The following is a 144,179-nucleotide window of genomic DNA, read 5'->3' on the forward strand; positions in this document are numbered from 1 at the left end:
TGTTTGTATCCTCTTTTATTTCTTTGAGCAGTGGTTTGCAGTTCTCCTTGAAGAGGTCCTTCACTTCCCTTGTTAGCTGTATTCCTAGGTATTTTATTCTGTTTGTAGCAATTGTGAATGGGAGTTCATTTATGATTTGGCTCTCAGCATGCCTGTTATTGGTGTATAGGAATGCTATCAATTTTTGCACATTGATTTTGTATCCCGAGACTTTGCTGAAGTTGCTTATCAGCTTAAGAAACTTTGGGGCTGAGACAATGGGGTTTTCTAGATATAGGATCATATCATCTGGAAACAAAGATAATTTGATTTCTTCTCTTCCTATCTGAATACCCCTTATTTCTTTCTCTTGCCTAATTGCCCTGGCCAGAACTTCCAAAACTATGTTGAATAGGAGTGGTGAGAGAGGGCAACTTGTCTTGTGCTGCTTTTCAAGGGGAATGCTTCCAGCTTTTGCCCATTTGGTAGGGTATTGGCTGTGGGTTTGTCATATATGGCTCTTATTATTTTGAGGTGTTTCTTCAATACCTAGTTTATTGAGAGTTTTTAATATGAAGGAATGTTGAATTTTATCAAAGGTCTTTCTGCGTGTAGTTTTTTGTCTTTAGTTCTGTTTATGTGTTGAATCACATTTATTGTTTTTTGTATGTTGGACCAACCTTGCATCCCAGGGATGAAGCCTACTTGATCGTCGTGGATAACCTATTTGAAGTGCTGCTGAATTCAGTTTGCCAGTATTTTTTTTTTTTTTTTTTTTTGAGACAGAGTCTTGCTCTGTCACCGAGGCTGGAGTGCAGGGACGCAAAGATATAGACCAATGGAACAGAATAGAGCCCTCAGAAATAATGTCACATATCTACAACTATCTGATCTTTGACAAACCTGACAAAAACAAGCAATGGGGAAAGGATTCCCTATTTAATAAATGGTGCTGGGAAAACTGGCTAGCCATATGTAGAAAGCTGAAACTGGATCCCTTCCTTACACCTTATACAAAAATTAATTCAAGATGGATTAAAGACTTACATGTTAGACCTAAAACCATAAAAACTCTAGAAGAAAACCTAGGCAATACCATTCAGGACATAGGCGTGGGCAAAGACTTCATGTCTAAAACACCAAAAGCAATGGCAACAAAACCCAAAATTGACAAATGGGATCTAATTAAACTAAAGAGCTTCTTCACAGCAAAAGAAACTACCATCAGAGTGAACAGGCAACCTACAGAATGGGAGAAAATTTTTGCAACCTACTCATCTGACAAAGGGCTAATATCCAGAATCTACAATGAACTCAAACAAATTTACAAGAAAAAAACAACCCCATCAAAAAGTGGGCAGAGGACATGAACAGACACTTCTCAAAAGAAGACATTTATGCAGCCAAAAAACACATGCAAAAATGCTCACCATCACTGGCCATCAGAGAAATGCAAATCAAAACCACAATGACATACCATCTCACACCAGTTAGAATGGCCATCATTAAAAAGTCAGGAAACAACAGATACTGGAGAGGATGTGGAGAAATAGAACACTTTTACACGGTTGGTGGGACTGTAAACTAGTTCAACCATTATGGAAGTCAGTGTGGCGATTCCTCGGGGATCTAGAACTAGAAATACCATTTGACCCAGCCATCCCATTACTGGGTATATACCCAAAGGATTATAAATCATGCTGCTATAAAGACACATGCACACATATGTTTATTGGGGCACTATTCACAGTAGCAAAGACTTGGAACCAACCCAAATGTTCAACAATGATAGACTGGATTAAGCAAATGTGGCACATATACACCATGGAATACTATGCAGCCATAAAAAATGATGAGTTCATGCCCTTTGTAGGGACATGGATGAAGCTGGAAACCATCATTCTCAGCAAACTATTGCAAGGACAAAAAACCAAACACCACACGTTCTCACTCATAGGTGGGAATTGAACAATGAGAACACATGGACACAGGAAGGGGAACATCACACACCGGGGACTGTTGTGGGGTGGGGGGAGGGGGGAGGGATAGCATTAGGAGATATACCTAATGCTAAATGACGAGTTAATGAGTGCAGCACACCAACATGGCGCATGTATACATATGTAACAAACCTGCACATCGTGCACATGTACCCGCAACTTAAAGTATAATAATAAAAAAGTTAAAAAAAAAAAGACAGTGAAACATGATGAAACCCTGTCTCTACTAAATACACAAAAATTAGCCCTGTGTAGTGGTACATGCCTGTAATCCCAGCTACACAAGAGGCTGAGGCAGGAGAATTGCTTGAACCTGGAGGCAGAATTTGCAGTGAGCCAGAGTTTGCACCACCGCACTCCAGCCTGGGTGATAGAGCAAAATTCTCAAAGAGAAAGAGAGAAAGAGAGAGGAAGAGAGGGAGGGAGGAAGGGAAGGAGAGGAGGAGGGAAGGAAAGAAGGAAGGAAAAGAAAGGGAGGGAGAGGAAGGAGGGAGGGAGGGAAGGAAGGAAGGAAATAAATAAATAAATCAGGGCAAAGGATTTGAATAGCTAGTTCTATAAATGCCAATAAGCACATGAAAGGTGCACAACATTACTAAACGTCAAATAAACGCAAATCACGACCACAATGAGATACTACTTCACAGCCACTAGAATGGCTATAATCAAAAAGATAGATAGTAACTAGTGTTGGCAAGTGTATAGACTGAATTGTGTCGCCCTAAGATTCCTGTGTTGAAGCTGTAACCCCCAATGTGACTATATTTGAATATTGGCCCTTTAGAGAAGTACTTAAGGTGAAATGAGGTTATAAAGGTGAGACCCTAATCCAAAATGACTGGTATCTTCATGAGAGGAGGAAGAGACACTAGGGATATGTGCACAGAGAAAAGGCTATGCGAGGACACAATGAGAAGGCAGCCATCTGCAAGCCAAGGAAAGAGCTCCTGGGAGAAACCAAACTTTCTCATACCTTAATCTTGGATTTCTAGTTTTCAGAATTGTGAGCAAATATATTTCTGATGTTTAAGCCACCCAGTCTGTGGTGTTTTGTTTTGGCAGCCCTAGCAAACTAATACAGCAAGAATGTGGAGAAATTGGGACCTTATATACTGCTGGTGGGATTGTAAAATGGTACTACTACTTTGAAAAACAGTCTGATAGTTACCGAAACAGTTAAACATAGAGTTACCATATGACCCAGCAATCTTTGGGATAATGAAATGTTGTAAAATTGTGGTGATATTTATACAACTCTGTGAATATACTGAAATTCATGGAATTGTACACTTTCAATGGAGGAACTGTATTTGAATTATATCTTGATAAAGGTGTTAAAATCAATACCCAGATTTTACTGAACAAGGGTCAAAGTATACGTGTAGCCTGGGCACGGTGGCTCATGCCTGTAATCCCAGCACTTTGGGAGGCGGAGGCAGGTAGATCACCTGAGGTCAGGAGTTCGAGACCAGCCTGGCCAACATGGTGAAACCCCGTCTCTACTAAATACAAAAAGTTAGCTGGGCATGGTGGCACATGCCTGTAATCCCAGCTACTTGGGAGACTGAGGCAAGAGAATCTCTTGAACCTCGGAGGCAAAGGTCGCAGTGTGTCAAGATTGCACCATTGCACTCCGGCCTGGGTGACAAGAGCAAAACTCTGTCTCACAAACAAAACAAACAAACAAAACAAAACATGTGTAAATAGTTCACACATGAAGAAACTCAGAAAAGTTAATTTGGGGGAAATTATTAGCCTTGCTGCAGTGCTAATTGAAAATTAAAAAAGAGAATATTGATGGAGTTAAATTGATAAAATTATTTATTAGAACAACTGTTTTCAAGAGTGCTGTAGCAAAGCACACGATCTATGAAATCATTTATTTTCAGCTCATAATCTACATTTGGGAATATAGTCAAAACTATTCAAATACCAAATAACTGGGAAGATATGTATTAAAGTAGCAAACATGGGCTATATTATAATAACAAATGGGAAAGTATGTATAAGATAATGAGAAAAGTAGAATACTAACTAGTTTGCAAATATGATGACTGTACATAGATAAGTCTACATTGTTGAATATAATGAAGATAAATTAGTAAGACATGGTACCAGAATTCTTCTTAGGGAGAAAAAAAAAACTGTCTTTATTTGGGAAAATACCCTGATAAGCTGTTTCGGGTATAAAATGACACTCTGAAAATATGGCTACGAGCAGAAGCCCTGGCAACACAAGAAAAACTGCCCTGCCTGAACCCTGAGAGAAATTAATTTTTCCCCCTGAGAGAGGGAAAAATAAAGTGGTGAGAAGAGATGAGCCAAGCAAGGAGGGGAGGGGAGGGGAGAGACAAGTCAAGGGGAGAAGTCTGAGTGGTACATAGAATTAAGGAATAATGGGAATCTCTGGGGAAAGGGTAAAAAAATTGACTTTTTATAGAACAAGAGTGTCTAATATACAAATTTAAAGTTATTTTTCTAAATCTAAAAATCTCACTACAACTTTATGTGAATGGGGTTTTGTAGAAACTGAGGGAAAGGCTGATGTTTAGGTGGTTGGAACAGTGAAAAGACAGTGCACATAAAAGTAGGGGCTCAGGAGTAGAAAGGACAGAAGAAAATAAGCCCCTCAGAAATTACTGGTAATTGGCTAGGCGCAGCAGCTCATGCCTGTAATCCCAGCACTTTGGGAGGTTGAGGCGGGTGGATAACTTGAGTCCAGGAGTTTGAGACCAGCCTGGGCAACATGTTGAAATGCCCTCTACAAAAAAAGTTGGCCAGGCATGTGTCTATAGTCCTAGCTACTAGGGAGGCTGAAGTGGGAGGATTGATTGAGCCAGCAAGGTTGAAGCTGCAGTGAGCTGAGATCATACCACTGCACTATAGTCTGGGTGACAGAAACCCAATCTCAAAAAAAAAAAAAAAAAAAAAAGAAATTACTAGTGATGCTAATCTTTGAAGGGCTATGTACATCCAAATTGGATGTCTGGGATGACCTTATTTCGATTGCAAAGGGGAGGGAGGCTCTGGCTGACATTTTCCATACATAAGGATAAGAAGATAACATGATGTAAATGTAGGTGTTTTAAGTTTATGAGAGACTTAAATGTATGAATTTTTGTTAAAAAATGTCCATTTGTTCTAACAACATTGATTCCCGTCTACTAACTAAAACAGAATGCATGGATCCTGGTTAAGCTCCTGCCTCAGTGAAATCCAGTGGACATGATTCAAGTGTACCTGTATGATGGGTAGGAGAAATGGAAATGAATATGTAAAATGTAATAATTTATACTCTCTCTTAGCAGTAAGGTTGGAAGGAATTTAGGTGAGACCATCCAAATTTGGAGAAATCATCCTTTTATTATTTTTTTTTTTTTGAGACAGGATCTTACTCTGTTGCCCAGGCTGGAGTGCAGTGGTGTGTGCACAGCTCACTGTAGCTTTGACCTCCCAGGCTCACTTGATCCTCCCACCTCAGCCTCCTGAGTAGCTGGGACTATAGGTGCATGCCACCACGCCCCGCTCATTTTTGTATTTTTTATAGAGATGGGGTTTTGCCATGTTGCCCAGGCTGGACTCGAACTCCTGGGCTCAAGCGATGTGCCCACCTTGGCCTTCCAAAGTGCTGGAATTACAGGCATGAGCCACCGTGCCCAGCTAGGAAAATCATTCTAATATATTTTATGTCGAAGTGTTACTAGAGCAAAAATATGGTCAAATATTCAAGAAGGCTGGTATGTGATAAAGTTCAAAAGAATGAATGTGTCAATAGCACTCTCATGGAGCATTTAGAAGTTCTTAATTGCACAACTCCAGAATTCATGACTTCCATTGACCTGGCCAGAGGAGGATTACTAAACAGCCCTAATTTACAGATGGCAGGTCTGTGGCACAGGGCCTAGAAGTGATTTTCCCAAGGTTATAGAGCAAGCCAAAGGGTGAGATGAAAATAGAACTGTACCTCACACTCCCATGCGGCTATATGATAACTTGTGTACTGTCAGCAAAGAATTGTGGAATGAATGTCCTGGACAGGTTAGCATAGATTTATGGCTAAAGAGAGCCTTGCTCAATAATTGCAAATGTTACTTGACAACAGCAAATGACCTACCTAATCTTATAAACAGTAACATCCTGGGCACTTTGGCAAAATCTTCAGAGAAAATAGAATTCCTGTACGACAATTGAAAAAATTTTAAATGCACAGCTCCATTGTCATGAAGCTACCACTTTTGTAATGCTTAAGCCTACAGAGATAGTCACCTTCAACCCTCCCCCTCTAAAGACTAAACTTCCAAGTGGTGCCTCCTCAACTCTGTAATATCAGCAAGCTTATAGGATCTTGCAGAAGTGTCTAAATGTTTTTGTAAGTTTAGTATTTTCTAGAGACTAAAGCCTTCACTGGTAATTTTCTGTAAGTCTCCTTACTGAATTAACAGAACTAGAAAGTAGAATGGAAGAATCTGATAGTGACAGCCTAGGGCTCAGCCACTAAATTTATGTCTCTAGGTAGCCAGGCTATGGAGAGATCGCTCACCTAGCTGTGATGCTTATACCTAGGGATGTTTTAGGAAAACAAAAGGTAGGACCACTATTACGTGACTGTTCTCTAGGGTGGCTTCTTACGTTGTACTGATCTATTCAATAGACAGGTTAAAATTTTATGTTTTCAGAAGTGTGTTCATCCCATTCCCACTTTTCAGAAAGGATTTTTTTTGAGAGCAGTTTGTTTTTCAGGTGAGTGCAATGGAGATCTCAGTCATGCAACCTCTGCCTCCTGGTTTTAAGGTTCTCCTGCCTCAGCCTCCAGGTAGTGGTTACAGGTGCCTGTTGTATTTTTAGTAGAGACGGGGTTTGGCCATGTTGACCAGGCTAGTCTCAAACTCCTGACCTCAGGTGATCCACCAGCCTCAGCCTCTCGAAGTGCTGGGATTACAGGGCGTGAGCCACCATGCCTGGCCTCACAAAGGATTTTTAAAAATGATTTCTGTGGGCCGGGCACGGTGGCTCACGCCTGTAATCCCAGCACTTTGAGAGGCCGAGGCGGGCGGATCACGAAGTCAGGAGATCGAGACCATCTTCTGTGTAAAAGGTCTAATACTTTCGGTCCAGCCCTAAGTGAGACTCACAATCACAGGAATTCTGTTTTTGTTTTTGTTTTTTTTTTTTTTTTTTTTTTTGTTGCTCAGGCTGGAGTGCAATGGCGCGATCTCGGCTCACTGCAAACTCCGCCTTCCAGGTTCAAGCGATTCTTCTACCTCAGCCTCCTGAGTAGCTGGGATTACAGGCATGCACCACCACTCCCGGCTAATTTTGTATTTTTAGCAGGGACGAGGTTTCTCCTTCTCGGTCAGGCTGGTCTCAAACTCCCGACCTCAGGTGATCCACCCGCCTCGGCCTCCCAAAGTGCTGGGATTACAGGTATGAGCCACCGCACCAACCAGGAATTCTTTACTGCTAGTTTTCTCGCCTTCATATACGGGGCTACACTGTTACTGCTTCTGATCAGTTCTTCAGAGTCATGGTCCTGACCAGAAAATAACATCTGAGGGAACAACAGAAGAGAGAAAATTAGAGGTCCAGCAACTATTTCTCAGCAAGCTGTCACTGACTGGTAAACTGATGATAGAAGTCAGTCCCTTTCCATAGCATAACATCGTCTCTGAAAGCATCTTAGAGGTCCCGTGAAAAGCAGGAACTACAGAACTACTTGGACAAAATGTATGTCAAAAGTATCCACCAATAAAATCTGAGTTATTGAAAATGTTACCTTTACAGGCAATATTTTATTAATAAACAAATAACCCAACTATTATGAGGTAAAGGAATAATCCAAACAACCAAATTTGCATGAAACTTTCTGCTCCTTCCATCTCTTCTAGCATAAATATTTTGGCTACTACCGTTTTCTTTCCTTTCTAGCATCACGGTGACATAGATTAGGAATTTCTGCGTTAAACACACGTAAATATGTAGCTTAAATACATTTTGTTGGTCCGGTGTAGTGGCTCGCTCCTGTAAGCCTAGTGCTTTGGATGTCAGTGCTTTGGTATCCTCAAGGGAGGATCCTCAAGTAAGGATCACTTGAGGCCAGGAGTTGGAGACACCAGCTCTACAAAAATAAAAATAAAAAATTAGATGAACATGATGGCGTTGCACCTGTCTGTTCCTAGCTATGGGAGGATAGCATAAGCCCAAAAGTTTGAGGCTGCAGTGAGCTAGGATTGTGCCACTGCACTCCAGCCTGGGAGACAAAATGATATCCTGTCTCTAAAATAAATCAATTAGTACATTTTGGATGGGGCATGGGTATAGCTTTATTCAGAATGCCTTTTGAGTATTCTTGGTCATTCTACTGTTTGGATTCTGGCAACATACAGGATTCATCTCTGCCAACCAAAATAGAAAGGCCATATTTCACACAGAAGGAAAAAGAAATGTGAAGAAATGCATGGGATCAATAGTTTATCTGGGTTGCCCATTTTCTCCCTTCTCTTAGTTTGACCCATGCTCTATTTTACTGTCCTGGATTTTTAGTTAGAACCCTGGTTTAGTAATTTCTGTGTGTATAATTCCAATATATGGACTATTAATATTTTAATTGATTCACGTATTCATCCATCAGTCTATTTACCAACACTTTTGTCAACATAGGGAGCACGAGCTCCTCCTACCCTTAATAAGGCTGCAGTTAAATGGGGGAAATTGAGGCCGGGCGCGGTGGCTCACGCTTGTAATCCCAGCACTTTGGGAGGCCGAGGCGGGCGGATCACGAGGTCAGGAGATCGAGACCACGGTGAAACCCCGTCTCTACTAAAAATACAAAAAATTAGCCGGGCGTGGTGGCGGGCGCCTGTAGTCCCAGCTACTCGGAGAGGCTGAGGCAGGAGAATGGCGTGAACCCGGGAGGCGGAGCTTGCAGTGAGCCGAGATTGCGCCACTGCACTCCAGCCTGGGCGACAGAGCGAGACTCCGTCTCAAAAAAAAAAAAAAAAAAAAAAAATGGGGGAAATTGTTCACCACAGTGACAAACAATGTAAAAATGTATGAAATGCTAAAGGTATGCTTTGGGTCAGAAAGACTTAAGTTCAAATCCAACTCTGCCATTTATTAACTGAATGATCTCCATCGTATTACTCAACTTCATTGAGTTTCAGTTTCACCATCAAGGAAAATGAATGTGGCAGTTATCTTTCAAGATGGCGCTAAATGATGCTGGTATTCATGCCCTTGTGTAATCCTCTTACCTTGAATGTGAGCTGAACCTCGTGACTTGCTTCTAAAAAACAGAATTCTGCAAAAGTGATGGAATGCCACTTCCGTGATAGGGATACAAAAGACTGGCTACCTTCTTACTAGATTTTTCTCTATTGCCTTTTTAGCTTATATACTTTGATGAATCAAGCTGTCATTTAGAGAGCCTCATGTGGGAAGGACTGAGAGAGGTGTCTAGCCAACAGCCATTGGGCAACTGAATCCTACCAACAACCATGTGAATGGGCTGGGAAGCAAATCTTTCTCAGGCTTGAGATGACCACAGTCCCTGTTGGCACCTTGATTATAGCCTGTGAGTCCCTAAAGCAGAACCAGCTAAGTCAGCCCAGATTCCCAACCCACAGAAACTCTGAGATAATAAATGTTTAAAGCCACTGCGTTTTGGGGGTAATTTGTTACACAGCAATGGATAACTAACATAATGGGATTACATATTCCTTACAGAATTATTGTGGGGATCAGAATGTATATAAGAATTAGAATAATGATGATGATGATGGTAATGACAACAGAAATCCCAGCTGAGCTTAAAATAAGGTTCAGAAGTGCTGCTATTGTGAAGAAAATATTTTTAGTGCTGAATACTACAAGAAAGATGAAGGCATAGGGAGCAGGGTAATATTGCATTTCTCACTCAGAACCAAACTGACTAATAGAAAGGGGCTTGTGAGCAAAAACCAAAGTAGAAGCTTTATGAGACTCAGTGAAAAAAAAATGTTGTTTGGGAGCCCAGGTGACAAAGTTTGCAAAGAATTTGGAAGAGGGCTCTTCTCCCACTTCTGCTCAGTTTGGAGGCTAGCTACCGCTATGTTTGTGGTAGGTGAACAGGAGACCGTGGGAAGGAGCATAAGCACGCTGGATTTGGGGCAGCTTCTGGAAAGGTAAGCTAAGGACCTACATCACTGTAAGCCAATGAAACTGAGAAGATAAGTGTCTTATAGGATGTGCAGAGTTTTGACAAAGAAAGGTGAACTGAGGGAATAGCACACCAAAGATTCAGAGCTGTGAACATAAATTATCTCCTTAGGGAAAAGCAAGTGGTCTTGTGTGACCAGAGAAAGAAGTACAAAGTAGTGAACACTTCTTGTTCTGATTCTGATTCAGTCCCTAGAGCAGTGATTCTCAAAACTTTTAGGTGTTAGTTTCCCTTTCTAATAATTTTCTTAGAAATTATTGATAGCTTCCAAGAGCTTTTGTTCTGTGGATATCTTTTGAATATTTACCATATTGGAAATGTAAATGGATAAATTTTTAAAATATTTAGTTTGCATTCATCTAACAAAAATAAACCCATTACATGTTAACATAAAAAAAATTTTTATGGAAAATATAATTTCTAAACCACAACCAAAATAAATGAGAAGAGTGACCTTCTTTGACATTTTTTTAAATTACTTGTGTCTGGCTTAATAAAAGACATCTGGATTTTCATATTTGTTTCTATTTTCATATTTGTTTCTATATCAATCTGTTGCAATATCACATAGCCTCTGGAAAACTGCAGTGTACACTTGTGAGAGGATGTGAGTGAAAATGGCAAATTGTGTCTTTGTATTATGAAAATAGTTTTGATCTCCCAGACCCCCTGAGAGAGCTTCAGGGACCTGGATCACACTTTGAAAATCATTGCCCTAGAACAAGAGCAGTAGATATTATTCAGAGAAGAAGCCAGAGTTTACTTGTGTAGTAATGATGATGACGATGATAATAATTAATAATAATAATAATAACATTGAGAGCTAACATTTATTGGTTGCTTCTAAGCACTCACAAAAACCTAAGAAGTGGTTACAATTATCCTTTACAGATGAGGAAACTGAGGACAAAGACATTAAGTAACTTGCCCAAGTTTATACAGCTGGTAGGTAATGGTGAAACTCAACACAAATACAGGCAGCCTGGCTCCAAAGCCTGTCCTCTTAACCACTGCACCACCCTGCCTCTCTCACAGACAAAGGCGTGCAGTATAATTGACAAAGGCTTGAGTCATCCCACTCGCCCACCCCTTTTCCCTCCTCTCTCTGCCATTTTCGATTTCAATGCCCCTTTCTCTTTTCCTGCCTGTTTAGGGAACTCATATTTCTCTTCACTCTGCACTAAGTCCTTGTCCATTGCCTGTTGTTCATTATTCCCACCACTCCACAGAAACTGCTCTTGCAAAAGCACCAGTGACCTTATAATTACCAGATTCAATGGCCACTTATCAGTCCTTGCCATCCTTGCTCTTTGAGATATGGGTTATTACTGACCACTTTCTTTTTTTATTAATATTCTCTCCTGTCTTTGGTATTCTGACACCAGATGCTTCTGTTTCTTCTACTACCTATTCAATAAGTTCAGAAAATCCTTTATGGTGGTCTTCTTCTTTGGCCAGTCGCTTAAACATCTTAATTCCCCATTATTTGGTTCTAGGCCCTTCTCATTCTGTATCTTCTCCAACTGCCATGGCATTCACTTCCATAGACTTAATTACTAAATATATACTGTTAATGTCCAAAGATATTATTTATAGCCCAGGCGTCTGTCATATGTCCAAATGATGCCTGGGCATATCCTCAGGCGCCTCAGAATCAAGACATCCAAATCCTTTTTTTTTTTTTTTTTTTTTTTTTGAGATGGAGTTTCACTCTTGCTGCCCAGGCTGGAGTGCAATGGTGTGATCTTGGCTCACCGCAACCTCCACCTCCCGGGTTCAAGCAATTCTCCTGCCTCAGCCTCCTGAGTAGCTGGGATTAGAGGCATGTGCCACCATACCCAGCTAATTTTGTATTTTTAGTAGAGACAGGGTTTCTCCATGTTGGGCAGGCTGGTCTTGAACTCCCGACCTCAGGTGATCTGCCCGCCTCAGCCTCCCAAAGTGCTGGGATTTCAGGTGTGAGCCATCGTGCCCGGCCCACATCCAAATCTTAATCTATCGTCTCTCCCTTCAAACTGGTTTCTCCTCCTGTGATCTCTGACCTGGGAAATTATACCACCATCCTCCATGAGCCAGACACTTGGGAGCCATTCCAGACTTCTACCTATCTCATGGTTCTACTGGATCTACCTCTGAAACATTTCTGATATCTACCTTTTCTTCATTTTCATGGCTACTACCCTGGCTTAGGCCCGCCTCTTCTCCTATCCAGACTATTATACTAGTCTCATTAGTAGTTTACTTCTAGTTCTGGCTCTTGACAGTTCATCCACAGCAACCAGGGTCACCAGTCTGCACAAATATGGGGACCATCATTACCTTGTCTTCTACATTATTGGTGCCCCTGGAGTTGTAGAACCCTGAGGCTTTGTACTATACTACTGTTGAATCCCATGTCTGATTAGGTTACTCCATATCCAGAAACCAATGATTCCCCGTTTCCTGAGGAAGCCCAACTCTGACATGGTTAGTGTTCAGTTATTATGCCTGGGTAATAAACTACTCTAAGCTTAGTGATATAAAACAGCAACCATCTTATTAGATTCATGGATTGTGGGGGTCAGAGATTTGGAAAGGATATGAGAACAGAGTTTGTCTCTGTTTCTTGATGTCTAGAGCCTTAACTGAAAGTATCTCAGCAGATGGTGATTAGGATCATCTGAAGGATCATTCACTCACAAGTCTGGTCCCTGGGCCAGGTGGAGAAGATCAGGACTGCTGATGACAGCACCTATTTGTAGCCTCTCCTTTTGGTATGGTTTCTTTGTACCTTGATGGCTTTGAGGTAGAGCATTTCAGAGTTCCAGCTGCAAGTGCTCCAGAGAACAAAGTGGAAGCTACGTCATCATTTAACAGACTGAATTTTCAGTGTCACTTCTGCCACGTTTTGTTGGTTATAAACAAACTTGTCCAGATGCAAGGGGGAGGGTACATGGACTTTACCTCTCAAATAAAAGAATATCAGGGCTGGGTGCAGTGGCACATACCTATAATCCCAGTACTTTGGGAGGTCGAGGAAAGTGGATCACTTGGGGTCAGGAGTTCGAGACCAGCCTGGTCAGCATGGTGAAACCCTGTCTCTACTAAAACTACAAAAATTAGCTGGGCATGGTGATGCACGCCTGTAATCCCAGCTACTCGGGAGGCTGAAGCAGGAGAATCACTTGAACCTGGGAGGCAGACGTTGCAGTGAGCCGAGATCACGCCACTGTACTCCAGCCTGGATGACAGAGCGAGACTCTGCCTAAAAAAAAAAAAAAGAATATCAGGTCACATTATAGATGAGCAAGTGTGGAGATGTTGTTGTGGGCATCTGTAGAAAATACAATCTGCCACACAAATCATACTGCAACTGCCTGCAAGCCCAGTCTCCCCACCTGCCATCTCTCCTGACCTCTGTGCTCCAGTCACACAAACTCCTGGCTGCTCCTTTCAGCACATGCCACTTCCTCCACTTACACACTCCTATACCTCCTTTAAGAGTTAGCTCAAGGACTGCTTACTGAAGGCAGACTTAGGCAAGCAGAAATAAAAAATAATCCCGTAAGCTTTCAAGCAGGGAAAATAAAAAACAGGTGGCATTATAAGGGTTAAAATACATTTCTGAGGCCGGGCGCGGTGGCTCATGCCTGTAATCCCAGCACTTTGAGAGGCTGAGGCAGGCAAGCAGATCACCTATTATGTTCCCTTAACATGTGAACAAGTTTCATTTAATGTTCATGTATTTATTGAGTATCCACTATACACCAAGCACACTTCAAGGTGCAGGGAATAGAATGAGATAGCAGGTGTTGTTTTGTCCCCATCCATATACCCACAGGCCTTACCATTATAGTGCACACCATCCCACTTTTAATTACCAGTATCTGCATCTCTTCGCCTGTTAACTCTCTTCAGCAATATGGTGTGCCCATGGGCAAGTGGGCTCATCAGGCCAGAAGTACATAAGAATTAACACGTCCAGAAACAACCCTCATTCAGTGACTAACAGGAGTTGGTATATTAATAGCTCAGCAATCATACCCCTCAGAGTATATTCTTTGAGGCCCAGAGTTCCCATGCAGGATTAAGCTCCAGTTACCCACAGTGGTAACTGGCTTGATAATGCGTCCTTTATTGACTGCTTTCTCATTCCTGTCTCACTTCTTCATACTCTTACTGGCATTTCCTGGGATAATATCCCACATAAACAATCACACTCAAATTCTTGTCTGGGGTCTGCTCCTGGGACATCCCAAACTAGGATAGATGGTTAAAATAATATATTTCTTTAAAATGCAAAGCCCTGACCTCATGAAGAAGGTATATAATAAATAAGTAGACAAATGAATGTGTGATTTTAGGAAATGAGAAGTGCTATGAAGAAAAATAAAAGAGTAACGAATAGAGTCATTGGTAAGCATAGGGGAAGGGATGCTATTTGAGTAGGGTGGTCAGGGTGATCCTTTGTTCTGAAGAAGTGACATTGAGAGGCTTCAATGAAGTGAGTGAATGAGACTTGAAAATGTCTAGAGAAAGAGCATTGTTGGCAAAGAACCTGAAGCAAGAATGGTTCCACATGTTTGAGGAACAGCAAGAAGGTCAGTGGGGGCCCTCTCCTCTCCTTACCTATACTCTCTCTTTTGATGATGTCATCCAGGCTCCTTGGTTTAAATACTATCTATTTACTTTCAACTCCCATCGTCATATCTCCAGCTGAAATTCTTTCCTAGAATCCAGACTCGTAATAGCTACCTAGTTCCATTTGGATTTCTAACAGACACCTCAAACTTAACTATTGGGATAATTGGTTAGCCATCTGGGCATTGTTGAGGGAGATTAGTTGAACCCCACCTCAATTCCTAAATCAAAGAGATAAATTCCAGATTATTTTTGCACTTAAACGTAAAAAGTTGAAACTGACATTAAAAGAAAATACAGTGAATATGGATAGAGGTGAAGGGCTTTTGGAAGCATAAAACAAAAGTCTTAAATCCTAAAGAAGAACAGGTAAGTTTTCCCTACATAAGAATTTTTAAAACTTCTATGCAGGCATTTATTAATAAATATAGATGGGTAAATTATAAAGAAAAACGGCCGGGCGCGGTGGCTCACGCTTGTAATCCCAGCACTTTGGGAGGCTGAGGCGGGCGGATCACGAGGTCAGGAGATCGAGACCACGGTGAAACCCCGTCTCTACTAAAAATACAAAAAATTAGCCGGGCGAGGTGGCGGGCGCCTGTAGTCCCAGCTACTCGGAGAGGCTGAGGCAGGAGAATGGCGTGAACCCGGGAGGCGGAGCTTGCAGTGAGCCGAGATCGCGCCACTGCACTCCAGCCTGGGGGACAGAGCGAGACTCCGTCTCAAAAAAAAAAAAAGAAAAAGAAAAACGAGAATAATCAGCTTAAAATTCTATATAATAGTTACATTTTGGGGAGGAGGTAACTCAGCAATTTTACTTCTATAAATTATCCTATGGAATGAACAATACAAATTCCTAAAGATACATTTGCAAGGGTATTAATCCTCATATTTTATGTCAGGAATAACACAAAAATTAATAGGGAACCAGTTAAATACTTATGACAGACATACAACAATAGAAACCTATACATATATTAAAAATTATAATCTAACTTTTCAAAAGAAGACATACACGCAGCCAACAAGCATGAAAAAATGTTCAACATCACTAATCGTTAGAGAAATACCAACCAAAACCACTATGAGATACCGTCTTACACCAGTGAGAAGAGCTATTATTGAAAAGTGAAGAAATAAAAGATGCTGGCGAGGTTGCAGAGAAAAAAAATGCTTATACACTGCTGGTGGGAATATAAATTAGTTCAGCCATTGTGGAAAGCAGTTTGGTGATTTCTCAAAGAACTCAAAGCATAACTATTCAACCCAGCAACGCTATTATTGAGTATATGCCTGAAAGAGTATAAATCACTCTACCATATAGACACATGCATGCATACGTTCATTGCAGCACTTTTCTTCATAGCAAAGATTTTAGAATCAACCTAAATGCCCATCAGTGGTAGACTGGATAAAGAAAATGTGGTACATATATACCATGGAATACTACACAGCCATCAAAAGAACAAGATCATATCCTTTGTAGCAATATGGATGGAGCTAAAGGCCATTAGCCTAAATACAAGAATACAGGAACATGAAACTAAATACCACATGTTCTTGTTTATAAGTGGGAGCTAAACACTGAGTACATATGGACACAAGGGAATAACAGATACTGAGGCCTACCTGAGGATGGAGAGAGGGAGGAAGGTAAGGATCAAACAACTACCTATCCAGTGCTATGCTTATTACCTGGGTGCTGAAATAATTTGTAAACCAAACCCCTGTGACATGCAATTTACATGCAACAAACATGTACAGGTACCCCTGAACCTAAAATGAAAGTAAAAGAAAAATGATAGGGGATAGTTTCCAAGATGGCTGAAAAGGAACAGCTCTGGTCTGCAGCTCCCAGCGAGAATGACACAGAAGACGGGTGATTTGTGCATTTCCAACTGCAGTACCTGGTTCATCTCATTGGGACTGGTTGGACAGTGAGTGCAAACCACAGAGGGCGAGCTGAAGCCAAGGGGGTATCACCTCACCTGGGAAGTGCAAGGGGTCGGGGGATTTCCCTTTCCAAGCCAAGGGAAGCTGTGACAGACTGTACCTGGAGAAATGGTACACTCCTGACCAAATACTGCACTTTTCCCACAGTCTGAACAACTGTCAAACCAGGAGATACCTTCCCATGCCTGGTTCAGCGAGTTCGACACCCACGGAGCTTGCTCACTGCTAGCGCAGCAGTCTGAGATCAACCTGCAAGGCTGCAGCCTGGCGGGGGACAGGGACGTCCCCCATTGCTGAGGCTTGAGTAGCTCACATTGTAAACAAAGAGGCCAGGAAGCACGAACTGGGCGGAGCCCACCACACCTCAGCAAGGCCTACTGCCTCTATAGATTCCATTTCTGGGGGCAGGGCATAATATAACAAAAGGCAGCAGACAACTTCTGCAGACTTAAACGTCCCTGTCTGACATCTCTGAAGAGAACAGTGTTTCTCTCAGCATGGTGTTTGAGCTCCGAAAATGGACAGACTGCCTCCTCAAGTGGGTCCCTGACCCCCATGTAGCCAGACTGGGAAACACTTCCCAGTAGGGGCTGACAAACACCTCAAACAGGTGGGTGCCCCTCTGGGATGAAGCTTCCAGAGGAAGGATCAGGCAGCAATATTTGCTGTTCTGCAACCTCAGCTGGTGATACCCAGGCAAACAGGGTCTGGAGTGGACCTCCAGCAAACTCCAACAGATCTGCAGCTGAGGGGTCTGACTGTTAGAAGGACAACTAGCAAACAGAAAGGAATAGCATCAACATCAACAAAAAGGATAAAAATCCCATCTGTAGGTCACCAACATCAAAGACCAAAGGCAGATAAAAATCACAAAGATGGGGAGAAACCAGAGCAGAAAAGCTGAAAATTCCAAAAAACAGAGCACCTCTTCTCCTCCAAAGGATCACACCTCCTTGCCAACAAGAGAACAAAACTGAATGGAGAATGAGTTTGACTAGTTGTCGGAAGTAGGCTTCAGAAGGTCAGTAATAACAAACATCTCTGAGCTAAAGGAGCATGTTCGAACCCATTGCAAGGGAGCTAAAAACCTTGAAGAAAGGTTAGACGAATGGCTAACTAGAATAAATAGTGTAGAGAAGACCTTAAATGACCTGATGGAGCTGAAAACCATGGCATGAGAACTTCATGACACACGCACAAGCTTCAATAGCCGATTTGATCAAGTGGAAGAAAGGATATCAGTGATTGAAGATCAAACTAATGAAATAAAGCGAGAAGACAAGATTAGAGAAAAAAAGAGTGAAAAGAAACAAACAAAGCCTCCAGGAAATATGGAACTATGTGAAAAGACCAAATATATGTTTGATTGGTGTACCAGAAAGTGACGGGGAGAATGGAACTAAGTTAGAAAACACTCTTCAGGATATTATCCAGGAGAACTTCCCCAACCTAGGAAGGCAGGTCAACATTCTAATTCAGGAAATACAGAGAACACCACAAAGATACTCCTAGAGAAGAGCAACCCCAAGACACATAATTTTCAGATTCACCAAGGTTGAAATGAAGGAAAAAAATGTTAAGGGCAGCCAGAGAGAAAGGTTGGGTTACCCACAAAGAGAAGCCCATCAGACTAACAGAGGATCTCTTGGCAGAAACCCTACAAGTCAGAAGAGAGTGGGGGCCAATATTCAACATTCTTAAAGAAAATAATTTTCAACCCAGAATCTCATATCCAGCCAAACTAAGCTTCATAAGTGAAGGAGAAATAAAATCCTTTACAGACAAGCAAATGCTGAGAGATTTTGTCACCACCAGGCCTGCCTTATAAGAGCTCCTGAAGGAAGCACTAAACATGGAAAGGAACAACTGGTACCAGCCACAGCAAAAATGTGCCAAATGGGCCGGGCGCGGTGGCTCACGCTTGTAATCCCAGCACTTTGGGAGGCCGAGGCGGGTGGATCATGAAGTCAGGAGATCGAGACCACAGTGAAACCCTGTCTCTACTAAAAATACAAAAAAATTAGCCGGGCGTGGTGGCGGGCGCCTGTAGTCCCAGCTACTCGGAGAGGCTGAGGCAGGAGAATGGCATGAACCCGGGAGGCGGAGCTTGCAGTGAGCTGAGATTGCGCCACTGCACTCCAGCGTGGGTGACAGAGCAAGACTCCATCTCAAAAAAAAAAAAAAAAAAAAAAAATGTGCCAAATGGGAAAGACTATTGATGCTATGAAGAAACTGCATTAATTAATGGGCAAAATAACCAGATAACATCATAATGACAGGATCAAATTCAAACATAACAATATTAACCTTAAATGTAAATGGGCTAAATGCCCCAGTTAAAAGACACAAACTGGCAAACTGGAAAAAGAGTCAAGACTTATTGGTGTGCTGTATTCAGGAGACCCATCTCACGTGCAAAGACACACATAGGCTCAAAATAAAGGGATGGAAGAAGATCTACGAAGCAAATGGAAAGCAAAAAAAAGCAGTGGTTGCAATCCTAGTCTATGATAAAACAGACTTTAAACCAGCAAAGATCAAAAGAGACAAAGAAGGCCACTACATAATGGTAAAATTCACCAAGAAGAGCTAACCATCCTAAATATATATGCACCCAATACAGGAGCACCCAGATTCATAAACAAGCCCTTAGAGACCTACAAAGAGACTTAGATTCCCACACAATAATAATGGGAGATTTTAAAACCCCACTGCCAATATTAGACAGATCAATGACAGAGAAGGTTACAACGATATCCAGGACTTGAACTCAGCTCTGGACCAAGAGGACCTAATAGACATCTACACCCCAAATCAACAGAATATAGATTCTTCTCTGCACCACATAGCACTTATTCTAAAATTGACCACATAATTGGAAGTAAAGCACTCCTCAGCAAATGTAAAAGAACAGAAATCACAACAAACTGTGTCTCAGACCACAATGCAATCAAATTAGAACTCAGGATTAAGAAAGACTACATGGAAACTGAACAACCTGCTCCTGAATGACTATTGGGTAAATAACGAAATGAAGGCAGAAATAAAAATGTTCTTTGAAACCAATGAGAACAAAGACACAACCTACCAGAATCTCTGGGACACATTTAAAGCGATGTGTAGAGGGAGATTTATAGCACTAAATGCCCACAAGAGAAAGCAGGAAAGATCTAAAATCAACACCCTAACATCACAATTAAAAGAACTAGAGAAGCAAGAGCAAACAAATTCAAAAGCTGGCAGAAGGCAAGAAATAACTAAGATCAGATCAGAACTGAAGGAGATAGAGACACAAAAAAACCTTCAAAAATTCAATGAATCCAGAAGCTGGTTTTTTGAAAAGATCAAGGAAATTGATAGACTGCTAGCAAGACTAATAAAGAATAAAAGAGAGAAGAATCAAATAGATGCAACAGAAAATGATAAAGGGGATATCACCACCGATCCCACAGAAATGCAAACTACCATCAGAGAATACTATAAACACCTCTACGCAAATAAACTAGAAAATCTAAATAAGATGGATAAATTCCTTGACACGTACACCCTCCCAAGACTAAACTAGGAAGAAGTTGAATCTCTGAATAGACCAACAATAGGTTCTGAAATTGAGGCAGTAATTAATAGCCTACCAAGCAAAAACAAAGTCCAGGACCAGACAGATTCACAGCTGAATTCTACCAGAGGTACAAAGAGGAGTTGGTACCATTCCTTCTGAAACTATTTCAATCAATAGAAAAAGAAGGAATCCTCCCTAACTCATTTTAGGAGGCTAGCATCATCCTGATACCAAAGCCTGGCAGAGACACAACAAAAAAAGAGAATTTTAGGCCAATACCCCTGATGAACATCGATGCGAAAATCCTCAAGAAAATATTGGCAAACCAAATCCAGGAGCATATCAAAAAGCTTATCCACCACGATCAAGTCGGCTTCATCCCTGGGATGTGAGGCTGGTTCAACATACACAAATCAATAAACGTAATCCATCACATAAACAGAACCAACGACAAAAACCACTTGATTATCTCAATAGATGCAGAAAAGGCCTTAGACAAAATTCAACAGCCCTTCATACTCAAAACACTCAATAAACTAGGTATTGATGGAATGTATCTCAAAATAATAAGAGCTATTTATGACAAACCTACAGCCAATATCATACTGAATGGGCAAAAACTGGAAGCATTCCCTTTGAAAACTGGCACAAGACAAGGATGCCCTCTCTTACCACTCCTATTCAACATAGTGTTGGAAGTTCTGGCTTGGGCAATCAGGCAAGAGAAAGAAATAAAGAGTATTCGATTAGGAAAAGAGGAAGTCAAATTGTCTCTGTTTGCAAATGACGTGATTGTATATTTAGAAAACCCTATTATCGCAGCCCAATATCTCCTTAAGCTGATAAGTAACTTCAGCAAAGTCTCAGCATACAAAATTAATGTGCAAAAATCACAAGCATTCCTATACACCAATAATAGACAAACAGACAGCCAAATCATGAGTGAACTCTCATTCACAATTGCTACAAAGAGAATAAAATACCTAGGAATCCAACTTACAAAGGATGTGAAGGACCTCTTCCAGGAGAACTACAAACCACTGCACAATGAAATAAAAGAGGACACAAAGAAATGGAAGAACCTTCCATGCTCATGGATAGGAAAAATCAATATCAGGAAAATGGCCATACTGCCCAAGGTAATTTATACATTCAATGCTATCCCTATCAAGCTACCACTGACTTTCTTCACAGAATTGGAAAAAACTACTTTAAAGTTCATATGGAACCAGAAAAGAGCCCGCATAGCCAAGACAATCCTAATCAAAAAGAACAAGGCTGGAGGCATCACGCTACCTGATTTTAAACTATACTACAAGGCTACAGTAACCAAAACAGCATGGTACTGGTACCAAAACAGATATATAGACCAATGGAACAGAACAGAGGTCTCAGAAATAACACCACACATCTAAAACCATCTGATCTTTGACAAACCTGACAAAAACAAGCAATGGGGAAAGGATTCCCTATTTAATAAATGGTGCTGGGAAAACTGGCTAGCCATATGTAGAAAGCTGAAACTGGATCCCTTCCTTACACCGTATACAAAAATTAACTCAAGATGGATTAAAGACTTAAAGGTAAGACCTAACACCATAAAAACCCTAGAAGAAAACCTAGGCAATACCATTCAGGACATAGGCATGGGCAAAGACTTCATGACTAAAACACCAAAAGCAATGGCAACAAACGCCAAAATAGACAAATGGGATCTCATTAAACTAAAGAGCTTCTGCACAGCAAAAGCAACTATCATCAGAGTGAACAGGCAACCTACAGAATGGGAGAAAGTCTTTGCAATCTACCCATCTGACAAAGGACTAACATCTGGAATCTACAAAGAACTTAAACAAATTTACAATTAAAAAAACAACCCCATCAAAAAGTGGGCAAAGGATATGAACAGACACTTCTCAAAAGAAGACATTTATGCAGCCAACAAACATATGAAAAAACGCTCATCATCACTGGTCATCAGAGAAATGCAAATCAAAACCACAATGAGATACCATCTCACGCCAGTTAGAATGGTGATCATTAAAAAGTCAAGAAACAACAAATGCTGGAGAGGATGTGGAGAAATTGGAATGCTTGTACACTGTTGGTGGGAGTGTAAATAAGTTCAACCATTGTGGAAGTCAGTGTGGCAATTCCTCAAGGATCTAGAACTAGAAATACCATTTGACCCAGTGATCCCATTACTCGGTATATACCCAAAGGATTATAAATCATGCTACTATAAAGGCACATGCACACTTATGTTTATTGTGGCACTATTCATGATAGTAAAGACTTGGAACCAACCCAAATGTCCATCAATGATAGACTGGATTAAGAAAACGTGGCACATGGCTGGGCTAGGTGGCTCACACCTGTAATCCCAGCACTTTGGGAGGCCGAGGCGGGCAGATCACAAGGTCAGGAGATCGAGACCATCCTGGCTAACACAGTGAAATCCCATTTCTACTAAAAATACAAAAAATTAGCCGGGCATGGTGGTGGGCACCTGTAGTCCCAGCTACTCTGGAGGCTGAGGCAGGAGAATGGCATGAACCCGGGAGGCAGAGCTTGCAGTGAGCCAAGATGGTGCCACTGCGTTCTAGCCTGGGTGACGGAGCGAGACTCCATCACAAAAAAAAAAAAAAAAAAAGAAAAGAAAAGAAAATGTGGCACATATACACCATGGAATACTATGCAGCCATAAAAAAAGATGAGTTCGTGTCCTTTGCAGGGACATGGATGAAGCTGGAAATCATCATTCTAAGCAAACTATCACACGGACAGAAAACCAACCACTGCGTGTTCTCACTCATAGGTGGGAGTTGAACAACAAGAACACATGGACACAGGGCAGGGAACGTCACACACCAGGGCCTGTTGGGAGGTGGGGGGCTGGGGGAGGGATAGCATTAGGAGGAATACCTAATGTAAATGATGGGTTGGTGGGTGCAGCAAAACAACATGGCACATGTATACCTATGTAACAAACCTGCACGTTGTGCTCATGTACCCCAGAACTGAAAGTATAATAATAAAAAAAGAAAAATGATAGCTGTGATTTATTAGCATGAAACAAATGCTCAATATTTTTTTCAAATGAAAAAAGGAGACTAGAGAACATTATGTATACTACAGTCCCATCTGTGGCTGTGTGTGGTGGGGGGTGTTTAAATAGAGAGTTATATGGAAGGAAACAGGTTATCTCTGGATAATGATATTTCTGGACACATTTGCCACCCTTTTAATATTTTTCTGGTTTGCCAGCCTTTTAATATTTTCCTGGGTCATTAGATTTGTTTATTAATGTAAACTATCATTTTGTCTAGAAAAATAGACACCCTTGTCTAGATAAAATATGTTCATTCTTCAGAGCCCTTGGTCATCAACTCAAGGAGAGGATAAGGGGGGCAGGACAATTCTCTTCATTTTTCAGATGGAATATCTGAGAGCTAGAAGACAGATGAGGGACCTTGCCAAATGGCCACACAGCAAGTTAATGTCAAAAGTATTCAAAAAGTATATTTGCTAGCTATTATATAATTAGCCATTATGTAAAAGTACAGGACACTTACCACAATCATTAGGAACTTATCTCAGGATGCAAGATTTATACTAAGTATTTAGGTGATAACACCTAAATAGCTATGGACAAATAGCATGTGCCATAAAAATTTGAGGAATTTCAGGCTTCTGGTTAGATAATGGAAAACCTTAAAGCAGCAGCTTGGAAAGAATTCACATGGTTAATTGTGAATGGTTAGGAAATATGGCTCCTAAGAACAAAAGGGCAGGTGGAAATTGGAGACCCACAGTTTATTCCATTCCTGTTTGTATGGGTTCCCCATGCCCCATACAGTCTGAAACCCTTTGTAGTTCTCATTTATACTTTAGTTTTTTCCACTTGCTGTGTGCCCTTCAAGGACAAGAACCATGTCACATTCACCAGTGGGTCCACAGCACCAATTTTCTATATCAGCAGCATATATAGATTTTCTATATCAGCAGCAGATATAGAAAAGATAGTCAGTAGGTGGGCATTGAATGAAGAGATGAATGGATGAGGCAGTATCACTATGTACAAGACCTTGGAGACCCACAGATCATTCCTGTTCTTATCTACTTCCCACATTTTCTAATTTTCCTCTCCAGTATATAGGTGAAATTAATATATATATCACTTTTCAGGATACAAGATGCAAATACACAAGTTCTGGGGAAGTGACAAATTAGAGCCACTATCCTACCTGTTTCCCCAGGCCCTCAACTCCTGGCCCTGCCAAGGGCTCCCTGCCCAGAAACAGATGCTGTTCTCTCTCCTGCCAGCTTACTGTGCTGACAGCTATAATTGCTAAATGAACAGCCTGTGTTTCTAGTAGGGAGAGAGGTTTTCAAAAGAGTGTTTGGGCTCCTGCAGCCCTGGAAAGGGAACACAATATTGGGCAATCAGAAACTACCACCTCAGCAGGAGAGATTTTCCATTACAGGAGGGGTAAATTTGGAACCTGGAAGTATTCTTGGAATTTTGGTTCCCAGAGTATAGTGGGACACTTGTGATCATTGGGAATGTGGATGCACTTTGCTTTCAGCATGCAAGCTACCATAGAAAAATAATGATTTGCAGAAGATAAATTGCATAATGATAGTGAGGTTTATGTGTTCTGGAAAAGTATTCAGGACATGAATCTTAAATAAATAAGTATTTGTCAGGCATGTACATGTGGAATAGAGAAATCAAGAATTCTGAAAAATGAACTTGAAGAAAAGACAACTTTGCTGAGCAATAAATCAGTCACAAAGACATAACTAAAAATGCTAGACAAAAGTGATAAAGATCATATAACAGATACAAGTACTTGCAGAAAGAAATGATTACTCCCAATCCCCTTAAAACAGATGCATTTGCAAATGAATATTTAGATAACTGAAATCAGGAGAGACCTAAGAAACTTCTAGAGAACTTTGGAAACTATTTTATTGCCATCTCTAATCTCAAATTTGCTCTGCAAAGTTTCCTTATGATAAAGACCTTTGCCCAATGTTTCTGGTCGACATTGATAATTGATAACATATTTTCACCCACATAGTCTTGATTTTTCATTAGCATAATAATTTTATACCTAGCTGTATTTTAGCTTCTGGTAGATCTATTGATAAAAACTAATTTTTAGCTTTTATTTATAACTGCTTTTAAGAAAAATATTTAAACAGGAAAAACAAAAGAATAGTACATGGAATTATTACCTGCATCCAAAACTAGTTAAATTTTTGTCATATTTACTTCATATATATGTATATATATGAGTATGTATTACCAAACCATTTCAAAGTTAATTTCAGTTATCATGAGTTAATCTTCTTAGAGCTCGAAAACATTAAGAATATTCTCCCTATTAACTGCAATACCACCATTACAACCAACAAAATTACCAATAATTCTCTAATGCTATCTAACATCTCCAGTACATATTTGTATTTTCTCAACTATTCCAAATGTATCAAAGGTATTTTAAAGCTTATTATTTAAATAAATGGTCATTGATATCGTCATTACCACTAAATAACTATCACAGTATCATGTGTATTCTTAGTTATATAATGTTCCCTCCTAACCTGTGCATTTAAATTTGGCCAGCCTACTCAAGCATCTTGAGGTTGCCTTCCTCTTTTTTTTTTTTTTTTTTTTTGAGATAGAGTCTTGCTCTATTGCTCAGGCTGGAGTGCAGTAGTGTAATCTCGACTCACTGCAACCTCCGCCTCCCAGGTTCAAGCGATTCTTCTGCCTCAGCCTCCAGAGTAGCTGGGACTACAGGCGTGTGCCACCATGCCTGGCTAATTTTTGTGTTTATAGTAGAGACAGGGTTTCACCATATTGGCCAGGCTGGTCTCAAACTCCTGACCTCATGATCTGCCCGCTTCAGCCTCCCAAAGTGCTGGGATTACAGGCGTGAGCCACCATGCCCCGCCTGGCTATCTTGACCCTTTCTACAAGTTCTAGCTAGGTCCTCTTTCCCTTTTGTGTTGTTGTTGTTTGCCTTTATTCCTTACCTTCCTTTCATCTGGCTCCTAACCTTCTAGCTTTATTTGCTTTTGTCACCTCTCAAACGTGACACTACTTTCCCTCTCCAATCTTAGCCTTGGCTCTCTTTTGAACAGTTGTTGGACTCTCCCTCTGGATGTCTTTCTGTCAGCTGTTCTATCCTAATTGACTTAACCAATGCCAACATCAGCCAGATTATGCCTTTGAGGTCTGCTGGGGCCCCTATCTTGGGGGATGGGACATTTTTTCATTTAGTCCATGATGGGTGGAGTGGAGGGGATTTCAAGTACCATGGAGGATTTGTCATGATTCAGCCACACCAGTCTTGCCCTGCCTCACTGTGGCTGAATACTCTTGCATGGCCCCATTCCTGGCTCCCGTGTCTCTGCCTGGCATCATCACATTGCTGCTTCATTGAAATATCTGTTTGGTTCTGTGCTCTAGACTCAAATACAAGAAGAGTTTTTCTGCATTCCAATTATACTTAGAATCCTCTTCTTAGGGCAGATAGAGAGGGCAGATCAGAATATGCAAGTACCCAAGGAAGCCAATGATTTGATGTTCCATTAAATCAGTGCTTAAAGAGTATTTGTTCAGTATTTCTTTAGAGAAAACGTTAAGCACTGTGTGGGGAAGGACCACAGGTCCTTGTGTATTTGCATACTCAACTCAGCAAAACAAAGCCTTGTGGTTGACTGGACCCACTTTCTGTAAAAGAAAAAAAAAACATTTGGGAAGAAGAAAGGAAGCAATATTGCTGAAGTTGAAATGTTGGGGTAGGGGGCAGGCAGGGAGAGAGGACAGTGACTCCGAAGACCACGTGAATCCAGCTGTTCGTGGAGGCTGTGTGTCCAGAGCCAGCTCCTATTAGTCACATGCTGCCCACACTGTCTGAGGGGCTTGACCTCTCCAAGCTGAAAGCCACTAACCAGAGCATCTCCTGAAGGACTCATGCCTGCCACCCACCAGCATGGCTTGCGACCTGGAGCATCGGTTCCTCTGTCACATCAATGCCAGAGGTTTTGGATGCATACCACCTACAGGGAGGCTGAGGGGCTGCCCTGTCATCACTCCCTTCTCTAGTACAAGTGTCCACTTGAATTTGTGCCCAGCCTGAGATCTAGCCAAGCAGCTACACTCCCTTTTCTGAAGCTGAAACTCTTCTCACGAACCATAACACCAATTCCTCAGCCAGACCCCAGTGACCTTTGTAAAGAGTTCCTACCAGGACTACCAAGGCCTCAGTGTAGCTCATAGCCATATTTGGGGGCATTGGATGTTACTAGTGGCTCATTTGCTCCTTTTCTACCCTCACAGCACCACTAATTGACTCATTCAGAAGGTAAAGTGATTTGTTAGGTCCCAGGAAGCAGCTCTATAATCCAGAGGCTGTAGGGTTTGTTTGTCCCTGCTTTGACCTTGTCTGAGCCAGTATGGCATTTTATAGTCTCTAGACTCTTAGCTTACATCAAAGTTATAGGCATACCTGCATCTCAGAAGGACATCAGATCTGTTAACTGCAACCCTGTTCCCATTTTGCATGGAAGCTGAGCCCAGTGGAGACAAAATATTATCCCAGGGAATGGAAATTTTAGCTTTTAGCCACTGTTTCCTGAGGTAGGGCATACATCTCATACATCTCATCATAGCCTACAGCAGCTGCCACGTGCAGGGAAGTTCTGTTGATACAAGGCAGGCTGCCTCTTTTTACTATTCTGAATTTCCAATATCATATACTCTAGGCAGTCAAAACTGCCAGGTAGACACTGTTTCCCTAAAGCTCAGGGGGCATGTGTTCAGGTTGATGCTCTGCCACCATGCTTCCTGACTAGTTATACCTAGCCCTGAATATGGTCTCCAAAGGCCACAATCAAAAATGGCATCCTACACCTTACTGCTACATGATATCTACACACTGAAGGAACACCTGAGACATGTAAGGAATTAATGTGTCCTTTCCAACACTCAGTGCTTCCTTAAATGTTCCTGACCCAACTTTCTAACAAGGACATTTTTCATATTAGCCCCAATCTGCACCTCTGGAGACAGTCTATTAATCAGATCTTCCTTTACAGAGGACTCAGTCATTTGACTTCTGACCTCACTTTCAGTTCATCTCCCAGCTTAGAAGTCTACAACCTTGTCCAGCTGAATACTGCCCACTACACACAGTGATGACCAAATGGAGCATCTTATTCAGTGGCTCAAAGGGAACCTATCATCAGCATCTGTGTGCCTCTACAGAGTTCCTCATCATCGCAGGGTTTGTTTTCAACACTTTGCTCCTTCTCTCTAATCAGAGCACCTGCACCGTATGCCTACATCTCCCTGTACTACCAACCTGAAGCTCCACAAACTGCATAGTACTGATGCTTCCACCACCCTCATGTCCACTTGACCTTGAGCCTTCAAACCTACCAGACCGCCCTGTGGATCAGAGCTGAGAAAATAATAAAGACAGGTCTTACTCACTTTAATTCACTTCCTTCCCTAGGAATTAACAAGCATTCTCTGAGTTTTACTTCTAACCTGTTCTCATGCCAGTCCAACTCTTCTCAGCTCTTGGCTCTTGACTTTGCCATCATTTGAGGCACTGCTCCTCTCCTTTGGATTCTCTGAATGAACTTGGTTTTCTGGACTTGACCCATTGAGTTCTTAAGGCAAAACCCTTGCCTTGCTCATTGAGTTCTTAAGGCAAAGTCACTGCTTTCAGAACAGTGACTGGTACTTCAGGACCTATATCAGGCATCATGGGTTAGGTCAGGCTGTGATGACAAACAATCCTAAAGTCTCAGAGACTTAATACAGCAAAAGTTTGTCACTCTTTCTCTATGTTCATTGTGATTCAGCAGGGGCCTCTCTCAGTAGTTACTCAAGAGACCCAGGCTGATGGAGGCTCCATCTCAACATCTGCTACTTGATCACTGTGATACGAGAAGATGTGGAATATGATGTACTGGCTTTTAAAATACCTGTCCAGGCTGGGCGTGGTGACTAACGCCTGTAATCCCAGCACTTTGGGAGGCCAAGGTGGGTGGATCACTTGAGGTCAGGAGTTGGAGACCACCCTGGCCAACATGGCAAAACCCCGTCTCTACTAAAAATACAAAAATTAGCCAGGCGTGGTGGCAGGCGCCTGTTATCCTAGCTACTCTGGAGGCTGAGGCAGGAGAATCGCTTGAACCTGGGAGGCACAGGTTGCAATGAGCAGAGACTGCACCACTGCACACCAGCCTGGGCAACAGAGTGAAACTCAGTCTCCAAAAAAAAAAAAAAAATCTGTCCAAAGCACATATGCTTCTCCTACATTTTACTGGCCAAAGAAAATCACATATCCATGCCTAACTTCAAAGGGGACAGAAAAGTGCCATCTATCATGAGTCTAGAAAAACTATTGGAGGATTTGGAATGACAGGTCCAGGACCTAAACCTTCGGATGGCCCACTTGCTGTCACTCCCTCTCAAGGACCAACCCAGTGCCTCAGTCCCCTCTGCCACTCCTTGTTCTCAGAAGGCACTTCCGTTCCTTCACTGCTGTTCACTCATCTCATGTTGCCTCTACGATCTTGCTCCTGTTCTCTGTGTTGCCCGTAAGATTAACTCCCCAGTGTATGAACTATAATTTTGCCTTTGATTCTGATATTTGCCTTCTGGCTTGGACCACATAAACATGCGAAAGAGGTGCTTTGTCCACAAGCCATGCCTGGAACTCACCAAAGCCAGGTAAGTCCTTGTTTAGCCCTGCTTCTGACAGCAGAGGTTTAGACACCCAGAGTCCCAGGTCTTCCAGTTGGAGGACAAATACCAAAGCTTCCAGTTGGAGGACAAATACCAAATACAAATGTCCAAAGGAGGGTGCTAAGGCTGAGGTAAGTCAGCCAAACCCAGCTATCATGCAAAGAGCCAAAGACAAGAAACAGGATCCTGAAAGAAGGTCAGGGAGCTGGGAAACATGACAGTGAAGACTGGCAGGGAGGACACTGCAAACAGAAGCTCCTTAAACAGAGTCCCATATGCACACCTTGGGGTTTTCTAATGAAATTGTGTTTAATCAAAGAAATACCTACACACAGTTTGTAAAATCAATTGGTTTTTCACGGCTGACAAAAATCACCAGTTCCCCCTGCCCCCCTTGAGGCAATGCTTTTCTGCTTTTTTTTTTTTAGACGGAGTTTCGCTCTTTTTGCCCAGGCTGGAGTACAATGGTGCTATCTCAGCTCACTGCAACTTCTGCCTCCTGGGTTCAAGTGATTCTCCTACCTCAGCTTCCCAAGTAGCTGAGATTACAAGCATGTGGCACCATGCTGGCTAATTTTTTGTATTTTTACAAAATACATGGAGTTTCTCCATGTTGGTCAGGCTGGTCTCAAACTCCTGACCTCAGGTGATCCGACCACCACGGCCTCCCAAAGTGCTGGGATTATAGGCGTGCGCCACTGCACCCAGCCTGCTTTTCTGCTTTTATCTGCTTCTTTTGAGACATATATTTCTCATATATTAAGAAACGCTTATATACTTATTCTTGGATTTTTTTTTTTTTTAGTTTTAGACTAGTCTAGTCTATCCATTTGCCTTTCTGCTGTGAAATATGAAGAATTAACTCTCTAATGCCACTCACCACATAGCATTTGGTATGTGCTAGGCACTGTTCTTTGCCTAGGAAATACTAAATACTATGTAGTGAGTGGCATTAGAGAGCTCCCTAGCCTAATCCCTATCCTCCCAATGTGGTTATAGCCCAAACTTCGTTATAGCCATATTTGGTATTCAGATGATGATGACTATGTGAGTATTGTCATAAAGGCCCCTGAGCATAGTGATTAAGAGTCAGAACTCTGGAAATAAGTTACTTAGGTTTGAATCTTGCCTCTACCCCTAGCTGTGTTTGACAGACTGAATACTGTCCCCTCAAAAATGCCCACACCCTGATCCCCAGAACCTATGAATATGTTAACTTACATGGTAAAAGGGACTTTGAAGATGTGACTAAATTAAGGATTCTGAGATTGAGAGATTTTCCTGGATTGCTAAGTGGGCCGAATCTAATCACAAGAGTCCCTGTTAGAGGAAGGCAGAAGAATCAGAATCAGAGAGAGTTGTAAGGACAGAAGCAGAGTCAGAGGACGAGAAGATGCTATGCTGCCGGCTTTGAAGATGGAGGAAAAGGCCACTGGCCAGGGAATGCATGTGGTCCCTAGAAGATGGAAATGACTAGGAAAGGGGTTCCCCCTAGAGCTCCAGAAGGAATACAGGCCTGCCAACACTCTGGTTTTAGCTCACAGAAACCTCTTTTTGGCCTCCAGAACTATAAGACAATGAATTTGTATTGTTTTAAGCTATTAAGTTTGTGGTAATTTGTTTTAGCAGCAGGAGACTGATATACTGTGTAATATTTGACAAGCACCTTTACTTAACGTCTTTGCCAAATATTTCTGATCTGTAAAATGAGCTGCTGGGAGGTTTAAATAAGTAAATAAATAAAAGATACTTAGAACAGTGCCTAGTACATACCAAATGCTGTATGTGTATTTTTTATTATTGTTTGTAGCTAAGCCACAAAGAGTAGTAGTATGATTACGTGCCTTTTCTTTTATCTTTTCCTGAACTGACAATGCCATCTTAGTCTTCCATGCATTTATCATTAACTCATTCCCAGCTATGAAATCACCTGCCAGTATGGCCATGAATTTTTTTTAAGTGGTGACTTATCAGTTCCTGTTTTTCTGGAAGACATCACTACTGGAGCACTCATCTCACTGCAGGCAGCCCGCACTCTATGCCTGTGGGACAGGTCTTGCCCCATTTACCGTCATGCTGAGAAATACCCCCCATTCTTCTCTTTTCTTAGCTCTCCTGCTTTCCTTAGTTACGTGTCTTCCTCTTTCTTGCTTTCTAATTTTGATGATGGTTTTGTGTTCTTGTGACATGGTCAGTCAGGTGCAGCCACAGGAGGAGGCACAAGAGAGGCTCATGAAAACAAAGCTTATTATACTTACAAGGCTTAGAGAGGGGATCACTGCATGCCACACAGGGTCGCAGTGGGAGGCGCCAGGTTTTGGCTTGGTAGCCCAAGACAGGAACAAGGAAAAAGCCTAAGCTAGAACCTTAATTGGGATTTCCTTGGGAAAGGCAAGGCTGGGTTTAGGAATGGCAAATTCGAATGATTTGGGTAGGCTCTAAGCTATAGGGATGGTCTCTAGTTGCCTGATACCTGGCTCTGGCCTGATTAAAGCAGATGAATATTTCTTCTTGGGGTCCGTGGGTCAGACAGAGAAAGTATGGCTCCTGCTGAGCCCTTTGCCATCTCTAAGAATTGACCGGCCCCAGGAGGGGCAGTTTCTCCCCGTATTTTTTTTTTTTTTTGAGACAGGGCCTCACTCTGTCCTCCAGGCTAGAGTGCAGCGGCGCCATCACAGCTCACTGCAGCCTCCACCTCCCCAGGCTCAAGAGATCCTCCAACCTCAGCCCCACCCCACCCCCACCTCCAGTAGCCAGGACTACAGGCTTGCCCACCACACCGGCTAAGTTTTGTATTTTTTGTAGAGATGAGGTTTTGCTATGTTGCTAGTCTCAGTCTCCTGGGCTCAAGTGATCCATTTGCCTCAGCCTCCCAAAGTGCTAGGGTAACAGGCATGAGCTACTGAGCCCAGCCCCCAGCCAGATTTTTAAAGATGTCAAACATCATTATATACAGAAAGTTGAAAATATACAAAATATACAATACGGTAGTGCATATCCTCCAGTAGCCCCGATAAAGGGTATCTGAGAATTAGATTTCTTAAGACTTTGCTTTTCTGAAAATATCTTTATTCCACCCTCACACTGAATTGATAGTATGGCTGGATATAGATTTCTAGCTTAGAAATCATTATCCTTCTGAATTTTGAAGGTATTGCACCACTGTTTTCTATCTTCCTGTGTTAGTTGTGGAAAGTCTGATTTTCCTCTGATTCCTGACTTGTTTGCGTGTGACCTATTTCTTTCTGGAAACTTTTAGGATCTTGTCCTTATCCCTACAGCTTTGCAAGTGCTTTGACTTGAATTGCAGCTTTTAATAAAGAGTCAGACCCCATTTTTAATATTTGACTGCTGACAGCTTTTATTTATTTACTTATTTTTATTTATTTGAGATGGATGGAGTCTGGCTGTGTCACCCAGGCTGGAGTGCAGTGGCGTGATCTCAGCTCACCGCAACCTCTGCCTCCAGAGTTCAAGCAATTCTCTTGCCTCAGCCTCCAGAGTAACTGGGATTACAGGCGTGCATCACCACACCCAGCTAATTTTTATATTTTTAGTAAAGATGGGGTTTCACTATGTTGGCCAGGCTGATCTCGAACTCCTGACCTCACGTGATTTGCACACCTCAGCCTCCCAAAGTGTTGAGATTACAGGTGTGAGCCACTAAACCCGGCGAGCTGACAGCTTTTAATCACCATCCTCCCTCTTACCCTCTTGCCCTACATGTAGGCAAGTCAGTAAAAAAAAAAAGTGCACCCTCCTTTGGGAAGTTCAAATCTTGCAAGCCCTAACCTGTTAATGAACACCCTTACCCCAGCCCTACCTGCTAGCCACAATTAAACCCAAAACCAGCCACCCCTCCTGCCTCTCTCATTTGCTGACCTGCTTGGAAGCCTGAAGCATGGAAAATCTCATTATATGTACAATACATCTCTTCGTGCCTTCTTGGTACTTGTGTGGTGTCATCAGGTTAGACATCTGAGTGCATTCCTCTTCTGCAGGAACACAGAACACCACCACTTACTAGCTGAATGATCTGCCTCAGTTTATCCATTTGTAAAATGGGAATAATAGCAGCACTCACACTGTTGTTTTGAAAATTAAATGGGGTTAATACATGTTAAGTGCTTAAAGTGATACCTGGCACACAGTTAAAATTTAACAAGTGTTACTTATTACTGGTGTGGGCCCTTTTTATTCAAAGTGTTGGACACTTGATGAATTCCTTCAATGAAGGGACTCAGATTATTTCAGTTATGAGGCATTTTTTTTTTTTTTTTTTTTTTGAGATGGAGTCTTTCTCTGTCCCCCAGGCTGGAGTGCAGTGGCGCGATCTCGGCTCACTGCAAGCTCCGCCTCCCCAGTTCACGCCATTCTCCTGCCTCAGCCTCCCGCATAGCTGGGACTACAGGTGCCCATCAACACGCCCGGCTAATTTTTTGTATTTTTAGTAGAGACGGGGTTTCACTGTATTACCCAGGATGGTCTCGATCTCCTGACCTCGTGATCCGCCCGCCTCGGCCTCCCAAAGTGCTGGGATTACAGGCTTGAGCCACCGCGCCCAACCAAGGCATGTTTTTGATATTTAATTTATATCCTCCTCTCTTGGGGACTACTCTTTCCTTCTAGAACATTTATCATACTTTCTTTCCTATTTTCCATCTAACTTTCTTTTTTATTTTGCTTTATGAGACATTATAAAATTTCATGTCTTTATCTTCCAGTTTTTCTGTGATCTTTAGATCCATTCTCGTGTTTAACTAGTCACCTGGTCATATAACTCATTTCCCAGTCTCTCCGGTGTTGCGGGAAGTCAGGGACCCCGAATGGAGGGACCCGCTGAAGCCGCAGCAGAAGAATATAAATTGTGAAGATTTCATGGACATTTATTAGTTCCCAAAATTAATACTTTTATAATTTCTTATGCCTGTCTTTACTGCAATCTCTGAACATAAATTGTGAAGATTTCATGGACCTTTATCACTTCCTCAATCAATACTCTTATAATTTCCTATGCCTGTCTTTACTTTAATCTCTTAATCCCATCATCTTCATAAGCTGAGGATGTATGTTGCCTCAGGACCCTGTGATGATTGCATTAACTGTACAAATTGTTTGTAAAACATGCGTGTTTGAACAATATGAAATCAGGGCACCCTGAAAAAGAACAGAATAATAGTGATTTTCAGGGAACAAGGAAAGATAACCATAAGGTCTGACTGCCTGAGGGGTCGGGCAGAATGGAGCCATATTTTTCTTCTTGCAGGGAGCCTGTAGACAGATGTGTGAGTAGGAGAAATATAGCTGAATTATTTTCCCAGCAAGGAATATTAATAATTGATAACCCTGGGGAAGGAATGCATTCCCAGGGGTAGGCCTATAGACGACCGCTGTGGGAGTGTCTGTCTTATGTGGTTGAGATAAGGGATGAAATACGCCCGGGTCTCCTGCAGGGCCCTCAGGCTTACTAGGATTGGATTGGAAATTCCAGCCTAGTGAATTCTAGTCAGACCGGTTGTCTGCTCTTGAACCCTGTTTCCTGTTAAGATGTTTATCAAGACAATGCGTGCCCAGCGGGACATGGACCCTCATCAGTAATTCTAATTTCACCCTTGCCTTGTGATCCTGCTCTGCCCTTTTGCCTTGTGATCTTTTATTGCCCTTTGAAGCATGTGATCTCTGTGACCACTCCCTATTCGTACATCCCTCCCCTTTTGAAATCCCTGATAAAAACTTGCTGGTTTTGCGGCTTGGGGTTGCCATCACAGTCCTACCAATATGTGATGATGCCCCAGGAGGCCCAGCTGTAAAATTTCTCTCTTTGTACTCTTTCTCTTTATTTCTCAGACCAGCTGACACTTAGGGAAAATAGAAAAGAACTTACATTGAAATACTGGGGGCTGGTTCCCCCGATACTCTGGCAAGCTAAGTTTATCCAGATGACTATGTTCTATTCAGCTGGATGGAAACGGTGAGTGAAAGACTTCCTCGAAGTCTCTTGAGGGCAGAGACATATCCTTCTTTACTTCTTGCTCCTGCCTGCTGTGTGGAATGTGGAAGCCCTGGAGTTTCTTACTTCCAGGCTGCTGATATGTGAGAGCAAAATAAAGCTCTAAATTTTGAAGAGTTTTTATTTTTAATTTCCAAGAATGCTTTTTTGTTCTCTGAATGTTTCTTTTTAAAAGCAGCATTTTATTCTTTTTTGGTGATACAGTATCTTATTATTTTTTTTTTTTTTTTGAGACGGAGTCTCGCTCTGTCACCCAGGCTGGAGTGCAGTGGCGTGATCTCGGCTCACTGCAGGCTCCGCCTTCTGGGTTCACACCATTCTCCTGCCTCAGCCTCTCCGAGTAGCTGGGACTACAGGCGCCCGCCACCATGCCCAGCTAATTTTTTGTATTTTTAGTAGAGACGGGGTTTCACCGTGGTCTCAATCTCCTGACCTCGTGATCCACCCGCCTCAGCCTCCCAAAGTGCTGGGATTACAAGCGTGAGCCACTGTGCCCGGCCTCAGTGTCTTATTTTTAAAGAACATTAAGGGCTTTTTCCATTTTTCTCTGCTTCCTGCATTATTTCTGTTACCACTGAGTTAATTTTTTTTCTGTATATTTATTTTGATCTTTGTCATTTATGTTAGAGGCTTTCCTCAATTTTCTGGTAATCATTAACTGTCTGTTTATATTAAAGAATGAGGCACTAGGCCTGGCGCAGTGACTCACACTTGTAATCCCAGGGCTTTGGAAGGCCAACGTGGCAGGATTGCTTGAGGCCAGGAGTTTAGGACCATCCTGGGCAATATAACAAAACCCTATCTCAAAAAAAAAAATAAATTATCAGGACATGGTGATGTATACCTGTATTCCCCATTACTTGGGAGACTGCGGAGGGAGGATCACTTGAGCCCAGGAGTTTGAGACTGCAGTGAGCTATGATGGTGTCACTCTATTTCCACATAGGCAATAGAGCGAGACCCTGTCTCAAAAAAAGAAAGAAAAAAAGAATGAGGTACTATAAAGATAACAGTGTGTAATGGGGCTTGTTGACTAGTTGGTCTCTCCACAGGGAATAAGGTGGGATCCAGAAATTTCTTGAGTACTTCTAAATGCCAGTATCTCTAGGTATTTTATCGTGGGTTAGTCAATGTCCCCATAGAAGATTATTTGCCTATCAGTATAAGCCTGGGTGCTTGGACTGATTAAGTCATAGATGAGTGGATGATGGTGCCCCGAAAGAAGTGTTGAAGTGTTCAAGTGGAAATTGCCCAGGGTTAGTGATCCTTGGTTGCAGAAGTCCTCCTGATTCTAGCATGAATGGATAATACAACTTTCTTGAGAGAGGAGTCAAAGACTCTTCTCTTTTTCACATTCTTCTTGGGGTACCTGAAGATGTCTAGAAGAATCTTTTGGTTGGCTGTTGGTGTATCCACTGATTTCTTTATCTCCCAGCTTATCTCATTTTCTTTCAGGAGCCTCTCTAGGTTGTGAGGGGAGACCAAAAACCAACTAGATATCCACTCCACTTTAAAGCTTTGTCTGGTTAAATAAAATGAACCTTATAAGAAATGCTTAGCTCTTTTGGGAAAAAGTGATCTGTCTCTGTAATAATCTCTCCATACCCAGCAGTGCTTCTTTCCCTAAGGTGGCTTTCAGGAGTATAGTAAGAGAGGGCTTATGAGATCTTATAGCTTTGAAAAATAAGCTCTCTAGCACCAGATGGTATACTTGCACAATCAGAAATATAGTCCCCAAGTATTAAAGGACATTATCAATATAGAGAAAGGGCAACTCACAGGATATTTGCAAATCATATATCTGATAAGGGATTAATGTCCAGAATATATTTCTTTAAACCCCTACAACTCAAAAAGAAAACAATCTGATTCAAAAATAGGCAAGGGACTTGAAAAGACATTTCTTCAAAACAGAAGTACAAGTTGCCAATAAGCACAAAAAAAGATTCTTAACATAACTAATCATTAGGTAAATACAAACCAAACGGAGTGGTAGCTCATGCCTGTAATCCCAGCAGTTTGGGAGGCTGAGTTGGGAGGATCATTTGAGTCCAGTCACAAGACAACCCTAGGCAACAAAATGAGACCCCATATCTACAACAAATTTAAAAATTAGCTGGGCATGGTGGCACGTGCCTGTAGTCCTAGCTACTTGGCAGGCCAAGGTGGAAGGATTGCTTGAGCCCAAGAGTTGAGGCTGTAGTGAGCCATGATCATGCCACTGAACTCCAGCTTGCGTAAAAGAACAAGACCCTGTCTTGAAAAATAAATGAAATAAAATTGCATTCTGAGCTATGGGAAAAATAAAATAAAATGCAAACCAAAACCTTGATAAGGTACCATTTCACACTCATTAGGATGGCTATTATTTAAAAAAACAAAAACAAAAAACAGAAAAGAAACTACTGTTGGCAAGGATGTGTAGAAATTGGAACCTTTGTACATTGTTGGTGGGAATGCAAAATGGTGCAGCCACTGTGGAAAATAGTATGGTGGTTCCTCAAAAAATTAAACATAGAGTTACTATATGGCCTAGCAATTCCACTTCAGGATATATACCCAAAATAATTGAAAGCAGGCCCTTGAACAGATATTTGCATACCAACATTATTCACAATAGGCAAAAGATAGAAACAACCCAAATGTCCATCAATGGATGAATTGATAAACAAAATAGGACATATACCTATAATGATACTACTCAGCCTTAAAAAGAAAAGAAATTCTGATACTTAAACGTGGGAGACATAAAGCCAAACACAGAAGGACAAATATTACATAATTTCACTTACATGTGATACCTAGAGCAGTCAAATTCATAGATACAGAAAACAGAATGGTGATTTCCAGGGGCTGGGGTAAGGGGAGAATGGGGAGTTAGTGTTTAATGGGTACAGAATTTTTGTTAGGAATGATGAAAATGTTCTGCAGGTGGATTGTGGTGATGATTGCACAAAAATGTGAATGTACTTACTGTAAATGAACTGTACACTTAAAATAGTTAAGATAGTAAATTTTATATATCTTTTACCACAATTAAATTTTAGAAAATGAAATGATGTAATCTTCAAGGTTGAAGATTTATTGCCCTAATAGCAATAGGATGTGGGGAAGGGTGATGGGCTTGTCTTGCCTCCCTCCCTCTCATTGACATCATCTCCTACAACTTTATGACTGGTTTTTGTCTCATATCTGTCCCTGCACACCACGACCAGATACCCACATTGCTACCTCATTCCTTCATTGTCTTTTGGCTTCCATAGTTTCTGATAAGAAATTTGCTGTAATTCTTATCTATTTTTTCCCCTCTGTATGTTTCCCAGCCCCTTCTTGCTCTTCACTTCTTCACATCTCTGTTCAATGGTCTTTCCTCAAACAGCTCTTAAACTAACCATTCTACTTAAAATGGCCATTTTTTTTTTCTGCCTGCTTTTAAGACTTTTCTCTTTATCACTGGTAATAGCCAGCCATGAATTAATAATAGATGGCACCAGTGGTAGGAAGTGAGACAAGAGAAGTTCATCAACCCTTCCTTACATCCCATTGCTATCCTGGTAATAAAGGTTCATTCTCAAGGAGTATTTCTGACTGTTCAAGGACACCATGTGGACCTGAAGAGCCTGTTTTTCAAAGCTATGAGATTGTGTAAACTTTCTCTCATCATACACCTGAAGGCCAATTCAGGGAAAGAAGCAGTGGAGGGTATGGGGATGCTATCTTAGAGAGAGATTATTTTTTTCTAAAAGACACATGTTTCTTGCAGGCTTCATTTAAATTATGTAATCAAATAAAGCTTTAAACCAGAGTAGGCAGCCCTAAATGGATGTACACCTAACACACAACTTCAGAATACATGGAGCAATGTGAATAGTGATCCTGGAGTTGTGCACTGTAGTGGCTCTGCTTATTAGCCCCTTCCCACTCTTCACTTCTTCACATTATTCACATCTCTGTTCAGTGCTGTTTCCTGTTTCCAAAAACAGCTCTTAAACTAACCATCCTACTTAAAATAGCCATTTCCCCAACCATCCCATAACTCTGCTTTATTTTCCTTTGTAGCATTTATTCACAACATACCATTTTATTATTTATTGGTTACTTTTCTGTTGTCAGTCTCCTTCACTACAGTATAAACACCATGGGTGCATCTTCATTATCTTATTCATATCATATACCCAGTTCCATGATCAGAGCCTAGAACATTCATAGTAGATGCTAAATAATATTTGTTGAATGAATGTATTTATGTATTTACTTATTATATTATTTAATATGAAGTATGTATTAGTCCATTCTCACATTGCTATAAAGAACTACCTGAGACTGAGTAATTTATAAAGAAAAGAGGTTTAATTGACTCACAGTTCCACAGGCTGTACAGGAGGCATGGCTGGGGAGGCCTCAGGAAACTTACAATCAGGGCAAAGGGGAAGAAAGCACGTCTTCACATGGTGGCAAGAGGGAGAGAGAACTAAGGGGGAAGTGACACACACTTTTTTACCATCAGATCTTGTGAGAACTCACTCACTATCACGAGAAGAGCAAGAAGGAAATCTGCCCCCATGATCCAGTCACCTCCCACCAAGTCCCTCCCCGACATTGGCAATTATAATTTAACATGAGATTTGGGTGGGGACACAGAGCCAAACCATATCAAAGTATACAGCTAATATTTATAATTGTTTTTGAGTTTATCTTCTTCATTTTTATATTTTTTCCATTCATTCTGCAATCCCTTAACTTTGTGTCATGTATACAGTCAGTTTGAGAGGTGGGGGGGAGAGAAAAATGTATAAAGTAAGAGCTCCACAAAGAAATCCCCACTTCCTGTGGAATACATTTCAAAGTCTTTTGCAAGGAGATTGGACATTCTAAATCCAAGGGGGGAAATAAAGTTTTATTTTAATTTGTATTTATTTATTTATTTATTTATTTTTTGAGTCGCAATCTCACTCTGTTGCCCAGATTGGAGTACAGTGGTGCAATCTTGGCTCACTGCAACCTCTGCCTCCCGGGTACAAGTGATTCTCCTGCCTCAGCCTCCCCAGTAGCTGGGACTACAGGCGCCCGCCACCACGCCCAGCTAATTTTTGCGTTTTTAGTAGAGACGGAGTTTCACCATACTGGCGAGGCTGGTGTAGAACTCCTGACCTTGTGATCCGCCCGCCTCGGCCTCCCAAAGTGGTGGGATTACAGGCGTGAGCCACCGCGCCCGGCCAAGTTTTATTTTTTTAAAGCACTCAAGAAGTTCGGTTTGTTTCTAGAAACGTGGAAGCATCCGTCTGCTTCCTTCCAGCGTCCCTTTGCTTCCTTCCAGCCTCCCAAGGAGCCCAATTCCTTAATTTTCCCTACAGAGAATAGCACCAGGTCGGAAGCAGCCTGAATCAAAGCTCCTCCTTTGGTAATTGACAGCTGGGGGAAATCCTACTGAGGCCCACCCCCACCCTCCTCCTTGCTAGGCTGACAGGCAAAACTCGGTGGCAGTGGCTTCCAGCTCAGCCAATAGACGAAGCGGGAGCAAGAGCCTGTGTAAACAAACCCAGAGTGCGGCGCCTTGGTCTCCTCCCCCACGAGTGGGCCGGGCGCATCCTTGGCCCAATGCCTATCCCAGGCTACCGTAGCGTCCTTTCAGCCAATCAGAGCCGGCGTCTCCCACAAGGAGGTGTTCCATCACGGGAAAAAAAATGAAGGAAGAGAAAAGACAGACATTAAAACCAATCAGAAGCTGAAACTTCTGAGGGAGTGGGCGGGCACCGCTTCACATTTAGACCAATAAAAACCACATATGCCATTCTAGGCGACCGAACGGCATCTTCTTTGGCCCAATAGACGAATGGGGCGGTGCCCGGCAACCAATGGCTTGGGTTCGGGGGCGGGGCGAGGAGGCAGTGTGCAGTAAGAGATAACCTGGCAAGTGGTAGTGGCGCTTCTCGGGTGCTGTGCTTCACGTTTTGGTACTAAAGGCCGAGACGGTTCTGGCGACGGCGACCTCTACGGCAACGGCTTAAGCTCTCGGAGGAGTGGCAGAGTACGATCTGAAGGAGGGGCTTCTGGTCAGCCCAGGTGGGCTCGGGTGCCCGGGCTGCTGGGGACAGGACTCGAGGGAAAAGCCGTTCTCCCGGCTCTGGGGGCGCCCTGCGCCTCCCTTTCTGCCGCCGTCGGGGCTGTGAGGGGCGGCATGCGCCTGCCCGAGCTCCTGTGGGGAGGGAAAGCGCGCAGGGTCCCACGTCGCGGCCATCGGCGAAAGGGGGCGTCCGCTGGGGTCAGCCCCTGCCCCTCGGGGGCGATAGGGGGTTTTCGTCCCTTTCCCCCCCGCACAGGTGCTGTTTCCCCCCCACCCCCACCCAAGTTCCTGACTCCCCTCTGCGTCCTCCTAACACTCGAACCGGATTCTTGGCCTGAGTCCCATTGCTACCCAGGTGCAACAATGCTAGGCAAATTGACCCGCGCTGCATCCCCCGCCCCTCTCCCCGGGCTGGAGGGGGAGGGATTGCGCGTCGTGCCCTTCCCCCATTCGCGGGCCCCTGCGCGTCCTCTGCCTTTTTATACTTGCTCCATCTCCCCCTTGACTCCAGCCCTCATTCTTCATGCCTCATTTGCCTGGGAGACGTTCGCCACTTCTCTTGTGCCTTGCGGTCCGTGAGTGAGTCCATCACCCCCTACCAACCCCTAAATTCCATTCTCATCTCTCCAGAAAACTAGCATTTTCCACTTGCCTCTTCCAGGCAGCTGGAAGGTGAACTGAGAGAGGCAGAATAAGCCGAACAGGGAGTTTGGCAAGGTTGGGAACTTTCATCGGTTTTGTTCATGGTAAACTGTTTTTGCCTTCCTTAAGATGGCATTTGACCATTATACCCGCTCTAGAATCTTTGTCCTAATGCAGTTCTTTTGGTGGTAATTGCTGAAAATGCAGTTGAAAAGGGCTAACTAGAAGCAAGGAATTTAAATTTTGTTAACTATTATTTTAAGTAAATTGAATTGGATTATACTTTAAACAGCTTAACTGGGGTTTCTGGGAGTTTGTAGTGTAAGGGCCTGGCTACCCTACTTTGTCATAAAATACAGAACATAGTTGTACAGCACAGTGTGATTTGATCACACCCAACCTATGAATGGATAATAACAGCATTGAATCTGTTTAAAAACAACATTCCCTATTCCCTTTTCACCTTCATAGTATATTCGTTTGGTTTCTAGTAATGTCGGTTCTAGCTATATGTTTTTAGATAATAGTACAAGTTATGTTGTACCTAAGTAAAATTATACCAACAATTTTATGGGGAAAAGCTAATGCACTGCTCTTAGTTTTGATTAAGATTTTAGACGTTTGAAAATATAAATTCAGATATTGGACAGTGAGGGTTTTATTTTGAAAGCTGGAGGAGATTGAAGTGTTGGGGTAAGACTGATAGGCTGCTTTGGCTACTTGTATATGGGAGTGGGGAGAATATATAAGTTTTCAAAATCTTGTAAATTCTCACAGTGCTTAGTTTCCTGACTTTACAAAAATTGGAATTGTTTTTCCTAGCTTTCAGTGGAGAAAAATGTAAGCTATGAGTTTAACGTCATGTTCACTGTGTTTTGGCCAGGATTTTGCAAGCTTTTGTGGAAAAAATGATACTGCTTTCTTTATCCTGTTTGTAATGTATGTATCAATATGCTTCCTTGTATTTTACTGTGGTAAAATTGTATCTTGCATATAAAGAAAAAAGTCTATTATAGTGAATTAAAAGAAATCTTTACTCTGAGGTGGCAGCCTTGTCTAGTGGACCATATGTTTAAGCCTTGTTAATAAATCACACTAGAGCCTAGCACAGTGGTGTGTGCCTGTAATCCCAGCCACTTAGGAGGCTGAGGCAGGAGGATTGCTTGAACCTAGGAGTTTAAGACCAGCCTGGGCAACATAGTGAGACCCCATCTCAGTCAATCAACCAATCAATCACACTAAAAAGAGCAAGATCTTAAAACTGTTCCAACAAATGTCTGGGTGTCTAAAACAATGAAGAGTTTATGACAGAGTTACAGCAGTCATCAGAGAAAAATCCTGGACAAATTGCAAATCTGTAACAGTTGTGAATTGCTATGACTGCAGCTAAAAACCAAAGTTATTTTTGTACAGCCTTTTTTGGGAGTATTTGTGTTTAATAATAACTTGTTTGCAAATTTAGAGGACTCTAGCTATGATTTCTTCTTAGAGACCTTGACCTTGAGGAGCTCACAGTTTAATGGAAGAGAGAACTAGAAACCAATAATTAAATGCAGAGAGTGAGGTTCTGCAGTACAAGGTATATACAGGGTGCAGAGAAGCACGATGGCACTGTGTTCTGACCTCATCTCCTACTGCTCTAGACTTCCTGAAGTGCCATTTCCTGAACCTACCTGTTTTTTTCCACCATCTGGACCTCTCTCTGTAGGCACCGTTCTCTGTCCTTGCAAGCCTTTTCCACACCTTATGTGCTTGGTGAAATCCTGTTTCTTCAAAATCTTGAAGCCTGCCTCTGCCTCATCCAAATAATTGTTTTGCCTATTTCTCTGTTATTTCTTTATAAATAATTATAGTCAATTCTCATTATTTGCAGTAGTTATATTCTATAAAGTTGCCAAGAACACTGAATTATCGAATATTCAACCCTTGTTCCCAGGGAAAATATATACATATATACATATCTCACCTAGATTACAAAATTCCTAAAAGCAACTCATCCTGGTAGATTGAATTTTCTTTACAAAAAGTAAAGGAAGTACAGAAGTGTTAAGCGATTTGCCTGAGGCCGCTCCACTAACAGGTGCCAGAGTTAAGATTCAGACTCGTCCAGATGGCCCCAGAGCCAGAGCTTCTTGCACTACACTGCACTGCCCTCTGCTGTCTCTGTCCTCTGGTCATCTTTGTATGAGAGCTGAGACAAGACTGAGGGTCACCTTATTTGATCTTAGCTTGGGACTTGGGCAAGCAGTGACATATTTTTCACTACTGTGTGTATATCGATGAGTCACCTTGAAAGTTCCACAGGTATTTGGGGATTACAAAGACATTTTAGCAAGTAAGCAAATTTGCAAATATGAGATCCACAAATAATGAAGATGAACTGTATTTGTAAGTGACTGCTAGGGTCTGTTTCATGATAACCCCTTCCCCCAACAATGTGGACTATTTCTTTAGCTTATTTCATAGTTTGTAGATTTATTCATAAATTTATTCATTTATCATATATTCATTTGTTCAGTTTGTTCATTTATCATATATTAAGCACTTACCATAAATCAGACTCGGCTGGGCGCGGTGGCTCACGCCTGTAATCCCAGCACTTTGGGAGGCTGAGGCAGGTGGATCACGAGGTCAGGAGTTCAATACCAACCTAGCCAGGATGGTGGAACCCTGTCTCTACTAAAAATACAAAAAAATTAGCCAGGCATGGTGGCAGGCGCCTGTAGTCCCAGCTATTCAGGAGGCTGAGGCAGAGAATTTCTTGAACCCAAGAGGCGGAGGTTGCAAGTGAGCCGAATCGCATCACTGCACTCCAGCCTGGGCGACAGAGTGAGACTCCATTTCAAAAAAAAAAAAAAAAAAGTCTCTCTCTTTTTTTTTTTTTTTTTTTTTTTTTTTTTTTTGAGATGGAGTTTCGCTCTTGTCGCCCAGGCTGGAGTGCAATGGCACAATTTCAGCTCACTGCAATCTCTGCATCCTGGGTTCAAGCAATTCTCCTGCCTCAGACTCCAAGTAGCTGGGATTATAGGCTCACACCACCACACCCAGCTAATTGTTGTATTTTTAGTAGAAACAGGGTTTCACCATGTTGGCCAGGCTGGTCTTGATATCCTGACCTCAGGGGATCCACCCACCTTGGCCTCCCAGAGTGCCGGGATTACAGGTGTGAGCCTCTGCATCCAGCCTCAAACTCTGCTTTAATCTGTGTTGAACAAGCTGGAGATTAAGGTCCTGCCTTGTGGATTTTATATTTGCCTAAGAAAGACAGATAAGAGCTAAGTCAGGAGCTCTGGGGAAAGGCCCAGGTTGGAATTATAGATTCACTTGACCAAGGTAAACCTGGTGTTCCTGCTCCTACTTCACATCCCCAGACATACTTCCAGAACATTTCTTTTGCATTTTTGTGTAAAAACTCTTCCTTTTGAACCTCTCTCCATTGTCGCATGTCAACCTCTACTTGTCTTTTGTTGATTTTGAGGCCACTTGCCCAGTAAGTGGCAGGATATTATAGAAGAATCATGCTGACCTGGGTCTTTGAATTCTGGTTCTGCTACCTACCAACTGAATTCCTTTGGTCAAGCTCTTGGACTTTTGAGCCTGTTTCCTAATTCCAAAAGTGGTATATGATGTGTTAGTCCCTGGTGGGTTGCAAGAAAGAGGCACACACATATCAGCTTTGGTGATGAGGGCTGAATGTAATCTTGGATGGAAAGTCATCTAAGCAGCCATATTGTCTCTTGGCCCTAGTACTTTCAAAACAGAACATTAATTTAGCAGTATTTAGTATTTGAGCTCTGAAGACCTGCCCTCTTTTCCTTTGTTCACTCAACATTTATATTTTCCAAGAGAGAATATCTGATTGGATTAGTCTGTCACCTTCTAAAAACAGAAGGCCCCTATTAGGGAGAATTTTGAGCTATGCCATGTCCTTGGTGATTGATCTCCCTGAAGTTCAGCCTATATGTTGTCCTTAGCTGAAGTACTGAGCCCTGGTCCAGTCACTTGTGGCCAAAGAAGTAAGATTGGTTTTATGCATTATCAGTCACACAGATATGCTACAGATATGCTTTTTCGTGTATGCCACAGTCACACAATAGTTGTATTGTGTCTGGAGTTGGTTCCTACCTGTGGGTTCATGGCCTCACTGACTTTAAGAATGGAGCCCCAGACCTTGGTGGTGAGTGTTACAGCTCTTAAAGATGGTATGGATCCAGAGTGAGCAGTAGCAAGGTTTATTGGGAAGAGTGAAAGAACAAATCTTACACAGCCTGGAAGGGGACCCCAGCAGGTTGCCACTGCAAGCTCTGGTGGCCAGCTTTTTTTTCCCTTATTTGTCCCCTCCCATGTTCCGTTTCTGGCCTATCAAGAGTGCCCTTTTTTCAATCCTCCCCGTGATTGGCTACTTTTAGGATCCTGCTGATTGGTGCATTTTACAGAGCGCTGATTGGTGTGTTTTACAGAGTGCTGATTGGTGCGTTTTGCAGAGCACTGACTGGTGCCTTTTATAATCCTCTTGTAAGACAGGAAAGTTCCCCAAGTCCCCACTGGACCCAGGAAGTCCAGCTGTCCTCACCTCTCACTATGACTGTAGCATATTTTAAAAGAACCCTTTGGAGAGTTTCTTTAGAAGACGATTGAGAGTATAGCAGTTCTAGAGTTTCATGGCCTTTTGTCCAATTTAAATACTTACCTAATATAATCATAGATAATTATTAATAAAGAGTCTAACAAGGTAATTGCCACATGTCAAATATTCAATACATCTCCCTTTTGGTGTTGCATTTAGTATTATAGTGTGGTTATTTGTTCATATGGCTGTTTTTCATACTAGACCATGAGCTCTTTGAGGGCAGGGTCTGCAGTTTCAACTGTAGGAATTCTGAACTCTTACTGAAAGAATGGGAGGATAGAAAGCCTTCCCAGAGAAGGTATTATTTAAGCTGATTCTTTAAGGGTGAGTAGGAATGCTTTCCAGGTAAATAAAACCTTCAGACATCATTCCAAACAGAGACTAGCAGGTGCAAAGGCACAGAGATATAGAGATGGTGAAGTTTACTTATGTGCTGTTTGTATTAAAAATACAAAGAGCAGGCCGGGCGCGGTGGGTCAAGCCTGTAATCCCAGCACTTTGGGAGGCCGAGGCGGGGGGATCACGAGGTCAGGAGATCGAGACCATCCTGGCTAACACGGTGAAACCCCGTCTCTACTAAAAATACAAAAAATTAGCCGGGCGTGGTGTCGCGCGCCTGTAGTCCCAGCTACTCAGAAGGCTGAGGCAGGAGAATGGCGTGAACCCGGGAGGCGGAGCTTGCAGTGAGCTGAGATGGCGCCACTGCACTCCAGCCTGGGCGACAGAGCGAGACTCCATCTCAAAAAAAAAAAAAAAAATACAAAGAGCAAATAAAAACAAAAATTAAAAATCATCTAGAGGAAAAACTATGAATGGGCTTGGCCAGAGGGCATGTCACAATTGAGTTAGCTATGACCATAGATACTCAGTAATGGATGGAAGTTTTAGGGAAAGAGTATAACATTCTCAGGTTGTTGGCAGAGTATCTAGAACAATTTAGACATACAGGTAATTGAATTCTGGGAATGATTACACTGTAGGGAAATCATTTACTTCTTCTCTGCCTGTGAAGCATATATGTGTTGCACACTGTTCAAGGTCCTGAAAATGAGACTTCTTCTCAAGGAGCTCATGAGCAATCAAGGGAGACAGATGGGTGAGCAGCTGATTATCATGTGACAAGTGAGGTAATAGAGGTATAACAAAAATACTATCTAAACAAGAAGAAAGGAATAATTAGTAATATATGGAGTGCTGGGGAAAGATTTCTCAAATAAAGCTGGTTGGGTGTGATGATGGCTCATGCCTGTAATACCAGCGCTTTGGGAGGCAGAGGTGGGAGAATCCGGGAGTTCAAGACCAGCCTGGTCAACAGAGCAAGACCCTGTCTCTATATTTGAAAAAATAAACAAATATTTTTTAAAAACGAAGTGATATTTGAGCACTCTGGAGCACTATACACATATAGGACAGACTGAAGGAATGTTAACTTAATCTGTTAACAAATTATGTTAATTTGAGTTAACATTTTTAAACATGTTATATTGCAGAAATAGTACATATTCACTGTTGTGAAATTAGAAATAATTGATTGGCAAGGAGCGGGGGACTACAAAGCACTCCACAGATCCACCATACTGAGACAGTGGTTAGTGCTTTGATGGGTTTATTTTATACTTTCTATGCATATACATGTATTGTATACATACATATGCATGGTTAAATAGAAATGGTTCATCCTAGGTGTTCTGTTTATCCCTTTATTTTTATGAAATAAATCCCCAAAGAGTACATTTGCTTTGTCCAAGGGAATCTTTTGTTATATGCTGCTGTACATAATGAAAACTGAAAAAGGGGCTAACGTTTCAGCCTAGTGACCATGTGGGCTTGTAGTGATTTAAATAGAGGCCTCATGAGAGGCACCTTCGGAAATGAATTTGGTGTGTGTAGGTGGTTATGCTTGGCATCATTTTTTGTACTAGTATGATAGGGATGACTTCAGTGCCTGCCATCAGGGAACTGGTTAAGTAAACTATGGTACATCCAAATGATGGAGTACTGTGTAGTTGTAAAGAATGAGAAAGACCTATGTATTCATGTGGAAGAACTAGATATTGTGTGTGTTTTTAAAAAAGGAACAAGGAATGGTATATGGATGGTATAGTGTATATGGTATGCTACTTTTTGTGAGAGAGAAGAGTAGAATAAGAATATACGTGTGTTTGCAGAGATAACTTATGAAATGATATATAAGAAACCAATTAAAAGTGTTTGGCTGTGGAGGGAGAATAGGACTATGAATGGGATTTTGCCACATACATTTATAGATAGTCATATTTTAAATTTTTTTGAACTATGTATTTGCACACATTACCCTTTTAAAAATAAGTGAATGAAGGAATGAAGTGGGATTATGAGTACGAGATAAGAAAAAGGTCCTATGGGGCTGCCCATCTTTTTAGTACCCAGAGAATATTAATACATAGCAATAGCAGCAAAAATTGGAAGAGTAGACCCAGGAAGGTGGGGAATCAGCCTTTCCATTGTCCTTTCCTCAATTTCATATATTTTTAAAAATACTCTGAGAACAGTAAAACAATTTAAAACAAAAATGTTTCCAGAACTTGTAAAATAAAAGGAATATGGGGCAGCTTTGTGTAGTGCACATCCCGAAAATGGGCTGATTCACCTCAAGAGGCAGGGAGTCAAGCTCTCTAGCCTACATGGGATACATACATGAGAAAAATAAGAAAAAGAAAAGAAATGTAAAAATAAATGAAAGTAACACTTATCCCTGATTATAAAGGAAATCACATTCTTTTTACAATAATTTAACGAAATATAAAGAAAAACCTTTAGGCTGGGTGCGGTGGCTCACACCTGTAATCCCAGCACTTTGGGAGGCCGAGGTGGGCGGATCACGAGGTCAGGAGATTGACACCATGCTGGCTAACACTGTGAAACCCCGTCTCTACTAAAAATACAAAAAAAAAAAAAAAATTAGCCAGGCGTGGTGGCGGGCGCCTGTAGTCCCAGCTACTCGGGAGGCTGAGTCAGGAGAATGGTGTGAACCTGGGAGGCGGAGCTTGCAATGAACCGAGATCGCTCCATTGCACTCCAGCCTGGGCGACAGAGTCAGACTCTATCTCAAAAAAAAAAAAAAAAAAAGAAAAACCTTTAATTCTGCCACTCAAAACATTCTGGTTTGTTGCTTTTTATACTTTTTTTATGCATATAAACATTTTTAAAAGTAGAATCATAAAATATAGTCTTTTGTCACATTATATTTTGGACATGTTTCTGTGGCAGTAAATATATCCTGGCATCATCATTTTTAATAGCTGGCTGTATATTAAGTGAATCATTGCCACTCCAGAGGTGAATTTCCTTATATATACATTTTAATGGACTTGAGCAAGCATTTTTGGACTGAATTCATAGAAGTAGAATTTCTGGAGGAAAATAACAAAAAAGCAGTTTTAGGGTTTTTAATAGAAATGTTCAAATTATCCTGCAGGAAAATGGGTCCAGTATATACTCCCACCAACAGTGACAGAGTTCCAGTTTCCCCCTTCCATTTGTCATCTTTGCTCGTCTTTAAGCAGAAAATCTCATTGTTTTAATTACATTTTCTTTAATTTCTAGTGCTTTTGAGTCTTTTTTATATGCTTATTGGCCATTTTTATTCTTGTGGGAAGTGGCTTATTTCTCCATTATTTGTTTTTTTCTGAGTAATTTTATAAAATTATAAAATAATTTTATCTTTTTTATCATTTTTCTTTTTCTGAGTAATTTTAAAGATTTCTTTATAGGCTAAGGATACAAACCTTTTATCTGTCATTGAGGTTACCAAAACTGTCTCCCAGTAAGTAATTTGTCATTTTGCTTTATTTTTTCTTTCTTTTTTTGCTAGCCAAGCTCCAAAGTCACATTTCACTTTATTTTTATTGGGCTGAATGAAAGCATTTTAACTTATTGATTTTAGTGTAAACAGGAGTAGGGCAGAATGTAATTATCTAGGTCTCGGTCTGTCACCCAGGCTGGAGTGCAGTGGCATGATCATATCTCCTGTAGCCTCAAACTCGTGGGCTCAAGTGATTTTCCCGCCTCAGCCTCCCAGTTAGCTAGGACTACAGGTATATACCACCACACCCAGCAGATTTGAAAAATTTTTTGTAGAGATAAGAATTCGCTATGCTGCCCAGGCTGGTCCTGAATTCCCGACTCCAAGTAATCTCCCCCCTTGGCTTGCCAAAGTGCTGGGATTGTAGGCGTGAGCTACTGCTCCCAGCCCGAGAGCTTACTTTTGTTTGCTAGTTTGGGATCTTTTCATATTTGAGGCTTTGTTGCTAGTGCTGAGGTATTACCCTCACCATCTGAGGTTTAAGGACTTTTGTTTTTAATATTGAACAGATGGAACTGTTTAGTTCTGCATCTTTGCAGGTAACACAATGTGCCTACCAGGACTCTGCTTCATATCCATTGAAAGCAAGAAGCAATACAGTAAAACTTTGCCTGGGTAGAGGCTTTGAAAGAATGGAGTATTCTGGTTTAATTCTATTAACTTGGAAGTATGAAGGTGAAAAAAATTCAAAACTTTAATTTCCTGTAGAATGCAATCCAAAAATATAGGCTGGGCATGGTGGCTCACACCTGTAACCCTAGCACTTTGGGAGGCCCAGGTGGGCGGATCACCTGAGATCAGGAGTTTGAGACCAGCCTGACCAACATGGTGAAATGGTGAAACCTTGTCTCTACTAAAAATATAAAAATTAGCTGGGCCATGGTGGTGGACTCCTGTAATCCCAGCTACTCGGGAGGCTGAGGCAGGAGAATCCCTTGAACCTGGGAGGTGGAGGTTGCAGTGAGCCAAGATCATGCCACTGTACTCCAGCCTAGACGACAGTGAGACTCCGTCTCAAAAACATTAATATATATATGTGTATATATATAGCCAATAATTCCACTTTTCTTCTCTTAGTAAGTTTGGACATTCAGATCTACTTGGTGTTTTATTATAGAACTCCTAGTGTGCCTGAGACTTACATTGTGAAATCCTTTTCTAAAACTTTAGATGTAAGAGGATGTAAATGGTATAGTATCAGAGCAGGCTGGATGAGAACTGACACCTGTAAATACACTAAGTCTCTGATTGCCATTTGTTCTTATTTAACTCATAAAAATAAAACACACTGGATGGAGGGTGAGAGTAGAAAGGAGATATATGTCTTTTAATTGGATGTCATTATTTCATATCAAGATAGAACATACAGTACCCCTGGCTTTGGGCCTACAGAAAGAAACACATTTTTCTAAGTGCTATATGCCAGAGGTTCTTGAACACCTGGAGGGCTTATTGCAACACAGATTGCTGGGCCCTATTCCAGAGTTTCTGATTCATCAGGTCTAGGGTGGGGCCTGAGAATTTGCATTTATAGCAAGTTCTCAGGTGATTCCGATGCTGCTGGTCCAGAGACTACATTTTTGAGAACCATTCTTGTATACTAAAAATTGTAGAACTCTAGAAGAAAGCTCTTTGGTCTGGGATGAGAAGCACACAGGTTATGGAGCAAATCATGACAGATTCAACCCTTGATCCCAGCCTAGTGTGGAGTTCAGGTTACAAGCAATACACAGGGACATAACACAATTCTTGTTTTTTTATGATTGGAAGTCATAGCCAAGTATCTAGTGAGAAACTCCGTTTCATTTGCAAGGCTTAGAGAGGCCAGGAGATTCTAGTCAAATAGGATTTAGTGATTAACTCCATGAAAGTAGGAGTTATTTATGTCCTTTTTCTCTCCCCCATCACTTAGCATTTAGCCTTACTTTAGAAGGGCCTTGTATTTTTTAAAACTGGTAAAAAGCTTTGAGTGCTCATTAAATTGAAACCTTTGTGTGTTTTTAAAGACATTAGACATGTTTCTTGAAATTATTTTAAACAGTAATGTAGGAGAATAAGAGAAACTTTTTCCAAAAAAGAAAAATCATTATGTTTATTTTATCTTATTGGAATGTTGGATAATATAGTCTGCTTCATTAATCACCAAGCATGCTATGGGTTTTCCATTTTTATAGGATTTGTACTTCAACTCAGGTAATACTGATAATTCTTGTACTCCATTTGAAGATGAAAAATCAAGGCCAAAATCAAAGACCTGGCAAAGAAGCTGGATAATGAAGACAGCTTCGAAGGAACACATAGATACACAGACACATAGATACACAGATATATAAAGTACGCACGCATATATTTTTTAAAGTTTTATTTATTGTTATTATTATCAGCACAGACAAAGATATCTGTGCTGAACTTAGGCATCATATGTAGAATCTTTGGGTTGAAGAGAAAAGAAACTGTGGAAGCCACACCTTTTCATCAAGGAGTTTTGCTTTAACAAGTTTTTCTTGCTTGTCAACTCTAATTTCTATTGTTCCACAGCTAATAGCCTCAGTTGACCAGCTGCTTCAGCCCAGGCTGTTTGAAGGAATAACTAGTAGTTACAAACAGTGGGTTAGGCAGATTCCCTACTTGGAAACATTCCTGTTTTTCTCCCCTTACCCCTCAGAGAAGAGTTTGAGTGAAGAAGGGTAGAACTAGAACCCACAGATTAAACTGTTGGCTAATTTTTTTTTTTTTTTTTTTTTTTTGAGAGAGTCTCGTCTGTCGCCAGGTGAGTGCAGTGGGTATCTCGGTCATGCAAGTCCACCTCTGCCTCAGCCTCTCCAAGTAGCTGGGACTACAGGCGCCCGCCACCACGCCTGGCTAATTTTTTGTATTTTTAGTAGAAACGGGGTTTCACCGTGGTCTCGATCTCCTGACCTTGTGATCCTCCCGCCTCGGCCTCCCAAAGTGCTGGGATTACAAGCGTGAGCCACCGCGCCCGGCCTTTCCCAGGTAATTTTATGTAGGCTCCTGGACTGTATGCCTCAGATCAGATCAGTGCTAGTCCCAGGTGAATTTTCACCAGCTTATTGTGAAATAAGAAATATAAGGTCCACATAGTATTTTTCGTAACATTATTCAATTTAAAGAATTGTCTTTTGCATTGAATTAAGGCCTTCTTTTGGTTTTTTTGGTGCTAAAATAACCTTTTATAGAATGATATTGATAAGGATGTTTTTACCATCTTTGTATGGTTTTTAATTGGAATCCTATATTGTCCTCAATATTTTTAAAAATCTCCTGGTTTATGAAATTCTAAACACTGAGTGCCTCTGATCTAATCATCCTTGGAAATTGTTTCTTAAATTCTTTGGAATACAGGTCCATAGAGGGTCCAAAGCCCTTGGAACTAGACAACTCTCAGAATTCAGAATTTTTCAGATTTAGGAAGATGCTTTCTCTGTTATGAATGCCTCAGTGTGTCTGGTGCAGCATCCTTACTCACATACATTAATATTTCTGAGCAAAACAGGAGTATTCACACTAAGTGGGTAGATAAAGGCTGTATATAGCTTCATATCAGTTCAGGCCAAATTTTACTGTCCTGTAAGTTTTGACATAAAACATATGAAAAATTCTTGGTTTTTAGAGCTGTTTGGATATTGGAATTGTGCATAATGGATTGCAGACCTATTTGGAGGTTTGCTTTCTCATCCTAAAAGTATTAGCAAACTTCAAATTAAATGGAGCTTCATATGTTCATGGTAGGGATTGTAATTTATTTTGATTTAAATAAACTACCATGTGCTGTGATTGGTTTGTGTTTTCCTTCCAAAGACCTCAGTACTTTTGTTGAATAGCATTTTTCTTCAGCATGGTTCCCCAAACCCCATTTTTAATATTTGAGATCAAATCAGAGTTTTCTGTTATAGCCTTTCTGGACCTAAAGTGGGAAGTGTGAGAGTATGGGGTAGTCACTACATGGAAGTGGTTAAGACCATGGGCTTTGGGACCAGAAAGACCTAAGCTTAAGCACCAATTCTAGTACTACTAGGTTATACTTTAGTCAAGGTGTTTAATCTCTGATGGCTCATACCTGTAATCCTAGCTACTTGAGAGGATGAGGCGGGAGGGTCACTTGAGCCTAGAAGTTCAAGTCCAGTCTGGACATCATAGTGAGACCTGTCTCTAAAAAAAATTTTTTTAATAAATAAATGAAAGGCGGAGTATTTGTATGAAAACAACTGGGAGACTAACAGTCCCTACCTTGTGGGATTGTTATGAAGATTAAAAGAGAAACTGTTACTGAAGTACTTAGAAGAGCTATTATTTTATTGCTGTCCTTTCCCCTTTGTATTTGGATAGATTACCATACTTGTATTTTCTATGTAACTTAATCGTCCAGTGGGGTTCTCATTCCCTTAAAGGCCTGGAGAAACTTGTCTTAAATGCTTTCCCAATTCATAAATTGGGACATAATTCCCAATTCATACTTAAGTCTCGCCATTGCAATTTAGACATAAAAGCTGCCTCTTGAGTGGTTTCCACACCAAAAAATCCACAGACTCCTGAATTTTATATGGGCCTAATAGTCTTACTGAAAATTGGAAGTCTTAAGGTGTAGTCCATTTTACACAGTGTGAGGCCTTTCATACTCTGAAATGTACGACTCTTGACTTTTTCTTCTTAACTCTGTCTAGCACTGTGCCCTCATTAGCCAGATAAATGTTCCCCTTTCTCCCAGGAAACATTCTGACCTTACCCTGGTCCCTCTTTCTCCCCCAGATTAACTTTCAAAGAGCTTTTCCAACCCAAAATGGCACCCTTCCTGAAAAGATTTCTAGTGGATACTGTTTCTCTACATCATTACAGATGCATTATGCTGCTTGGCTCTCCTCTCCCCACTTTGCTGTGGCAAACCTTTATTTCCAGAAATATGTCAAATAAAATGAACATGTGATCCCTTTTTGTGATTTTTGTTGGGATTCACTGTATGGATTTCTTCTAGTTTAGATAATTCTACTGTGGCAAGCTTTTATTCTTATTATACAGCTCGTAAAGAGAATGTTACGGTCACTTGGTGTTATTAATGCTAAAATAGTAAACAAGAACACAAAATTTTCTAGATTAGAAGTGTTTTTCCCCACTGCTCCCCAGGCCAGGCACAGTGGCTCACATCTGTAATCTGGCACTTTGGGAGGCTGAGGCAGGAGGATTGCTTGAAGCCAGGAGTTTGAGACCAGCCTGGGCAACATAGCAAGACCCCTTCTCTAAACGAAAAAAATTAGCCATGCCTGGTGGTGCACACCTGTAGTCTTAGCTACCTGGGAGGCTGAGGCGGGAGGATTGCCTCAGCCTGGGAGTCCAGTGCTGCAGTAAGCTATGATTGCACCACTGCACTCCAGCCTGGTCTACAGAGTGAGTCCCTGTCTTTATAAAAATTAAAAAATAGGCTGCGCATAGTGGTTCATGCCTGTTATCCCAGCACTTTGGGAGGCTGAGGCAGGAGGATCACTTGAGTCCAGGAGTTCAAGACCAGTCTGGGCAACATAGATCCCATCTCTAAAAAAATATAAATAAGTGTTTTTTAATCCCTCTTGAGTAACTTGATTTGTCAAAAACAGATTCCAGAGTAGTGCTGTCACTGACTGACTGTGGGGAATAACTGTTCATACTCAATGAAGAGTGCTCACTCACAGATCCTAACCCCTAAGGGCATGGGCTTCCTGCCGAGGAAATGAGATTTAGAATATAGCATTCTAAAAATGGCAGTTAATCAACAGATTATTTATTAAGGACCTGGTGGGTGCACAGAGGCATGCTAGAAGCTGTAAAGGACTTGATTCTTGCCCTCAAGAAACTTCCAAGGTTATAGACTAGTCCCAAAACAAATAATGAGTGATGCTCTCTCAAATATACATATAATCAAATGTGAGATGGAGGTGAAGATAGGGAAGACCTTAGGCTCAGAGATTGTATTCAGGCTTTTATAATGGCATTTCTTTGATATAATTATGCATTTAAAAAACAAATTGTCATCACATCAGTCTGAAATGTATAGAGACACTTGTTGGTGAGAAAGGTTTTTTATATATAATAATTTACCCATAGGAATATTTTTGATTAATGTTATCTGTTAAAGACTTCACAATATTTCCCCCATTAATAGTCTATATCTTTTTGGAGCTGATCTGGAGAAGTCGAGGACCATATGCTAATTGCTATTCGATGTTATTCTGGGAGGACAATTGATTGGCTTTGGGGCAAGGAGTTGGAACTTGAGGACTCAAAGGTGGGTCTGAGTCTAGAGATCTTGCCACTGACTTTTGGCAAGTCTTTTGATTCTACCTTTGAAACTGCCTTTAAATGCCTTGTGGAGTACATTTTATGACTATTCTATACGTTTCCAGTAGAATGATATTAATATCACAGAACATCCTTGGGGCATTGTTTCTAAAAGTTTGGGACTGTTAATAGTTACTAGGTTAAAAATGTAATATATGTAATAAAGGTAACAAATTAATACATAAATTTGGGAAATGCTTGGTAAATTAAACAGGACTTCTCAGGACAATGAATTTACACATGGCCATGATTTTTTTTTTTTTTTTTCAAAGAGCATTCACAAGACTGTAGTTTGTAGAATACTAGTTTGGAAACTGTTGGTGTAGGAATTAGGGTAATTAGGATTTGGACTATTCCAGGTAGAGGTTGTCACTATATTCGAGGAATTGTTCTTAAGTCTTTAGTCTTTCTATATATCAGAATTACGTATGGCAAATTAACAAGCAGAAATACAAAACTTGGGCCTTGGCTCAGGCCTAACAAATCAGAATATCTGCAAAGTATGGATGTGGAAAAACTTCCAGGTGATTCTATATACTCCTAAGACTGAAAACCGCTCAATTAGAATAGACCTTCTTGCCACTTGATAAATGCAGTCTTTTTTTTTTTTTTTGAGACAAGTCTTGCTTTTTGTCCCCTAGGCTGGAGTGCGATGGTGCAATCTCGGCTCACTGCAACCTCCGCCTCCCAGGTTCAAATGATTATCCCGCCTCACCTCACCCCCTACCTCCCCGAGTAGCTGGGATTACAGGCGCCTGCCACCATGCCTGGCTAATTTTTGTATTTTTAGTAGAGATGGGGTTTCACCATGTTGGCCAGGCTGGTGCAGAACTCCTGACCTCAGGTGATGCACCCGCCTCAGCCTCCCAAAGTGCTGGGATTACAGGCATGAGCCACTGTGCCTGGCCAGCTAAATGCATTCTTAATCCTATTTGAGGATGCTTCTGTTTTGTTTTCTTGGATCTGGTCCAGGGACTAGACTGTTGCTGTAATTAAGTTCAGTTTTATTATTCTTCCCAGAGTGTCTGTATCCCAATTTTCAGATTCCATTTCATCGTGGGGCAAACTATAGGTCAGTATAGGACAAGTTTTAAACATTAATGAAAAAGAGATTATATTGTATTTATATTGTCTTTCTCATTTGGCAGCCTTGAGTTTAATTTAGAAAATGCCTCTATTTGTAATTTACCTTTGTTTTGATATATTTTACAAATATAGGGACCACATAAGTGATTTTCCTCTTTTTCCTGACTTCCTTGTCAACTAATACATTTTTGAAAGCTTCTTGTTAACTTGTAATTGCAGGTAAGTTCCATTTTCTGTTTGCTTAAGCTCACTGACGTTATATTTGCAAGCACTGTTCTTGCATCAAATGGAAGATAACCAATGGAACATTTGTGCATCGAGATCAATATACGAAAACTTAGCAGAATGACTACTTATTTGTTTTCTGTTAATGTCCATGCAGCTGCTCTGGAAATAAATGAAATGGAAGTACATGGGACAAAATCATTCTAGTTTGAAATTTACCTGGAACCTTTTTAAAAAATTTCATATATATCGTACGTCTCCTCACCCCACCAAAAGCTGAACTACTCCCCGTTTCTCTTTTTTTCCCTTGATCCTTCACCAAATAATGGAGAAAATCTGATGGGTTTATTTACTTAGTAAAAGAAAATCTTGTAAAACAAGGAGAGAAATTATTTTAGTGTAAAGTATGACATGGTATATAAACATATGTTCTGGCTGGGAGTGGTGGCTCACGCCTGTAATCCCAGCACTTTGGGAGGCTGAGGTGGGCAGATCACGAGGTCAGGAGATGGAGACCATCCTGGCTAACATAGTGAAACCCTGTCTCTACTAAAAATACAAAAAATTAGCTGGGCGTGGTGGCACGCACCTGTAGTCCCAGCTACTCAGGAGGCCGAGGCAGGAGAATCGCTTGAACACGGGAGGTGGAGGTTGCGGTGGGCCAAGATCGTGCCACTGCACTCTAGCCTGGGGCGACAGAGCGAGACTCCATCTTAAAAAAAAAAAAAAAGTTCTATGTGATTTTAAAAGGCTTTATAAAATTATTTCTTGTATTGCTTATGTAGCTTTAAAATGTTTATTTGTGTTTGTGTACGTGTGTGACCCTGTGAAAAATTAAAAGAATTAACAAAAAGTTAGAAAGTTAGAAAGTTGGAATTTGATGCATTAATCCAGCAGCTGTCTGGGCAGGCCAACTTACACTTGGGGGATATAAGCATTCCTGCCACCAGGGAAGTGAAATTTCCTACCGTGGAGTAAGGATGTTTCATGTGGCTTTGTAATGGATAAAATCTTTCTCCTGATGCTTTTCCCACTGCTCTGATTTCGTGTTCACCATGCAACCATCTTTTACTAATTAAGCATCCCAGGCATTTGGATTTTGAATGGTAGGAATGTATTAGCTATTCGAAAATAAACAAATATTCCCTTCTGCCTTCCCAGGACCTACACTATCAACTATACCTTCTCCCTCCTATATGTATAACCTGTCCCTCTCCACTAGACCCTTTCTATGAACACTTAAACATGAACTAGACTTTCTAATCTTTAAAGATGTCATTTCCGTGGACTTCATACTCCTCCAGTTTCTGTCCATTCCTGCCTCTTCCCTTGGCAGCTGGACTCTGAGTTATCTCATATCTGGTATCACCTACGATTCATCCTACCTCCATTTGGCTTTCATTCTCATTTTTCTCCATGGAAACTGCTCTCATTAAGGTCATCAGAGACTCCATGGTCCTGAATTCTATGGACACTTCTCAGTCTTCTTCCTACTTGACCTTTCAGCAGCCTTCTGTATTCCTACTTTACTGGAATTGGATTCATTCCCTGTGGCTGCTGTAACAAATTACCACAAACTGGTATCTTAAAACAACATTTATTCTCTCATAGTTCTGGAGCCCAGAAGTCCAAAGTCAAGGCATCAGGAGGGCCACTTTCCCTCTGGAGGCTCCAGGGGAGAATTTGTTCTTTGCCTCTTCCAAATTCTGATGGCTGCAGGCATTCCTTGATTTGTGGCCACACCACTCCAATCTCTGCCTCCATGGTCACATTGCCTCCTCCTGTTCTGTGTGTGTGTTAAATCTCCCTCTGCTTTTCTCTTATATACTTATCATTGAATTGAGGGCCCACCTGAATAATTCAGGATGATCTCCTTATCTTAAGGTCCTTAATTATATATACAAACACCCTTTTTTCCAAATAAGGTAGCCTTCACAGATTCCATGGATTAGGACATGGACATATTTTTGGGGGGGCTACCATTTAATCCAAATCAAGAAAATCAAGAACACTGGGTTCTGTATTTTCTTGATTTCTGTGATGTCACACTCTTCTGATGGTCTTCTCAACTCTCTGGGTTCTTCTCAGTTTCCTTTTCATGTTGCTTTCCTCCTCTACTTGACTTTTTTTTTTGTGTGTGTGAAACGGAGTCTCACTCTGTCACCCAGTCTGGAGTACAATGGCACGATCTCAGCTCATTACAACCTCCATCTCCCAGGTCCAAGCGATTCTCCTGCCTCAGCCTCCCAGTAGCTGGGATTACTGGCATGTACCACCACACTCAGCTAATTTTTGTATTTTTAGTAGAGATGGGGTTTCACCGTGTTGGCCAGGCTGGTCTTGAACTCCTGACCTCAAGTGATCCACCTCCCTCGGCCTCCCAAAGTGTTGGGATTACAGGCATGAGCCACAGTGCCCGGCTTGTACCTGACTTTTTAAAATGTTCACACACATCAGTGCTGGGTCATGGGCCCTCTTCTCATCTCACTTTGCATTTTCTCCATAGGCAGTATCTTCTATTCCTATGACTTCAGTTACCATTTATATAAACGACTACTCCAACTTTCTATATTTAGGCAGACTTCTCCTATTCTTGGTGCATACAGCCAACCTACTTAACGTCACCATTTGAGTGTTTCAGAAGCATTGCAAATTTAACATGTCCAAAATAGAACTCATCACCTTTTTTACCCCCACGCCCCTATCACCACCCAAGAAAAGTCTGCCCTTCCCACAGAGTTCCTTAGCTCAGTGAATGACATTACCATCCACCCAGTTGCTTGTGCCAAAATTATCCTTGATATTTCCCTCACTCTGACTCCCCACATCTAGTTCATCACCAAAAACCTCCTAAAATAGTTTTGGAGTCTACCTCTTCTTCTTACTGCCATCATCTTAGTTCAAGCAGCTACCCTTTTTTCATCTGGATTGGAGCAATAGCTGCCTTACCAGTCTCTCATTATTAACTCTCAGTCTCTCCAATCCATTTTCCACATGGCAGCCTGAGTGATCTCAAAATATGTCGAATCATGCTACAGTGCATTATAAGGAATTTCAGAACTCCTTATAATGGCTTCTATTATTTAGGATGAAATCCAAAATCCTTCATGTGGTCTCTTAAGGTCCTGAATGATCTGATCTGGCCCCACCTGCCTCTCCAACTTCATCTCTCTTCCTTGTCATTCTCCGGCTATATACATACCTACCTTCTTGTAGTTCCCGAAAATTCCCTCCTGCCTTTGATTCATTGTACGTCCTTTCTGTCTCCTCGCTATTGCTAGTAAACTTACATTCTTTAGGTGTCAATGAAAATGTTTCTTGCTCAGGGAAACCTTTCTGAACCATCCCCCTCTCCTGGACTAGATTGGGCCCCCTGTTGTTTTCTAATAGTCCCTTTTATAGCATGGACCATAATTATTTTTAACTATTTTCTTGTCTCTCTCCTGAGAGAATGTAAATATCACCAGGGGAAGGGCTGTGTACCCTATCAAAGCAAGAGTCAAGCCCAGTGCCTCAGCACAGAGGGTCAATAGGCACTCAGATATTAATGAGTGAATAGATTTAATGATCTTAGTTGTTCAGATGTAGCTGAGAGAAAGCAAAACCCGAATCCAGTGGCAGAATATTTGAAATAAAATTTAAAGCTGTCATCCACAATATTTACTTTTTAAAATGGTATTAACCAGACTGAAGGAAGTAATGAAACTGTAGGAAACAAAATAGGAGGGACTAGTTTTTATTTCTGTTGTTCAGTAGACTTTTTCCAGGTAATTCAGTCAAAAGTCCTAAGTAATCTTAGCAAACTGTTATCATCGGCACATTGCAGGTTTGTAACTTCTGAAAAATATTATTTAAGTTCAAAGAATAGCTAGTTTTTGGTATGAGCATGTTGGATCTGAAAGTTGTGGGTGTTTAAAGTGTTAAACTGATGAAGCATGTATCCTTGAAATATCCTAGATACTTTAAAAGTCCTGGAGTTCTTTCTAACTTGGAACAGAAGTCCCTATTTCAAGCCACATATTTTAGACACAAATATGTCTTGACCCTTGACCATGATAGTGCCACCTCAAATGCTTGGCAGGCCTTAGCACCCCCATATTGACTATTAACACGGTTGCGAGCTTTCCCGTTTTCAGCCAAAGTGACAACTGTTATTTCTTATTTTCAGCGTGTTTGACATGTGTATAAGAGGGAAAGTGGGGTGAAGGGGAAATAAGTTTCAAATTGTTCTTAGATTTCAAGATGCAATATAGTCACAGACCAGACACAGACTCCTTTATCTACTGTTGAGGTCTAATTCTTAAAGAACTGCTTCTCAAGCAGTGACCTATTTCAAATTGCACATTTGTCTTCTTGATAGATAAAAAGATGTTGTGACGTAGTGGTTTGGCGGAGTTAATTGCCAGTGTTTATTGAATACCTGTATAAGCTATTGTTAGGTGACAACTTTTCCCAAAGCTTAGCAGGTTAAAACAACAAATATTTATTATTTCATAATTTCTGTGCATCAGGAATCTGGGAGTAGCTTAGCAGGGTGCCTGTGCTTGAGACTCTTACAAAGTTGCAGTCAAGCTGTCATCTGGGGCTGCTATCTCATCTGAAGGCTTGACTGGGAGGAAAATGCACTTCTACGCTCACTTACATGGTGGTTCATTTCTTCTCCCATGAGCCTCTCTGTAATATAACTCACAACGTGGCAGCCATTCAGCCTCTTAACCCGATTTATGTAACCAAGCATTCCTCGCGTCTCTGGAAGCTTTGGGCATATTTTCTTTGTCCTCACTACACTAGACTTTCATCCTTGGTGTGAATGAGGATCAAGTGAAATAATGAATGTGAAATGGTGAAATGGAATGACTAGAGAAACACAGTGCTCAAGCATGGACAGTGAGCTGGGGAAGAGCTGGAAACAGAAAGAGAATGTTACGTGAAACTGGGAGCAGGAACTTCAGGGAAGTTAAGAGTGATGATCCTGTCTTCCCTCATGTCTTCCCCAAGTTGGAAACATCCAAATGCCTTCCCTAGGAGTTACCAGTCTCCAGCAAAAATCTCCCTATTGCCACCTAGCTACTAAAGCCAGGGCACATTAAGCACCAGTTCACTCACACCCAGTAGGCCCACAAAACAATGTTGTTCTTCAGAGCCCTCAGAAATAATGCTGCATATCTACAACTATCTGATCTTTGACAAACCTGACAAAAACAAGCAATGGGGAAAGGATTCCCTATTTAATAAATGGTGCTGGGAAAACTGGCTAGCCATATGTAGAAAGCTGAAACTGGATCCCTTCCTTACACCTTATACAAAAATTAATTCAAGATGGATTAAAGACTTACATGTTAGACCTAAAACCATAAAAACTCTAGAAGAAAACCTAGGCAATACCATTCAGGACATAGGCGTGGGCAAAGACTTCATGTCTAAAACACCAAAAGCAATGGCAACAAAACCCAAAATCGACAAATGGGATCTCATTAAACTAAAGAGCTTCTGCACAGCAAAAGAAACTACCATCAGAGTGAACAGGCAACCTACAGAATGGGAGAAAATTTTTGCAACCTACTCATCTGACAAAGGGCTAATATCCAGAATCTACAATGAACTCAAACAAATTTACAAGAAAAAAACAACCCCATCAAAAAGTGGGCAAAGGACATGAACAGACACTTCTCAAAAGAAGACATTTATGCAGCCAAAAAACACATGCAAAAATGCTCATCATCACTGGCCATCAGAGAAATGCAAATCAAAACCACAATGAGATACCATCTCACACCAGTTAGAATGGCCATCATTAAAAAGTCAGGAAACAACAGGTGCTGGAGAGGATGTGGAGAAGTAGGAACACCTACACTGTTGGTGGGACTGTAAACTAGTTCAACCATTGTGGAAGTCAGTGTGGCAATTCTTCAGGGATCTAGAACTAGAAATGGTTCTATATACCCATTACTGGGTATATACCCAAAGGACTATAAATCATGCTGCTATAAAGACACATGCACACGTATGTTTATTGCGGCACTATTCACAATAGCAAAGACTTGGAACCAACCCATATGTCCAACAACGATAGACAGGATTAAGCAAATGTGGCACATATACACCATGGAATACTATGCAGCCATAAAAAATGATGAGTTCATGTCCTTTGTAGGGACATGGATGAAACTAGAAAACGTCATTCTCAGTAAACTATCGCAAGGACAAAAAACCAGCCACCGCATGTTCTCACTCATAGGTGGGAATTGAACAATGAGAACTCATGGACACAGGAAGGGGAACATCACACTCCGGGGACTGTTGTGGGGTGGGGGGAGGGGGGAGGGACAGCATTAGGAGATACACCTAATGCTAAATGATGAGTTAATGGGTGCAGCAAACCAACATGGCACATGGATACATATGTAACAAACCTGCACATTGTGCACATGTACCCTAAAACCTAAAGTATAATAATAAAAAAAAATGTTGTTCTTGAACTATGTGCCTTAAAGTGTGGGTATGAAAGTGCTTTATTAATTTTTAAACAGTATAAAAATTAAGTTGTTGGAATGCTGCTGTTTGGAAACACCAAACTTTCTAATTGTGTGGAAAACACAGGTTGAATAGTACAAAATACAAATCAACACTGTATAATCTTGTAAGAGAATCACTTGCCTAGTATTGACAATACCATATCAGTGTTTTCAACTTCTGTGAAGTATTTGCGTTCGTTAACAGTTTTCGTTGAGTTTATGGTAATTCCCCACTCCCTTTCTCATGAATAAGCACATCCTGGAATTTGCTATCTGTGTTCCACCTTGCTCTTGAATTAGAAGGGTTTTTTTTTCTTTCTTTCTTCGTTTGCCTTCCCTTTCTCTTTTTCCTTACAATCATGTGCACTCAGGACTTATTTTTTGGGCACAGGAAGATATTTTTTTAAAAAAAACTGAACTCTGATTTCTGATTCTCTGTAGTGATTTTCCATATTGGTGGTGAGAAATCAGTGTGCTAGTTGCAAACAACTGCCAAATCTTTGGAAATAATAGTACAGTATATCTTGCTTCCCAGCAAGGTTCAGGACCTTTAAGAGTCTCTGTGCTTAGGAATACCCCTCTTACTTACAGGGCAAATACAGTTGCCCTGGCATTTAGAACAGACTTGCTTCTATCATTGTTATGCTACAGATGGAAGTGGTGAAAATAAAGAACTGGTTTCTTCCCCTCTATAGCTTATGAAATTATTATTATGGATCTGTATTTGGAATAGACATTGACTTCTTTTGCTTCTATTTAAAATATGTTAAGCAGATATATTTCATATTAGTAGCCTTATTTAAACCTACAGTGATTTAAATCGGTTCTATTTTAAATGAATTCTTTTAGAACTATGTACTACTGAGTTGTTTTCCCATCTATTCTTTACTCTTCACAATTTTACTTTGTCTTTTTAGAATATTACATTTCTAGTATCCATAACAGGTTAGGAAATTACAAAACAAACAAAAAATAAAAACAAAAAAACCTTTAAAGAGAACTAAGAAAGAATATTTTACTGTATCCAGAAACAGAAAATAACCTATTCACGAGTGTTGCCAAGATGGAAACAACCCCTGGGAAATAATTTGTTATAGAAACTTAAAGAAGCCCCAAGGAAGGTGGGAGTCGGGGTAGAGATGGAGTCAAGGTTGAAGGGAGATGAGTTAGAGAGGGAAAGTTGCCTAAATACAATTAAGCCTCAGGTATTTATGAAACTCCTAATATTGTGGTGAGTTACAAAATCTATAAAACTCAATCTTGCTTGTCAGGAATTGAGAATCTAATTGGAAGGAGAAAAATTATTCATATCAAACAACAATTAAGTAGTGTTAATGCTGTACTAAGCACAGAAGGGAAGCGGTGAATAAGTAGAGAAGGAAAGTAGTGAATGAAGACTGGAATGATTTTTGAGGAATTGTTAAGATTTAGAGGAATAACAGGAAAAGATGTATTCTAAATGATAGCAAAAAACATCAAAATGGGTTTAAAAGCCAAAATAAACAATTTTATGTACATACAATTTTACAAAGCTGTAGACAGAAACATATACATGAGCTAGAAAAAAATTAAGGCCAGCAAAAATTGCCACAAAAAATTAAGTATAATGAATAACATATTTATTTTAGTTATAAACTTTCATTTAAATTATTTTATAAAAAATAAAAATTATAACAAATATAATAAATGTTTTTACAAAAGATAAGGAAAAGATATATACCCCAATAGAAAAATGGGCAAAGTACTTTAGCAGTAAAGTTACAGAATAAGAAATATAAATGGCCAGTAAACATATCTTAAGATAATCAGCCTCAGTAAAAATTAATGTAAAAAAAATGCAAGTTTTATGAGATTGGCAATGGTTTAGAAAATGATAATACTCATGAATGTTGGGAAACGGGCACTTCCACACCACCGGTGGGAATTTAAATTCTTATAGTAGTGTGGCAATGCCAAGAGCCTTAAAAAAGAGAGCATACTCTCCAATGTGACGGCTCTATTTCTAGGAGATAAAAAGAAATAATTAGAAAAGAAGACCTCTATAAAGCAGAACCTTTATAAACAGAAACATTGGAAACACCCCCAAAAGATGGTATGGCTATGTTATTAAATAACATTGGAATGAGAAAAAGCAAATGATGGGGCATCTTGTATCACATGATCCTATTACTATTGAGAATGGATACTTGGGAAATGTGTGTGTATGTTTATATCTACACAAACATATGGGAATTCAGGAAGGTTATATGCGCCACATTGTTAATTGTTCTTAACTCTGGATGGCTGGACAACAGGTGGCTTTTGTTTTTTCCTTTTTGCTTATCAATATGATAAACATGTAGTTTTTTAAAATACATTTTAAAGTAAAACAGCTTGAGAATTAGAATAAGGAGTAGGTGCTTACAATGTTCATTAAGAATGCATTTTTGCTATCTGTTTCAATGTTAAGGAAGCTGTAATGATCTTGACTAGGTTCCAGGACCTACAGAAATTTGGCATGGGAAGATTCCTACCCCTCCCACCCCTGTCCCACCTGCCTAGAAGGACTAAGTGAGCCTAAGTGTTAATAGACATCTTTTCTTTTAACTCTTAAATAATTGTACATCTGTCTAGTTGATAACTGCAGGATATGGATGGTTTTATAAGAGTTACAGACTAAGTTTCCGTTTATCTATAGTTAAAATCTTTGACTTAGAATTTCAGAAGCTTCTGACAGAATCTGCATGTTTTAGGTCTACATTTCCTTTATCCTTATATTCATTTTATCTTTTCTTTTGCTCCTCTTTAGGTTCCATCATAATGAATGGATCCAATATGGCAAATACATCACCCAGTGTAAAATCCAAAGAGGACCAGGGGTTAAGTGGGCACGATGAAAAGGAAAACCCATTTGCAGAGTACATGTGGATGGAGAATGAAGAGGATTTCAACAGACAGGTAAAGAAAGAAGTGGAAAAGTGGAAGGTTGATGATACACGTAACTCAACAGCTATAATATTTTACTGCCAGTTTGCTACAAAAGAAATGGATACAGTTAGCTTTAGAATAACTTAAAAATTCATTGGTGGGGGGCCTCATCTGGAATGACCAAGAAACATCTTCATCTGGTAAGAGACCAGAGTGATAGTAACTTGGAGGAAGATATTTGTATTTTTCTTACCATGTTGATTAAAAGAGGAAACAAATATCAGACTAATTAGTTGGTATCTGAACATCCTCACGTGAGAGCCCATGTATAATCAAATAGATTTGCATATACTCCACACTATGATATGCCTTCTAAGTGTAGTTCACATTACACAGTAACTACTGCAGAGGGTCCCTGCCCTCAGCCTTGTTCTGGCTAGATTTGTTTATGACATTTCTCTCAGCAACTGTAGACCATTCTAGAATATTCCCAAAATTTAAATCAAACAAGACTCTTCTCAATCTTAGAGGATTGACATAAAACCCTTGTACCAAACCATGGTAGCTGAGGTCCTTTATCCTGCCCTGATTCTGCCTTTAATCCTAGAAAGCACAGTGGTTCTATAACTCTCTGTAGTGATCAATGCGAAATTAATTGCTTGAACAGTGGAGCACTAAAAAGCAGAATGGTAGTGAGGTTGTTTTTCCATACTTTGTAGTTTGTTGCTTTCACTTGCTTATAGGAAATGTGATACTCTGCATTTCATTTTGAAAATAAATGAAGACATAAAAGAAGTTTAAGGCCAGGCATTGTGGCTCAGGCCTGTAATCCCAGCACTCTGGGAGGCCAAGGCGTGCAGATCACTTGAAGTCAGGAGTTCAAGACCTGCCTGGCCAACATGGTAAAACCTCATCTCTACTAAAAATACAAAAATTAGCTGGGCATGGTGGCATCCTCCTATAATCCCAGCTACTTGGGAGGCTGAGGCACAAGAATTGCTTAAACTGGTAGGTGGAGGTTGCAGTGAGCCACTCGCACCACTGCACTCCAGCCTGGGCTACAGAGCAAGACTCTGTCTCCAAAAAAAAAAAAAAAAGATTAAGAACTGTCACCGAAGGTAAATATGTTTTCCATGGCATTTTAGAACAGTCCGTGTTTAGCATTTTTTGTTGTCCTAATGGTTTCACTCTGCCTTTATCCAGCCTCTGAATGAAATATATGTTGTTGAAAACATAAAACAATTTTCACTAGCTTTGTTAACACTCACTGACATGCTCTTAACCCCAGTGATCAGGATTGCACCAGGACTATTAGAAGCCAGATGTCTGAGCTGTGCGTCAGCTGTGCGCTCCTACATTCAGGAGTTTAGCAAACTCAAAGACAAGGTACATGGAAAAGTGCTGGAAAGCTAGGGGCTTGCAGAGACACACATACACATTCACACACACAGACACACACCCCCCACACACAAAGAGATTGAAGAAAGACAGTTGAGAAGCTTTAAAAATTATAACTTTTTTTCTGGAGATCTAGGTAAGCAATGACAGATATATGCATGGCAGCTTCCAATATTGCAGTAAATACCAGGCCTTAAGTAGGGCTGAGCAGATAAACAATTGTTTGCTCAAATTCCCCCAACCCTAATGTTTTACAGGTAATACTAGCTTGGCAACATAATTTTGGGGTTTTTTTGTTGTTTTTTGTTTGTTTATTTGTGGAGATGGAGTCTTACTCTGTCGCCCAGGCGGGAGTGCAGTGGCTCAATCTCGGCTCACTGCAACCTCCACAGTCCAGGCTCAAACCATTGTCATGCCTTAGCCTCCTGAGTAGCTGGGACTACAGGCATGTGTCACCATCCCTGGCAAATTTTTGCATTTTTAGTAGAGATGGGGTGTCACCATGTTGGCCAGGCTGGTCTTAAACTCCTGGCCTCAAGTGATCTGCCTGCCTCGGCCTCCCAAAGTGCTGGAATTACAGGCGTGAGCCACCGTGCCTGGCCTGGCAACATAATTTTGAAACTGTTATATGATTTCGGGTCATATGATTAAGTATTTCAGAGAAGCCTTCTTTATCCTTCATTTGGGAGCAGGAGGGTTTAGGAATCTGGGATATGAATGATGTCAGTTCTTTCTGAAAACCTGTATATTACTGTGTTACACTATGGTGTGCTGTACAGTTTTTACCACTGCCAACCCGCATTCCAATACTAGCATAATTTTCATGGTAATTCAGAAGTGGTTTTGCATACCATGTACCTTGAGTTGGATCTTAAGGAGTAGAAACTGATTTCTAGCTAGCAACCCTGATATAATGTCTTCTGACTTTCTAATAAAATATCTAACAAAACAGAATAAGATGAAAATAGCTTACAACCCCCCAGACTAGGAGTGACATTCATTGGTCTTTTGAAAAGATTTTCATTGACTGTGAGGCTGACAGAAGTGGATTGAAATGTAGTTTTGGGGGGGAAAAGGCTTAAGTCTCAAGAAAAGTATTTATTTTAAAGTAACTCAGGAAAGAAGTAAGACCTAACATACTAGTTATAATTGTGAATGGCTTATATCCTCCAACACCCACACACATACAGAATTTTTTAAGAAATGGGGTCTTGCTATGTTGCCAGGCTGGACTTGAACCCCTAGGCACAAGTGGTCCTCTCACTACAGCCTCTTGATTAGCTGTGACTACAGGCATGTGTCACAGTGCCTGGCTAGAATTTTTAAGAGAGAAGATAGGTGGCGGGCACCTGTAGTCCCAGCTACTCGGAGAGGCTGAAGCAGGAGAATGGCGTGAACCCTGGAGGCGGAGCTTGCAGTGAACTGAGACTGCGCCACTGCACTCCAGCATGGGCAACAGAGCGAGACTCCGTCTCAAAAAAAAAAAAACAAAAAAAAAAACAAAAAAAAGATGTGACTTGCTCCTCCTTGCCTTTTACCTTCTGCCGTAATCGTGAGGCCTCCCAAGCCACATGGAACTATAAGTTCAGTAAATAAACCTCCTTCTTTTTTAAATTGCCCAGTCTTGGATATGTCTTTATCAGCAGTGTGAAAACAGACTAATACAAGGATACCATCCATGAAAACTTCCCCAGCCGTGTTAGAGAGTCCAACAGTCAAATTCAGAAAATACAGAGAACTCCTGCAAGATTCCACACAAGAAGATCATTCCCAAGACACATAATCATCAGACTTTCCAAGGTCAAAATGAGAGAACGTTAAAGACAGCCAGAGAGAAAGGGTAGGTCACCTACAAAGAGATCCCTATCAGGCTAACAACAGACCTCTCAGCTGAAACCCTGTAAGGCAGAAGAGACTGGGGGCCTATATTTAACGTTCTTAGAGAAAAAAAATCTTCAACCAAGAATTTATATCCAGCTAAACTAAGCTTCCTAAATGAAGGAAAAATAAGATCCTTTTCAGATAAGCAAATGTTGAGGGACTTCATTACTACCAAACTTGCCTTACAGGAGACCTGGAAAAGAGCACTAAATATAGAAAGGAAAGACCACTACCAGCTAATACAAAAACCCACTTAACCACACAGACCAGTGTCACTGTAAAACAACCACACAAACAGGCCAACATAATAACCAGCAAACAGCACAATGACAGGACCAAATCCACACATATCAATACTAACATTGAACGTAAATAGGCTAAATGCCTCACTTAAAAGGCACAGAGTGGCAAGCTGGATAAAAAAGCAAGACCCAATACTATGCTATCTTCTAGAAACCCATCTCATGCATAATGATACTCATAGGCTCAAAATAAGGGGATGGAGAGAAATCTACCAAGCAAATGGAAAACAGAAAAAAGCAGGGGTTACAATCCTAATTTCAGACAAAACAGATTTTACACCAACAAAGATAAAAAAAAGACAAGGGAAGGACATTGCATAATGGTAAAGGGCTCAATTCAGCAAGAAGACCTAACTATCCTAAATACATATGCACACAACATAGGAGCACCCAGATTCATAAAGCAAGTTCTTTATGAATCTGGGTGCAAAGAGACATAGACTCCCACATAATATTAATAATGTGAGACTTCTATACTCCACTGACAATATTAGATCATTGAAGCAGAAAATTAACTAAGATATACAGGACCTAAATTCACCATTGGAACAAATGGATCTGCTAGACCTTTACAGAAGTCTCCACCCAAAAACAACAGAGTATACATTCATCTCATTGCCACATGGCAAACACTTCAAAATTGACCACATAATTGGACATAAAACAATCCTCAACAAGTGTAAAAGAACCGAAATCATACCAAACACACTCTTGGACCACAGCACAATAAAAATAGAAGTCAACACAATGAAAATAAAACCATACAATTACATGGAAACTAAACAACATACTCCTGAATGACTTTCAGGTAAATAATGAAATTAAGGCAGAAATAAAGTTATTTGAAAATAAGGAGAACAAAGATACAACATACCAGAATCTCTGGGACATAGCTAAGGCAGTGTTAAGAGGTAAATTCATAGCACTAAATGCCCACCTCACAAAGTGATAAAAGATCTCAAATTAACAACCTAACATCACAACTGAAAGAATTAGAGAAGCAAGAACAAATCAACCCCAAAGCTAGCAGAAGACGAGAAATAACAAAAATCAGAGCTGAACTGAAGGAAATTGAGACATGAAAAACCATTTCAAAGATCAGCGAATCCAGGAGTTGGTTTTTTGAAAAAAGTTATGAAATAGGCCAGGCATGGTGGTTCATGCCTGTAGTCCCAGCACTTAGGGAGGCTGAGGTCCGCAGATCACTTGAGGTCAGGAGTTTGAGACCAGCCTGGCCAACATGGTGAAACCCATCTCTACTAAAAATGCAAAAATTAGCCAGGCATGGTGGCATGTGCCTGTAATCCCAGCTGCATGGGAGGCTGAGGCAGGAGAATGCATGAACCCAGGAGGCAGATGTTGCAGGGAGCTGAGATTGCACCACTGCACTCCAGCCTGGGTGACAGAGCGAGACTTCATCTCAAGAAAAAAGTAATAAAATAGGCTAGTAGCTGCAGTAATTAGAAGAAAATAGAGAAGATTCAAATAAACACAATTAGAAATGACAAAGGGAATGTTACTACTGACCCACAGAAATAAAAACAACCATCAAAAACTACCACAAATACTCTACATACACAAACTAGAAAACCTAGGAGAAATGGATAAATTCCTGGACACATAAACCCTCCCAAGACTGAGCTAGGAAGAAATTGATTCCCTGAACCGCCTAATAATGAGCTCTGAAATTGTATCAGTAATAAATAGCTAACCAACCAAAAAAGCCCAGGACATGATGGACTCACAGCCAAATTCTACCAGATGTACAAAGAAGAGCTGGTATCATTCCTACAGAAACTATTCTTAAAAATTGAGGAGGAGGGATTTCTCCCCAACTCATTCTACAAGGCCAGCATCATCCTGATACCAAAACCTAGCAGAGACACAACAAAACAAGAAAACTTCAGGGCAATATCCTCGATGAACATTGAATCCTCAACAAAATACTTGCAAACCAAATCCAGCAGCACATCAAAAAGCTAATCCACAATGATTAAGTAGGCTTCATCCCCAGGATGCCAGGTTGGTTCAACATGCAAACATCAATAAATGTGATTCATCACATAAACGGAACTAAAAATAAAAGCCACGTGATTATCTCAATAGAAGCAGAAAAGTCTTTTGATAAAATTCAACATTGCTTCATGTTTAAAACTCTCAGTAAACTAGGTATTGAAGGAATATACCTCAAAATAATAAGAGTCATCTATGACAAACCCACAGCCAACGTTATACTGAATGAGCAAAAGCTGGAAGCATTCCCGCTTGAAAACTGGTACAAGACAAGGATGCCCTCTGTCACCACTTACATTCAACATAGTATTGGAAGTCCTAGCCAAAGCAATCAGGCAAGAGAAAGGGCATCCAAATAGGAAGAGAAGAAGTCATACTATATCCGTTTGCAGACAACATGATTCTATATCTAGAAAACTCCGTAGTCTCAGCCCAAAAGCTCCTTTAGCTGATAAATAACTTCAGCAAAGTTGCAGAATACAAAATCAATGTACAAAAATACTAGCATTTCTATACACCAACAACCCCCAAACTGAGAGCCAAATCAGAAAGGCAATCCCATTCACAGTTGACACACACACACACACACACACACACACACACACACACAACCTAGGAATACAGCTAACCAGGGAGGTAAAAGATCTCTACAATGAGAATTTCAAAACACTGCTCAAACAAATCAGAAAAGATACAAACAAATGGAAAAACATCCCATGCTCATGGATAGGAAGAATCAATATCATTAAAATGGCTATACTGCCCAAAGCAATTTACAGATTCAATGCTATTCCTATCAAACTACCAATGACATTCTTCACAAAACTAGAAAAAAATATTTCAAAATTTATATGGAACCTAAAAAGTGCATGAATAGCCAAGGCAATCATAAGTAAAAAGAATAAAGCTGGAGGCATCATGTTACCTGACTTCAAACTATACTACAAGTCTACAGTGACCAAAATAGCATGGTACTGGTACAAAAACAGGCACATAGACCAGTGGAACAGAATAGAGAACCCAGAAATAAGACCATACATCTACAACCATCTGATCTTTGACAAAGCTGACGAAAACAAGCACTGGGGAAAAGACTCCCTGTTTAATAAATGGTGCTGGGATATCTGGCTAGCCATATGCAGAAGTTTGAAGCTGGACCCCTTCCTTACACCATACACAAAAATAAACTCAAGATGGATTAAAGACAAATGTAAAACCCAAAACTTTTTTTTTTTTGAGACGGAGCCTCGCTCTGTAGCCCAGGCTGGAGTGCTCACTGCAAGCTCCGCCTCCCGGGTTCACGCCATTCTCCTGCCTTAGCCTCCAGAGTAGCTGGGACTACAGGCGCCTGCCACCACGCCTGGCTAATTTTTTGTATTTTTTAGTAGAGAAGGGGTTTCACTGTGTTAGCCAGGATGGTCTCGATCTCCTGACCTCATGATCTGCCTGCCTTGGCCTCCCAAAGTGCTGGGATTACAGGCGGAGCCACTGCGCCCGGCTAAAACCCAAAACTATAAAAACCCTGGAAGACAACCTAGGCAATACCATTCTGGACATAGGAATGGGCAAAGATTTAATGGCAAAGACACCAAAAGCAATTGCAACAAAAGCCAAAATTGACAAATGAGATCTAAATAACTTAAGAGCTTCTGTACAGCAAAAGAAACTATCAACAGAGTAAACAGACAACCTACAGAATGGGAGGAAATATTTGCATACTATGCATATGACAAAGGTCTGATATCCAGCATCTATAAGGAACTTAAACAAATTTACAAGAGAAAAACAACCCCATTAAAAAGTGAGCAAAGGACATGAACAGACACCTCTCAAAAGGAAGACATACATACAGCCAACAAGCATATGAAAAAAAGCTCAATATCACTGATCATTAGAGAAATACGAGTCAAAACCACCATGAGATACCATTTCACACCAGTCAGAATGGCTATTACTAAAAAGTAAAAAAAAAAAAAAAAAAAAAAACAACAACAACAAAAAACACACATGCTGGTGAGGTTGTGGAGAAAAGGGAAGGCTTATACAATGTTGGTAGGAGTGTAAATTACTTCAGCCATTGTGGAAAGCAGTATGGCGATTCCTCAAAGAGCTAAAAGTAAAACTGCCATTCAACCCAGCAATCCCATTACTGGTTGTAGACTCAGAGGAATATAAAGCATTCTACCATAAAGACACATGTACACAAATGTTCATTGCAGCACTGTTCACAATAGCAAAGACATGGAATCAACTAAATGCCCATCCATAAGTGACAGACTGGATAAAGAAAATGTGGTACATATACACCATGGAATATTATGCAGCCATAAAAAATAATGAGATTATGTCCTTTGCAGGAACATGGATGGAATTGCAGGCTATCATCCTTAGCAAACTAACACAGGAACAGGAAACCAAATACCACATGTTCTCACTTATAAGTAGGAGCTAAATTATTAGAATTTATGAACACAAGGAACAACAGACACTGAGGTCTACTTGAGGGGGGCAGGGTGGGAGGAGAGAGAGGAGCAGAATAGATAACTATTGGGTACTGAGCTTAATACCTGGTGATATGAGAATATGTACAACAAACCCCTGTGACATGTGTTTATGTAACCTTCACATGTACTTCAAACCTAAAATTAAAAAAAATAGTAACATCAAAGATTACTGTTACAGAGCACTATAACAGATACAATAATAATGAAAAAGTTTGAAATATTGAGAGAATTACCAAAATGTGACACAGACATTGAGCACATGCTGTTGATAAAAAGGCGCCAATAGGCTTACTTGATGCAAGGTTGCCACAAACCTTCAATTTGTAAAAAATGCAGTATCTGTGAAGCAAAATACAGCAAAATGCAATAAAATGTGTGCCCATATATAATATTTTTCATTAATCATACATGGTTAAGTCCAGTTCCTAAAAATCTAGTTTCTGCTCTCCTTTTGCAATGTTTTCATGGAAAATTTGTGTTATGGGAAAAGGTGAGGAAATTTATTTTATGAAAGAAAGTTGTTTTGGTCTAATGCCCTGTGTTATTGGGTGTAGATTTGTGGGAAACAGCAGCTATATGCAGACAGGTCAGCATGGCATGCCTCGAATGGGAACTCGGGATTGGCAGGATGTGAGTCTGAAATAGAGAAGTACGTGAGGTGGGGGTTGGCTGGACTACTTCAGCAAAGATTCAGCAGTAATGCATTGTTTTATATCTCTGTGAGATTAACAGCCCAAGGTAAGCATTCTGGATAGACAAATGATCTGGTGCCCACTTGGTCCCTTCCACGGTATTGCTCTGCCACCCCCAGGGCATATATCAGCTGCGAGGCTGAGGGAAAACTGGGAAGTCCAGCAGCTGGGAAAGGGAGAGCGCCAAAGGCCACGGCAAGGGGTCTCCTTTTAACCAAGGGATGCCAAAGTATCCATGTCCCTTGTGGGAACATTTTGTGAGGAATAGTCACTTGGCCATATACAGCATGTGAGGTGACAAATGTGATTTTAACTGAACAGCCTGGTACTCTGGGAAGAAGGAAATAAGTTTAAAGGGGACAGACAGCAGTTTCCACCTAACGTGGCTCTATCGGGATCTGTGTGAATTGCACGTAGCCTGTTTCTGTTACACCTCTGTGCCCAGCAACCATTTTCAATGGTTGTGCCAGTGAACAGGGGTAAATTTAATAAGAGCTAGCATGCTGTTATGCTCTTGTAGAGTCAGGGCAGCTCTTAAGTGGTCATGTTACATCTTGTGGCATGAGAATATTTTATTAAGCACTTCATAACTGTCTAGTTTTCACGTGTGGCTAATTGTAGTGTTCAAATACTATTCTTAAGTCTCATTACCAGTAACTTTTCCTCTGAATTCATTAGGTAACTGTATATTCCAATTTGGGAAATTATTTTTTGCTTGACCTCATTTCTGGTGGTGGTGCTAGTGAGCTGTGAATCTGTCACCAGGCAGCCTGCAAGAAAGGGATGCCAAACATGAAGCAATAGACCTATCAAAGACACTGAAATCTGCAGTGTGAACCACACTCTATACTAAGAGTTAACAATGTCTGCAAAGAAGTGTAAAATATCCTAGATATATATTGCTTTAGTTTAGGGCAATGTTTAAGAAATGCAGAATTGTTTGAATATTCATATATTTCATCTTTTGAAAGAATACTACATTGATTATGTAATTTTCTAGTGGTATGCCAAAAAGTGTTCTTCATGTCTTCCTAATGTTCTGAAAGTATTTTTCTCCCTTGAGGGTTTCCTTACCCAAAAAATGGCCAGAAGCTGAGAGCATTGGCTTTGATTTTATCTCCACTAGCCAGGTCATGAACTAGTTATATACTTGCTGTATCTTTTTCATATTTCTTATAAAATGGGAAATTTAAGAAGGGTTACTTTGTAACAAGACTGAGAAAAGAATTTTAGGCTCTAAAATGATTTTCCATGATACCTGTATCACCTATTAGACATCGTAGAACATCTGCGGAGACCTTGAATTTCTGTTACTGTGAATAACTATTTTCTTAGTCTTATTATTGATAGAATTTGGTTGAGAAAAAATAAAAATTATGTTATCTCTAGCTAGTCATTAGGTGCATTGAATCCTTAGATCCCTTGGACCTCATGTAAGATCATAAAATCTTTTTTTTTTTTTTTAAAGAATTGGGGTCTCATTCTGTTGCCCAGGCTGAAGTGCAGTGGCGCAGTCTTGGCTCAATGAAGCCTTGACCTCCTGGATTCAAGTGATCCTCCAGCCTCAGTCTCCCAAGTAGCTGAGACTACAGGCACACACCACTGTGCCTGGCTAATTTTAAAATTCTTTTGGAGAGACAGGGTCATGCTATGTTGCTCAGGCTGGTCTCAAACTCCTGGCCTCAAGCAATCCTCCTGCTTCAGCCTCCCAAATTGCTGGGATTACAGTTGTGAGCCACCACACCCAGCTCAAGATCATTCTTAATTGCAGAGTAATAACTTCTGAAGGAAAGAGGTGGAGGAAAAACTGGAAGGGGTAAGTCTTGCTGTGACAGTAAGTCTGAGCTGCTCCCCTTTGCTTGCTAGGTGGAGGAGGAACTGCAGGAGCAAGACTTCTTGGACCGCTGCTTCCAAGAGATGCTGGATGAAGAAGACCAAGACTGGTTTATTCCATCACGAGACCTGCCTCAGGCCATGGGACAGTTGCAACAGCAATTAAATGGACTGTCAGTCAGCGAAGGTCATGATTCTGAAGATATTTTGGTAAGAGCCACATGTAGTTCCCCAGGTTATGTAGTGAAAAGAATATAGGATTTGGAATGACAGACTTTCTTTCCAGCCCTACAACCCTCAACAAGTCTGGAGCCCTATGAGCTGTTGTTTCTTTGCTCGTTTTATGGGCATTATTAATAAGGGGTGCATTAAAGATACATTGCTCCTCATAAAGCACTATAAAACATTACTGTTGCCAGCATCACCAGCTTTTTACTAGCCAAGATTGGACGCTACCAACCTTTACTTTCTAATGGGCTCTTCAAAGTAGAATTGGGATTAAGGATAACAATTTGAACACTGAAGAAGTTTTTTCTCAAATTATCATTTGCTGCTATTCTTCTCTTTTACTATCCCTCAAATCTGTATTTAATATACTTCTAAATGATTCTGTTATAAAAATTAGCTGTTCATTTTGGAAGAAATGTACTCCTGAGAGGTCATTTTCTCCACTTAGAATTAGAAAACCAGATAAATGAATTTCCTGCCTTTCATATTTATGTAACGTCAGAAGTCTGTGAGCAGGCCGGGCACGGTGGCTCACGCCTGTAATCCCAGCACTTTGGGAGGCTGAGGCAGGTGGATCACCTGAGGTCTGGAGTTCGAGACCAGCCTGGCCAACATGGCAAAACCCCATCTCTACTAAAAAAATACAAAAATTAGCCAGGCATGGTGGCGCGCGCCTGTAGTCCCAGCTTGGAAGGCTGAGGCAGGAGAATTGCTCGAACCTGGGAGGCAGAGAGAGGCGGAGTTTGCAGTGAGCCAAGATTGCACCACTGCACTCCAGCCTGGGCGACAGAGCAAGACTGTCTCAAAAAAAAAAAAAAAAAAAAGAGTCTGTGAGCAATATAGTTTTCACACAACTCATATTCTGAACAATCTTGCCCTGTGGTTTGCTAAGGTTTTGGATATTCACAAGAGAGTAAAGAACCAAAGAGAGTACAGAAAGATGAAGAAAAATAGAGATTGTGGTATCCAACCTGGTCTGATGGAGTACCCTGGTTTTCACCAAGTTAAGGTACTCAATGAATTGAAAAATTCTTCTTAGAGTTGAACTTACAGGCCTCTGATGAGATTTTGGAAAGCATCAGGAAGGAAACAAGAGTCTAAAGAAGGAAGGAGAAGATGAGCTTGCTCAGGGCTATGTCAGGTGCAGTTGAGATAACCTAGCAATAACAGCCTGAGTTACAAGGAATTTTCTTTCTTTTTCTCCCTAAAGCTAAGGGGAAGGTACTGATAATGATGGACTGGGTAAGTTTTAAAATGCAGCTTGCCTTAGGATTTACTGTCTCTTGGTTCTTATTTCAGAGCAAAAGTAACCTGAACCCAGATGCCAAGGAGTTTATTCCAGGAGAGAAGTACTGAGCCGAGAAAGCTTTGGGGAGGACTTGTCTGTCCCCACATCTGGGGATAGTAATGCACAAAATGGTGGAGCTGAAGGGGGGATGGGGCGGGCGACGGGTGCACAGCGGGAAGGGGAGTGGTGGTCTCACGATACTGTGACTCTGAGTAACTAATATGCTCAGTCTTATTCTAAGCCTCTGAGTATTTCTATTTTGTTCTGCTGACTTTTGTTTGGAACAGTTTCCTGTTTTGTTTTTTTAAATAGCTCTTTCGAGTTAAGGAAATTGCATTTTCCCCCCTTCATCAGAAGTGTTCTGTGGTGTGTATTTAAACAAAATAAGCTGACCAAGAAAAACTGGATATTTAGGAAATGCCCCTCTCACCCTGCTGTATATTTATCAGGGACAGTGAGCACCTGGAGAGCTTTTTGTGGAATCTATTGAGTTGGATGGGAAAAGGGACAAGCAGAAAGAGCAGGTGGTGCAAACTGGAATTTGAGGCTCAGCTCCCCCACCCCTGGGGTCTCCTGCAATGACCTGGGATAACGAATGTCCTGTTGAGCCCTTGCCTGTTTGTCCTTAACCCCATTCAAGAAAACACAGACTTAAAGTACTTAGTTTACAGTAACTTTTGATGATTGCTGAAAGTTGTAAATCAGAAGGTAGGGCTGTGATGGTGGTTGTCACTTGAGTCATTTAGTTACTGTTGTCCTGTTCATAAGCCTGTGTTCACCACCACCATCAGACTCACCATTTATAAGCAGAAGAGCACTAGGGTTGATCTGCCACCTCACTTTCATGAAGTCTATTCCCTGGCCTCCTTTTTAAGAAAAGATATTGCTACCAAAGGCATAGGGGAGGCCTGCTGTGCTGGCAATTAGCATGAGCCTGCAGAAGTCATCCTTGAATCTGTTGTGTCTTAATTTTATTTGGACAGTTTTTTTTTTCCAGCCTCATCAACACTTGGTCTTTCTGGTGTCTTAAATCCCTCAGACAAGTTTATGCACTTTTTTAAGGAAATAGTTTTCAGGACACTAGTAAGAAGCTCAGTTCACAGTTTGGATATTTCTCCCCACATTACAGAATTATGGAAAGGAACTCAAAACCAGCCTAGGAAAGTGAGTCCTGCTTGACCCATGTGACTGTGTACCTGACCCTCTGGGATCTTTTCAGCTATTAAAACATTTTACTGTTCCCACATACCCAGCTTTGCAAGTTTCGTAGATTGACCTCTTAGGGTGTGTTTCTTTGTCTTTCCTGCCTTTAACTTGCTGGGATCTTTTGTTGCTACCCCTAAGGAACTAAACTGGGTGCCAGGAGCTGCCTTTGTGTATAGAGATGTAGATGGCAGTGTGGTGTATAGGAGAGCCATCCAGGCCATTCTCCCAGGGATGAAGACTTGGAGAGCCCTGAAGATAATAGTGGCTTCTTTCTGATTGCTACTGTTTTGTGTGATAGGCCTAATAGGGAGAAGATATGTAACTTGAAATAAAGTTGGATAAATTCAGTATGTGGATGTGGGACAGAGGTTGGAAGGAAAGGACTAGGGTATGGAAAGCTGAAGAAATTCTCCTATGAGCTCTCGTTACTTTTTGAACAGTGACAAGCTAATGCCAGATTTAAAACACACATTTTTTCCTATTTGAATCTGTAGGATTATATCATTTGAAAAAATTGCCTTCCTTGTTAGGTCACATGTCATAGGAGAGTAGCTTAGAGAACTTGCATTACCAGACAGACACATTAATTCCCAAAGCCTCTATGTGGAGAGAATGAAACTGTTAACTCTTTTTCAGGGAGGACTATGAATAAAGAAACTTCTTTATTCAAGCTTCAGCTTTCAGCTGGGTTGTTCCCTCTAAAAAGGAAAGGGCATTGCAAGTGCATAGAGGAAATCTCTCCCTTCTGGGACTGCTTTTCCTCCTTCATCCTCCATGAGCCTGTCCAAGCTCAGAAATCTGAAGGCTGTTAGAAATGTGTTGGGATTGCAGAGAGAAAGGAGCTTGTCTTTCCTTCTGCTGTGCTGGTCTTGTTTTGGATGTCAGTCTTCAGCCTGGTTTCACAAGGTATATTTGGTCAGGACTATGAAAACTTCCTGCCAGTTTAGCATGGACACTGAGGGCTGGCATTTCTAGTCCTCTTCAGACACTGAACATGCTGACTCCAGGTATAGGAAGCAGCTAGCAGATTGATTCTTTTTTAAATGCATAGGACTCTGCTTCCAGCGGTTCCTCTTGTAGTCCAACTCTTTTTGCCATCTATTTGTGTTGGGAGGTGGGGGCACAATTGTCACTCACAACGCAGGCTAGTTAGAGTTTGCTACCTTCTTAGCAGAAAATGCATGCGTGTCTTGTTGGACCTTCACTGGGGAAAGGCTGGGAGCCTCTAGCTGTCAGTGACTTTTCTCACAGGAGAAGAACCAGCAAGCCAGACTGGACACCTTTACCCTTTAATGGTGAGACTTGTATTTATAAGGGGTAATTTCGATGTTGAATTTAAGCCACTACTTTGTTTAAACTTTTTTAAATTGGCAGCTAGAAGTTTGAGAATTTGTATAGAAATGGAACATGTATTTTTAACAGTTGCCAATCTGGCTGGTCCCAATGTTAGTTTATTAGTGATTGATCTGTAATTATTGGGATTATTTATTCAACTCTAAAATTCCAAGATGAAAATAATTTACCTCTTTCTTTTCAAGGGAAAAAAACCCAAATGAATGCACTTTCAGTTTCTCCAGGCCTTTGAACTGCAGCAGAAAATTCAAGGATACAGCCTAGGCCTGGGCAAATGCAGCCCTGGGTCTTTGGGCCAGTTTCTGACAATAATAGTTGAGTTTTGGGAATCACATAAGGGTGAAACCAGAAACGATCCTAAGGAAAGGCTTGACCTTTGTAGCACCTTTAGTTTCCAAAGTCACAGCAGCTGGGGTCCTCCTTTTTTTTTTTTTTCTTTTTTTTTTGAGACATAGTCTCACTCTGTCACCCAGGCTGGAGGGCAGTGGTATGACCATAGCTCACTGCAGCATCAAATTCCTAGGCTCAAGCAATCCTCCCATCTCAGCCTCCTGAGTAGCTGGGACAACAGGTACGCACCACCACGGCCAGTTAATTATTTTTATTATTTTTATTTTTCGCAGAGACTGGATCTTGCTTTATTTCCCAAGCTACTCTTGAATTGTTGTGCTCCAGTGATTCTTCCACCTCAGCCTCCCAAAGTGCTGGGATTATAGGCTGGGTGTGGTGGGCCACCCCAGCCTGGGGTCTCTTTAATTAAGCTTATAATGCTAACTATGGCTTAAAATGCTAAGCAACATTTTCCAAATTGTTTATTACTATTGCTTTGATTTTGGAGAAGCTGGGAAGTAAGGAGGTGACGTGAATACTCTGACAATTAACACGTGTTAGAGAGGAAAGTTGTGTGAAGAGGCCGCCAAAGTAAACAGCATGAATGAATCTTCTTGTATTAGGGCTGCTACAAACCCCAGGTAGACAAATGACAGCCCAGGCTCCTGAACCATCAGGAACCCAGGAGTCTACCCTACTGCGAGGAGGGGGCAGACCTTCTTTAGTAAGGGTCCCACCATCACGGGCTAATAATCTTTCTCAGTTTAGGTGATATTGAGGTATTGGAACTGTTAGAAATCTGACAGATTTAACCAAGATTTGGAGATGTCCACATATTGGGAAGGACTGAGTGTCCCTAGCCGCTCTCCTCTGGGATAACGTGGACGTCATTAGTTTCGGAAGTAGGTGGGGAGAACAGGAGGATTGACTCTAATTTGGTGTGTAGTGAGGGCCTTGATGTCCTTCTGCCTCTGTCCACATTTCCCCGTGTGACTCATTGCACCCTGCGTTGCTCACAGGGATCATTAGTTCTCCCGGTAGACAGAGCACCTCTGCAGCCTCTGCTCTGCTGCCTTGTGAATTTCCTACACAGACTTGGTTAGTTACAATTTGGAAACAGTTTTTTGGGGTTTTTTTCCTTTGTTTTAGTCTTCTCACAATGAAGCTGCTATTGGTGGCAGGGACAGGGAAGAAGGAAGCCAACCCAGGGAAACATGCAAGTTTCCTGCACACCACTTGGCCACCTGCCCTCACTGGCCAAACCCCTACTGCTATTCCCAGTCAGTCTGGTCTTTAGAGGAATCATGGGAATAGAACAGCTGGATACACTCATCTCTACAAAGTGTCAGGCAGGAGATTCACCTTCCCCAGTCCCAGGGGACAGGAGAGAAATCTGTAAAGGGACAGATGCATCATCTTTATTTTAAAAGAAAAAGCTCCCTCAGATTTTGTTACTAGGAATCTCCTTTGTGACATTTACTGAGCTTTCTCCCCAATCCTACCTTCCTATTGGCTACTTTTTAAATAAAAATAAACATTTTAGGCAAATATGACAAAAATGAGATAAAATCTTAACATTTTACTAGTGTACAGATACTAAAATGTGCTTACTATAAAACAGTAAAATATTTCACTCTGCAAATCATCACTAAGTAGTTATTCTGTCCTGTTGATTATGAGTCTTCAAAAATGTTTAATGCTTGAAGGATGGTTTGGGAGGCAGGGAATTCTTTTCTTAAAACAACTTTAATGAGGCATATGTTACAAATCATAAAACACCCATTTCAAGTGTACAATTCAGTGATTTTAGTAACTTTCCTCAGTGGTGTAGCTATAACTATTACTCAGTTTTAGAACATTTTTATCCCTCCCATTAAGATCCTTCATGCACTTTTACAGTTAATCCTGTTCTTACCCCCAGCAACCACTAATCTACTTTCTCTATAAATTTGCCTTTTCTGGACAGTTCAAATCAATGGAATCATAGAATATGTGGTCTCTTGGGTCTGGCTTTTTTGCTTAGCTAATGTTTTTGAGGTTCGGCCATGACATATAACATGTTTTGGTAGTTTGTTCCTTTTATTGCTGAGTAGAATTCTGTTGATGGATATACCACATTTTGTCAGCAGAGAGCCTTTTAAACTTGGATTCCAACTTCCTGTTGTCTAAACGGAACCCTCTGAACATAGGACTTATAGGGAAAGCTGCTGTGTATGTCAAAAAAGCTACTAATCAGAACAAGCTTTGTCATCCAGAGCCAGAACTGCTGCAGAAATTTTTATAATTTTGCAACTTCTTTTTTTACAAGGAACTTTTGTGCTACTACACATCAGGAGTTTTGAAGCATCCGATAAATCCATTTAATAAGTATGAACATGTGTCTGAGTGGACAAGAAAGTGAAACCATCCATGCTACATTGGATAATTTTTCCTCCCCCAGATTGGACAGGGATCTCAGCTTTCAAAATAGAGTATCTTGGCTCCATTGACAAAGCTGCACAGGTATTAAAGATGGTGCTGCCTTTGTTAGGCAGATTTGGAGGGGAGGCCCAACAGCAAAGATGGAGAGGAAAAAGGGAGTGGAGCTTGTGGAACAGGAAGCCCCCCAGGGCCTGTGCAGGGCTGCTCAGCTCTTGAGGGTGTTGTGGATGGTGAAGTGGTGATGGTGTCCCGGAGCAGCCCAGCACCTCCATTGGGCCCAGAAGGTCTTGACTTTGGACGCTTACCCTGTTTCACAAGTGTTTAAAAGCTGTTTTTGCTTTTGTTTTCCTAATCATTACTTGGTAGTTATTAACCCTTCTTTGGGGGAGGGACAGGGCTTTTAAACCGAAGAAAATAATTTTCATAAAAATATCAAAAATGGAAAAAAGTTACTTTGTAAAAAATTTGCTATACAAACCAAAAGGCAGCTGTTGAAAATCTCAATAAAATGTTAAATGCATTTGCTGGCAGTGGTACCCTTTTGCCTAAGATTGGATCACTGTGTCATACCGTGTGTGTTTGGGGCGGGGGGAGGTGTGAAACTTTTTGTCTCACACATAAGTTGTCTCATGGGCCATAATCTCGTTGCAGTTTTCCTTTCAAATAGGGTTGCAAAGTAGAAAACATGGGCTTGGAAGTGACAGACCCGAGTGAATCCCACCTTCACTACTTTGTGCCATTGGCCTGCATTTTATTTACAAATAACCTCTTTATTTGTAAAGGTGGAGCACCTGTCCCCTGGAACTATAATGACAGAATTTTAAAATACTGCCTGGCACATAATAGGCACTTAATACATGGTAGCCAATAGTGGCAATTGTATGTCCAACTTTGAACAAAGAGGCAGTGACATCTTTGGGCTAGAAGGGAAACTAGGCATTTGCTTTCCTGTTTCTGGGCAAAACTGACTACCTACCTAGAAAACAAGTATTCCCTATCTGCCTTTCAACTATTGAACAAGTTTGACAGCCTGCTACATGTCAAGCATTCTCTTAGGGACAAGGGCTACGAGGGTTACCAGACCCATTTTTTCTTCCCCCAGACTAGACAGGGAATCTCAGCTTTCAAAAAAGAGTATCCTGTCTCCATTTACAAAGCTGCACAGGTATTAAAGATTGTGCTGCTTTTGTTAGGCAGATTTGGAGCAGCAGCCACAGTCCCTGCTGTTGTGATTATGGTTTGGTGATGCCTAATTATTTCAACTTAAACCTTGCTCAAATCTCCCAGTGATTTCTTGAGGGGCTTTATCATATGGTTAAAAAATTATATGGGACCAGCCCAGGGCCCATGGGTTTTGCTGAGCCCTATCATTTCTTTGCCTCCTTCCTAAAAGCAGAGGGTGGAGGTTGGGGTATTCTGAGCTTGCCTATTTATAGCTTTTTAAAATAGTATACTTATGTGTAGTTTTGTGTATATAGAGTTTATTAGAATGTAACTTTCTTGAAGAGGTGGATGGTGTATTCATTTTAAAAATTCCATTAAAGATAAAATTTCATTAACTTAGTTGAAGTATAATGTTACAGAAAGGTACAGATATTTTGTGTGCAGTTCCATGAATTTTCACTACTGGAAAAAAGGTGTACTTATTTTTAATCCCTAGAGTACTCATCACACCTACAAGACATTCAATAAATATTTGCTGAATGAATGGGACAGATGAGGCCGTACTATCCTTGAGATCACACAGGGAGATAAGGCAGTGCTAGCCTCATTCCAATGCTTGTTCCAAGTTCTCTTGACTCATCACAGGGCTGTTGCAGGCTCAGATCAGATGAATGTATACATCTCTAATGCCTTGGTAATACAAAATCCCATGGATATCTCCTAATAGTTTGTTGAGGAAAGGACACTACATTTAAAATTAAAAGGGGAGAAACTCAGCAAAAATCACTTTTGGGCTGGGCATGGTGGCTCACACCTATAATCCTAGCACTTTGGGAGCCCAAGACAGCAGGATTGCTTGAAGCCAGGAGTTCGAGACCAGCCTGGGCAGCATAGCAAGACCCATCTCTACAAAAAAATGACAGAATTAGCCAGGCGTGGTGGTACATGCCTATAGTCCCAGCTACTTGGAAGGCTGAGATGGGAGGATCGCTTGAGCTCAGGAATTCAACACTGCAGTGAGCTACGATCATGCCACTGTACTCTAGCCTAAGCAAAAGTGAGACCCTACCTGCAAAATAAAAAAATTTTTTTGGAGACAGAGTCTCACTCTGTTGCCCAGGCTGGAGTGCGGTGGCGTGGTCTCGGCTCACTGCATCCTCCACCTCCTGGGTTCAAGCAATTCTCCTGCCTCGGCGTCCTGAGTAGTTGGGATTACAGGTGCCTGCCACCATGCCCAGCTAATCTTTTGTATTTTTAGTAGAGATGGGGTTTCATCATGTTGGCCAGGCTGGTCTCGAAATCCTGACCTCATGATACACCTGCCTCAGCCTCCCAAAGTGCTGGGATTACAGGCATGAGCCACCGCACCGGGCCTGTAAAATAAAATTTTTAAAAATCACTCGTGATTTTCTGCACTGCAGCCTGTCTAATAGAGCCTTAATAACTGGGGAGTAAGGGGCCTCATCACATCTCCTAAATGTGACAGGAACTAGGAACACATCTGACCTTATGCACTTTAATACTGCCTTTTTTCAGCATTTTTTAACACATATGCTGGGACTAAAAAAATCAAGATGTGCTCCTCCACTAAAACCTCCACTGTCCAACTGGAATTGTAGTCTAGACAATTCTAAGGAAAAGTGATGACCATATTCTGAAGAACATAAGTAGATCTCAGTAGTTATAAACTCTAATTTATAAGCATTTGGTGAATAAAATATTTACATAATATGTAAAGCATTTGGTGAAGAAAATATTCACCAAAATGCTGTTTGATCCTCATCGTGAGAGCATATTTTTAAAAATCTCCAAAGCTCACCACTCATTAATAACCCAGCAGTTTTATCAAGACTGTGGGATATAGCAAAGATGCCTCTGCTGTGTCCTTGTCCTCTCTGCAAGCTTTTTACCAGGTGCTGAACTGGAGACTTGCTGAGTGCTAGACCACAGTGATTTGGTCATAGCTGGATGTGAAGATGGCTGGCTGTTCTTTCAGAAGGGCCTGGCTGGAGTTCTTATTGCTCAAAGCTCCAGCTTACAGTATTGGGCCAGAGCTGATGGAAGGAGAGCTGTTACTATTCTGTTCTACATGAATGCTACACTGTGAAAGAACATTGTCATCTGACTTGGGCAACAAAGTAGTGTTCAAGACGTCTTAGAGGGCCTAATCAGAACTTACCAGCTATAGTGTAGAGCTCCCTCTAGTGCAGATGCTGGACCTCTGCAGCAGAAATTACTCAAGCTGTTTAGTATAATAGAAACGAAAATTCCCCATCCCATCCTTAACCTATTATCATCAGATAATAGTCTAACACTTTACTGCCCAGTGGGCTATATTAGAATGCCCTGAGGAGCTTCCAGAATGCTGTATGGCCAGGCTGCATCCCAGACCAATCACTCAGAGTCTCTGGAGGGGTGTGTGTGGGTCTGTCCAAGGTCAAGCCCCACTGCCATAGATTATAATTGGTACTAAAGGAGGGAGTGCTCACAGATGGAAGAGATGGCCAAGAACAGTGGAGTAAGGAGCAGCACAGGCTGCAGACTGCAGGAAGGATGGCACACAGAGAAGGAGCGGCCAGAGAAAGGGGCAGAGAACCAGAGTCCTCATGGTCTGGACAGCAAAGAGCGAGCAGGCAGTCAAGTCACTTAGGTAGCCTGGTGCCTTAGTCAGCTCAGGCTGCTGTAACAAATTATAATGAATTACCAGGTAGCTTAGACACTAATTTATTTCTCATAGTTCTAGAGGCTGGGAAGTCTGCGATCAGGCTTTCAGCATGGTTGGGACTGGGTGAGGACTCTTTTCTTGGTTTCTCATACGGACGCCTCCTTGCTATATCCTCACATGGCAGAGAGAGAGAGAAGGCATGCTTGCTTATGTTTCTTCCTATAAGGGCACTAATCCCATCATGCAGGATACAGACATTCAGTGCACAGCACCTGGGAAGGCTCAGGTCCAGGGGTAGGAGCAGGGTGCCAGGAAGAGCAAAAATTTCTGTCATCCTGCCACCCTCCTCTTTCACGTCTACTTCCTCCTCCTGCTCCTCCTCCTCCTTCTGATCACCTCCCTCCTTCCCCTCTGCAGCTCTCCACTCCCCTCCTAGACTTTCTTGATAGAACCAGAAGGGAATGCTTGAATTGGCCTGGACTGCCCAGCCTGTATGGTTCCAGGAGTGGGGTGGGTGGATGCAGTGACCTCCGCAGGCCCTCCCAGCTCTGCCCTTCTGTGGTCCTGTGGTTGTGACTGGATCTCCAGGATGGACTTTGACCTTCCCAGGTCTAAGCACTGAAGATGCTTTGATGCTTCTCCCCAGGAGGAAATTCAAAATAAAAGCAAAACCACAAACCATACAACTTTTATATGTACGCTAAAAATAAAATGGCTTTTTTCTTAAATTTTCCAGTTGCAAAAGTCTGAATATTTGAAAGCTGTACCTCCTTTGCCCTCTTTTGAGTTTTGCTCTGTCACCCAGGCTGGAGTGCAGTGGCTAGATTCTGCGCACTGCAACCTCCGCCTCCTGGGTTCAAGTGATCTTCCTGCCTCAGCCTCCAGAGTAGCTGGGATTATAGGCGCGTGCGACAACGTTGGGCTAATTTTTGTATTTTTAGTAGAGATGGGGTTTCACCATGTTGGCCAGGCTGGTCTCAAACTCCTAACCTCAGGTGATCTGCCCATCTTGACCTCCCAAAGTGCTGGGATTACAGCCGTAGGCCACCACATTCAGCCCAACCCAGTTCTTTTGTTAACCCTTTGTTCTGTGATCTTTGTCACCCCATCTCTTTTCAAAGCTGTGTGCTATGTTTTGTTGTTGTTGTTGTTGTTGTTTGAGACAGGGTCTCCCTCTCCCACCCAGGCTGGAGTGTAGTGGTGTGATCTCAGCTCACTGCAACCTCTGCCTTGAGGGCTCAAGTGATCCTCCCACCTCAGCCTCCTGAGTAGGTGGGACTATAGGTGTACGCCACCACGCCCAGCTAATTTTTGTATTTTTTATTGTAGAGACAAGGTCTTACCATGTTGCCCAGGTTGGTCTCAAACTCCTGGGCTCGAGCAATCCTCCTGCTTCAGCCTCCCAAAGTGCTGGGATTATAGGCATGAGCCACTGTGGCTGGCAAAAGCTGTGATATTTATGGGTTGGGGGGAACCTCAAGAAAGTAGAAGCTTGCTTGGCTTGCTGGATCTTGGGAGATTCTGTTGCCATCCTAAGTCTTGGGCCTCTCTCACCTGGAGCTGCAGCGGACATTTCAACATTTCAGCCACACCTCACAATCCTGATTTCAGCTCTCCCCTCTGCCACCACATGACAACCAGGAGCTTCATTAGAAAGCCTTAGCCTGACATTGTAATCTTTACCCTGCATTGGGCAATGCCTCCCCTGGGAGCCTCCCACCCTCCACTGGCCTCTATTTGTGACATTCACCTTTATGTTTGAGTGCCAAATTCCTCCCTCTTGGTGTCCCACATCAACAAATCAGATGAATACAAAAAATTACATAATTCCTATGAGCCAACCAGAGGGAAAGTGAAGACCAACCATCTAAGGAAATGGGGCGTGGATTATCTATCACCCCTGGTTCAAGTCAGTTAAAGACATATAGGCTGATCATGGAGTCAAATATGGCCTGATCTAGAAGCATGGGGAAAAAATGCCAACTCTATCAGCTTTGTCCTCAGACCCTGACATGAAAGCAAAGTTCACATCTACTGTCCAGATTCTGATGGAGGCCACCTGTGGTCGGCAGTTCCATTGGTTTGCTCTGCGCATGTATGAGTATAGCCTCCAGATCTCCCCCAGCTTCCCACCCCATCCTTCATGCAGAGGTCACTGTATGTTTGGATAGATGCCAGGGTGCCATGGGGCCATGTCTGCCAATGGGCAGGGGGACCACTATGAAAAGGATCTACACTTGGGGCCCTCAGGGGTACCGCTGTCTCCATGAGCCTCCTTTGGCAGGACAGGCTGAACCTGCTGTGCTAAGCCTGGTCATCTCACTTCCACTACTATTCTGGGCCAAGCACTTCTGGTGCCTCAGGCTCCTGCCCCTGTGCCAGCCTGTGGGGGGTGGGATTCTGAGGTCCATGTTGGGTTAGAGCAGTAGGTCTCAGCCAGGAGATATTGTCACAACTAGGGAGAAGGTGCTGCTGGTATCTAGTGGGTCAAGGTCAGGGATGCTACTAAACATGCTACAGTGCACAGGACAGCCCTCAGAACAGAGCTGTATCTAGTCCAAAATGTCAAAGAGAAACCCTGGGTTATGGGAAGGGGTGTCCTCCAGAGAGCATGGCCTTAGATTTTCAGCCCCTCTAAGAATGAGATGTTCCTTGTTTATTTTCTCCATCTGTCATCGGCCCAGTTGTAGGGGAGGGAAGAGTTAGACCAGGGTAGGATCCAAGCACTCCTGATCCTCTGAGCCAAATATGGTTCTCCAGATAGCACAATTTCCTCTAAAAATGCAGTCCAGAATGGAATGGGTAAGAAACCTGCGTCCTTCCTTCTTCTAGTACATTGACTTTAAAAACTCATCTTAAAAATATGAAAAAGACATTTACTGTAGCACTGTTCATAACTGAAAAAGATTTAAAAAACCCTAAATGTCCGCTTAAAAGGACCAGATAAATAAATTATGATACATTCATGCAGTGGAATTATATGCAGTTGTTAAAAGAGTGAGGTAGCTCTAAATATAATGATAGGAAACAATCTCCAAGACATATTATTAAGAATCCCATGACCAGGCACAGTGACTCACACCTGTAATCCCAGCACTTTGGGAGGCCCAGGTAGGAGAAGGGCTTGAGCTGAGGAGTTTGAGACCAGCCTGGGCAACATAGTGAGACCACATCTCTACGAAAATAAAACAATTATCTGGGCATGGTGGTGCACACCCGTGGTCTCTGCTACTTGGGAGACTGAGGTGGGAGGATCACTTGGGTCCATGAGGTCGAGGCCACAGTGAGCTATGACTGTGCCACTGCACTCCAGCCTGGGTGACAGAGCAAGACCATGTCTCGAGAAAGAAAAAGGATACCAGCAAGATGCAGGAACAATATGCCTGGTGTACTAATACTTGTATGAAAATATTATTTTAAAATACTATTTAAACCTATGGTGGCAGAAGGCAGATTTACCACTATCCTTAAGCCCTTTTATAAGGCACTAATCTCATGCATGAGGGCTTGCCCTTATGACTTAATCACTTTTTAAAGGCCCCACTTCTTCATGCTATCACCTTGGCAATTAAGTTTTAACAGATGAATTTTGGGAGGCACATTCAGGCTATAGCAATACTCTTCATGAAAGGTCTTGTGTATATTTTGCTAGATATATTCTCAGGGTTTTGTTGCTATTGTGAATAGAATCTCTTTTTCTATTACATTTTCTTAATTTGTTATTACTGATGTATAGGAATGCTAATCATTTTTTTAAGTTGATCTTGAATTCAACAACCTTGCTAACTCTCTTACTAGTCTTAATAATTTATCTGTATATTCTTCTGAATTTTCTTCGTAGATAATTATATGGTCTGCAAATACAGGAACTTTTCTTTCCAATTTAAAATGTTTATTTCCTTCTTTTTTTTTTTTTTTTTTTTTAAGATGGAGCCTCACTCTGTCGCCTAGGCTGGAGTGCAGTGGTGTGATCTTGGCTCACTGCAACCTCCACCTCCCAGGTTCAAGAGATTTTACTGCCTCAGCCTCCTGAGTAGCTTGGATTACAGGCACCCACCACCATGTCCAGCTAATTTTTGTATTTTTTTTTTAGTAGAGATGGGGTTTCACCATGTTGGCCAGGCTGGTCTTGAACTCCTGACTTCAAGTGATCCTCCTGCCTCGGCCTCTCAAAGTGCTGGGATTACAGGCGTGAGCCACTGCACCTGACCTTTATTTACTTTATATATCTCACCTATTACTGCTGCAGTTTGCAGAAGAGAGGATGCCCTCAAACCTAACTTCTCCAAACAATTCCAAAGGGGAAGTCTTCTCCACGTCAACAATGTTATTGTTTTTAAAGACCATAAGTCAACATGTTAGATTATAGCAAAATGATGTCCAAGGGGCAATATGAAAGCAAGACTGAGAGTCCTGGAGAGAAGGTGGCAGAGCTGCCTTTTTAAGATGGTCATCCCCTCAGACCCTACCCTTCTTGCCTTGTTCTCCAGTTGTCAGATTTGCCTGTTGGGGCCCACACGGGGAAGGAGATAAGAGGCTGGACTGAGAGGGAGATGGAGAAGCTGCCAGAGGCCCTTTTGGATCCAGAATTGAGGCAGCAGTTCCAGCCAGGTCCAGCGGTGGGGGCTGCCCCCCAACCCCCAAGGGAATGGCACCAATTCCAAAATGTGGCAAGAACTCTCTGGTTGGGAGAGGGTTGTGCTTGCTCCCTTGAATCACCTGAGCCCAGTCTGGAAGGCCCAAGGGGGAGCACAGGCCAGCCCACTCCAGCCCCATCCCCTCCCTTTAACCCTAAGCTATTCACTCTCCCAGATTCCACTCCTTTTTCCTAAGTGACCTCCCTGCAAAGTCTGCAGAGAGCAGCACTCCTTCATGCCAGCTCACCCCGCACTGTCCTTTCTTTCAGCAACCCCCATGGGTATGAACTTGAGATGATTCATTTTCCTAAAAGCCTCTTTGGGGTGAGGGAAGGCGTGGGTGGCTCTGAGGTTTGGAGTGGGGGCTGCCTCTTCTCAGAGCCACTGGGAGAGCCAGTGTCACCCTCCATGGTGGGTGTCTGTGGGCTGGGGAGCAGCCATGTATGACACCATCTTTGCAGGCAGCCTGGGTCATCCCCAGTGGTCTGGGAGGCTGAGGGTTCACCAACTCCCACTCCCAACAGGGCCGAGGCTCCTTCCTCACCTAAGAGGTGACTTTCTTGAAGAGTGGGGGCAGAGGAGCCGGCAACCTGGGCGGTATAGGCACCCGGGAGCAAATCTGCGGCTCAGTCTCAGAGAGAAGTCTCCTCCAATACAGCTATTGCAGAAATGGGGAAACTGGGCCGAGAGGGAAGGGGGCTTGCCCAAATCACCAGCCCTGGAATGTTTTGCGCTTCCGGGGTGGATCTCCCAGGAAATGCATTTTATGGCACCGCCGCCTCTGGTCACCCACCTCGAGGTGTGGTGCGCCTGGACCATCACCTTGACTGAGGGCCAGGCTGATGAAGTCAAACCTACCACTCAGGAAGGAGACCCAGCCCTTCTCCAGGCAGAGTTCAAATGTGAGGACTGCCTTCTTTGGGCCTCAGTTTCCCCACCTGAATTGCAAGGGCCCTTCTAGCTCCTACACTCTGGGCCAGGCTTTTCCTCTGAGCCCCAGTCAGCCTAGAGGACCAGGGCTACATCTTCCTTGGACAGAGACCCACCATAGGGGTGGCAGGAGGTAGGGGTGGGGGTAGGCAAGGTTCCTGTAGGGAGGTGAAGCTGTCATCAGAGATGGGGAAGTTAACAAGGCAGTAAAGGCTCAGGGGTCAGGGAGGACCTCTGTCGGGAGGAGGCTGCTAGACCCGGTTCTGCCTCTGACTTGCTGGGGGTCCTTGGGAAAGTTGCTTCCCCTCTTTGGTTTCAGTTTCCCCAGCTGAAAAATGGAGGGTTGGGCCAAATGGTCTAAGGTTCTGGGAACCTCTAACTTAGGTCCCATAACTGGTGGTCAAGATGAGGGAGAGTCCCTCGGGGTCAGCTGAATGCCTGAGAGGCAGGACAGGCCCAAAGGTGAGCAACTTGAGCACACCAGGTGGGCTCGGAGCTGGAGATGAGCCCCACAGCCTGCAGAGCAGCCCTGGACCCTGGAGCCCCATCTCACCAGTCCGGTGGGACTTCAGAGACGTGGGATCCAGCCTCCCCTAGTATTGCAAAGCTGGGGGATGGGAGCTGCAGATTCTGACACCACAGCTGCCTTAGATATGCCAGATGGGCTGGGGCAAGACACACCCCTCTCTATGAAATGAGCAGTCAGTCCAAATAGATACGCTAAAGAAGGGCTGTGGGAGGGACCCAGCTCTAGCCTGAGGCTACAGACTGGCTTCCAGGGTACTCAAGCAGCGCCTCTGGGGGAGGGGTCCCAGGTGTGAGAGGCAGGGCTCAGAATCTAGGCCAAGCCTCCACAGGACCGCCCTCTGGAGAGCTCGGGGCAGTCTGGGGGAGGGTCAGCAGGCAGCAAGTGCACTAGGAGCATCTTTCACAAGGCACCCCATATTGCATCTGCTCCAATAGGCAGTGAGTTGGAAAGTGGATGGAATAGGCAGGGTGGCAGCTGCTCCCCAGGGCCCGGAGTCCAGCCCAGCACCCACCCAAGTCCACCTCATGCCTGCCCAATTGGGTTGATCCGTGTTCTGGGCCCTCTGGCCCCACCCTCAGAGGGAGGGGTTTGGGGCGACCAGGTGAACTGGCCCTTGCGGGAGGCAGGCAGCCCCTCACCAGCATCCCCACCCCCACCTCTCCAGCCCCCCTCATTCCCTGATCCTTCCACCTGCTCTCCTGCCCCAGTAGTTTCCACTGCTCACTCTCATCCCTTTTCCTGCTCCCAGGCTCACCTGCTCAGATGTCCTTGACTCTCCTCTGAGTCTCCCTCTTTCCAAGCCGCCTCCCCTCTACCTAACACATTCTCCCTGAAGACACCAGAGTACACAAGCTCAAGTTCCTGTACCTCTACTCCCAGACATGGGAGGGAGATGACATGAAGACCCAAACGCCACTTGGCAAGAGATCTGGGGTACGCAGGGGGCAGATCTGAGGCTGTGGAAGCTCCGGGGGCTCCCTGCAGGAGGCTGCGTTTAAGCTGGCTTTTGAATGTGGCTCTGAGCTGAGACCTCTCCTTGAAGCTCCAGACCAGGAGCCAGCTGCCAGCTGGACCACTTCATTTGGTGTCTCAGAGGAACCTTGCACTCCATAGGTCTAACTCTGAACCCAGAAAATCCCCGATCTCAGCCCTGTTTCTTCTTAGGGAAAGCACCACCTCATACCCAGTTCTGCACCAAACCCACACTATGAGCACTCTGGATAAGCCAGTGCCAAGAGGGAAAGAGCTCTGAATGCCAAGCCAAAACATGTGAGTTTTAACTCCACCTCCAGCTCCAAGAGTTGTGGGTAGGGAAGGGCCCTAGTCCATTTTGCTGTAGAAAGACCAGTCTGGCACTGTATTGTACATGGATGACAGGGGAAGAGTGCAGGTGGAGAGACCAGAAGGAGGGCAGGACTGAGGAGGTAGGGACATGGCTGTAGCAGTGGAGATGGGAGAACAGACAGGACTTGGTGGCTACTTGGATGAACCAAGGGAGGGGTCAGGAAGAGACACCCAGTTTTGTACCAGATGTGTAGAGTGTGGGATGCCATTTATTGCTCCAGCGAAGAGGAGGAGGAAGAGGTATGGCATGGGAGGAGATAGCTGAGCTCTCTCTTGAATGTCACTTGAAGTCCCCAAGGAGAGACAGGCCTGCCAGCACCTTCATGAACTGCTTCAGCCGGCCCTTGGGGCGCCTGTGGTCCCTGGCCGTCTCGACTCTCCCCTTTGTGGCTGTCAGCTGCCGTGGGAGTCAGTTGCACAAGGGCCCAGCAGGTCTGTGTGTGTTTTCCCAGGGGACCGCCGCATGGCCAATGCTGAGGAGAAGCTGATGGACGACCTTCCCTTCTGAACAAAACCCGTTATAGCTACCTGATCCACCCAGCCACCAGCAGAGGCCCTCACAGCTCATCTCCAGCGAGATGGAGCTCTCCCTGGCCCAGTGTGTCAGCATGGTAGGTACAGAGGGCAGCTGTGGCTCAGGCTCAGGCGAAGAGGCAGCTCATGCCCACACCCCAAGCAATCATTGGCCAGAGGAATGAAATTACTAGGGTTGACTTAGACTTACCACTACATGGCAGGGAGGCTGCAGAAGGGTCCATGAAGTTCCTAGGTGTCCAACATTTAATGAAGTCAAGGTTTTGTTTACAAAGAAGAAATAAGGGTGGGAGCGGGATGACCACTGGGTAGGCAGCCAATGGGCCTGCTCAGCTGAGTCTCCAGCACGACCATAAGCTTCTCCTCATCCTCACAGCCCCACCCTATTATCTCCCCCCACCCTGCTCAACAGATGACCTTACATGCTGCCTACTTGTTGGGGGAAATAAGAACCAGACTGGGGGAAGTGACGGGTACAGAGGCCCAGATGTAGGGGCAGGACCAGAGGCAGTGCAGCGCCTACTGAGCCAGGCGGGTGAGGGTCTGGACAGTGGGCGTGGCTGCTGCAGGCATGGAAAGGAGACGCAGATGGAGGCACTCCCAGGGACCATTGTCAGGCTCTCCATATGTGGAGGTGTGCAGAGGTGGGGGTGCTGAGGAGGGAGGAGGTGCAGGGAATTTCTCTTCTCCTCTCTACTGCCTCTGAGTTGGAGATGTCAGAGGAAACCATGGCCCACTGTAAATGAACACAATGTCCCCACTCACAGGGTTAGAACCTGCCCTTGGAAGCAGCTCTGAGGGCAGCATTCACATGGGGAGAGTGCAGGGCGCTGTGTCCAGCAGGGGAAGGAGGTCATCAAGGGGGCTGACCCTCCTCTGGTGAGGTGGCTGCCTTCTGACACACCAGCCTCTCTCTTTAGCATGGTTGGCCCCCAGACATCCAGCCCGTCAAACTTACAGCCCTCAAGAAGGCTTTGGCTAATTAATGAGCAGCTCCCTCTCCTAGGAGGAAGGATGTCTAAAGGATGGGGAGGGCAGTAGAACCCTGTACGCTCTGCCCACTCCCTCCATAGTTGGACCAGAAGGAAGGGGGCTTTCAGACAGGCTTGCCCAGGCTGGGGTCTGAGTGTCACTGTCCAGCCAATGGTCATCCCGCTCCCACCCTCACCTTCTTGCTTAATGGGTGAGCCCAGCTGCCACCCTAGTGAGGGTGAACGAGCAGGAGGCTGTGCTGCACTTCCAGGCTCAGGCTGCCTGGCCAGATCTGCTCTGAGGGCCCTGTAGGCTGATAGAGGCTATCAGGAGGAGGACAGGGTGCAGCTGCCAGCCCCCACCCATGCAAGTTGTACTTCTAAAAGTTTGGGTATACAGTAAATATTAGGTCCTGGCCTGCTGGGCCAGGAAGGGGTATTGTCCTCCTATTTTTCAGGGTTTGTTTATTTATTTGATGAGGGAGGGTTATAGGTACAACCAGTTTAAAGATGGAAATTTTTAGAGTGCAGGCAGGGATTTAGGGTAAGCCAAGCTGACTTGTCCAAGCAGCTCTTTTGGGGAGGCCAGAGTCCTGTACCAATGTCCTCAGGCACGTTCAGCAGCTGCTGGGGGAATGCTAGACAGGATTAAAGCACAGGAGAACTTTCTGGATGATAGAAATGCTCTATATCTTGAAAGGAGGTAGATTACATGGGTAATGCATTTGTTAAAACTGATCAGAGTGTACATTCACATCTGTGCATTTCATTGAATATAAATTATAACTCAAATTAAAAACATTTTTTAAAAGACAGATGGGTCAGGCGCAGTGGCACACGCCTGTAATCTCAGTATTTTGGGAGGCTGAGGCGGGCGGATCACGAGATCAAGAGATCGAGACCATCCTGGCCAACATGGTGAAACCCTGTCTCTACTAAAAATGCAAAAAAATAGCTGGGCGTGGTGGCACGCGCCTGTAGTCCCAGCTATTCAGGAGGCTGAGGCAGGAGAATCGCTTGAACCCAGGAGGCAGAGATTGCAGTGAGCCGAGATTGTGCCACTGCACTCCATCTAGCCTGGCGACAGAGTGAGGCTCTGTCCCAAGGAAAAAAAAAAAGCCCTGAGGTGGAAGATTGCCTAGCGGGCTCTAAGAAAACCAAGGAGGCTGGAAGACTAGAGCAGAAACAAAGCAAGAGAGGCAGCAAAGAGCCAGATCATGGAGGGCAAGTGTTAGCAAATGTGTTCTGTGAAGGGCCAGATAGTAAATATTTGAGGCTTTGGGGGTCCCATGGCCCCCATCATAACTAGGCAAAACTGCTATTATAGTGTGAAAGCAGCCATAGACAATACGTAACATATGAGTGTGGTTGTGTTCCAATGAAACTTTATTTACAGAAACAGCTGGTTAACTTGCCATCCAGCTACTGTTTGCCAGCACCTGATGTAGGACCCTGCAGGTCATTGTATGGATTTGAGCATCGACTTTGAGTGAGATGGGAGAAGGGGAGACAAAGATTTTGAGCACAAGCTCTGAAAGGACCCCTTTCCCTGTTGCATTAAGAATAGATCATGAGGTACACAAGGATGGAAGCAAGAGGGGGAGCGAGGAAAACAGAAGGCTGATGCAGTAATCCAAGGGGAGATGGTGACATTTTGGGTCGGGGTGTTGGCATTGCCATTGATAAGAAATCGTTATATTCTGAATATATTTAGAAGAATGAGCCAGCAGGATTTGCTCATGGTAAAGGTAACATACAAGAGAAGAGTCAAGGGAAACTCTGAGGACTTTAGCCTAGCAACTGGCAGGATGGAGGGGAAAGATTAAGAGTTCAGTTTCGGACATGTGAATGTGAGATACCATTCTTGAGGATGAAAACCCTTGAACTGATGTAATCAAGTCAGGTCAGACTGGAAATATAAATTTGGGAGTTGTTGGGGTTTAAATGGTATTAATACATGGGACCAAGGATTGACTGTAGATAGAGAACTAAGAGGTCAAAAGACTGAGCATTTCATTAACAAAAGGCAGGGCAGTAAGAAGGAGCCTGCAAAGGAGACTGAGCTAGCGCAGTAGGAAGAAAAGAGACTTGGCAGCCAGAAAACCAAGTGAGTGATATATGTCAAGGACTGAGGGGCATCAAATGCAGGCAGAGAAATGCTGTGGGGCAGGGCCACCACAGAGAACACCTTCCCAGGCAATGCCCAGCACAGCCACTGGGGCAGGGCTGCCCCTGAGACCCTGGACCTATACAGCCACCAGTGTGCAATGCTAGGCTGGGAGAGCTGCATGCACAGGACTCCAACCAGTGAGAGCCAGGGCATGGGCTGCACCCAGTAAAGCTATGGGGGTGGAGCTGCCTGGAGCCTTGGGGATCCAACCCTCACCCCAGTGTGACTGGAAGGTGAGACATAAAGTCAAAGACTATCCTCAAGCCTCAAGATTTAATGTTGTTTACCTGGTGCATTTTGGACTTACTTAGGACTAAGCTACTTCTTCTTTCCTATTTCTCCCCTTTAAATGGGAATATCTATCCTATGCCTATTCCACCGTTGTATTTTGGAAGCACGTAACTTGTTTGATTTGACAGCTGGAGGGAAATTTGGTTCAGGATGAATCATACCTTGAGTTGGTCTTACCCATGTTTACAGACTTTGGACTTAGAATTTAAAGTTGATGCCGGAACAAGTTAAGATTTTGGGAGCTATTGGGATGGAATTAATGTGTTCATCTAAGAACGTGAACTTGAGAAGCCAAGGGTGGAATGCTATGCTATGATCTGAATGTGTCCTTCAAAATTCCTGTATAGAAACTTAATGGCCAATGAGCTATTAAAAGGTAGGACCTTTAGATGATTAAGTCTTGAAGGCAGAGCCCTTATGGATGGGATCAGCATCCTTATAAAAGGACTGACGGAGTGAGTTTGATGGCTTTTTGTCCTTCCACCCTCTGCCAAGTGAGGACATAACAAGGCACCACCTTGAAGCAGAGCAGCTCTTACCACTCAACTTGCCAGCATCTTCATCTCAGACCTCCCAGCCTCCAGAACCGTAGGAAATTTTCTATTGTTTATAAATGACCCAGTCTCAGGTATTTTGTTATAGCAGCATAGATGGACAAAAGTCAGTGCTTAATTTAGCCCCAGCCTAGCTCTACCCCGCTGCAGCCAGCTTCTGCAGTAACAGGAATGCAGAGTGCAAACTTCCACAGGCTCTTCTTGACCACTGATTGACGCCTTGTAGATAAAAAAACCAGAAGGGCTTTACCTGTTGCTTTGGTGGAATCTTAGTCCACATTCTCTACCCATCTGGGCTAAGGCTTACTGCATTTCTATCAAATCAGTATGAGAGCCTATCAGACAAAAGGCATTTTTCCCTGAATGGGGAGGTTGAAACAATGAGCACCTAGTGGTCACAGAACACTCTGCAGACTGCAGTTTACATTCCTGGCTGTATTGAGCTTCTATTGCTTCTAGATTCACTTCTCCATCATGCCTGTCCTCTGCAGCTGATTGTGGATAGTGCTCTACAGCCTAAATTAAACCTTTGTTCAGATGATATGAGATCATTTCCCAAAGGGGAAGTAAGGCACAGGCATGAAAATGCTACTGTTTTATGAAATGACAGGGCAATGGGAGAAGGAAATCAAGAGCCCAAAGAGTGAGGACCTCTGCTGTAGATAGCTGCTTGTGAGGGGGTTGGCTGGCTCTGTCCTCTTCTTAGCCTGCAGGCCAATGCTTGCTCACCAGCCCATGTGGACAAGCTGGCCTGGCCTTCACACAGGCCTGGGCCATGGCAAGACACAGCAGGATCAGCTCAGGCAGTGCCTGAACAGGAAGGGCCTGGAGAGGAGCCAGGTCCTGCTTCACACCAGTGAAAACCGGAAGGGCTTTGCAAATGGTTAGGAGTTTGTCTTTTCACACCATGGAACCCTCAAATATCTGTCATCAATGCAAAGAAAGGTTCTCAAGAATTTTATTATAAAACAGAACAATGACACAATATAAGCTTACACATTAATATTTACATTATATTCAAAATATATTACAGCTTTAATTTATGAACAGAAATATCCTGTCTTTTCTTCTTTTTCTTTTCTGTTTTCTTTGCATCATTGATTTGCATTTTTACTTGATCTTGTAATTTAGAAAAGAATGCTTGAGAGGACTTTAAGGCCTTGTCTTTACCTTCATCCTGCAATTAAAAACACCACAGGCTTATGCTGTAAAATGTACTTACAAGTGAAAAAAGCCAAAAATAGTACATCACCATTACAACAATGTATACAACCATAAATATGAAAAAGGACTAGAATTACAGAAAACTGAATCAGTTAGCACAGAGGTATTCTATACTGCTACAATGTTCTTATAATCTAAGAGAGAAAGGAGTGGAAGACAAGCTGCTGCCAGGACCCAGGTTATTGTGAGGACCCTACATGAAAAACTCCAGAACATTAAAGGTTGCGATTCCAGCCAGTCAGCATCATGCGTCTCCATCCCGCAGGTGGGCTGTCGGCTGGCTCAGACATTCCAGTCACCCAGCACTTGCTATCCACTTCCCCTACAAAGGTCCCCTTGAGCAGTTTTCTTTCCCTTGTCCTTACCTTTATGAAGGAAGCTTTGCCAGTTTTGGTCAGCTGTTTTAACTTCTCCGAAGCTACTGCTTTGCTGTATTTCCCGGCTTGATCTACACTGCTCTTTTCAAGCAGTTTTCTCCGCTTCTCCTTCTCTTTTATTTTCATACGCTTTTGATATTTCTTTTTCCTTCGCTCTCGCTTCTTGTCTGTAGCTGTTTTTTCAGCAGCTGTTTTTATATCTCCAGCTTTATTTTTCTCCTATTAAAAAAATAACCACCAACATATTCGTTCATCAAGTTTAACAATTAGGAAACTGGAATGGAAGAAACTGCAGGGTAGCCAGCAAGCAGGCTGTGCATCTGTGGCCAAATGCATGAAGATGCAGAGCAATCCCCACCTGCATTCCAATGAACTTTGGTAACTCAGCTCTTTAAAACCTGAAATGCATTCTTTGACAGGCACAGACTCTTATAGTGACGGTTCAGTTCCCAAACTAATTCACAAGACGGCAACATGGAGAGTTGGGTTCACAACCTAACAGCACGAGAGGAGCCAGCCCTCCACAGCATTTAGATTCCAGTGGGCTTCAGGGACATGCCAGAGGGAGCCTCAGCTCTGAGCTGCTAATGACAGCAACTGGACTGAGGACAGAGGGCAGAGACCGAGGAATAGAGGAAGGGAAGGGCAACATCTCTCTAGTGAGGATCAATTTTATCTCTTTTCTCCTCAGCTGCCAGCCTATCCTGCCAGGGCTGTCACCTGCACTGAGGTGGCAGAGGCTCAGACAGAAGGGGTGAGTGTAGGTGTGGCAAACCAAGTGAGGAGGGAAAAAGAAGGCCCTGCTGCTAAGCCAGCCAGGAAGATGAGCACCTGGCGGAAACCATTATTACTGTGTAAGGAATGAGCTTCAATGTTCACATGGCAGGGATTGCTGCATTTGATATATCCAACCTCTTCTGATAACCAAATGCTCGATTCTAGATTCAGATGCCATTACTAATTAGCATTACATGAATAAAATAAGGGGGAAATGCTGATACTAAACTATTGCTAGTATATATGCAATGCAAGCAATTTGTTTTAAACTTAACATCACTGCTAGTATTCGGATTGGATTATAACAAGATATCGATACTAGCTATTTTAAAACTGCTCTTACAGTAACTCTCAAACCTGTACCTCATAATAAAGCCAGAATATAGGAGACTGGTATTTGAATATTATAACATTACTAGTTTGCTTATACTTAGAAACTGCTGAGATACATTGGAATAAGAACTACAAGTGCAAGGCAAATGACGTTAAATAAATGGAGTCTGGCTATAATCAACTAACTTGTAACAGACATTTAAGGTTTCAACATTGGCTTCTTACCTTGATCTCCTCTGGGGCCAGGAGAGCTGCATCACTAACACTCACTGGGGCTACTTCCTCCATGGTTATGGCTGGCAGATTTGACACAACTTTAATCTCTGGTACAGGCTAGAAAAGAGATAATACATTCAATGGGAAGCCAGAAGGGACTCTAACACAAAATGTGTGAACTGTGAACCTATTAACTTAAAGTATAATATATAAAATACTTCATGGAGATTATCTTTTTTTCACTTGCTTGAAAGTCAGCAAACCTAATGGAGACTATTTAAAATGTTAGATATGGTGACAGCCAAAGTCCTAAGTGGACTGGCATGACGGCAGTGCTAAGGGATGGCACTGCTTCAGGATCCCAGAGACCTGGGTATTTTAGGGTTTTCTGTCTCAAAACCATTCCAACAGCATGTATTTCTTTTTCTTTTTTTTTTCTTTTGAGACAGAGTCTCGCTCTGTTGCCCAGGCTGGAGTGCATTGGCACGATCTCAGCTCACTGCAAGCTCCGTCTCCCGGGTTCATGCCATTCTCCTGCTTCAGCCTCCCGAGTAGCTGGGACTACAGGCGCCCGCCACCACACCTGGCTAATTTTCTGTATTTTTAGTAGAGATGGGGTTTCGCCGTGTTAGCCAGGATGATCCGGATCTCCTGACCTCGTGGTCTGCCCGCCTTGGCCTCCCAAAGTGCTGGGATTACAGGCCTGAGCCACCATGCCCGGCGTATTTCTACATTTTTACATAACATTTCTGCCATCTTCAAACATCAGTTCTTCCATGTCTTCCTCAACTATTCCTATCTACCATGCATGTGGACATTCTCAAACAACCATTAATGCTGTTTGGTAAGATTTACTGATTTCTATTAATATTATCTTGACTTTGCTTACAGAAAAGAAAGCTAGCTCTAAGAAGTATATGGAAAAAGATGCAAGGAAAGATGTTTATGGGAACAAGAGTCAAAGACAGACTACTGATAAATTTCCTCATCTTTCAACTACTGAAAACATCTCTATAAACAAATATGAAATAATACTGAAAAACTAAAACAGTATCAAAATAAATCAAAGCTATCAATTACAAAAAAGGGGGAAAGAATGCAATGTTAATTGAAAGACCATCTGCTTCAGATTTTTGTCTAATTTTGAAAGAACTACCCAAGAAATCCAGTAATTAAAACAGGTTTCTTACTGATCCTGCAACTAAAATGGTGACTATATATTGCAGTTACATTTTGCAGTTACATTAGCATTCTTTCTTCCCTATCACCATCCTGTCCATGGAGTTATTTGCTCAAGGAAACTTCACAAAGAACAAAAACAAGCCGTAATCACAATAGGATCCTGGATTCTAAGTGAGAGAAAAATGAGAGTGTGAAAGAAATCATTTCTTCCACTGGATCACTGTTCAACTGTTATTAAAAACACTGTGTTCCATTCTATCATTTAAAGAGAAATATGGAGAAAAAGAAGACAGTCCAAAAAGCCACAAAAGCCTGGGCACGGTGACTCATGCCTGTAATCCCAGCACTTTGGGAGGCCAAGGTGGGTGGATCATTTCAGGTCAGGAGTTTGAGACCAGCCTGGCTAACATGGTGAAACCCCGTCTCTACTAAAAATACAAAAAAATTAGCTGGCCGTGGTGGTGCATGCCTGTAGTCCCAGCTACTCGGGAGGACGAGGCAGGAGAATCGCTTAAACTTGGGAGGCAGAGGTTGCAGTGAGCCAAGATCATGCCACTGCACTCCAGCCTGGGCAACAGAGTGGGATTCTGTCTCAAAAAAAAAAAAAAAAAAAAAAGAAAGCCACAAAAAATAATGGCTGTGATTGGTAATGGCTGTGATTGGTAAATGGAGTCTACAGAGATGGTGAGAAATACCAACCTGAACATGAAAAAAGTAGTATCAAGGGGAACCTACACTAGCAATTCTACATTTCTTAAGGGAAAAAAGAAAGGCTTTTCATTTGGGGCACATAGACATATATACATTCACTTCTCCTTCACTTCCCAATATTCCAAGGAATGTCTAAGGGCTTCCCTGTGTTAGATCCTAGCTAGTGTGAGGAACAGAGTGGAACAGTAGATGCATTTTGTGCTGCCTGAAGACAAGTAGAGAGCAATGAACAACTAGTGAATGACTGCAAATGTGCGATGCAGCTATGAGGAAAAGGAGCCAAGTGGTGAGACATGCAGCAAGGCAGGAAGGGGAGCCTACCCTAGGTAAGGAGCCAAGGAACATCTGCAAGGAGGGGAAGGCGTCTAGCCTGGGCAATAAGGAGCCGGCCATGCCAAAAAGGAAGTGCAGCCTACTGGGCCAGGGGAAGAGCACAGCGAGAAAGCACAAGGGACTTGGCCTGCTGAAGGAATCAGAAGATCAGTGGGGGTGGGGAGAGCAAGCCAAGGGAGACCGAAGGGGTGGGAGGAGCCAGATCACACAGGTAAGGCCCAGAAAGGCCCACGTCCTTTGCCTCAGTAAGACCTGCTGGACAAGAGGAGTCGAAAAATTCCACTCATCTCTTCACCTGTTTATTTTACACAGCCCATAGTAGGGACTTTGGGAATCTAAAGATGGCTCCTGCCATCAAGAACTTACTTCCATGTAATTACAACTGGATTAAAAGCATACATATATACCCCCCTCCCAAAAAAAAACCAGGTAAAAAAAGCTTACTGTCTGAGGAGACAAAATATTTGCATGGGAATCACCTAGCCATCAACTAATAATAAAGGATCTTGGAGATTAGCTCTTCTGTACGGATGAAACGTAAAGCGATTGCCTGTATCATAAAGCTAGTTAGGAGCAGAACTCAACTCAGGTTGTGACTTCTAGACTAGTCTTTAATTCATGACATTCCATTTCAGACAACAACACAGGCACCAAAGGGCAACAGGTGAACAAGTACCAAAGGATGGTACAAGCAAGTTTTATGGGTTCACAGAAGCTGGTAAGCAGGAGATGAGGCCCCAAGGAATAAACAGGTAGAGCCAAGTCTCGGTGACAGACAGACAGGGGAGGAGCATTTGAGAGGGCTGGGCCTGGTGAGGGAACATCATGCGGAGACAGCTGGGCCCAGAGTTAGTTCTCACTCTCCCATCTCCTAAACCTTGGTTTTCTCCCCTGTGAAATGGAAACTATAGTACCTGCCTCAGTGTTGTGTGCATTAAGTGTTAGTGTATGTAAAGAACCTAATATGACACACAGCAGATATTCCATAAATGCTGGTATAGATATCCATACGTCTCCAAACCCATTATACAATGAAAATGCAACAGAAGACTGAGACGGTAGGGAAAGGAGGAGTCCCTGTGGCTATGGCTGAGGGTCTTTAAAGTGTGAGGTAAGTTAAAATAGTAAGAGGCAGTACTAGCATGATGCCTGACCATGCCCAGCCCCAGCTGGCAGGGGCTCACTGAAGATCTGGGTAAAGCCAGAACTGTCATGGGACCAGAAGTGAGCTTTCCTCTTGGAGACCCTGCCTGGAATTTACAGCAAACTACAAGTTTGTATCCTGAAACAAAATAAAGAGCTAGTCTCACAAAGGATCAAAGCTATGAAGGTCACCCTGCTCTAGCTACACACTGAACTGTTAACACACTTACCGGTTTAGGGATAAAGTGGAAGTTTGAGAGGGCATCCAATTTTAAGAAGAGGGAATCCATCATCTTCTGAATTTCTACATGCTCTGGATTTTCTTCTTCTGCTGTTTTTTGCTTAGGAAATAAGTTCAACAATGTCAAACTAAGCGACTTGATATATATCACAGGACAAAACACTAAAGGTCAATGAGGGTATTCCCAACTTCTCATCACCAAAGCTTCAGCTACAAAGAAACATTCCAAAAGCAAAATTAAAAGCAGCAGTACCATGAGGGTTCCAGCACCTACCAGAGATGTGATGTGCATTTTAGGAGCTACGGTAACCATTACCTCTAATATTCAGAACTTAAACATTTAATTACCTTGGTATTTACTTCTGTCAAAAACTAAGCTATTCCTCTTAAGATGGCTACAGTTTTTTTTTAAAAGGAAAATAGCAAGTGATAACAAGTGTTGGCAAGGATGGAGAAACTGGAACCCTTATGCATTGTTGATAAGTAGGAATGTAAAATGATGCGGCCACAGCGGCAACAAGCTTGGCAGGTCTTCAAAAAGCTACACAGAGAATTACCATCTGACCCAGCAATGCCACTCCTAGGTGTACAACCAAGAGAATTAAAAACAGATACTCAAATACATGCACATGGCACTATTAACAGTCAAAAGGTGGAAACAGTCTGAATGTCCATCAGTGGATGAGCAGATAAACTGTGGTACATACACACAATGGAATCTGTGCAACCATAAAAAAGAAATGAAGCACTGACAAATGCCAGTCTTGAAAACACGACGCTAACTGAAAGAGGTCAGAAATGGACGGCCACATATGGTATGGTTCCATTTATATCAAATACTCAAAATAGGCCAATCCACAGAGATAGACTGCAGACTGGGGTTTGTTGGGGCTGGGGCAAGTGAGGAAAGGGTAGCAACTGCTTAATGTATATGGGGCTTTATTGTGGGCTGATAAAAATGTTTTAGAACTAGAGAGAGCTAGTAGTTACATAACACTGTCCTAAATGCTCCCAATTTGTTCACTAAGTGGTTCATTTTATGTTATATAAATCTCACATTTAAAAAAAAAAAAAAAGGTCCAGCATGGTGGCTGGCTGGGCGCAGTGGCTCATGCTTGTAATCCCAGCACTTTTGGAGACCAAGGTGGGAGGATCACGAGGTCAGGAGATCGAGACCATCCTGGCTAACATAATGAAACCCTGTCTCTACTAAAATACAAAAAATTAGACGGGCTTGGTGGCTGCGCCTGTAATCCCAGTTACTCAGGAGGCTGAGGCAGAGGAATTGCTTGGACCCGAGACGTAGAGGTTGCAGTGAGCTTAGATTGCGCCACTGCACTCCAGCCTGGTGACCAAGCAAGACTCTGTCTCAAAAAAAAAAAGAAAAAAAAATAAGTGTTAATATAGACTTCATAAAATTATCCAAATATCCATTTGGATGGTAGGGACTTTTTTGTTCTTTTAGTTACACGTAATGTGTTAAAGATTTATTCTCACAAATCACACTGAAAAAATTGACAGCAATTTTAATTCTACTGAAGAGAAAAAGAAAATTTCATGCTTCTCTCTCTGTCCCCTTTGTCCCCAAATGCTTATTCTAAATGCCTAAGAGGGCTTTTTGTGTGCTTGTTATTAAGACATGAAAAAAAGAAACCCACCAGAACTAGGAAACGATAGGCTCTTTGCCTCCTGATCCTGATGACAGAGATGCATTCAGGTCTGTCTCCAATGTCCATCATCAGCACCCACCTTCCAGCCATAGTCAGGCATCACGCTACTACTGCTTCTAACTATTTTAACTTACCTCACACTTAAAAAAATCCTAAACATGTCCTTTCACCTCATTCTAGGTAACAATATCTGTAAAATCAAATATGTAGCTATATATTGGCTATATAGCATTTTTCTGAGCCACATTACATACACAAATGTGAGTAAAGGCTCCTACATGTGCTATTTACCATCATTTCACTTCTAGAACTAGCCTAGCTACTAGAACGCCAAGCCCATCCTCAAAAACTTCTGAACTGGCTGTTGACTTCTAAGAGAGAAATGAAACTAACATTTAGAGCTGGCATAAGCTATTGCATTACATATCTAATTTTTAATTCTCGTGGTCACCAAATACTTTCCGTATCTACCCAATCTCCTCAAAGACTCAAATGAAACTGTACACATCCTCCTTCAGCTACCACCTTGGATTGCAAGGCAGCCAGGAAGAATTTTAATTCAAATCTTTTCAGTTCTTCAATTTCACAGTGGCATGAGGGCAATTTGCTGTTGCTAACTGAGAGGCATTCATTAACAAAATCTGGTGGGAATCATAAATGGCTTTTGCAGAAGAAAAATGCCATCTGATCCCTAAGTACATATTAACCACATTCCCAATAAATCAAATGTGAAGGAATAATTCAATTATTATATCAGCATATAATATTCCTAGGAATAGGACCTTGTCCTATTATTTAACCAGAGGTTTCTTTCTTTCTTTCTTTTTTTGAGATGGAGTCTCACTCTGTCGCCCAGGCTGGAGAGCAGTGGGGCAATTTGGGCTCACTGCAGTCTCCACTTCCCTGGTTCAAGCAATTCCCCTGCCTCAGCCTCCCGAGTAACCAGGATTACAGGCACATGCCACCATGCCCGTCTAAGTTTTTCGTATTTTTAGTAGAGACGGGGTTTCACCATGTTGGCCAGACAGATCTCAAACTCCTGACCTCAAGCAATCTGCCCGCCTCAGCTTCCCAAAGTGCTGGGATTACAGATGTGACCCACCACACCCAGCCCAGAGATTTTAGTTAAGTGAAAGAAAAAACAGACCTAAAAATCAGAATGAATTCATAATCATGTAAAATATATCAGTTACTTCAAAATATCAATGAGAAATGGTTTTAAAGTTGTAGCACCACTATAATTGCTAGAAAGGTAATGAGTTGTAAAAGTATCAGGTGACCAAAGCCTAATTGCAAAGCAACCCCCCACAACCCCTCACATCCAGTGGGAATATGAGAACCCTTCTACTCCTAGCATGCTCTGTCTCATACTTACATGAGGTAGCCGAAGAGCTCAAGATTTCTGTTTCATGATTTCAACAGTCACAAAAAGCCTAGTTCTCTACTTCTATTTCTTTAATAATAATGGTTTTGCCTTACAGGCTTCCTCACCTGGTTGAGTTTGATGTACTCCTGTTCATAAATTTCAGCAAGGCTCAATTTACTCTTCTCATGGTCTAAGGTTAAACGCTTTTTATATTCATATGCATCCTCTTTAGGTTTTTCTTTACGTACTACATCATCCCAAGCCTGAAACATAAAGTGCAGGTAGAACATAACAAAACCTACAATTTATTTCTAGGTTCACTTAAGAATCTTCCTCTGGAATATTATTATAATAAATATTATCGATATATTAATTATCATTAATATATTAATAGCAAATTATTATATCATTGTTATAATAAATATTTATTATTACTTATTATTACAGAGTAAGCAAATTATAGCAAAAAGAAAATTTTCAACTCCTAAAATAACTATTCAAGTCACAAAGAATAAACATTAGGAAACCAAAGAAAGCATTACTCAAGTATCTTTTTCTGTTTTAAATGAGTCTTCCTACCTGGTTACCAACTTAAATTCCACATTTCCCCATCATAGTTTGTTTAAAAGTCAAGTTTTGAGTTAGTTTATCATGTTTCATTTCAAATTTTAAGATGTTCTGCACGTGATACTCACCCTTCAAACCCTTTCTATTTTAGACCCACAAGTATAGGCAAACATTATACATGTTATAAAGCCATCTCTTACTGTACGTGCCATGTATCTAAGTTTTATTCTAAGTTTACAAAATCAGATCAATTCTTCAACAAAAACCACTAGGTTTTTAACATTTGAAAAAAATACACCATTGAGAAATGGTTTTAAAATTGTAGTACTACCACAATGGTAGGGTTTGAATGTCCCCTCCAAAACTCATGTGGAAACTTAATCCCTGATGTGGCAACACTCAGATGTGGGGCCTTCTAGGACGTGACTGGATCACCAGGGTTTTGCCCTCATGAATGGCAGCTGCATTTATGGATTAATGGATTATCATCAGTGGAGGATTGGTGGCTCTTAAGAAGAGCAAGAGACACCTAAGCCAGCATCTTAGCATGCTCAGCCCTTTCACCATGTGATGCCCTGCACCACCTTGGGACTCTGCAGAATCCCCACTGGTAAGAAGGCCCCTCGACCTTGGACTTCTCAGCCTCCATAACTGTATTCCTTTTAAGTTACCCAGTTTCAGATATTCTGTTATACGTAACAGAAAAAAGACTAAGACATATATGCTGAATAATTTGCCACACCAGATACTGTGCCTACGCCAAGGGTTCTGGGTGCAACCATCACAGGTCAGCCACCAGCTTCACTGAGCACCACCCAAAAGGTCAGCAAGACTCACGAGAAAGGATAATGGCTTCTTGCTCCTCTCAGGCACAATACTCGTCTTTCCTGGGTACTACTGAAGAGCAGTACCTCACACAACAAAAGCTGACTAGGTAGCCTAGATTTAAGGTTTGTGAACACTAAGTGAAAATAAAAAGCAATAGTCCTACTCTCAAAGTAGTCTCACGTTAATTTCTAAAAATTTCAGTGACATTTCAATTAAGTTAAATTTAATTCTTACTGACCTGATCTCTTATCCTCTGTTTAATGATATCTTCCAGTTGAAGGGTGGTTTCCTCTGTAATCACAGGTGCTAAAGGAAATACAACGTTTATTCATTAGGCAGATACCCACTAGACCACTGATTCAGTGCAGTCCTTGGACCCACAGCATCAGCAACACGTGGGAACTTGTTAGAAATGCAAATTCCTGGGCCACCCCCATCTTCCTGAATCAGAAAGTGGGGAAGAGGGACAGCTATCTGTGCTTTAACAAGCCTTGTGATGCTCCCTGAAATTTGAAAACCACAAAACTAGGATACATATGGTAGTAAGTGCTAATTACCCAAGGTACCCAGGGACTCTTCCCCTCTTTTCCATTCTCTCTTCCATTGAAATAAAATGAAAACTCATTTTGATGTAATGGGTACAAGAAAGAAGGCAATGAGATGACCACAGTTTCAGGTTGAAGTTCAAAATTTAATCAGTGGACTGTGACAGGATGCAAGCCTTTGAAATAGATTACTACAAGAAGGCTGATTATAAACTATATGTTAGGTATCATTAGTGTATTGTTAAATTTTTTGGGTGGATTAATGGTATTGTGAATAAAAGGAGAATGTCCTAGTTCTTAGAAGATACCTGCAAAAGTACTTAAAAGTGAAGTGCCATAAGATTGGCAACTTACTTAAAAAAAGGGCACATATACAATCTTACATATGCTAGGGAGAGAAAGCAAATATGACAAAATGGTAACTGGTGAATCCAATTGAATAGCATATAGGTGTTCACTGTTGTATTTTTTTCAACTATTCTGTGTTTATAAGTTGTTTTTTTCTTTTTTGACAGAGTGGCGCTCTGTTGCCTAGGCTGGAGCACAGTGGCACAACCTTGGCTCACTGCAACCTCCCCTTTCCGGGTTCAAGCGATTCTCCTGCCTCAGCCTCCCGAGTAGATGGGATTCTGTAATCCGCCACCATACCCGGCTGATTTTTGTATTTTTAGTAGAGACGGGGTTTCACCATGTTGGCCAGGCTTGTCTCAAACTCCTGACCTCAGGTGATCCGTCTGCCTCGGCCTCCCAAAGTGCCAGGATTACAGGTGTGAGCTACCATGCCAAGCCATGTGTTTACAAGTTTTTAAAATAAAAAGTTGAGGGAAAAGAAACATCACCCCAAATCTTTGTATGAAATGGAACCATGGAAAAAGCACAGACGTGAAAACTACAGAAGAGGGCACCGTACCCATCCGGACAGCATGGTCAAAGTGTAGGGTCTCCTCCAGGAGGCTGTTCTCTGGCCTCTTCTGTGCTGTCACTTCCCCCTGAAGCTGCCAAGGCTTTTTTTCTAACAACTCTTTTTCTAAAGATGCAATTTTTTCATTCATCTAAGAAAGAGATAAAATAATTAGTATACATTTATAAAATAAAATCTTATATTTGTGTAAAAGCAAAAAATAATTTAAAAAGTGGGAAAGCAAGAAATGTACCGTTCTACAATTCTGTCCTTGCCATCTTTTTATTCTGTCAATGACTTCCTATTTCTGCTGCCTATGGTGGGGTGAGCTGCAAACAATTTCTTTTCCTGATTAATTTAAAATGCCATGTTTATAATATACTAAACTCCCCCAGCAGCATTTGGGTTTGTTTCTGGGCTCTATTCTATTCAAGTGATCTATCTATTCGCAAGTCAAGTAATTCTTTGATTAGAATATTAGTATCTGATGGAGTCTGACCCTTTTGACTCCAAACTCAAATTCTTACTCTAACTTCTTTTTTTAAAATTTTTTTGAGGCAGAGTCTCGCTCTGTCGCCTAGGCTGGAGTGCAGTGGTGTGATCTCAGCTCACTATAACCTCCATCTCCTGAGCAATTCTCCTGCCTCAGCCTCCTGAGTAGCTGGAATTACAGGCGTGTGCCACCACGCCTGGCTAATTTTTGTATTTTTTAGTAGAGACGGGGTTTCACCAAGTGCTGAGATTACAGGCGTGAGACACCACACCTGGCCATTATCTCTAACTTCTAAAAGACAACAATGATGACTTCAGTGTATAAGATGCCAGCCTTTTCAGCTACCTTACAGAATTCTCTTATTTTCCTAATATCAATTCAGTTTATCCATTCGGTTTCCTCTCCAAATACTAACACTTTCATTTTTCACTCCTAGTGGAATATAAATACATCTGCAGTATTCCTAATCTTTTTTTTTTTTGAGACAGTCTTGCTCAGTTGCCTAGGCTGGAGGGCAGTTGCGTGATCTCAGCTCACTGCAACCTCCACCTCCTAGGCTCAAGCAATCCTCTTACCTCAGGCTCCCAAATAAGTGGGACCACAGGCACGTGCAACCACGCCTGACTAATTTTTGTATTTTTTGTAGAGACGAGGTCTTACCATGTTGTCCAGGCTGGTCTTGAACTCCTGAGCTCAAGCAATCCTCCCGCCTTGATTTCCCAAAGTACTGGGATGCACCTGGCAGTTTTCCTCATCTCTTATGTTTATCTTTTATAGTTACACTGGCCTATGCGTCTAAAAGAATGTTAATCAACAGTGGTAACTGTAATACTGGACATCTTGTCTTATTCCTGATCTTAAAGGGATGTTTCTAGAATTTCACGCATCATGCATGATGGCAGCTTTTGGCTTAAATGTATTTATATTCCGCTAGGAGTGAAAAAAAAATTAGAAATGAATATTGAATTTTATCAAATGTCTTTCTGACATATATGGAGGTGACTATATGTTTTTTCTCCTTAATGTCTTGCGGTCAGGAATCATACTAGATTTTCTAATACTGATTCAAGAGAATAAGGTTCATGCAGTTGTGTGGCATAATTTTTCCACTGTGCTGTAGGATTTTTGCATCACTGTTCATGAATGAGATTCTGTGCTCTGTGTATGTATGTATGTGTGTGTGTGTGTGTGTGTGTGTGTGTGTGTGTGTGTTTTAATGCTACCTCTGTCAGGTTTGGGTTTTCATGTCCTAACAGTTTCAAAAAAAAAAAAAAAAAAGTTTGAAAGTTCTACCTTATTCTTTATATGTGGAAATTGAAATAAATTATTTGTGATTTATTGAAACTTAACTTGAAGGTCTGATGTAATTTCACAATAAAACCAAACCTTTCTTTCTTTATTTGTTGGGGGAGGGTGGGAGGAGTGGGATGGAAGGATACTAATTCATTGATATTTTATAATGGTGCTTTTTTTCCCTTAGAATTTCTCTATCTTCTGGGGACAATCTGACAACCACAGATTTAATTCAGATTCTTAGATTTTAAAAACAATTCTTTTGATATTCTCGGTATCTTTTATTATCTGCCTGTTCTCTTTTTTTACTTTTTTCAGACAGTCTCTAGCTCTGTTGCCCAGGCTAGAGTGCTGTGGTACAATCATAGCTCACTGCAGCCTTGAACTCCTGGACTCAAGAGATCCTTCCCCATCAGCCTCTCGAGTAGCAAAGATGATAGGCGCACACTACCATTCCCAGCTAATTTTTTTAATTTTTAGTGGAGACGGGCTTTTGCCCTGTTGCCCAGGTTGGTCTCGAATTCCTGGGCTCCAAACAATCCTCCCTCCTCAGCCTCCCAAAGGGCAGGTGTGAGCCACTGTGCCTGGCCCTATTCTCATTTTTATTGTGATAAAAATTTTAAGGTAAATAAAGGATAGAGCCAAATTATTAGAGCCAGACTACATCTACAAAAATTAAATGAAATTTCACTTGTCTGAAATCATGACACAAAGAAACAATTTTTACCAACTTTGGAAGATATGTTTGTGATGGTATAAATTAAAATTCTGGCTATTTGGCACTCACAAAAATCTGCAGAGTACCTTAAAGACATAGGTGGTATAGGCCGGGCGCAGTGGCTCACGCCTGTAATCCCAGCACTTTGGGAGGCCAAGGCGGGTGGATCACCTGAGGTCAGGAGTTTCAGACCAGCCGGCCAACATGATGAAACCCAGTCTCTACTAAAAACACAAAAAAATTAGTTGGGCGTGGTGGCGGTCACCTGTAATCCCAACTACTCAGGAGGCTGAGGCAGGAAAATTGATTGAACCTGGGAGGTGGAGGTTACAGTGAGCTAAGATCACACCACTGCACTCCAGCCTGGGTGACAAGAGTAAAACTCCATCTCAAAAAAAAAAAAAAAGAAAAAAAAAGACGTATGCGGTATCCTCCAAAACAGTCAAAACAGTTAAGATGCTCACAGGACAGCTTTATCAGGAGAGACATGCTATACATATAAAGACATTAGGGACAGAGAAAAAAACAACTATCTTTAAAAATTTTTTTATTTTTGAGACAGAGTCACACTCTGTCACCCAGGCTGGAGTCCAGTGGCACCATCTTGGCTCACTGCAACCTCCGCCTCCTGGGTTCCAGGGATTCTCCTGCCTCAGCCTCCCGATTAGCTGGGATTATAGGTGCCCGCCACCACGCCTGGCTTTTTTTTTTTCGTAGAGATGGGGTTTTACCATGTTAGCCAGGCTGGTCTCGAACTCCTGACCTGAAGTGATCCACCTGCCTCAGCCCCTCAAAGTGCTGGGATTATAGGCGTGAGCCACCACGCCCAGCAGAAGCAACTATTTTACTCACAGGCCCCAAACTGAAATGCAGGCACTGACTTTTGCAAATCAGACGCTTTCCATGTAAGATTTTTGGTTTTTTGTTTGTTTTAAGACAAGGTCTTGCTCTGCTGCCCAGGCTAGAGAGCAGTGATGCAATCACAGCCCACCGCAGCATCAACCTTCTAGGCTCAAGTGATCTTCCCGCCTCAGCCACCAGAGTAGCTGGACTACAGGCACACATCACCATGCCCAGCTAATTTTTGTATTTTTGGTAGAGACAAGGTCTCACTATTTTGCCTAGGCTGCTTCTGAACTCCTGAGCTCAAGTGATCCTCTTGCTTCAGACTACCAAAGTGTTAGGATTACAGGTGTGAGCCACTGCACCTGGCCAAGATATTTGTTTTCAAAGGATGGTTAATAGTTTTCAAAGGATGGTTAATATCAAGTATATTAAAAATTGCTTAAATTACTAATTACCTTTTCCTGTCTTTTTTCAAAGGAGGATTTAACTTCATCAGAATTTTTCTTTACATTTAAAACACCTGTATCTTCAGTTTCCTCATCATCTGGTAAAGCAAAGGTCACTCTTTTCAAGCTTTTTTTATGTTGTTTACTGTCATTTTCTTCAAGGTCATCATCTTCATCCCTACAATACCAAAACTCTTATAAAAAGAAATATACTACTTTCCATTAGAAAAACAAAAGGAAACAAATTTTCCCTTAATAAAGTTCTTCTTTTACATACCTAATACAACCAAATACTCAGAACTTCCAAAATCATTCAGTTATTAAGGAACAAAAGGTATTATTTAGGTAAAATGGCCGGGCGCGGTGGCTCACGCTTGTAATCCCAGCACTTTGGGAGGCCGAGGCAGGCGGATCACGAGGTCAGGAGATCAAGACCACGGTGAAACCCCGTCTCTACTAAAAATACAAAAAAAAATTAGCCGGGCATGGTGGTGGGCACCTGTAGTCCCAGCTACTCGGGAGGCCGAGGCAGGAGAATGGCATGAACCAGGGAGGCGGAGCTTGCAGTGAGCCGAGATTGCGCCACTGCACTCCAGCCTGGGCGACAGAGCAAGACTCCGTCTCAAAAAAATAAATAAAAAAAAAAAAAAAAAAAAAAAGAAACAGAAGAAAAAGTGTCCAACATATAGAAAATAAATTATTCATCAATCTGTAATACAAATCTCTTATCTCACAAAAATAACAGGATTTTATTGACACAAAACCAAATCAAAGTTCCTGGTAAGGAAGGTTTGATTGCTACTACCAGAGATATTTTTCTTCATTAAGTGATCTCTAATGTCCCTTTACGTTCAGAGACTTTCCTCTGGCTATCTTGAGAATATCTGATATTAGAGAATCGAACTTCCTAAGACAAACACATTTGATAACTACAAGTACACATAAATGATTGGGCAATTCCAGCTTACAATGTAAAGGATGGTTCAAAATACTCACGTTTCCGAAATACTTAGTTCTTCTGCTTCTTCTTCAGCAATTTCATCATCTTCTTTGTTTGAATCCAGCTCATCATCATGAACACTTGTTATGTCTTCATCACTTTCAACTGGATCAAAAAAATCTTTGTATTTCAGATTTCTGGAACTTTTACCTGACTAAAATAAAAAGATTTTAAAAACTATTAATTAGGGATAGAAAAATATATTAACACATGTATATAGATTTGTATGCACATTGTATGTATATATTACTTTCTGACTTAATAACACTACAAGCTAATAACTAATAACTAAACTAATAAATAATTATTAGGTGAAAATGGCAACTAATAACACTACCACAAAACTATAAGACCAACTGGAACATAAATTGAATGGAAGTACAGATTCATTTATAACTGATAAGATAGAGCACAATATTTCTTATCACTAAATCTTCTAACTACAATTAAATCTCTCCTAGAAAAACAGAAGGAAAGCTAATTTGAGGAGGAGGAAAGTGCTCTCTCCTCTCTCAAAACTTTACCTTAAGTTTTTTACTTCCAAACAGTCCCCCTTCATCTTCATCAGAATCAATATCTTCAAAAAAATCAATATCTTCCTCCTCATCATCATTATCATCTTTTCGTTCCTCTTCTTTTTCTATGTTTTCTAAATAGGCCTCCATTTCGGAGAGTTTGAAGAATTTATCATCTACTATGGACTTTTCTCTTGGTTTTCCATGTCCTTTGTTTTGCACCTTGCTCTGCTGTTCCAATTTGCTGATATCAAAGTCAAGGTCAGAATCCTCATCACTGAAAATGGGGCTTTTCCTTAGATCAGATTTGCTTGAGTTTTCAGCTCTCTCACCCACTTCAGGATCATCATCACCCATGTCTGACACTTCCTCCTCCTCCTCTAAATCTTCTAGGTCCTCCTCGTCATCAGCCTCTATCTCCGAACCATCCTCTTCATGTTCCTGTTCTTCACTCTCTGGGAGAAGACTGATAGCTTCATCATTAATTGTTTCACTAACTGCATTCTGAAAGTATTGTAAAATTGGTTCATTTTGCAATTCCAGTTGTTGCCAAATCTGTTCATCATCAAAATTTGCTATCACAAGTTTTTGCAAGGGGCTTCCATGGATCCTACCATTCTCTAATATTTTATTAAAGTCATAAAGCACTTTTGTTAAAGAAGTGAACTTTGATGCCAATCCCTCTTGAATCCTATTGGGAGGAAGTGAGATTTAGAATTATAGGTAATAATTTCACAGCACTCTTAATAAAAATAAAAAAAACCCAACTCTTTTGTAAAATAAAATTTGCATGAAGTGTAAGTATAGATTCTGGCCCCCAACAACATATAAGCTGATGAGCTACACTGATATATAAAACCTGTCAACCAAGTATCTGTGAATTGGCTGTATAGATTTTAGGCAGGAGAACCATTACAAATCTATTTGCTTGGAGATATATAGTGAATTAACCTTAAATTATCAATTCTGCTACATTATATACCACTCCATTCATTCATTCACTTATTCATTCAATGATCAACATTTGCTTTGGCTACAGTGGTCAAGGAAAACCTCTCTTAGATGTCACATCTGAAGAGGAAACCTATAGATAAGAGTCTTATAAAGATTGGGAAACATGCATTCCAGGCAGAAGAAATCCTCTAAGATGCAAATCCTCTAGAGGTGAGCATGGCTAGAGTGTGAAGGAGGCAGAGGGTGAAGCTGGAGAGACTGATGGGAGCCAAATTATGCATGGTTCAGGAGTAAGAATTTGTCATTTAAAGTGTAAAGAGAAAACATTTTAAGCAGAGGGATGAAATGATGATTTACACGAAGGAAGAACAAAGGGAGGCGGGAAGAGGAGGAAAGTACAGTGATTAGAAGGTTGATGCAGCATTCCAGCCAAAGGATAATGGTGTTTAGACTGGAGTTAGAGCAGTGAATATGCTGAGTATAGTTTGGAGGTAGAACTGACAGGATTGCTAAAGAAGTAGATATAGAACAGAGAAAAACGAAGACATTAAACCTAGTTTTATGTTTGAGTAACTGAAAAGACAGAAGTGTCATTTACTGAGATAGGGAAGGCTTGCGTGGTGTTGTCAGGCCTCTGAGACCAAGCTCAGCCATTGTAACCCCTGTGACCTGCACATATATGTCCAGATGGCCTGCAGGAGCCAAGAAGTCTGGGGCAGCCGAAAAACCACAAAAGAAATAAAAGAGCCAGTTCCTGCCTTAATTGATTAACCAACATTACAACATTCCTCCATTGTGACTTGTCTCTGCCCTACCTTAACTGATCAATCGACCTTGTGACATTCTTCTTCTGGACAATAAGTCTTATGATCTCCCCACCATGTACCTTGTGACCCCCTCTTCTGCTAACAATAGATAACCACCTTCTACTGTAATTTTCCATTACCTACCCAACTCCTATAAAGCAACCCCTTCCCCATCATCATTCGCTGACTCTCTTTTCGGACTCAGCCCACTTGCACCCAAGTGAATAAACAGCCTTGTTGCTCACACAAAGCCTATTTTAGTGGTCTCTTCACACGGACGCGCTTGACAGGCGGAGCATGGGAAAAGGACTTCAGGGGATGGCAGAATATAGGTGGGTAGAAACAACAATTCTATTAAACAGAAACAACAGCTCTATTTTGGACGCAATGAATTTGAGATGGTTGACAGTACCAAAATTTTAAAAATCGTTAAAAGTTGTACAGTGCGGATATCCCAGTTGTGTGCTACGGAATTCAAACTAAGTTCAGTCTGTAGTTGCTGTGAGCTGGGAACTCAGGGAGAGGTTGGGGTTTGAAACATAAATGGGTAATAATTTCATAGATCACATTTGAAATTCTTCAACAAAATACATATAAAACGCTTGTGTTGGGAAAAGACATGGAAGTTCTATTTCTCAAGAAGCTTAGTCATGGGGGGTGGACAGACAAGTGACAAGTTCGTACTGTCAATAAAGTATGCTAAGCGCTAAGTGCTTTGGGAGCACATAGGAGGAAGGAGAAACCAACAGTCTGTGTAGAGGGATGGGGTCGTAAGAAGCCCAAGGGAAGCTTCTAGGCGTTAATAATTGAGGTTAGAGTGATTTCAGTAACACTCAACTGTGAGATCCATCTATACAAATTTTAACAGTTTTTAAAATTTTGATAGCCTAGGAAAATATAAACTCTGAAATTTGGGGAAAAGTGATTTTACGTTTCCCCTTATCTTCCCGCAGCTCCACAATTTGCCGGAGGCCTGCAACCCGTGTCCACGTGAGACCCCGGTCGCACCCCGAGCCCAGGATCTGCGCACTTACGTGAGGAAGCACTCGGGCCGACCCGTGGCTTTGCCGACTTCCGTCAGACACCGCTCCAGGGTCCGTCGACGCCAGACCTGCGGGGCCATGGCTGTCAGCAACTCCCGACACAATGCCGCATGCAAGGGAAGGGAGCCGCCCGGAAACCGCGCGGCAAAGATGCGCCTAGAGCAACTTGGATTTCAGAGCCTAAAGTTCCGCGGCGCACAGGTTCCGGACTCGCCCTCAGCCAGAGCCAATGGCAGCGCGAGAGCTTTCCCTTTTGCAGGGGGGCGGGAAACAAAAATCTCCATGGTCAGCCCAAACGCCTTTCAACTCTCTCCAAACTTCGTTTTGTATTTTTCAGGGGCCCACAAAGGGTGACCCGTCTTGGCTTTACGTTTCTGTTTTAGCTAAAGTACGCGCGTTGTAGCAGGAAAGCAGCGACCTTCGCCACGCCCCTGACCTGTCTGTCCCCGCCCCCTCTGCCTCCCGCCCCGCCCTCTGCCGCGCGTCTCTCACCATCCGTCGCTAGTCTGGACGTGGCGTGTTGCTTTCCAAAATGGCGCGCGCGCTGAAGACTGCAGCCGCGAATGCTGTAGGTGAATACCGGGCACCGGCGACCTTCGCCATGGGGCAGGGCGCGTGGGAACGGCGGTCGGGGGCGGAGGAGGCCTCGGCGTGGCCAAAGCATCTTGATCTAATGTCCTCCCCCGGGGGCGCGTTCCACGGCCGCTGCTGGCACCTAGGCAGAGGGTACCTTCCAGAAGCGCCTCCGCTTAGTAGCGGGGATTGCCTTGTGCATGAGTCCCATTTCCATCCGAGAGCTGTGCGCCTTGGGCTCTGCACCTTCCAGTATGTGGGCGGGAGAGTCGAGGGAACTTGCCCGGCAGGTCAGGCAGGGCAGGTACAGAAGTAAATAGAAGCGGGTCGGTAAGTTATTTTACTGCGTACCAATAAAGAGACTGAGGAGAAACCAGAAAGGAGAGCAAGTTCTACAAAAACAACAACTACTAGTCGGCCAAACTCCAAGCATGACCAGCTTTCTGTTAGGAATACTCAAAGGTCAGTGGTGTAAAGAATACAAAAGGAGTGGTTTTTCCACGTGCACTAATATATTTATCGCGTACACAGATAAAAGCATGTGGATTTGGAAACTTCCTTGAGTTTTCTCCCCCTTCATTTTTTTAAAAATGTGTACATAGAATCAGTTATGACAGAAATAACTGTAATAATTGTCACGTTTTCTGACTCTCACTTTCTCCTCTTTTTATCCTTTTTTATTTTTTTTCTCTTCCTCCTTTTATGAGAGGGCAAGTATTTCCCTTAATCTGAGATTCCCTATTAGGAAGAAGGTGCCAAGTGGTAATGCCCCAGAGTTATTCCGGGACATTCGTGATAAATCTTTCTGGCACCAGAGCCCACATTCTTAACCGTAAGGCATACCCTCCTCTTAGGTGATACACAAAATAGGAACGTAAAAATATAAATAAATGAATATTTGGGAAAAGGCATTTTTATGTCTGTATTTTTAGAACTGCACACTTTAATGATTGACAGTTTGGGAAAAAGTACGACTTCCAACAGGTCATACATACTGCAAGAACTCAATGCAGATAAAGGTGCGTGTTTGTTTTGTAACTTACATATACATCTTGGCATAAAGGATAAATGAAGATAGTGTATTCCAAAGATTGCCTTTGATTTGTCCTATTAAGATACTTGAAGCTTAATGGCTCCACTTGTGTGTGTGTGTGGTTGAATATACATAAAGTAAAATTTACCTTTTTTTTTTTTTTTGAGACAGAGTCTCACTCTGTCGCCCAGGCTGGAGTGCAGTGGCGTTAGCTCACTGCAACCTCTGCCTCCCAGGTTCAAGCCATTCTTCCGCCTCAGCCTCCCGAGTAGCTGGGATTACAGGCACCCGCCACCACGCCCGGCTAATTTTTTGCATTTGTAGTAGAGACGGGATTTTACCATGTTGGCCAGGCTGGTTTCGAACTCCTGGCCTCAGGTGATCCGCCCATCTCGGCTTCCTAAAGTGCTGGGATTACAGGCGTGAGCCCGTCTCTACTAAAAATACAAAAATTAGCCAGGCGTGGTGGCACACACCTGTAATCCCAGCTACTCGGGAGGCTGAGGCAGGATAATCGCTTGAACCCGGGAGGCGGAGGTTGCCGTGAGCCAAGATCGCGCCACTGCACTCCAGCCTGAGCAACAAAAGCGAAACCCCGTCTCAAAAAAAAAAAAAAAAAAATTGCTTTTTAAGACTGAGTAATATTCCATTGTGTGTGTATACCACATTTTGTTTATCCATTCGTCTCTTGATAGACATTTGGGTTATCCCCACCTTTTGGCTATTGTAATACAGCTATGAACGTGGGTGTACAAATACCTCTGAATTCCTGCTTCTTTGGGGGTGTGTATACTCAAAAGTGGAATTACTGGATTACATGGTAATTCTATGTTATGGCCCCTCTTTTAAGGAACGTAAAACTTCGCCGAAACACTAAAGCACAGAAAAATCAGAGTGAACACGTAGAAAAGTTCTGAAAATGGAAATTGAACCTGTTAGGTGGGAGACAAGAATGACCAACTTACATGACTGCATAGGTTTACTTTCATTAATCGTCTGTAAATGGGCTAACAGAAATGTAATCTGTTTACTTACTGTAATGAATAAAACAAATTTGATCATAGTTTGAAACAAGTTGAAGATATGTATATGGTGCTGTGAAATTAACTGGTCAAATGTTTAAGAGAAAACTTACCAGACTAACTTGAAAGCACTTCTAATGAATGACTTTCTAAATACGTATGTTTCCTCAAACCAGATATGCGAAAATTCAGACTTATGTTCGGCCAGGCACGGTGACTCACGCCTGTAATCCCAGCACTTTGGGAGGCTGAGGCAGGTGGATCACCTAAGGTCAGGAGTTCAAGACCAGCCTGGCGAACATGGCAAAACCCATCTCTACTAAAAATACAAAAATTAACCGGGCGTGGTGGCGCGCTCCTGTAATCCCAGCTACTCCGGAGGCTGAGGCAGGAGAATTGCTTGAACCTGGGAAGCAGAGGTTGCACTGAGCCAAGGTTGCGCCATTGCACTCCAGCCTGGGCTACAGAGCCAGACTCGTTTCAAAAACACAAATAAACAAACTTATTACGTGTTCTAAAATTAGATTATGTGAAGGTCGCACAACTTTGCAAATATGCAAAGAAATGAATTGTACACTTCAAATGGGTGAACTTTATGGTGTATAAGTTTTAAGTCTGTTTAAAAACTATTAAGAGATAAAGCTGTTAAAAAAAACCTATTACAAGTGATTATTCACTTTTATAATACTTTTTATACAAATTTAACATCTAATGCCTTTAAATAGTAAGTACCCTTAATGCATTTGAGTATAGATCCTTGCAGCTAAACCTTTATGTATTCAAGGACAGTGTTTAAAAAGTGTGATCTGAAATAAGTGCAAAATCTGAACTGAAAGAAATGCAATGTTATTTTTAAGTCAGGACACTAAAAGTGATTAACGAGAATTGATATTGAAAGGAAGATTGGAATGAGAGTTAACATACACATCCGATTTTGATCTTTTACTTGTATACCAGCTTCCTGACATATATGAAAATAGTTTCTTAAATCTATATTCATCTTTACACGCATTTTTTATTAACACTTTTTTAAAATATCTTATGCATTTATTCGCACATGGTTTTACACTGTAGTATATTCATGCAAAGCAACCTTTACTGGAATAATCACAAATTAAACATTACAGAATTCAAAATAATGCAATTCTGCTGCACTCTTCTGACATGGGAGGCAGAGAAACCTAAAACTAAAGAGCTGTGAATTCCTACCAGCTGGAGGGCAACCTGAAATAAAAATAGCTTTAAAAAGTTAGCTTCAGTGTTGGTAATCATTTTCATAATTTATGTATATATTAAAACATCACATTGTATACCTTAAAGATACACCATTTCTATTAGTCATCATACCTCAAGCTGGAAAAAAGTTTCTACAAGTCAAAGGAGAAATATAATAAGAGTTCAATTCACAACAAACTTTTCAGGAACACATTTTTATTAAATATAAAGCTCTATCTCATTTTAACTCCTTTATTCAGTGTTCTCTACCCAGTTTGCTTGGTCTACACAATTTCACCTTTGGATTTTTATTGTTGGATCGTTTTTTTTTTTTTTTTTTTAATGTACATAACAAAACCCTTTAAAAATGTACAGTTTAGGCTGGGCACAGTGGCTCATGTCTGTGATCCCAGCACTTTGGGAGGCTGAGGTGGGCGGATCACGAAGTCAGGAGTTCAAGACCAGCCTGGCCAACATAGTGAAACCCTGTCTCTACTAAAAATACAAAAATTAGCCGGGTGTGGTGGCACGTGCCTGTAGTCCCAGTTATTCAGGAGGCTGAGGCAGGAGAATCGCTTGAACCCGGGAGGTGGAGGTTGCAGTGAGCCGAGATCACACCATTGCACTCCAGCCTGGGCGAGAGAGCAAGACTTCGTCTCAAATAAAGTGCAGTTTAACAGTAATTATTACATTCATTGGGTTAGTACAACTATCACATTTGTCTGTTTCAAAATATTTTCACTGGCCTAGTGCGGTGGCTCACATCTGTAGTCCCAGCACTTTGGGAAGCCAAGGTAGGAGGATCGCTTGAGCCCAGGAGCACCATGGGCAGCCTGGGCAACATGGTGAAACCCCATCTCTACAAAACATACAAAAATTAGCCAGGCATGGTGGCTCATGCCTATGGTTCCAGCTACTCAGGAGGCTGAGGTGGAAGGTATTCTTTTTTTGCAATTTAGTTTCAATTATACATTTATGTATATGTGTACTCGGTTGTAATCCACTTGGATTTCATGATAACAGTGAAACTTAACTAAGTTTCTAACTTGTAGGTTTGTTGTGAATATTAGATAGTTGGTGTAAAAAAATAAATACAGTGCCAGACAGTAGGTGCACAGTAAATTCAGGCCATTCTTGTTGTTAATGACATGCAATGACCGTTTGCTAAATGAATGGAATGCAGAGTTATCTGTAGAGATCAAGAAACTATCTGATGAGGACACAGTGACAGTGAATTTTAAAAATGCTAAAAACTGGCTGGAATGGTGGCATATGCCTATAATCCCAGCACTTTGGGAGACCGAGGTGGGTGGATCACCTGAGGTCAGGAGTTTGAGACCAGCCTGACCAACATGGTGAAACCCCATCTCTACTAAAAATACAAAAATTAGGGTGGGCACAGTGGCTCACATCTCTATTCCTATCACTTTGGGAGGCCGAGGTAGGTGGATCACCTGAGGTCAGGAGTTCGATACCAGCCTGGCCAACATGGCGAAACCCCATCTCTACTAAAAATACAAAACTAGCCAGGCATGTGGCAGGCGCCTGTAATTCCAGCTACTCGGGAGGCTGAGGCAGGAGAATCGCTTGAACTTGGGGGGTGGAGGTTGCAGTGAGCCCAGATCGCGCCACTTCATTCTGGGCGAAAGAGTGAGACTCCGTCTCCAAAAAAAAAAAAAAAGAAAAAGATATATATATATATATATATATATATATATACACACACACACACACACACATACACACACATACAAATTAGCTGGGTATGGTGGCGGGCACCTGTAATCCCAGCTACTTGGGAGGCTGAGGCCAGCGAATCAGTTGAACCCAGGAGGCAGAGGTTGCAGTGAGCTGAGATCGCACTGTTGCACTCCAGCACTCCGGCCTGGGCAACAGAGCATTAAAGAGTACTGTATGTACTCTTTTAATGTATGTTTATACCTTTAATGAACTTACCACAAAATATGAGACAAAAAATTGGGTACAGGTAGAGAAATTGCTTGTTCTTATTAAATATATGTTGTTTCATTGTGAAATGCAGAGAATAGCAAGTAATTCTTAATATGCCACTATTCTTTTAAGTGTTACCAGTAAATATGAATCATTATGAAAAAATGTTATTCTGTGTTTTAGATCTAACTGCAGCTCAGAATTAGCTTTTTTATTCCAGTCAGTTATTTGAATGGGCAGAGCAGAGTAATTCTGATGTAAGTTTTTCCATTTATCTCCTGGTTTCATTTCAATAATTAAAAAGAACAGATATATAAATAATGAATTTTTGCATGCATTATTGTTTAGTTTTTAAAATTCAATTTAGAAGTGCATTAATTCTCAAAAGAAGTATATCAATGGCTGTTCAATTTTTCAGGGCTTTTTTCCAGACTGCGAGCTCCCATTCCAACAGTAAGAGCTTCTTCCACATCACAGCCCTTGGATCAAGTGGCAGGTTCTGTGTGGAACCTGGGTCGACTCAACCATGTAGCCATAGCAGTGCCAGATTTGGAAAAGGCTGCAGCATTTTATAAGAATATTCTGGGGGCCCAGGTAAGTGAAGTGGTCCCTCTTCCTGAACATGGAGTATCTGTTGTTTTTGTCAACCTGGGAAATACCAAGATGGAACTGCTTCATCCACTGGGACGTGACAGTCCAGTTGCAGGTTTTCTGCAGAAAAACAAGGCTGGAGGAATGCATCACATCTGCATCGAGGTATTTTAATTATTTTAATGCCTGATATTTTAAATCTCTTTTTTAAAAAATGTGTTTTACTTTTTAAGTTTACTTATGGTCACTGTCATTAGAAACTTTTGTAAAGTTCTTTAAGGAGAATGATAATATTCATCCTCCTCAAAGGTGGATCCTTACATACATTTCTTTTCCCTTTAGAAAATTCTAACATGTAATATTAATGTATTTTTTTGAAGTCTGGATTCAGTGACCACTGTAAGTGCCACCGAAGTTAGCCACAATGTAGAATCTGCTTTAGAATTGATCATGTTTGACCTCCCATGTAACAGGAATACAGCTGTTTTCACTGTCACAAGGCAATTAGGAGAAACAAATGAAAAGACTTTATAAAGTAAAGCTTTCAAGGTACATGCTAAGTATTCTTTATAACTCTTTTCTCTCTTTAAAATGCTAATAACTTTGTTATTGCAAAGTCAATATATTTTCAATTACTGTAATTTTTAAGATCTTCTGGGCCGGGCGCGGTGGCTCACGCTTGTAATCCCAGCACTTTGGGAGGCCGAGGCGGGCGGATCACGAGGTCAGGAGATCGAGACCACGGTGAAACCCCGTCTCTACTAAAAATACAAAAAATTAGCCGGGCGTGGTGGCGGGCGCCTGTAGTCCCAGCTACTCGGAGAGGCTGAGGCAGGAGAATGGCGTGAACCCGGGAGGCGGAGCTTGCAGTGAGCCGAGATTGCGCCACTGCACTCCAGCCTGGGTGACAGAGCAAGACTCCGTCTCAAAAAAAAAAAAAAAAAAGATCTTCTGGATTGCACCTGCCAACAATTTTTAAAGGAATGTGAAGAAATGTTAGATAAGAAAAGTCCATTAGAGAACATTTCTATAGATGTTCATGTTCAGATAACTGCCTTTTAGAATATCAGCAATGACAATTATGCATTGATTTAATTTGCTAGGACAATTCTTTTGATAGAAAGAATGACATAAATATTAAGCCAAATTTCTTTTTCTTTTGAGATGGAGTCTCACTCTGTCACCCAGGCTGGAGTGCAGTGTGGCGTGATCTCGGCTCACTGCAGCCTCTGCCTCTTGGGTTCAAGTGATTCTTCTGCCTCAGCCTACCAAGTAGCTGGGATTACAGTCATGTGCCACCATGCCCGGCTAATTTTGTATTTTTAGTAGAGATGAGGTTTCACCATGTTGGTCAGGCTGGTCTCAAACTCCTGACCTCAGGTGATTCACCTACGTTAGCCTCTCAAAGTACTGGGATTACAGGCGTGAGCCACCTTGCCCGGCCTATTAGGCCAAATTTCTAATACAGAGGAGAGGTCATTTGATTCTAGAGTGAATTCAAGGATGTATTCAGTTCATTATTGCAAACATGTATGAGACTCTACAATGTGTATTCTGCCAAGTACTTGGGATTTAGCAGTAAATAAGACATGAGTCAAGTCCATAGTGAGGAGGGGCAGAAATTTAAACACCCAAGTGCAATATACTATGATAAGTAGAATTGATATATGTGACTTCGCAGTAGCACAGATGAAGGAGATTGATTTCTCCTGGCAGATTGAGTTGCTGGGAAGGCCTCACAGAGCATAAGTTACAATGGGGAATGTAGTCTCTAGCTAGGCAGTTATGTGCCCTGCTGAAACTTGGGGGTTGCTGTAATTAAAGGAGGAAAAGGAGAAAGGTACTGGAGGCCATCAATGGATGCCACGCTTGGTGATTTTTACAAAGTGGTGTGTCACCTGGGCACGGTGGCTCATGCTTATTACAGCACTTTGAGAGGCCAAGGTGGGTGGATTGCCTGAGCTCAAGAGTTCGAGACCAGCCTGGGCAACACGGTGAAACCCCATCTCTACTAAAATACAAAAACTAGCTGGACATGGCGGTGCACACCTGTAATTCCAGATACTCGGGAGGCTGAGGCAGGAGAATCGTTTGAACCTGGGAGGCAGAGGTTGCAGTGAGCCGACATCATGCCACTTCATTCTGGCCTGGGCGACAGAGCAAGACTCTGTCTCAGAAAAAAAAAAAAAAAATGTCGAACCACTCATCAGAGAATTGGCTTTCCCCTCTGTAATTATCACAGGGATACTTTTTGTCCTTTTTCACCAGGAACTTATAAAACCTCTGACTTAGCATATATCTGTTTGTGGATGCTCCATAGTTTTCGTTGACTCACTTGACGAAATGTCCCTTTCTCATACATGGATTACGATCTCACTAGTTAATTAGCATTTTTCTGTCGAGGTTGAGTTGGTTTCTACTTTCTCTTGTGAGGTTTACCCATATTTCTTGTGTGTCTTTGCCTCTCACTAGAGGAAGTTTAGAAGGCATCTTGTCCCATCTCTTCTCTTGCTCAAGTATGGACTGAATCACCTACTGTTTTCTGGCACAGCTTGTGTTTATGCTCCTAACCTGCTGCCTGCGATGGCAAGAGGGGGGTCACCTTCCCTGCCTTCTGCGTGCCTCTGCTTGAGGAGACAAAGCTGGCCATGCTTTCTCTAGAGAACTTACCCAGACAACACAGTGTGTCACAGTGAAGACTTTAAGGGCCACCGGAAATATTTACTTACTCAAAATTTGTATTGAGTTTGTAAAAATATTTAAATGCTTCCCTGCTGGTTGGTAAACAGCTGCTGCTCTATAACCCCTGAGTAACATTCCTTTTCCAGAAGGACCCTTTTCTGGGACCCTTCAGACACCCTTCTCCCCTACAATTTTTTTCCTTCAGAGAGAGGGTCTCACTCTGTCATCCAAGCTGGAGTGCAGTGGCACAATCGTAACGCACTGTAACCTGGAACTCCTGAGCTCAAGTGACCCTCCTACCTCAGCCTCCTGAGTAGCTAGGGCTACAAGCAGCACACCATCATGCCCAGCTAATTTTTTTTTTTTTTTAACAGACAAATTCTTGCTATATTACCCAGGCTGGTCTCAAACTCTTGGCTCAAGCATTCCATCTACCTCAGCCTTCCAAAGCACTGGGATTACAGGCATGAGCCACCATGCTCAGCCGCACAATTCTATCTGATTAGTATCTTTGTATTTTCCTGATTGTTAAGTATTTTTGGTATCACTCTGTCCTTCACTGTACAAGGTGCTGGGGATATGTGGCTGAACAAGTAGAAAGTCCCTGTCTACCCAGAGCTTGCCTGCTTGCTTCATTTATTCACACATGCTCCACATTTTCCAGAGAGGATTAAAGGTGACTGACTAAAACACAGCCTACAAAATACAGAAGTAATAGCGCTAGTTGAAACAAAGAGGAAATATAAGGGATGATTAGCATACCTTACTAGTTTAGCCAAATACAGTCCCACACCGCATAACAATGTTTCAGTCAGTGATGAGTCCACATGAGGTCCCATAAGGTTATAACACTGTATTTTTACTGTACCTTGTCTGTGTTGAAATGTGTTTAGACAGCATTGTCTTATACTTGCTTATAGTTTTCAGTAACATGCTGTACAGGTTTGTAGCCAAGGAGCAATAGGCAGTACCCTATAGCCTAGGTGTGTAGTGGGCACCACCATCCAGGTGTGGTGATGTTTGCACAACAATGAAATTGTCTAGCGATGCATTTCTCAGGACTTGTACCCATCAAGTGACACATGACTGTATTTCTTTCTACTTACCAAAAACAAAAAGGGAAATAAACAGTATTGAGTACCTATGACTCCTCCCCATTCCTTCCCTTCCTGAAGACTTCAGGTAGGACAGAGCAGAAGAGTCATTTATGTTGATGGGGAGAACCAGACTGGCCTAAAGCAGGGTGTTGGGATCCTGGCAAGGTGAGGAGGGCATCCATGAGTGAGAGCTGCCTGCCACGGGGAAGCCAGAGACTGAGTGCCCATGCGTGGGGAGTTCCAGTGCAAGGTGTCCGAGTCTGAGCAGGGTTTGTGCATTTGTGCCCAGGGGAGCATCTTGGCTTGCAGTGTCAGTGAGGAGGGCATCAGCATGGGAGGCCAGCTTAGAACTAAATGCCTATGTCCCCTCAAAATTCATATGTCGAAATCATAACCCCCAAAGTGATGGTGTTAGGAGGTGGGGCCTTAGGGAGATGATTCCTGAGGCCCCATTCATGAGCAGTAGGCCTAGCCCTCATGAATGGGATTAGTGTCCTTATAAAAGAGGCCTCAGAGACACCCGTTGCCCCTTCCGCTATGGGAAGACAGTGAGAAGGTGCTGTCTGTGAACCACGAATCCCCCACGAGATGTTGAATCTGCCAGCACTTAGATCTTGGACTTCCCAGTCTCTCAAACTGACAAATTTCTGTTTTTTTCTGAGCTACCTAGTTTAGGTATTTTGTTCTAACAGCCCAAATGGACTGAGACACAGCTCAGGGCAGGGAGCTGGAGCCCAAGGATGTTGAGAAAGGCGTCCACCTGAGGGGCGGGGGCAGGGGCAGCAAGGAGTGGGAGAGCCAGAGCAGGGTAGGGGCACCGACACTGGGGAGGGCACGCCCAGCATGGAGGGTCAGGGCTGGTCCTGTGGGGGGCAGGGGTACCGACACTGTGGGGAGGGCACACCCAGCATGGAAGCTCAGGGCTGGTCCTGTGGGGAGTGCATCGTTGCAGGGGAAAATGGTAACTAATGTGGGGAATTGAAGCCCAGGTGGGATAAGCTGGGTGTCCTCGCAGGGGGTGGCCTGGTATGGGAGCAGGGCCTGAGAAGGTTGAGGCAGATGTTCACATGGGGTCAGGGGCAGGTATGGGGAGTCAGAGCCACACAGGGTGAGGAGGATGTATATCCACTGGGATGCTTCCGGGCGGGATGTTGAGTCCCACAAAAGGCAAGGAGGACTGCAGCACAGGGAGTGGCCCAGCTCACATGGGGTAACAGGCCTCTGTGTAGGGGTGGTGTGGCCTGGAATCGTGAGTGGGAGCTCAGATGGGATGAAGAGGGCAGCCCCACGGCTGGAGCACATGGAGGGTGATGAGTGCAGTGCTGAGGCTGAGGGAGGGGCTGCAGAACCGTAGGGACCGGTGACAGAGAAGGGGCTGGTTAGATGAGTAGGTAGTAAGGATTATGGGAGCCTGGCTTCCCAGTGGCAGACAGGGATGTTGGATTTGATTTCAAGGTAATCTTGAAATTACTGTTGCAGGCTGCTGTGGAAAAGCACATGAGAAAAATATTAATAGTATTTAAAAACTAAGACCAAAGGTAGAGAAATGCAGCAATTATAACAGTTTTATTTTCTGAGTGATCAGACAATAGATGACTCAGTTTCTTGTTTGTGCTTTTATATGTTTTGCAGATCTTTTTTAACAGCATATATTCCTTAGGAAAGAAAAAATTTATAACTTTAAAGTAACAGGCTAGTGAGGTAACTCATTTCCTACATACTGGGTAATGCCTGTTCTTCAATCAAGAAAGGAAAATATTCTCCTTTTTAAAAATTTTTATTCTCATTTTGGCTTTTCACAATAAACTAGGGAATTAAAAAAATATTTTACTATCAACTGTGAAAATTTCAGCAGAGACAAGCATTTGAGGGATACTCCACATAGCCCCCACTAGACTATATAGCCAGTATGGAAGCTTAGGTAACATGTGCCCTTCTGAAATGAATCCAAGAAGACAGTAACCATCTGAACCCTATGTAAAGTGAGACAGTGTTAGGCTTGCATAATTCACTTAGCTTTTAGCTTTTGAGGAGGTACAGTTGGAACAAATACAACAAATACTTAATCCAGACTTTTCACTTTAACTTTCATGGGTTTATACCAATTTGAGGATTGAAGTCATTCATTAATCAGCACCGTTACAACTTTATATAAAATAAAAGCTTATGTTTGTTAAATCTGTCCAAATATCATGCACAATTAAGAGGGGTACATTATTACTTTTTCATAAAATTTGGTCATTGAGGATTACATACCTTAAGGTTAGAGTTATTTAGCCCAATTACTTGGCTTCAAACAAACAAGATTGTATTGCCATTTTCAGATAGGGAAGCTGAGGACCAAAGAGGTTGTGAGATGTACCTGAAGATTGTGAATTCTGGCCGGGTGCAGTGGCTTACGCCTGTAATCCCAGCACTTTGGGAGGCCGAGGCAGGATCACCTGAGGTCAGGAGTTGGAGACCAGCTTGGCCAACACGGTGAAACCTATCTCTACAAAATATAAAAATTAGCCATAGTGGCACGCACCTGTAATCCCAGCTACTCAGGAGGCCAAGGCAGGAGAATTGCTTGAGCCTGGGAGGCGGAGGTTGCAGTGAACTGAGATCGCGCCACTGCATTCTAGCCTGGTGACAGAGTGAGACTCCGTCTCAAAAAAAAAAAAAAAAAGTTTTGAATTCTGATTGTGACAATCCAAACATTTTTATTCGGGTTATTGTCACTCTTAATTTGCAGGTGACAGGGCAAAATCAAGATAAACTCTCAGACGCAGATAAATACCAAAAAAAGAAAGAAAAAGCAAATAGCTGGTAAAAAGTTGAAGTGAAAAGTAAAAGGCCGGTCGCGGTGGCTCACGCCTGTAATCCCAGCAGTTTGAGAGGCCGAGGTGAGTGGATCACGAGGTCAGGAGATCAAGACCATCCTGGCTAACACGGTGAAACCCCGTCTGTACTAAAAATACAAAAAATTAGCCAGGCGTGGTGGCAGGCACCTACTACTCAGGAGGCTGAGGCAGGAGAATGGTGTGAACCTGGGAGGCGGAGCTTGCAGTGAGCCAAGATTGCGCCACTGCACTCCAGCCTGGGCAACAGAGCAAGACTCCATCTCAAAAAAAAAAAAAAAAAAGAAAAGTAAATAGCCCCGATTTTCACTAATGGCATGCAAAGTCTTCCAGAACTATATGGTACACTCTGTAATTGTTTGAAGGACTATAAAAGCAGTTTTAAAAAACCATAACCCCCCCCTTTTTAAATTAATACTTTAAATTCTGGGATACATGTGCAGAACGTGCAGGTTTGTTACATAAGGTATACATGTGCCATGGTGGTTTGCTGCACCCATTAACCTGTCATCTACATTTGGTATTTCTCTTAATGTTATCCCCTCCCTGCCCCCACTCCCTGACAGGCCCCAGTATGTGACTCCCCACCCTGTGTCCATGTGTTCTCATTCTTCAACTCCCACTTATGAGTGAGAACATGCAGTGTTTGAAAACCTCCCTTTTTTTTAAAATATGGGTTATTACTGACTGTGTTACTTTCATTACTTAAGAGGGACTGATTTAACTTCCCAAATCAAATTGCTCTGCATTTCTTACCACTATTGCATCTGCTTTCAATTCAGAAAATTAAGACATTTTAATTTTATTCTTTGTATTACTGCCAAACAAAGCATTAAGAGTACTCTCAAAAGAATCATGAAATGTATAGCAACACTAAAAGAAGGATAAATATGGTAAAAGAGCTTTAAAATCGAAGTTAGTGATAGAAATAGTAACAGAAGTAGAAATAGATGCTAGTGCAATGTCATTTAGACATTTATTAGTTTTTTGAGACAGGGTCTTACTCTGTTACCCAGGCTGGAGTTCAGTGGCACCATCATAGCTCACTTCAGCCTCAACCTGGGCTCAAGCAATCCTCTCATCTCAGCCTCCTGAGTAGCTAAGACTACAGGTGTGTGCCACCACACCTGACTGATTGATTATAGAGATGGGGCTTCACTATGTTTCCCAGGCTGGTGTCAAACTCCTGGGTTCAAGCCATCCTCCCCCCTTGGCCCCATCTGAAGTGTTGGGATTATAGGCATGAACCACTGTGCCCAGCCTTGAAGTAATTCATGATTGAGGGATATTGAAGAAGGAGTATACTAAAACATTGGGTTTCAATGTCAAAATTATAGATACTTGTACTTGGATAGAATGTTCCATAAATGGAAATATTCATAATCACATGTAGCATAGGAGTTATCAAAAGGGCACTATGGAAAAAGTCATGATTATATCATGAAATTGTTCAAACATATGAGAAGTAGAAAAAAAACATGTCAGTACTTTCATCACCCAGGTTCAACAGTTTTCAAGCTCTTGCTACAAGTCATCTTTTTTTCTTTTTTCCTTAAATTATTTTAAATGAACAACGTATCATTTTACCCTTATTCAGTTTGGGTCTCTAAGAAATACAAAAATAACCACGGTGACATTATCATCTTTATTTTCTGGCATTTCAGTCAAAATTAAAGGTAAATCTTTGGCACCGTCTATACACAGCTCATAAATTAAATTTCCCAGATTGATTTACAAATGTCTTTTTGTAGTTGATTTGCTCTAATCAGGATAAAAACAAGATCCACTCATTATAAATGGTGGTTAATCTTGTCAGATGCTTTAAAAAATTATGAACATCTTATAATAGTTTGATACATTTATCACAATTCGTGAACCAATACTGATTCATTGTTATTAGCTAAAGTCTGTACTTTATTCTGATTCCTTTAGTTCTTACCCAGTGTCCCTTTTCTATTCCAGGATCCCATCTAGGATTTCACATCACATTTATTTTTTATTTTTTATTTTATTTTAAGTTCCAGGATACAAGTGTAGGACATGCAGGTTTGTTACATAGGTAAACATATGCCATGGTGGTTTGCTGCACCTGACAATTGCATTACCTAGATATTAAGCCTTGTATGCATTAGCTGTTTATCCTGATGCTCTCCCTTCCCCCACTCCTTCACCCCTAGCACATCACATTTAGTCATCATATCTGCTGAGGCTCCTCTTGCATGTGGCAGTTTCTTAAACTTTCCTTGTTTTTTGTTTTGTTTTGTTTTCTAACCTTTTTCTAGGATCTCCTTTCCTTGTTTCTGATGACCTTAATACTTTTAAAGATTACTGGTCAGTTATTTTGTAAACTGTCCCTCAGTTGAGATTTGTGTGATATTTTTCTTATTAGACTCATGTTATTGATTTTGGGGAGAAAGACCATAGAGGTAAAGTGTCATTCTCATCACATCATATCAAGGATTCATACTTATCAACATGACTTACTACTGTTGATATTAACCTTGATCTCCCAGGTGAGGAGGTGTAGTCAGGTTTCTGCACTGGAAAGCTGTTCTTTTTTTCTCCTCCATGCTATCCTCTTTTGGAAGGAAGTCATTATGCAAGGCCCACACTTAAGGAATAGAGAGTTATATCAGTATGGACTTGTGGGTATTTATTTTATGTCTTACATTACAATCTAATACTATTTTTTTCCCCTCAGATTGTTCTAGCTTTGGCTATTAGGAGCTCTTTCAGTTGATTCTTGTGTCCCTTTGACATACCCCCATTATTTTTGGTTTTGTGTTTTGTGTTTGTTTTTTAAGCACTTCCTTTCTTTTTCTGGCACTGTAAGATGCTCCAAATTCATCTTCTATATAAGATGCTCCAAATTCATCTTCATTACTCTTTTCCCTAGCCATATAATTAGACATTTCATCTAGGAGCCCTGGTTCCTACTACTGGAGAATGATATTTGAAGCCAAGATCTAGGTTCTAAGTGTGCTTATTGCTACTGGGGGTGTCATTGGTTCTTGGCCTACTGAGCCAGGACAACAGGGAGATGTGTGTATACTATGTATATACACATATCTATACACATTTCTATATATAACTATATTATAGAATTCATGAAATGTCATAAACTCCTCAGTGTATACTGACGTCTCCAGCTCTAATCCATTACCACATAGACCACACTCGCCTTTATCTTCTCATTCCAACAGTGAGAAACTTAGCTCCCACTATCAGCCATCCATCTACTTCGTTGTTCAATTTCGGTATGATATGTGGTAGTTGTATTTGTTTTCTAGGGCTGCTATAATAAATGATCACAAACTTAGTGGCTTAAAACAGAAATTATTCTTTTCACAGTTCTAGAAACTAGAATTCCAAAATCAAGAGGTAAAAAATATGGAAGAAAAAGAAAACAGAATAGAGCATAAGACAGATATAGGACATGGTCAAAAGTTCTAGCAGAATATAGTTGGAGTCCCAGAAAAGAAAGAGAGAGAAAATAGAACAGAAGCAATAATTGAAAAAATAGTTGACAAGGACACTACCAATCTGATGTAAAACATCAACCTATGGTTTCAAGAAAGTCAGCAACCCCAAGTAGGGCAAACAGAAAACCATACCAGGCCGGGCAACAGTGGCTCACGCCTGTAATTCCAGCACTGTGGGAGGCATAGTCGGGCAGATCACTTGAGTTCAGGAGTTCGAGACCAGCCTGGCCAATATGGTGAAACCCAATCTCTACTAAAAATACAAAAATTAGCCAGGCATGGTGGCACATGCCTATAATCCTAGCTACTCAGGAGGCTGAGGCAGGAAAATCGCTTGAACCCAGGAGGCAGAGGCTGCAGTAAGCCAAGATCGTGCCATTGCACTCCAGCCTAGGTGACAGAGTGAGACTCTGTCTCAAACAAAAAAAAAGGGGGCAGGTGCAGTGGCTCACACCTGTAATCCCAGCACTTTGGGAGGCTGAGGCGGGCAGATCACAAGGTCAAGAGATCGAGACCATCCTGGCCAACAGGGTGAAACCCCATCTCTACTAAAAATATAAAAATTAGCTGGGCATGGTGGCGTGCGCCTGTAGTCCCAGCTACTCTGGAGGCTGAGGCAGAATTGCTTGAACCCTGGAGGCAGAGGTTGCAGTGAGCTGAGATTGCACTACTACACTCCAGCCTGGGTGACAGAGTGAGACTCTGTCTCGAAAGAAAGAAAGTAAACCACACCTAAGCACACCATAGTCAAACTGAAAATCAAAGATGACAAGAAAATCTTAAAAGCAATCAAAGTAAAAAAGACATATTATAGAATGACATGTAATGACACTTTTTAGTTGCTGACAGAAAAAACCTGCCAATTTAGAAATCTGATTCCGGCCAAGTTGGTGTAAAAGAGATCAGTTTATCCTCCTCCCTGAAACAAACAAGCAACCTAGACAAAATACATGAAATAATGGATTTCTGGCATTGGACATCAGGCAGCACAGGAATTGGCTTCTGAGAGAGGGTAAACAAACAAGACGAGCCCTAGAATTACCCAGTTTACTGGCTGTAGAGAGTTTCCAGACTGCAGTGCAGGAAGGGGGAATCCACGTGGAACTTAGTGATCTCCCTGAGTTGAGGAGATAGGAGTTGAAAGTCTGAGGAGGCCATGTTGCTAGAGTTCACAGCTCTCTCCTGGAAAGGAGAGCTGCACAGAGAGTGAACTCTAAAGATCTGTAGTACCTTTCATGTCTTCATCTGAGCTTCGAGTATTGCACGCATGTTAGGAAGCTAGAATAGAACCCCTTGGAAGGATTAGAGGGAATAATCCACACACAGAGGTGGGCATAGTTTTTTCTTACTAGTCATAGTAATTTCCGTAACATTGGGAAGAGCACTCAGAAGGGCTTTGGCTTGGTAGTGAGGAAAATTAGTCCTAGACTAAAAGCTTATCTAATCCCACCTAACACAGCAGAAAAAAAGCTTAGTAATATTGATTCGAATTTAAAAATAAGATGAAATTGACAATGTCTGACGTCAGTGAGGACCAATTTTCCTCACTAAGTGGGTCGGGCCGTTCCTGCCACGAGCTTCTAGTGCATGTTCTATTCTGAAAAAGATGAGAAAACCAGCTACGGTGCAAGATGTCATGAAATGAGCCCTGTTCAGAATCTAGGCACCTGTGACTTTGATATACCTATGAGGTTTAAAAAAGAAATAACAGGAATACAAGTAGAATATGTGCCATATGAAGAAATCATAGCTTATTTATGTACCATTTAGTATCCTCATTAGCTGTTAGACTGGTTTTACAATTCAGCATATAATCCTTGGCTCTTTGGAAATAAAATTGTATAAATATTAATATTTATTAGATCTGAATGGTAGGTACATGGGTGTTATACTAGTCTCTGTGCTTTTGTGTTTTTTTAATTAAACCAGTGATTTTAATTAAACTAGTGATTTATGACTGCCTAGGAATGTGGCCATTCATATCATACCTTGTCATCCATTTCCTAGGTTCCCAGTCTAAGTGGGTGACTTTCAAAGATAGAGGCAGATCATTTCTCCGTCAAGTATAGAGAGACACATCTGCTCCTCCTAGAGTGTCCATAAGTATGAAGAAAATAGAAATAACTTAGAAGAGGCTGCAAAAACATTAAAGTTTGAATTTTTTTTTGGATGGGGAATAACATTTTGATGGCAATTTAATAGTGATTTTCATGTGTATCTTGATAATGTCAAAGGTAATAACCAGGTGTTTTGGCAGGGCAAGTTTTGGGGATCAGGGAAACACTCACATCTGCTAAGTACCTATTATGCCATAAACTGTACTGAGAGCTTTTTATCTATTACCTCATTTTAATTTGCAGTCAATTTATATGGTAGACCTCATTTGCCTGTTATAGATGAGCACCCAGGTTTCTCAGGAAAAAGCAATGTCTTAAATCTCACTAATAGTACTGCCAGAATAAATTATTATAAAGTATATCATAATGATTTAGATTATAAGAAAAAACATTTACTAATGGTGAAAATTCTAAGCATTGTGGGTGCTTACCTAGAAAAATTGAGTACCTTCTTTTATTTCTCTGAAAATTTTAAGCTTTTTTCTTTTTCTTTTTTTTTTTTTTTTTTGAGGAAATCTGCCACTTCTATTCTTTTTTGTTGTTGTTGGTTTGCAACTGTATTTTATTTTATTTTATTTTATTTTATTTTATTTTTTATTATTGTACTTTAAGTTTTAGGGTACACGTGCACCATGTGCAGGTTTGTTACATATGTATCCATGTGCCATGTTGGTGTGCTGCACCCATTAACTTGTCATTTAGCATTAGGTGTATCTCCTAATGCTATCCCTCCCCCCTCTCCCTACCACACAACAGTCCCCGGAGTGTGATGTTCCACTTCCTGGTTCCATGTGTTCTCATTGTTCAGTTCCCACCTATGAGTGAGAACATGCGGTGTTTGGTTTTTTGTCCTTGCGATAGTTTACTGAGAATGATGATTTCCAGTTTCATCCATGTCCCTATAAAGGACATGAACTCATCATTTTTTATGGCTGCATAGTATTCCATGGTGTATATGTGCCACATTTTCTTAATGCAGTCTATCGTTGTTGGACATTTGGGTTGGTTCCAAGTCTTTGCTATTGTGAATAGTGCCGCAATAAACATACGTGTGCATGTGTCTTTATAGCCGCATGATTTATAATCCTTTGGGTATATACCCAGTAATGGGATGGCTGGGTCAAATGGTATTTCTAGTTCTAGATCCCTGAGGAATCGCCACACTGACTTCCACAATGGGTGAACTAGTTTACAGTCCCACCAACAGTGTAAAAGTGTTCCTATTTCTCCACATCCTCTCCAGCACCTGTTGTTTCCTGACTTTTTAATGATGGCCATTCTAACTGGTGTGAGATGGTATCTCATTGTGGTTTTGATTTGCGTTTCTCTGATGGCCAGTGATGATGAGCATTTTTGCATGTGTTTTTTGGCTGCATAAATGTCTTCTTTTGAGAAGTGTCTGTTCATGTCCTTCGCGCACTTTTTGATGGGGTTGTTTGTTTTTTTCTTGTAGATTTGTTTGAGTTCATTGTAGATTCTGGATATTAGCCCTTTGTCAGATGAGTAGGTTGCGAAAATTTTCTCCCATTTTGTAGGTTGCCTATTCACTCTGATGGTAGTTTCTTTTGCTGTGCAGAAGCTCTTTAGTTTAATTAGATCCCATTCATCAATTTTGGCTTTTGTTGCCATTGCTTTTGGTGTTTTAGACATGAAGTCCTTGCCCATGCCTATGTCCCGAATGGTAATGCCTAGGTTTTCTTCTAGGGTTTTTATGGTTTTAGGTCTAACATGTAAGTCTTTAATCCATCTTGAATTAATTTTTGTATAAGGTGTAAGGAAGGGATCCAGTTTCAGCTTTCTACATGTGGCTAGCCAGTTTTCCCAGCACCATTTATTAAATAGGGAATCCTTTCCCCATTTCTTGTTTTTGTCAGGTTTTTCAAAGATCAGATAGTTGTAGATATGCGGTGTTATTTCTGAGGGCTCTGTTCTGTTCCATTGGTCTATATCTCTGTTTTGGTACCAGTACCATGCTGTTTTGGTTACTGTAGCCTTGTAGTATAGTTTGAAGTCAGGCAGCGTGATGCCTCCAGCTTTGTTCTTTTGGCTTAGGATTGACTTGGCGATGCGGGCTCTTTTTTGGTTCCATATGAACTTTAAAGTAGTTTTTTCCAATTCTGTGAAGAAAGTCATTGGTAGCTTGATGGGGATGGCATTGAATCTATAAATGACCCTGGGCAGTATGGCCATTTTCACGATATTGATTCTTCCAACCCATGAGCATGGAATGTTCTTCCATTTGTTTGTATCCTCTTTTATTTCGTTGAGCAGTGGTTTGTAGTTCTCCTTGAAGAGGTCCTTCGTGTCCCTCGTAAGTTGGATTCCTAGGTATTTTATTCTCTTTGAAGCAATTGTGAATGGTAATTCACTCATGATTTGGCTCTCTGTTTGTCTGTTATTTGTGTATAAGAATGCTTGTGATTTTTGTAGATTGATTTTGTATCCTAAGACTTTGCTGAAGTTGCTTATCAGCTTAAGGAGATTTTGGGGCCGAGACAGTGGGGTTTTCTAGATATACAATCATGTTATTTGCAAACAGGGACAATTTGACTTCTTCTTTTCCTAATTGAAACCCTTTATTTCCTTCTCCTGCCTAATTGCCCTGGCCAGAACTTCCAGCACTATGATGAATAGGAGTGGTGAGAGAGGGCGTCCCTGTCTTGTGCCAGTTTTCAAAGGGAATGCTTCCAGTTTTTGCCCATTCAGTATGATATTGGCTGTGGGTTTGTCATAGATAGCGCTTATTATTTTGAGATACGTCCCATGAATACCTAATTTATTGAGAGTTTTTAGCATGAAGGGTTGTTGAATTTTGTCAAAGGCCTTTTCTGCGTCTATTGAGATAATCATGTGGTTTTTGTCGTTGGTTCTGTTTATATGCTGGATTACATTTATTGATTTGCGTATGTTGAACCACCCTTGCATCCCAATGATGAAGCCCACTTGATGATGGTGGATAAGCTTTTTGATGTGCTGCTGGATTCGGTTTGCCAGTATTTTATTGAGGATCTTTGCATCAATGTTCATCAAGGATGTTGGTCTAAAATTCTCTTTTTTGGTTGTGTCTCTGTCCGGCTTTGGTATCAGGATGATGCTGGCCTCATAAAATGTGTTAGGGAGGATTCCCTCTTTTTTTATTGATTGGAATAGTTTCAGAAGAAATGGTACCAGTTCCTCCTTGTACCTCTGGTCGAATTCGGCTGTGAATCCATCTGGTCCTGGACTCTTTTTGGTTGGTAAGCTATTGATTATTGCCACAAGTTCAGAGCCTGTTATTGGTCTATTCAGAGATTCAACTTCTTCCTGGTTTAGTCTTGGGAGGGTGTATTTGTCGAGGAATTTATCCATTTCTTCTAGATTTTCTAGTTTATTTGCATAGAGGTGTTTGTAGTATTCTCTGATGGTAATTTGTATTTCTGTGGGGTCAGTGGTGATATCCCCTTTATCATTTTTTTATTGCATCTATTTGATTCTTCTC

General features: G+C 41.9%; 3 protein-coding genes and 1 pseudogene across 9 annotated transcripts in view; 3 read left to right on the forward strand and 1 right to left on the reverse strand.

The window, feature by feature from the left end:
- Nucleotides 1-41,984: 41,984 nt before the first annotated feature.
- On the forward strand, nucleotides 41,985-90,750 carry PAIP2B (poly(A) binding protein interacting protein 2B). 2 transcript variants are annotated; one of them, XM_032176889.2, is made up of 4 exons: nucleotides 41,985-42,156; nucleotides 68,215-68,363; nucleotides 78,990-79,166; nucleotides 80,484-90,750. In XM_032176889.2, the coding sequence occupies exons 2-4, from the start codon at nucleotides 68,226-68,228 to the stop codon at nucleotides 80,538-80,540; spliced, it is 372 nt and encodes a 123-aa protein (XP_032032780.1). In that variant the 5' UTR covers nucleotides 41,985-42,156; nucleotides 68,215-68,225; the 3' UTR covers nucleotides 80,541-90,750. The 2 variants fall into 2 exon arrangements, with proteins under 2 accessions (XP_032032780.1, XP_058284761.1); XM_058428778.1 differs by having other exon boundaries at nucleotides 41,995-42,121.
- Nucleotides 90,751-91,803: 1,053 nt separating this feature from the next.
- LOC116483142 (uncharacterized) lies at nucleotides 91,804-96,705 on the forward strand (annotated as a pseudogene).
- A 5,807-nt stretch (nucleotides 96,706-102,512) lies between these two features.
- Nucleotides 102,513-122,362, reverse strand: MPHOSPH10 (M-phase phosphoprotein 10). Its single transcript, XM_032176887.2, has 11 exons — nucleotides 122,091-122,362; nucleotides 119,306-119,987; nucleotides 118,778-118,935; nucleotides 117,791-117,959; nucleotides 113,995-114,136; nucleotides 112,778-112,845; nucleotides 111,270-111,407; nucleotides 108,098-108,208; nucleotides 104,508-104,615; nucleotides 103,161-103,391; nucleotides 102,513-102,748 (listed from the first exon to the last, which is right to left on the reverse strand). The coding sequence occupies exons 1-11, from the start codon at nucleotides 122,177-122,179 to the stop codon at nucleotides 102,599-102,601; spliced, it is 2,046 nt and encodes a 681-aa protein (XP_032032778.1). The 5' UTR covers nucleotides 122,180-122,362; the 3' UTR covers nucleotides 102,513-102,598.
- A 225-nt stretch (nucleotides 122,363-122,587) lies between these two features.
- MCEE (methylmalonyl-CoA epimerase) overlaps nucleotides 122,588-144,179 on the forward strand; it is a 25,709-nt gene continuing 4,117 nt past the window's right edge. Inside the window, exons 1-4 of one of the 6 annotated variants that reach the window (XR_009210057.1) lie at nucleotides 122,588-122,671; nucleotides 123,605-123,691; nucleotides 128,311-128,648; nucleotides 134,997-135,147. Coding sequence is in view for 4 of the 6 variants with exons in the window: in XM_032176746.2 (XP_032032637.1) it covers nucleotides 122,632-122,671; nucleotides 123,605-123,691; nucleotides 128,311-128,648 (465 nt within the window). In the remaining 2 variants the exon portion in view is untranslated. The remainder of the gene's footprint in view (nucleotides 122,672-123,604; nucleotides 123,692-128,310; nucleotides 128,649-134,996; nucleotides 135,148-144,179) is intronic. The other 5 variants (XR_009210058.1, XM_058428926.1, XM_032176746.2 and 2 more) reach the window with 5 other exon arrangements.

The sequence above is a fragment of the Hylobates moloch genome, unplaced genomic scaffold (assembly GCF_009828535.3).
Source record: "Hylobates moloch isolate HMO894 unplaced genomic scaffold, HMol_V3 SCAFFOLD_15, whole genome shotgun sequence".
NCBI classification, from domain to species: Eukaryota; Metazoa; Chordata; class Mammalia; order Primates; family Hylobatidae; genus Hylobates; species Hylobates moloch.

What these genes read in the sequence shown, in the direction of transcription:
- MPHOSPH10 (XM_032176887.2), bottom strand. Translation starts at nt 122,179, where the DNA reads ATGGCCCCGCAGGTCTGGCGTCGACGGACCCTGGAGCGGTGTCTGACG. An exon ending in TTGGAAGTAAAAAACTTAAG is followed by an intron (nt 118,936 to 119,305) that starts GTAAAGTTTTGA and finishes TTTTTATTTTAG; the next exon opens with TCAGGTAAAAGTTCCAGAAA. An exon ending in AGTACATCAAACTCAACCAG is followed by an intron (nt 108,209 to 111,269) that starts GTGAGGAAGCCT and finishes TTATTTCCTAAG; the next exon opens with CAAAAAACAGCAGAAGAAGA.
- PAIP2B (XM_032176889.2), top strand. Translation starts at nt 68,226, where the DNA reads ATGAATGGATCCAATATGGCAAATACATCACCCAGTGTAAAATCCAAA. An exon ending in AAGAGGATTTCAACAGACAG is followed by an intron (nt 68,364 to 78,989) that starts GTAAAGAAAGAA and finishes TTTGCTTGCTAG; the next exon opens with GTGGAGGAGGAACTGCAGGA. An exon ending in ATGATTCTGAAGATATTTTG is followed by an intron (nt 79,167 to 80,483) that starts GTAAGAGCCACA and finishes TTCTTATTTCAG; the next exon opens with AGCAAAAGTAACCTGAACCC.